Raw genomic sequence first — 144,179 nt, forward strand, 5'->3', positions numbered from 1 at the left:
TGGACCCCAGTTCAACATTCTGGACAGTAGTGGACTGGACTCTCTAATGACCAAGTACTCTGTCCCTCCCACAGCCCTGGATTGGATAATAGTTTGTTGAGTGAGCAAATACAAGAAGAAATTGAATCTTTAGAAGCTTGCTAGCATACAGACATGTATAAAAAACAGCAATAATGTCAATTTTGTTAGGTTGATAATGGTAACGTCAATTTTATTATGTGTGATGGTTATGCTAAAAGAAGGGGGATGCCTGGCTGGCTTAGTTGGGAGAGCGTGTGACTCTTGATCTTGGGGTCATGAGTTTGAGCCCCAAATTTTGGGTATAGGGATTGCTTAAATAAAAACTTTTAAAAAAGGAGGAGGAGATGAATAAAAAAATGAAAGCAAAGTATCCTTAGATGCTAGAGATTCATCCTGAAGTATATGGGTGAAATGATATGAAGTCTGGTATCAGCTTTCAAATACTCAAACAAGGGAGGACACGAGTGAGGAGTAGAAGAGTGAGGGGTAGAAGAACAAGAAAGACAGAATGTTGATAACTGTTAAACATCAGTGACAGGTACATGGGGATTTGGTATGCTATTTCATCATGAAAAGTCTTTCTTTTAAAGATTTTATTTTTAGGGGTGCCTAGGTGGCTCAGTCGGTTAAGCATCTGTCTTCAGTTCAGGTCATGATATTGGGGTTCGTGAGTTCGAGCCCCACCTCAGGTTCTGTGTTGATAGCTCCGAGCCTGGAGCCTGCTTCAGATTCTGTGTCTCCTTCTCTCCTCCCCTCCCCTGCGCGTGCTTTGTCTCTCTCTCTCTCTCTCTCTCTCAAAAATAAATAAACATTAAAAACAAAAATTTAAAGACTTTAAGTAATCTCTACACCCAACATGGGGCTTGAACTCACAACCCCGAGATCAAGAGTCACATGCTCTATCAACTGAGTCAGCCAGGTGCTCCTGAAAAGTGTTTTTTTTTAAATTTTTAAATGTTTATTTAGTTTTGAGAGAGAGAGAGAGAGAGACAGAGTGCGAGTGGGGGAGGGGCAGAGAGAGGGAGACAGAGAATCCAAAGCAGGCTCCAGGCTCCGAGCTGTCAGCACAGGGCTTGACGGGGGGCTTGAACTCATGAACTGTGAGATCATGACCTGAGCCGAATTTGGTCACTTAACCAACTGAGCCATCCAGGCACCGCAATTTTTTTTTTAATGAGGACAACAAATGGATGGAATATTCACAACTAATAATGTTAATATTAGAAAAAATAGATTTCAAAGTGATGAATTTTAAGAGAAATAAACAGATTTCTCCATTTAAAAGCATACAGCCATTGAGAGAATGCACCAATCATGAGCATTTATGTGTGTGTGTGTGTGTGTGTGTGCGCGCGCATGTATGCTTTTAAAATATATAAAACAAAAACTGATACAAAAGGGAAGTTTTTGCAAATATTCAATTACAGCATAAGAATTATATTTCTCACAGAAATGGACAGGTCAAGGGATGAAATGTGTAAGGTATACAGATTGGAATAATACAACTTAAAAACTTGATATTGTGTATGTCAACATTCAATCTTTATTTTGTACTCAACAGAGAATGCACATTTTATACATAAAGGAAAAATACACATCAGGAAATATACATAAGGAAATAACACATCTTAACAAGTTATACCACACAGGCCATATTCACAGACTACAATGCAATAAAAGTGGAGATAAAGACAAAGAGACCACGAAAAACTCAAATGCCTGGACAGAAAAAGCACTTGCACATAATTAATACTTAGGTTAAGGAGGAAATTAAAACAGATTACCAACTATTTAGAACTATTAAAGCATGAGAACACTACACATAACATCCATGTGATGTGTAAAGTGATATACTTACAACGATTCATATCACAAAGTAAATTTATTTGTAAATGAGAAAGACTGAAACCGATTATTTAAGCTTTCAGTCCAAATTGTAGAAAAGGGAAAAAAATATCCACAGAGGAATTAAGTATAAGCTAAAACAGAAAAAATAAAATTAGCAAATCATTAATGGTCAAAGAGATGCACATTGAGACCACAGTGAGATCCCATATATACCCTCTCATTTGGCAAAAATAAAGCAATTGGGCAAGACTTAATGTTGGTGAGGGTGTGGACCCACAAGATCTCTTACACTATTCATGGAAGGATAAATTAGTGAAGCCACTTTGGAAAACTGTTTGGCATCCCCTTCTATAAATACCTCACCATACTGCAAGTCCACTCCTAGGAGTAACCCCAAGAGAAACTCTTGCCCACATGCCCAGAAAACATGTAAAAGGACATTCATGAAAGCCTGTTCACAACATAAAAACCTGGAAACAAATCAGATGCTCACCAAAGGAGTCAAAATGAACAATGTACAGTGAGACCCAACAATATGAGGAGTATTATGTAGAAAAAATTAATCAGAAACAATTGTATGCAGTATGACACATTCATTCCAACTTTTTATTGTGAACATTTTTTTCAGACATAAAGAAAAGTTGAAAGAATTTTAAAGTGAGTGTGCATAAAAACACATTTTATTATATTTATCTCTCATACTCATTTATACACCCTCTTTCCACTCATCAACTCATCTTTTTCTGATGCATTTCAATATATGTTACAATAACCAGCACACATCACCCTGAAAGACTTCAACATGCATATCATAAACTGAAGGTCCATACTTGTTTACATTTTTTTTATTGATAGTGAAGAGTTTTTATTTTTTTTATTTTTTATTTTTATTTTTTTTGAATTTTATTTTTTTATTTTTTTCAATATATGAAGTTTATTGTCAAATTGGTTTCCATACAACACCCAGTGCTCATCCCAAAAGGTGCCCTCCTCAATACCCATCACCCACCCTCCCCTCCCTCCCACCCCCCATCAACCCTCAGTTTGTTCTCAGTTTTTAAGAGTCCCTTATGCTTTGGCTCTCTTCCACTTTAACCTCTTTTTTTTTATTCTTTCTCATTGCCACGTAGTACTCCATTGTGTATATAAACCACAATTTCTTTATCCATTCATCAGTTGATGGACATTTAGGCTCTTTCCATAATTTGGCTATTGTTGAGAGTGCTGCTATAAACGTTGGGGTACAAGTGCCCCTATGCATCAGTACTCCTGTATCCCTTGGGTAAATTCCTAGCAGTGCTATTGCTTGAAAAATAACAGCTTTGTGTTGATACTGAAGGTTAAGAGATAACAGCCTTGTTTTACTCTTGTAAACTATGCCTCATACTCTTGTAAATTAGGCTTCACCAATTAAGGAAACAAAAGTCCAAAGGAAAGAGCATCAGAGGCAGGGTCAAGGAGATCCACTGGTTGCAACTTAGAGGCAGAAAGTCTAAAATAAACACCTCATTAGGCAACCGTTTCTAACTCATCTGGCAACTGTTTCTGACTCATCTGGAAACTTTCTTTGTTCTGTTCCCAGGTGATGATAAAATGATGTGATCGGCTATAAAAATTCTGCACCCCGGCTGTTCAGGGCCGCGCTCTTATCAAGAGTGTTGGTCCCGATCGGTCGGCCTTGCCTCTCATTGTAATAAACTTTGTTGTGACTGTCACTGGTGCCCACAGCATTCTGTTTCAGGAGTCGTGTGGATGCAACAAGATTCACATGAAACTTCACACTAAAGGCCCATACACCTCCGATAGCCAACACATCATGTCTAGCTTTCAACAAAAACTTATAAAAGCAGGCTAAAAGCAAGTGAGAAGGAAAGCTGGTAAAAGCAGATTAAAAAGGACCAGCCAGATGTCTGAGGCCAGATATTCCCCTTGTATGCTTTTGGCTTCTGCAATATTGCTTGCCTCTCAAATCAGCCAGCAGTCAGGAAACAGAAGCTTGACTATACTAGTCCAGCCCAACACGGAAGCAGATATGTGTAAAAGATCAGTAAAACCTGAGCAGTATGCTCAGCCTTTGGAGGTGACTCCACTGGGCTGGGACCTGTGTGAAATAAACAGTCTTTCCTGATTCCCTGAGTGCATGTTGCTTGTCTCTTCCTGGGTGCTGAGTATTCACTGTAACACAAGAAAAACAGTTTAAAGAAACAAAGCATGCATCAGAACCAGACACAGATATGACATAGAGTTTGAAATTATCATCTAGGAAATTTAAAATAACTATGTAAAGTTAAAATAAGTATGTTAAGGATTCTAATGGGAAATACAGACAACATGTAACAACAGATAGGTATTGCAAGAAGAGAGGTGGAAACCCTAAGAAAGAATTGAAAGGAAATGCCAAAAATCAAAAACATTGTAACAGAAATTAAGAATGCCTTTCATGGGCTCATAAGTAGACTGGACATAGCAAAGGAAGGAATCAGTGAGGTTGAAGATAATATCAATAGAAACTTCCCAGACTGAAATGCAAATAGAAAAAAATATCAAATAAAAGACCCCACACAGAATATCCTAGAACTGAGAGACAATTATAAAGGGTGTAACATATGCACAATTGGAAAATCAGAAGAAGAAAGAGTGAAAGAAGCAGAGAAAATTTGAAGAAATAATAACGGAGAATTTTACAAAATTTATGGCAGACACCAAACCACAGATTCAAGTTCAGAGACCACCATATGGCATAAGTACCAAAACAATATACACCTAGGCATATGATATTCAAACTGAAGTACCAATGGCAGAAAGAAAATCTTGAAAGAATCCAAAGCGGGGAAAGCCATCTTATCTATAGGGGAACGAAGATAAGAATTATATCAGACTTTTTTCTTGGAAAGCATTCAAGCAATAAGAGAACAGAATGAAATTTTTCAAGTGTTAAAAGAAAAAAACACCCAACAACTTAGAATTCTATAACCAGTGAAAATACCCTTCAAAAGTGAGGGAGAAATAAAGACTTTCCCAGCAAACACACATTGAGAGAATTCATCACCAGATTACCTTGCAAGAAACATTAAAAGAAGTTCTTCAGAAAGAAGGAAAATAAATATAGGTCTGAAACTAAGATCTACATTAAAAAAGCAGAGTGCTGGAGAGGAATAAATGAAGTCAAAAGGAACTGGGATATGCCAACCCCAAATATACCAATTTGGCTTAAGGAGTGTTTTGAGCTGAAAGCAATTAGCTCTCTGCCTTCCAGCTTTCCATTTGAAAGCAGGGCATAGATTTCTTTTCTGTAAAGGAAATTTCCATTTGTAAAGGTGTCCTCCTCTCCTATACTAGGAAAAGGAAAAAAGATGCTGGAGACAACTCCTTTCTCACCTGATAACTTGAGTCTGCATAACAAACCTTACTAAACAATCCTTATTTGCCCATCACCTTCCCACAATTTATTCCCCCATCCCAAGACCAAATTTCCTTTTCCTTTATTTAATTTCTTCTCTACACTCAATTACCCTTTGTTAAAATGGAATATAACTCCCCAGGTCTAATTGTCTCTTTGGGGTCTTCACTTCTTTCTGCTTTGAAAGGCAGGCTCCATAACTGTTTCTCCTGTTAATCTGGTTTTCTTTTGGTCAGTTTAATTAGCAGGGCCCCAGGTACACAATTTAAGAAGGGAGAGGAGGGGCACCTGGGTGGCTCAGTCGGTTAAGTGTTCGACTTCGGCTCAGGTCTTGACCTTACGGTTCATGAGTTCGGGAGCCCCGAAAAAAATAAAACTATTTTATTTTTCTTGTTCTAAATCAATCTAAAAGTCAGCTACTTAATCAAAATAATAATAGTTATCATGTGTTACATGACTATAACATATAGATAAATGAAATAAATGACAGCAACATTATAAAGGACAAGAGGGAGGAATTGCGAATACTTAGCTATAAGACCTGCACTGCCCATGAAGTAGTATACTGTTAATTGAAAGTAGCCTTGGATTAGTGGTAAATGTATATTGCAAATTCAGGGAAACTACTAAAAATTTTAAAAAGAAGTATAATTGGTTTGCTAAGAGACGAGAGAAAGTGGAATAATATATAATGATCAATTAAAAGCAGAGAAGGCAAAAATTATGGAAAGATTTTTAAAAAGGAAAATAACAAGTGCAATGAATAGAAAACAGTTCAAAATATGGTAAATACTTCTTAAAAATTTTTTTAAAGTTTATTTATTTTGAAAGAGAGAGAGAGAGTGTGTGTGCAGGGAAAAGGCGGAGAGGGAGAGAGAACTGTATCAGCACAGAGCTCAATGTGAGGCTCAGTCCCATGAACCATGAGATTATGACCTGAGCCAAAATCAAGGGTTGGACACTCAACGGACTGAGCCACCCAAGTGCCCCAAACGTTAATTAATTAATTAGTTAATCATGGTAAATATTAATCCAAGTATATCAGTAATCACTTTAAATGTGAATGATCTAAAGACACCTATTAGAATACAGGGACTTTTGGAGTGGACAAAAAAAAAACCAAAAAACAAAACAAGACCCAGCTATGTTGTTGTCTATAAGAAACCCATTTTAACATGTGTAAATGTGTAACATGTATACATGTATAACTTGTATAACTATGTTTAAATATATAAATAGAAGTGCTAACACTAATGAAAAGGAAGACGAAGTAGCTATATTAATTTCAGACAAAACAGACTTCAATACAATGACATTTATCGGGGATAAAGAGGGATATTACATAGTGCTAAAAGGGTCAATTCTCCCAGAAGGCCTAACAATCAATGTGCATGCACCTAACAACAGAGCACCAAAATACCTAAGGAAAAAATGGACAGACAGCAGGGAGAAATGGACAAATCCACTACTATAGGTGGAGACTTCAACACTGCTCTTTTAGTAATTCATAGATTTGACAGGGAGAAATCAGTAAAGATATAGTTGAACTGAACAGAACCATCAATAAACTGGATCTAATTGACAGTTTTAGAATACTTCATCCAATAACAGCAGAACACATTCTTCTCATGCTCACATGAAACATTCCCCATGATAGACCACTTTTTGGGTCACAAAACACACCTTAACAGGTTTAAAATAATAGAAATAATAACTATGATCTTATATCACAATGGAATAAAACCAGAAACAGAAAGATAGCTAATAGAAAGATAGCTTTAAAATATCCTAAAGTGGGGCACCTGGGTGGCTCAGTCGGTTAAGCGGCCGACTTTGGCTCAGGTCATGATCTTGCGGTCTGTAAGTTCGAGCCCCGCGTCGGGCTTTGTACTGACCGCTCAGAGCCTGGACCCTGTTTCAGATTCTGTGTCTCCCTCTCTCTGATCCTCCCCCATCCATGCTCTGTCTCTCTCTGTCTCAAAAATAAATGAACGTTAAAAAAAATTAAAAAAAAATAAAATAAAATATCATAAAGTATTTATGGGAGTCTGGGTGGTTCAGTAGATGGAGCGTCCGACTCCTGATTTCAGCTCAGGTCATGATCTCACAGTTCACGGGATCGAGCCCTGTGTTGGACTCTGTGCTGGCAGTGCAGAACCTGCTTAGAATTCTCTCTCTCTCCCTCTTTCTCTCTGCCTTTCCCCTGCTTGCATGCTCTGTCTCGCTCTCAAAATAAATAAACTTAAAAATATATTTGAAGGAAACAAAAACGAAAAATACAACTTATGAAAATTTGTGGGATACAGTGAAAGCAATGTTTAAAAGGAAATTTGTGGTGTTTTTGTTTATTTGTTTGTTCTACATGTTTCAAGTTTTTATTTAAATTCTAGTTAGTTAGCGGATAGTGTAATCTTGGTTTCAGGAGTAGAATTTAGTGATTCATCACTTACATATAACACCCAGTGCTCATCCCAACAAGTGCCTTCTTTAATACCATCACCCATTTAGGCCACCCCCCCCACACACACCTCTCCTCCAGCAACCCTTAGTGTGTTCTCTATAGTTTGGAGTCTGTTTCTTGGCTTGCCTCCCTCTCTTTTTTTTCCTTTCCTCTATGTTCATCTGTTTTGTTTCTTAAATTCCACATATGAGTGAGATCATATGGTATTTGTATTTCTCTGACTGACTTATTTAATTTAGCATAATATACTCTAGCTCCATCCACATCATTGCAATGGCAAGATTTCATTCTTTTTGATGGCTAAGTAATATTCCAGTGTGTGTGTGTGTGTGTGTGTGTGTGTGTGTGTGTGTGTGTTTGTGTATTTATCCTTTCATCAGTTGATGGACACTTGGGCTCTTTCCATAATGTGGCTATTGTAGATAATGCTGCTATAAACATCAGGGTGCTTGTGCCCCTTTGATTCTGTATTTTTGTGTTCTTTGGGTAAATACCTAGTAGTGCAATTGCTGGGTCATAGGGTAGTTCTATTTTTAACTTTTTGAGGAACCTCCATACTGTTTTCCAGATTGGCTGCACTAGTTTGCATTCCCACCAACAATGTAAGAGAGTTCCCCTTTCTCCACATCCTCACGCAACATCTCTTGTTTCCTATGTTCTTAATTTTAGCCATTCTGACAGGTGCAATGGTATCTCATTGTGGTTTTGATTTGTATTTCCCTGATGATGAGTGATGTTGAACATCTTTTCATGCATCTCTTAACATCTGGATATCTTCTTTGGAAAAATGTGTGTCCATGTCTTCTGCCTATTTCTTAACTGGATTATTTCTTTTTTTTTGGGTGTTGAGTTTGAGAAGTTCTTTATAGATTTTGGATACTAATCCTTTATCAGATATGTCTTTTGCAAATATCTTCTTCCATCCCATAGGTCACCTTTTAGTTTTATTGATTGTTTTCCTTTGCTGTGCAGAAGCTTTTTATCTTTTCTTTTTCTTTTTTGACAGAGTGAGAGAGTGTGAGCAGGGGAGGGGCAGAGAGAGGAGTGAGAGAGAATCCCAAGCAGGGTCTTCACTGTCTGTGCAGAACCTGATGCAGGGCTCAATCTCAGGAACTGTGACATGATGACTAGAGCCGAAATCAAGAGTTGGACACTTAACCAATTGAACCCCATCCAGGCATCCCCAGAAGCTTTTTATTTTGAAGTCCCAATAGTTCATTTTTGCTTTTGTTTCCCTTGCCTCTGGAGAAATGTCTAGTAAGGAGTTACTATAGCCAATGTCAAAGAGGTTGCTGTCTCTGGCCTCCTCTAGTATTAAAGGGAAATTTGTAACCTTGAATATTGAATATTGAATATTGGAAAAGGAGAAAGACTAACATCAATAATCTAAGCTTTCTCCTTAGGAAACATACAAATGGCCATTAAGCAAACAGAAAGATTCATTAGACAGCAGGAAAATGCTAATTAGAACCACAATGAGATATCACTTGACATCCATTAAAATGGCTAAAACTAAAACGACAATTTCGCCCAGCATTGGCAAGGATGAGGAACATCTGGCACTATCATAAACTGCTGGTGGGAATGTAAAATTGTAAAAGTACATTGGAAAACAGCTTGGGAGTTTCTTAAACATGTAAACATATACCTACCATTGACCCAGCCTTTCCACTCTTACATATATACCCAAAAGATATAACAGCTATGTCCACACATAGACTTATACATGAATATTTATAATAGCCCAAACCTGGGAAGAATACAGAGATCCATTAAGAGTTGAATGGATAGACTAATTGTGATGGATCCATACAATGTAATACTATGCAGCAATAAAAAGTAAGTGACACACAGAACAACCTGAATGATTTCAAAATAATTATGCTGGATGAAAGAAGCCAGAGACAGAAGAGAAACACTGTATTATTCCATTTCTATAATATCCTAGAAAATGCACATGAATCTCTAATGACAGAAAACACATCAGTGGTTATTTGGAAGTGAGGATGGAGGAACTTATGAAGAAATTTGGTGGGGGCAGTGATAGAAATATTTGTTATCTTGATTGTGGTGATGTTAACATGTGTGTATATTGACTTGTAAAGTTCTGCAGAAAAATAAAAAATTTAGAGCATTCTAATTTAGAAACATCAAAGAAAAAAGTTCCTAAGTAAAACATTAGAAAACAGAATCCAACATACATTAAAAGAATATTATGTCATAACCAAATAAGGCTAAAGGAGGACTACAAGGGAGTTTAAAATTTTTGAAGAATATTAGTATGAATCATCATATTAATTGAACTAAACATGGACAAAAATCATTAAGAGAAAAACTAATACAGATGATTTTAAACATATGAAAAGATAATCACTTTCATACTAAGAGAAATGAAAATTAAAACTGTACTTGGGATATCATTTCTCACTTATCAGATTGGCAAAAATCTAAAAATTTAACAACTCTCTCTGTTGGTGAAGTTGTGGGAAAATGGACACTCTCATCTATAGTTGGGTGGTAGTCAAAATGATACAATCCTATGGAGGTGAATATGAAAATATTCAGCAAATTCTAAATGCATTTAATTATGGCTCAGAAACTACATTTCTGGGACTCTATTCTAGGAATACACCTATACATATTTGGAAGGTATAGTACAAGGTGGTTCATTGTGGCATTGTTTGAAATAGAAAATACTGGAAAATCCAAGTGTTCATCAGTAGGACTCAAAGAAATCAATGAAATCAAATGATCAGCATGATTCCAGTCAACAGAATCAAGAAACATCTAGATGTAACATTAGAAGTAAGAATAAACACGGTTTCAGAGCAAGACAAAGAAAAATCAGGAGACTAGTATATATGACAAATTGCAGTTTGGGAGGGAAACTGGAATCTATGAGTACAGACTGTGTCCAGGAGTTCTAGTAGAATGTTATGATAGTACTTATTATTCATTAATTGCACTGATATTTCTTAAGCACTAATTGTGTATTATGTACACATTATGATGCAAATACATTATGATACTGGCACATGAATATAATAATTCTCAAGAAACAAACATGCAAGAGGAAGGAAAACTCTTTTTTTAAGTAGACTCCACACCCAGCGTGGAGTCCAAAACAGAGCTTGAACTCACGACCCTGAGATCAAGACCTGAGCTGAGTCAAGAGACAGACGCTTAACCAACTGAGCCACCGAGGCACCCCAGGAAACTGTTTACAGAACAATGCCAACTAATAAATATAGAAAGATAAAGAATTAGAAAACCGCCATTTTGCAAACCCCAAGTTAATCATTGTTTAGGCAAAGATCATCAATGGATGATAAAACTATTTTGTGAATGCTTACTGAGTGTTGTGGGCTGAATTTTGTTCCCCCCAAATTCGTATGTTGAAGCCCTAACCCTCAGTATCCAAGAATATGACATATTTGGAAATAGGGTCTTTAAAGAGGTGATCCAATCTGACTGGTGTCTTTATATTTTAATGTTTATTTATTTTTGAGAGAGAGACAGAGACAGAGACAGAGACAGAGACAGAGACAGAGTGGGAGTGAGAGTGAGGGAGGGGCAGAGAGAGAGGGAGACACAGAATCTGAAGCAGGTTCCAGGCTTTGAGCTGACAGCACAGAGCCTGATTTGGGGGCTTGAACTCACGGACCGTGAGATCATGACCTGAGCTGAAGTGGAACGTTTAACCAACTGAGCCACCCAAGTGCCCCAAGACTGGTGTCTTTATAAAAGGAGATTAGAATTTACAGAGAGATACCGGGTACACAGAGGAGCAACCTTGTGAGAATGTGGCAAGAGGGGGACCACATACAAGCCAAGGAGAGAGGCCTCAGGAGAAACCAAACCTGCCAGCATCTTGATCTTGGATTTCCAGCCCCTGGAACTGTGAGAAAATGGATTTCTGTTATTTAAGCTACCCACTTTGTGGTGTTATGTTATGGCAGCCTTAGCAAACTAATACATTGAGGGAAAAGATTATTCACAGTGTCCCCAAAGAATCACCCCATGGGTAAGTAATTAAATACAAAAGAAAAAAGATTTCTTTGCAATGAAGAAGTTAAACTTAGCATTACCAAATACAGGATGCATGGACACACGTTTCCAGACATGACTCACTGAGAAGGACATATCACCCAAGCAGATTTCTTACCCAAGCTCTTTGACCTGAATCTATTCATGAGGAAACAATCAGAAATGCAGAACCATCTACAACACAATTGGCAAATGCTGGTCAAAAATATCAAGGTCATGACAGACAAAACAGGCTGGGAAAATCCTCTTGGATTAAAGAGACTAAAGAGGCATGATGCTATGCACAATGCCAAATGTCATGCATGAACCCTGTTTGGATTTGGGATTTTAAAAAGTTGGAAAGAAATTTGAGGATAATTAGAAAAATTTGAATTTGGGATGCATAATATTATTGTATCCTTGTTAAATTTCTTAGGCGTGATGAGGTGTTTGTAAGGAGTTGGGGGGAAGTGATGGAATTTTTCTGTATCCTGATGGCAGTGGTGGTTACACAAATCTATACATGTATTCAAATTAATGAACTAGACACCAAAAAGTTAATTTTACTATATGATCATTTTTAAGTTAAATTGAAAATCATATCTTAAATTTCTTAGATGTGAGAATGGGCTCGTGGCTATGTAAAAAAAAAAGTCTTTGTTCTTAGGAGCGTGGAAATATACAAAGATCACCGAAATGAGAACAGAAACTACACAGGTCTCTATAGCAAGGGAGTCAGTCACTATCACGTGGGAAAGTTTTATAGGGAAAGAAGGAAAGACTTCATGTATGCCTTGTGGAAATAAATGAAGACAGACCAAAAGAGAAAAGCAAAGGCCATGTATTCCAAGCTTGCTATAGCAAGGAAGTTCAACATTGTCACTTGCCTTTTGGCAGAGATTCAAAGGCAAACAGAAGAATGGGAAAAGTTTACAGTAAGAAAAGGGAAGGCTTCAGGTGTGCCCTCATTGCAAAGCCATTGGCATGGGGAAGCTGTAGGCAAGCTAACTAGAAGCGGGGCATCCTGGGTGATTGGTTTGGGGAGCAGATTTGGTTTTCTCTGGTTGGACCTGAGCCGGAAGTGGAGAGTGGAGGCAAAAAATAAGGAGGCTGGTGGTCATTGACCAGATCCTAACTATCTAGACCCATTGCTGCAGGGGTAGTGGTTTGGCTTCCCAGGTTTGTTGCTACAGAGCTTGTAGGTCAGAGTTCTATTGTCATATACAGTTGACCCTTTAACAACGCAGGAGTTAGAGGCACCGACCTCCCTTCCCCCAACACAGTGGAATAACTTTTGATTTGCCCCAAATGTAACTACTAGTAGCCTACTGTTGACTAGATGCCTTACCAATAACACAGTCGATTAATACATATTTTGTATGTGCTTTGTATTATATACTGTATTCTTACAATAAAGTCAGCTAGAGAAGAGAATGATATTAAGAAAGTCATGGGGCGCCTGGGTGGCGCAGTCGGTTAAGCGTCCGACTTCAGCCAGGTCACGATCTCGCGGTCCGTGAGTTCGAGCCCCGCGTCAGGCTCTGGGCTGATGGCTCGGAGCCTGGAGCCTGTTTCCGATTCTGTGTCTCCCTCTCTCTCTGCCCCTCCCCCGTTCATGCTCTGTCTCTCTCTGTCCCAAAAATAAATAAAAAAAAAAAAAAAAAAAGAAAGTCATAAGAGAAAATACATTTACAATACCGTAGTTATTGAAAAAATTCTGCCTGTAAGTGGACCTCCGCAGTTAAAACTCCCATTGTTCAAGGATCAACTGTATATGGTCTAGCCATTATCTGTTTGTATATTCAGTCCCTCAGGAGATACATGCTGAGTATTTAGCCTTTAGGGAGCATGATGTCCACAGTTTACTGTAGAAAGGTATTATAAAACAAACATGCCAGAGTCCTTCCCTTCCCTTTCCTTCCTCTTTCTTTCTTCCTCCCTTTCTTTCTTTTTCTTTCTTTCTTTCTTTCTTTCTTTCTTTCTTTCTTTCTTTCTTTCTTTTTCTTCCTTTCGTTATCTATCCCTTCCCCTCCAGCATGAACTTTGACTAGCAGATAAGCCACAAAGCTTACAAAAATAATTCTCAGAAAGTGCTGTTCTTCTGGTATGTGGCTCTCATCGAGAGAGGGGAACAAAAACAAGAGCAACCCTCTAACTGTGAGTTTCCCTTAAAGTACATAAAACTATCACCTAAGCCCAAACCGCAAAGATACATATTCAACTTTCCCCTATAAAAACCCTAATCCTGCTTCAATCAGGGTGTTACCTAATGCCCATCAGCTGAATACAACCTTCAATGCCTTAAATAATTTTCTTTGGAAATTATTTTTATTTATTTATTTATAAAAGTTTATTTATTTGAAAAAAAAAAGTTTATTTATTTGAGGGGGGCAGGAGCAGAGAGAGAGAGAGAGAGAGAGAGAGAGAACCCCAGCTCTGAGCTGTCAGCTTCCACCCTGACATGGGGCTTGAACTTATGAACCGTGAGATCATGACGTGAGCCCAAACTAAGAGTCGGATGCTGACCCACCCAGGCTCCCCTGGACATTATTTTTAAATGATATGGGGCCTGTATGTATGTACGTATGTATAAAAAGATAAAGCAAATGTGGCAAAAGGTAACAGTTATTATATCCAGGTGGAGGGCATTTGAATGTTCATAGCACAATTCTTTCAACTTTTGTGTAATGTAAAAATTTTCCATTAAAAAGCTGAGTGTAGGGGAGTGCCTGGGTGGCTCAGTTGGTTAAGCATCCGACTTTGGCTCAGGTCATGATCTCATGGTTCATGAGTTCAAGCCCTGCATCAGGCTCTGAGCTGTCAGCTAGCTCAGAGCCTGGAGCCTGTCTTCAGATTCTGTGTCTCCCTCTCCCTCTGTCCCTCCCCTGCTTTCTTTCTCTCTCTCTCTCTCTCTCTCTCTCTCTCTCAAAAATAAATAAAACAAAACATTTTTTTTTAAGTTGGGTGTAGGGGCACCAGGCTGGCTCAGTTGGTAGAGTGTGTAACTCTTGATCTCAGGGTTGTGAGTTTGAACCCCACATTGGTCGAAGAGATTACTTAAAAATTAAAAAAAAAAACTTAAAGGGGCGTCTGGGTGGCTCAGTCAGTTGAGCGTCCGACTTCGGCTCAGGTCATGATCTCACGGTTCATGAGTTTGAGCCCCGCATCAGCCTCTGTGCTGACAGCTCTGAGCCTGGAGCCTGCTTCAGATCTTGTGTCTCCCTCTCTCTCTCTGCCCCTCCCCTGCTTGCACTCTCTTCCTCTCTCTCCTCTCTCTCTCTCTCTCTCTCAAAAATAAAAATTAAAAAAAATTTAAAAAACCTAAAAAATAAAAATTAAAAGCTGGGTGTAGAATAAGTAAGCTGAGGTTCCTGCTTAGCCATTGAACCTGATGCTTTCATGAAGTGTTCTATCTCTGTCAGTGGGAGACAGATGATATGTTACAATGTTGTGAAATATTTTTCATCTACTAAAAGAAAGTGTGCAAGACAAGACTGATCAGAAGCCTGATCTTTGTATTTACTGTAGGACAAAGAGGTGCTCATCATTATGTCCTTAGCTGCAGATGTGAAAATATTCTGACCTTGCATTCTTACTTGTTTTCAACTGGACGTTGGCATAAATGGGAAGATTCACAACTGGCCTGCTCCAGGATTCAAGACAGTCATTTGTAGAGTTTAAAAGGAAACTCCGATCTCTAGGGGCTCCTGGGTGACTCAGTCAGTTGAGTGTCCAACTCCTCATTTTGGCTCAGGTCATGATCCCAGGGTCATGGGATCCAGCCCCATATAGGGCTCCGTGCTAAGCGTGGATCCTGCTTAATATTTTCTCTCTCTCCCTCTGCCCCTCTTCCCTTCCTCACGCTGTCTCTGAAATTTAAAAAAAAAAAAGGAGACTGATCTATTTGACGTGGCAACTCCCCTCCCTCCCACATTTCTAACTCATGTCACTGTCCCATCCACCCCCTTTAGCAGTTATCAACTTTTGATAAACAATGTTTATTGCCCTCTTTCCCACTAGGATGCTGGGCTCATGAAGCTAGGAATTTAGGGCCTGTTTTGTTTTGCCAAACATCAAGCATCAAGAGCAGTGACTGGTGATCAACAGATATTTTATGGAAGAACAAATAGGGTCTTATATATACTTATACGTCTGCATCTTTTTACTGTTTCCTGCATTACTCCTACCAAGTCAATTTTGTAACTAGTTGTGTCATTCAGAGATGCTTGCAGAGTCTTTTGAAGGGAATAAGTAATCTTTTAAGACGATGAACCTGGTTGTGTTTTACTGCTCTCTGCATGTGTGGTGGAGATACCAAAAATAAAGTAGTTGATTACTCCACATACGTGAGAAGCAGAAATCACTTCATTATCAGCGTGAACAAGTAAAGGAGCAAACAGCACATGAATACAATCATTTCCGGTAAAAAGGAAGGGTAGGGGCATCTGGGTGGCTGGGTCAGTTAAGCGTCCAACTCATGATCTCTGTGAGATGGAGCCCCGCATCAGGCTCTGCGCTGACAGTGGGGAAACTACTTGGGATCTTCTCTCTCTCCCTCTCTCTCTGCCCCTCCCCTCCTTGCTCTCTCAATCTCTCTCTGTCTCAAAATAATAAAAAAAAAACATTAAAAATGTTTTAAAGGAAGGCTATGAAGAAAACAAAAGCATGGTGAGGAGCTAGAGAGTAGTGGGGTAGGTCAGGAAAGAAAGACATCTAAAGAAAAGACACTTGAGCAGGTGTAATGGAACCAGAGCATCTCTGTCAGGGGCTACAGTAAGTGTCAAGGTCTGGAGTTCCTGCCTCTCTGCTCATCCTACCACTGGATGGCATCTCTTGGCTGGGGCCAAAGATTTTCTTGCCCCATTCAAGGAAAGGACAGCACTTTTCTCCATGCCGACTTTCTCTTTTTATATTTAGATTTTTATCTAACAGTTTAATTTTCCCAATTAATTTAAATAGTTTTAATAATAAGGTTAGTACTTAATGTGCCTACAACCCATTGTATGGCCTTGACAATAACCCCCATCTGTCCATGTGGTCCCCCAATTCATTGCCCTGCCTCCCCTTAACTGAGGTAAACATCATCCTGAATCCCAAGTTCATCAATCTTTTATTTTTTAATATGATTTTATCACAACTACACACAATCCTAAATAATTTATGTTCTTTATACTAGTAGCTTTTAATTTTGTGAAAGTGTGTTATTCTTTATGTAATCTTTTGGGAATTACAGGGCTCTTTTCCTTTAATATTCATCCATATTGTTGAGCATTGTTCTAGTTTATTCATTTTGACTCCTGTTGATGAGCATCCATTTTTGTTCCCTGGTTTTGCTGTTGTGGACAGATTGTCATGCATATCTTAGGTTTGTGCAGAGTGTTTCTTTTGGGTATATTCCTAAGAGTGGACTGGTTGGATTGTGAGATATGTAAATATTCACTGTAGGAGGGAATGCCTACTTTCTAAAGCTGTTACACTGATTCACATTCCTTCAACAGGGCAAAAAGATCCTGTGGGTGCACATCCTCTTGGTATTTACGGAATGAAATTTTTGTAAATTGAATGGGTGTAAAACATAACCTCATTATGTCTTGATTTGCATTTCTCTGATCTCTAATGACTTTGAACATCTCTTCATATGTTTATTGGCTCTATCTTTCCTTCTCTGGAATGGTCTAACAGATGACCTATTATTTTTTTAAACATAACCGTAGTACTATTAGGATGTTCAACAACATTAACAGTGATTCTTTTTTAGTGTTTTTTTATTTTTGAGAGAGAGAGAGAGAGAGAGAAGGCAGGGGGAGGGGCGGGGGGGGGGCAGAAGATCTGAAGGGGGCTATGCGCTGACAGCAGGAAGCCCAATGTGGGGTTCAAACTCAAGAACCACGAGACCATGACCTGAGCCAAAAGTTGGAGGCCTAACCAACTGACCCAGCCAGGCCCCCATGTAAACACAACTTTTATATGCACAGGGAATCCAAAAAATTCATTTGATTCACTTTATTGCAATATTTATTTTATTGCAATGGTATGGATCCAAACCTGAGATATCTTCAAGGTATGCCTGTAGATCACCACTGAAATGTTTTATATATCAGGAAATCATTTTAATATGATTATCTTTCTTACAAGCCATGAGATCATGACCTGAGCTGAAGTCGGAGGCTTAACCAAATGAGCCATTCAGGCACTGCCTCCCCCTTTTTTCATTAACACTGATTCTTGGAGCTCTGTATAGAAGTGTCTGCATGCCAGACATGCTACCCTTGATTCAATTTCTTCTTCGTTTATTCATTCAATAAACTCTCAGACCAGGCTTATAGATGTAGAAAGAGAATTTGGAATAATTAGAGAGTCCAACACTGTAAAAAGCAAAAATTATCTCAGACTATAAAAACCTGCCCTGCCATTCATCAGGCTGGGAGAACAATCACAGATGCAAAATTAACAGGAAACATTATTTCTCCCAAGGACTGCAGCTGTAATGTCACACAGAGCTCTATTTTGAGTGACTACTACTTTCTTAGTTGCCAGGAAACTTCCTTCTCTACAATCGTAGACTATCAAAAAACTGCCATTCAAAACGGTATCAGTACTAATGAAACATCCTACTCTTGCTGGAGACTCTAAGTCACTTAGACCCAAAAATGCAGCCAAGATTTTCAAACCTGAACAGAGATAAGGGTACTTAGACACAACACTCTACATCTATCTTAATTTTATCGTTTCCAAAAAAACAGGACTCGGTTCACTTTGCAGTTCACATACGGCCTTGTTTTGCTTTCATGTTACCAAAACACTTTCATTTATATTTCATCTGAACTTCACCAGTTTTCAGAATCCTATAACTCTATCTTTTCCTTTGATTAGTGAAATAATCCGTGGTTCCTCTGGTGTGTGGTCTCCCTCATTGATTGATGGATCTTTCAGACCACAAATTAGTCCCAGATGGTCTTAGGCTGAGTAGGACACCCTTACATTCCAGATTGTTAAACTGAGACCCAGAGGGGATGTGACTGGACTGAGAGCATCCAGCAAGTTCATACCTGAGACTGTGTCAGTTCCTCTCAAAACATCTTCCTCACCTGACGATTCAGAAAGGCCTTCAGCGGGACGATTCAGAAAGGCCTTCAGCGGGGCACAGAAAGGCCTTCTACCTCGATCAGGAGGATTCCCTGGAGGAGGAGATATCTGAACTTGGTTTTGAAGGAAAAGTATGCATTCCCAGGTAATAGCAATGGGACTTCTTCTCTTTCTGCCCAGTGACATCTCCTAGAAGGGTATAGGCATCTCCAGAATTTCTATATGAGAAGTACTATTAGGGACAACAAACTGGCTGAAGTCAGGCAGAATCGGTCTTGTCTTAAAACTACATTTTCAAAGAGACTATCACTATGCAGATTTTATTTTATGTGGAAATAAAAATAATGGTTCCCTAAAGATGCTTTTATTGCCATATTGCTTTAGATTAAGAAAAAATCAAAAGATATATTATTTTATACCTTTTATTTTATCTGGGGTTGCTGGAGTGGGAGATAATGTAGACTAATGGGAGCATTCAGACCTCCACAGCCAACCCCCACAAGCACAGCAGAGGGGAATCTAACACTGACTTCTCCCCTTTTCCCCCCAGTGCTACATCCTAATAGGGTTTGCACACCCCCAATTTCTTCCCCTTCTTCCTTCGTGGTATGTTCCAGGAGGGGACTGTAAACCTGTCTGACTTCTCCCCCTGCTCATCCTGTGGTATCTGCCAGGAGACAACAGCCACTGGCACGTCTGCGTCTTTCCAGAGGCCCTTCAACTTCTCTGAACATTATTGCACAGATCCAGAATACAGATGCAAAGACCCCCTCCCCCAGGAAGACCGCCCAGAATAACGTTCGCACCCATGCTCTGCGCCATCTGTGAGATGGCTCCACTGCTCTGCCTCGTGAGTTTAGAGGCTTCCCCACCCTCCTTACGGAATGATCACTCCCCCAACATGGCGCACCCCACAGGGAAGCGCGACCTGGGCGCGGCCATTTTCCCCGCTTGATAACTCGGGCGAGGGGCACTGAATGCGCCAAAGCACCGACTCCGTAACGTCCCCACGTTGACTTTGGGCTGACAGTGGCTTCGAATGTGGTTTTGCGCGTGTGCAGGACCACGCCCCCTTCGTTCCTCGCCCCAAACCCTGAGAAGGGGCGGTGCTAGGGTTGGTGACCGGAAGCAGCTACGGTTCTCAGCAGTGGTTCAATAGTTGTCGGGAGGATCTCCTTGCACTGTGTCGGAGGGATGTGGAGGTGATGGGTCCCCAGGGAGGGTGAGTGTTGGGGAGTTCTGTGTGGTCAGTGGTAGAGTCGGTTGTCTAACCGTAGTTGGATGATTCGATCATTATTTTCCTCTTCTGTCAACGTTAAGATCCTGAACTTCACTCCAAGACCCACAAGGTTTGGTGCATTATGTTCTGAGTGTTCCCTAAGAGTTGATTTTTCTTCTGCCCACGAGTTACTTAGAAGTGCGTTTTTAGTTTCCAAAAGTTTATCTTTTTAATAGATTTCTAACCTTAGTCTTCTGTGGTAAGAAAAGTGGCTACGTGAAGCTCCCTCCTTGAAATAGGAAGACACTCATGGTCTAGGCCATAGTTAATTTTTATAAATGTTCCGTATTTTAATCAGAAATAATATTTAGTTGTTTAGTTGTCAACTGTGTCATACAAAATTTGCACTCTTTGTTGTCTTTTTCTCCTGTTACTGACAGAGAGGGAAACTCTCCAGTGTGATGGTGATTGGTGCATTTCTCTTTCCTGCTGTCCATGATGCATTTTGAGTTAATAATGTATAAAGTGTGAGACTTAGATTGAAGCTCATCTGTTTGGATGTCCAATTACTCAAGCACCATTTGTTGAAAACTAGCCTTACTTCCTTGACTTGTGTTGCGCCTTTGTCAAAAATAAATTGGCCATACTTGTGTGGGGCTATTTTTAGGTTCTTTATTCTTTATTTTGGAATGTTGAACCAGCCTTACATTCCAGGAATAATTCTCACTTGGTTTTGGTGTATAGTTCTTTTTATATGTTGCAGGAATTGATTAGCTAATGCTTTTTTTCTGAGGAGTTTTTGAGACTCAGTTTATGACAGATACTGGTCTATAGTTTTGTTTTTTGTTTTTTTTTGTTTTTGTTCTGTCTTTGTCTGGTTTTAGAATTAGGGTAATACACAACTCATAGAATGAGTTGGGAAGTATTCTTTTGTTTTGTATTTTCTGGAAGAGATTGTGTAGAGTTATGCTAATTTTCCTTTAAGTGTTTGGTAGCATTCTCCAGTGAAACCATCTGGACTCGAACATTTCCTTTTGGAAGCTGTTTCATTATGGCTCCAACTTCTATAGTAGTTATAGGACTATTGAGATTATTTTTTTCAGAGTATCTATTTAATAGTGGGTGAGTTGTGGGAGTTTGTGTTTTGTGGAGAATTGGACTATTTCTTCCAAATTGTTGGATATATGTGCATTTAAGTTGGTTATGGTATTCCCTCACTTTCCGTTTAATGGAAAGTTTAGCGTCTGTAGTTATATCTTCTGTTTCAGTTCTGATATTGGTAATTTGTATCTTCTTTTTATATTTTTCAGTCTTACTAGAGGATTACCAATTTTATCAATCTTTTCAAAGAACCAGCTTTTGGTTTCATTGATTGTTCTCTATTGTTTTTCTGTTTTCAATTTCTTTCTTTCTTTCTTTCTTTCTTCCTGTGTTTACATATATATTTTTTTCTCAACTATTTTTGTTTATTTCAGGTGTACTATAGAGTGATTCAACAATTTGGTAAGTGTTTTAAATTTATTGATTTACGCTCTTTTATTTATTACTTCCTTCCTTTGGCTTGCTTTGAGTTTTCTTTGTTCGTTTTCTAGTTTCTTGAGATGGGAGCTTAAATTATTGATTTAAGACCTTAATTCTTTTCTTTTAAAAATTTTTTAAAACATTTATTCATTTTTGAGAGAAAGAGAGACAGAACACGAGCATGGGAGGGACAGAGAGAGAGGGAGACACAGAATCTGAAACAGGCTCCAGGCTCTGAGCTGTCAGCACAGAGCCCGACGCAGGGCTTGAACCCAGGAACCATGAGATCATGACCTGAGCCGAAGTCGGACACCCAACCAACTGAGCCACCCACACGCCCCATCTTAATTCTTTTCTAATATAAACATTTAGTACTATAAATTTCCCTCTCAACACTGCTTTATCTGCATCCAAAAAATTATGATATGTTGTGTTTTTAGTTTCAATTCATTACTTTTTAATTTCCATTGATCCATGGATTATATAGAAATTATTGGGGTGCCTGGGTGGCTCAGTAGGTTAAGCGTCCAACTTCGGCTCAGGTCACGATCTCACTGTCCGTGGGTTCGAGCCCCGCGTCGGGCTCTGTGCTGATTGCTCAGAGCCTGGAGCCTGTTTCAGATTCTGTGTCTCCCTCTCTCTCTGACCCTCCCCCGTTCATCCTCTGTCTCTCTCTGTCTCAAAAATAAATAAATGTTAAAAAAAATTAAAAAAAAAAAGAAATTATTGTTTGATTTCCAAGTGTTTAGACACTTTCCTGTTATCTTTCTGTATTGATTTCCAGTTTGATGATATTAGAGAACATACACTATATGATTTCAATTTACTGAGGTTTGTTTAATGACCCTGGGTGTGGTAGGTATTGGAGAATATTGCATGGGTGCTTGAAGAGAAAGTGTATTCTGTTAGTATTTGGCTGGAATGGGATGGATATGTTTAGTTAGTCCACCCTTTTCGTGGTCCTTTGATTAAGGGAAGTAGGCTTTTCTCAGAGTTTTTGTCTCTGTATCTGTTGACAGTTCTGAGTTATAAGCTTCTCCAGTGCCCTGTTTGTGATATATGGGAGGAAAAGGAAACCTAGGGAACTCACCACTGTGTTGTTCCTCAGACCCTGAGATCCATGGGCTATCTGCCTTTCCTTTCTACATCTCAGAGTCTTACTATTTGTATTTGTTGTGTGATGTCATTTTTTTTCCTGGTCTCTTATACATTTATTGTTCTCTTTTGTTTTTTCCCTGTATTAACTTTGTTAATTTACACCTTGCTAGGGAAGCACCTGTTTCACATCAATATGAAAATATGTTGCTATACATTTATGCATAATATCCCACAATAAGTAGTTTGAAACACTGCCTTATCTGGGAAAGATATCTATATCTATATCTATATCTACATCTATATCTATACCTATTATATGTTTTAAGCTATCCTCCTTTATCTGGTTTGCCATGGGGTTATCTCTGACATTGGTCATTTCAAAGGACTAGCTCTTTGTTTTCTTTAAACCCCCTATTATATTTATTTGAATTATTTAAGATTTAATTTTTATTAGCAACTACTTTATTTTTTTGGTGGAGGGGGCTTTGCCTAGTTTTGTTTTTTCTAATTCTAATGTTTTAGGCTGAACACATAGTTCTTTTGTTGTTATATTTATTTTTAATTAAAATCATCCATTTAAAGGTGCAAATTTCATTCTATATGACTTTAGTGTGTCCCATGACTTCTGGTAAAAATTGTGTGGCTTCTGTATTGACTTCCCACTTACCCTGGATTATTTAGAAATGCCTTCCTTTTCTTTTAAAACAGATTTATTTAAAAAAGTACAAATTAAAAAATAAATCAGATTTATTTAGCTATACAAAATAGATTTAGATATATTCCAGTAACATAAAATTCATCCATTTAATGTATACAGTTCAGTGGTTTTTAGTACATTCACAGAGTTGTGAAATCATTATCACAGTCTAATTTTAGAGCATTTTCAATAGCCCAGAAAGAAACCTGGTACACATTAGCAGATATTCACCATTCACGCCACCCCACACTCCCAGCCTAGGCAACTACTAATCAAGTTTCTGTGTCTATGTATTTGCTTATTCTGAATATTTTACATAAGTGGAATCATAAAATCTGTGGTCTTGTGTGACTGGCTTCTTTCAAGTAAGATAGTGATTTCATGGTTTATTCATGTTGTAGCATGTATTAATACTTCTTTTTTATTGCCACATGATATTCCATTGTATGGCTATACTAAACTTTGGTTATCCATTTTCAGATGATGGACATTTATGTGGTTTCCAGACTTTGGCTACTGTGACTAATACTGCTGTGAATAGTTGTGTATATAAGTTTTGGAGCAGACGTGTGTTTCCATTTCTCTTGGCTAGGTACCTAGGAGTGGCATTGCTGGATCATATGGTGACTCTATGAGTAACATTTTGAGGAACTGCCAAACTGTTCTTCAGGGTGGCTATCCCATTTTACAATTCCACTGACAATATATGATCCAATTGATTTGCATCTCACCAATGCCTGTTACTACTGTCTTTTTCCCCCCCTTATTTTAGCCATCCTGATGGATGTGAAGCAGTCTCCTAATGAATAGAATATTTTGGTTTTGCTTTGCATTTCCCTAGTGACTAATGATATTGAACATCTTAAAAAAATTTTATAATGTTTATTTAGTTTTGAGAGAGAGAGAGAGAGAGAGCGTGAACATGGGAGGGGCAGAGAGAGAGGGAGACACAGAATCCAAAGCAGGCTCCAGGCTCTGAGCTGTCAGCACAGAGCCCAATGTGGGGCTTGAACTCACGAACAGCGAGATCGTGACCTGAGCTGAAGTTGGACACTTCATCAACTGAACCACCCAGGCGCCCCTATATTGAACATCTTATACTATGATCAGACAATGTAGCCTGTCAATTCCCAGTATAAAAACATCTACCAGATTTCCTTCCTGGCCAAACTATTTGGTGGAATTTTATAAAAGTTAATGCGCATAAGAAAAGAAAGCATAGTCCCTCTTTCTTTGGTATAACATGTTTATGTATTTAAAATTCAACTTGATCATGCCTTTTATTTTACTCCTTATTTACTTTCTTGTTGCCTCTTTATCCCATTTCTTATTTTTGTTGTCTTTCTTACTTCTGTTCCTCTTCATTTTATAAAGGATACTTTCCCTTTCCTACCAAGAATGACTAAATCTATAGTGCTTCCATTAGTTGATCAGAATAAAATTGTTCCTCAACATAGACACAGAGACATCCTCTCCTCCCTAGACCCCGTAAAAGGAGAAACAGTTTTACCTCTGAATATTTTGAAGTAATTAAAACATTACAGTCCCAGGCTATTAATATTTTCCTTATGGCGTATCTCTTCTGTTTTAAGAAACTTTCCTCTTTTTTTATTCCAAACCGCAGTCATGTTTTCAACATCTGTTAAACAGAACCCTGTTTATTTTAAGCCAACCACACAAAAGGTACTGTGTTGTAGTGTTGAGAATGTGAGCTTTGAAGCCAGGTAGACTGGGTTTGACTTAACATCACTAAATCCCTGTTTCTGTGTGCATAAAATGAAATAATAATGATTATGGCAACATGTAGGGGACAGGATTGTTGTGCAAATTCAGGGAGGTACCAGCTTTTGCATATTCCATGATTCCGTGTAATCACAATGCTTGCTAATATGAATTAAATGTTTACTTGGGCCAGCCTGGTGCTGTGTCTTATGAACAGCACTGCATTTAATTTTCACAGCCTCATGAGGTAGTTTTGACTCATTTTGAAAAGAAAATGAAGAAACATTTTTTGACATGTTTATTTTTGAGAGAGTGCAAGTGGAGGAGGGGCAGAGAGTGGGGGACAGAGGATCTGAAGCGGGCTCCCCGCTGACAGCAGTAGGCTAGCCCGATGTGGGGCTCAAACCCACAAACTGCATGATCATGACCGGAGCCGAAGTCGGACACTCAACCGACTGAGCTACCCAGGTGCCCCTTTTAATTTTTTAAAAATATTTTTGAGAGAGAGAAAATGAAGAAACATTTTTATACTCTTGTAGCTAAAAGTTGGCAGAGCTAGAATGTAAGCCTTTATTAATTTTAATCTAAATCTCATGGTCTTGCTCATATTCCATTTTGACGAATAACCAGAATCGATATTGACTGGACTTTGTCTACCCCGCAGTATCCAGTGCCAGGAACTGTACTTGGGTGCCTCCAGGAAGTGTTCGTGGGGTGACTGCTGAATGACTGACTATGTGGACACTGTCTTTCCAGGTTTCTTGGAGTCTCTGTTGAGCCCGCGGGCCAGACCCCATAGCGGAGGCTGCAGAAACTTCCTTCCGGCCCCAGCAGCTCTGTTTGAGTCCGTGGACCCCACCTGGCTTCCGGCTCTTGGGAGGAGCATCAGGAAGAGAGCTAGAGGGCTGAGGCCCAGCGGGAACATGCCAGCCAACCAGAGCTCTCCCGGGCCATCCCTGGCTCTGGCTGTGGGGAGATGTGACAACTCGTGTGAGGTGAGGAGGAAAGGGTGCCCAGGGGCAGGAATTCATCCAGAATGAAAGATAGTATCTGATTATTTTAATTTGTACAACTTGTATTTTAATCAAGCAGCATAATGAGGGAATTTTTATTGGTCATTCCTTTCCCTTGTGTGAATTTCCTTCTCTTGTCTATTGCTGTTTTATTTATCTTAGCTTATGGACTTTTTTAAATTGAGCTATAATTAACATAGGATGTTCTATTAGTTTCAGATGTACAACATATTGATTGGAAAGTTTTATACATTACTAGATACCATGATAAGTGTACTCACCATCTGTCACCATACAATGTTATTACAGTATTACTGACTCTATTCCCTATGCTGTACTTTTCATCCCTGTGACTTATTTATTTTATATCTAGAGGTTTGTACCTCTTACTCCCCCTTATCTATTTTGCTCCTTCCCCCATTGACCTCTCCTCTGGCAACCACCAGTTTGTTCTCTGTCTTTAAGAATCTGTTTGTTTTGGTTTTTGGGTTGTTCGTTTTGTTTTGTTCTTAAGATTCCACAGATAAGTGAAATCCTATGGTATTTGACTTTCTCTGTCTGACTTATTTCACTTAGCATAATAGCCTCTAGGTCCATTCGTGTTGTCATAAATGGTGAGATTTCATTCTTTTTTAAAAGATTTTATTTTTAAGTAATCTCTACACCCAGTGTGGGGCTCAAACCCACAGCCCCGAGATCGAGAGTCACACACGCCACTGACTGAGCCAGCTAGGTGCATCAAGATTTCATTCGTTTTTATGGCTGAGTAATATTCCATTGTTTATGGTGTGTGTGTGTGTGTGTGTGTGTACCACATCTTCTTTATCCATTCATCTATTGACAGACACTTGGGTTGCTTCCTTATCTTGACTATTGTAAATAATGCTGCAATAAACATAGGGGTGCGTATATCTTTTTGAATAAGTATTTTCATTGTCTTTGGGTAAATACACAGTAGTGGAATCAGTGGATCATATGGTAATTCTATTTTTAATTTTCTGAGTAATTACTGTCTTCCAAAGTGGTAGTACCCATTTACATTCCCACTAACGGCACACGAAGGTTCCCTTTTCTCCACATCATCACCGACACTTATTATTTGATTCTAGCCATTCTGACTGGTGTCAGGTTACATCTCATTGTGGTTTTGATTTGCACTTTCCTGATGATTAGTGATGTTGAGCATCTTTTCATGTGCCTGTTGGCCATCTGGATGTCTTTTTTGGGAAGATGTCTATGTAGGTCCTCTGCCTAGATTTGAATCAGATTATTTGGACCTTTTTGGTGTTGAATTGTATAAGTCCTTTATATATTTTGGATATTAACCCCTTATTGGATATATATTTTTAAGTATCCTCTCCTATTCGCTAGGTTGCCTTCTTGTTTTGTTGATGGTTTCCTTTGCTGTGCAAAACCTTTTTATTTTGGTATAGTCCCAGTAGTTTATTTTTGCTTTTGTTTCTTTTGCCTCAGGAGAAATATCCATAAATATGGATTAGTGCCTGTGTTTTCTTTTAGAAGTTTTATGGTTTCAGGTCTTACATTTAGGTTTTCAATCCATTTTGAGTTTATTTTGCATATATTGTAAGAAAGTGGCCCATTTTCGTTCTTTTGCATGTAGCTGTCCAGTTTTCCCAGTACCATTTACTGAAAAAGACAGTCTTTTCCCTATTCTATATTCTTACCTCCCTTTGTTATAGACCAATTGACCGTATACATGTGGGTTTATTTTTGGGCTCTCTTTCCTGTTCCATTGATCTGTGTGTCAGGTTTTCTGTCAGTACTATGATATTTTGATTATTACAGCTTTGTAGTAGATCTTGAAATCCAGGATTGTGAAACCTCCAGCTTAGTTCTTCTTTCTCAAGGCTGCTTTGGCTATTTGGTGTCTTGTGGTTCTGTACAAATTTTAGGAATATTTATTCTAGTTCTGTGGAAATTGTTGCTATTTTGAAGGGATTGCGTTGAATCTATAGCTCACTTTGGGTAATATGGACATTTAAAAAATATTAATTCTTCCAAACCGTGATCTGAGTGTATCTTTCCTTTTGTTTGTGTCATTTTCTTTTTTCAATTTTTTCAAGTTTACTTATTTATTTGAGAGAGACAGAGACAACATGAATGGGGAAGGGGCAGAGAGAGAGGATGAGAGAGAATCCCAAGCAGGCTCCATGCTGCCAGCGCAGAACTCGATGTGGGGCTTGAACTCATGAAACTGTGAGGTCATGACCTGAGCCAAAATAAGAGTCAGATGCTTAACCTTCTGAGCTACCTGGTGCCCCTGGTGGTGTTATTTTCTTTTTTCTTTTTTTTTTTTTTTTATCATCAATGTTTTATAGTTTGCAGAGTACAGATCATTTACCTCCTTGGTAAAATTTTTTCCTAGGTATTTTATTCTTTTTTGGTACAATTGTAAATGGGATTGTTTTCTCAATTTCTTTTTTGGCTACTTCATTATTAGTATATAGAGATGCAACAGATTTCTATATATGGATTTTGTATTCTGTAGCTTTACTGAATTTATTTTTCAGTTCTACTGGTTTTTTGGTGAAGTCTTTATAGAGTTTTCTATATAGAGCATCATGTCATCTGCAAATAGTGATATTTTATTTCTTCTTTACTCATTTGGCTGCCTTTTATATCTTTTTTCTTGTCTGATTGCTGTGGTTAGGACTTTCAGTACTATGTTGAATAAAAGTGGTGAGAGTGGACATCCCTGTCTTGTTCCTGATCTTAGAGGAAAAGCTTTCAGTTTCTTACCATTAACTATGATGTTAGCTGTGGGTTTTTCATGTATGGCCTTTATTATGTTGAAGCATGTTTCCTCTAAACCCACTTTATTGAGAGTTTTTATTATGAATGAATACTGTATTTTGTCAAATGCTTTTTCTGCATTTATTGAAATGATCATATAGTTTTTATCTTTTCTCTTGTTAATGTGATATATGGAATAAATTTCACTTGATTATGGGTTAGGATTTAATATATTGTTGGATTCCATTTGCTAATATTTTGTTGAGGATTTTTGCATCTATGTTCATCAGAAGTATTGGCCTGTATTTTTCTTTTTTTGTAGTGTCCTTGTCTGGTTTTGGTATCAGGGAAATGCTGGCCTTGTAGGATGAACTTGGAAGTTTTCTTCCCCCTTCTATTTTTTGGAATAGTTTGAGAATAGGTAGTAACTCTTTTTTAAACATTTCACCTGTGAAGCCATCTGGTCCTGGACTTTTGTTTGTTGGGTGTTTTTTGATTACTGATTCAGTTTAATTGCTGATAATTAGTCTGTTCAAATTTTCTGTTTCTTTTGGATCCAATTTTGGGAGATCATATGTTTCTAGGAATGTATCTAGTTCTTCTTGCTTGTCCAATTTGTTGGAATGTAATTTTTGATAATATTCTCTTACGATTCTTTGTATTTCTGTGATGTCGCTTGTTATTTCTTCTTTTTCTTTTCTGGTTTTATTTATTTGAATATTCTTTTTTCTTGATGAGTCTGATTCAAGGTTTATAAATTTTGTTGATCTTTTCAAAGAACCAGCTCTTGGTTTCATTGATCTTTTCTATTGGGTTGTTTTTTTTTTTTTTTTTTTTGGTCTTTATCCCATTTATTTCAGGTCTAATATTTATTATTTCCTTCCTTCCTTAGCTTTGGGCTTTGTTTGTTCTTCTTTCTCTAGCTCCTTTAGATGTAAGGTTAGGTTGTTTACTTGAAATTTTTCTTGCTTCTTGAGATAGGCTTGTATCTCTATAAACTTCCCTCTTAGAGGTGCTTTTGCTGAGTCCCAAAGATTTTGGACCATTGTGTTTTCATTTTCATCTGTCTGTATGTATTTTTTGATTTTCTCTTTGATTTCTTGGTTGAACTATTTGTGGCTTAGTAGCATGTTGTTTAGCCTCCATGTGTTTGTGTTCTTTCCAGAGTGTTTCTACTTGATTTCTAGTTTCATAGCTTATGGTTTTTTTAAAGTTTTTTTTTAATATTAAGTTTCATGACCCTTTATGGTTCTTGTATATTTTTGTGAATGTTTTTTGCCACTTTGTAATTTGAAATTAGTTTTTTGTTTTATTTACAAGTGGTAAAGGGTGTCAAACAGTTCTGTAAGTCGTATTTTATTTTATTTCATTTTTAATGTTTATTTTTTCTCTTTTTTTTAATGTTTATTTTTGAGAGAGAGAGAGGGAGAGGGAGAGAGAGAGAAAGAGAGTGTGAGTGGGGGACGGGCAGAGAGAGAGGGGGACACAGAATGTGAAGCAGGCTCCAGGCTCTGAGCTGTCAGCACAAGGTCCTACGTGGGGCTCTAACTCATGAACCATGAGATCATGACCTGAGCTGAAGTCGAATGCTTAACTGACTGAGCCACCCAGGTACCCCTACTTACATGTTTTTAACTTTTTTTTTTCCATTATAACCCAGTACAGTTACTATAATGACCTGGATTTTGTAGTTTAAGTTCCTCTGGAGTTTGATGGGTTTTTTTGTATACTGTGATTCCCTCTTTACTGCCAGCCAGTTGGCTCCAGAATACTGTTCCTTTCAGGAACAAGCTTTTTTTATTTTTTTTAAATGTTTGTTTATTTTTGAGAGAGAGAAAGAGAGAGCGAGAGCATGAGCATGAGTAGGGGAGGAGCAGAGAGAGAGGGAGACAGAATCTGAAGCAGGCTCTGCGCTGGCAGCAGAGAGCCTGAGGTGGAGCTCAAACTCATGAACCCCGTGAGATCATGACCTAAGCCAAAGTCAGAAGCTTAACCCACTGAGCCAACCAGGCGCCCCAAATGTTTGTTTATTTTAGAGAAAGAGAGACAGACAGAGCATGAGTGGGGGAGGGACAGAGAGAGAGGGAGACACAAAATCCGAAGCAGGCTCCAGGCTCTGAGCTGTCAGCACAGAGCCCAATGCGGGCTCAAATTCACGAACTGCAAGAACATAACCTGAGCCATCGGTTCCTTAACTGACTGAGCCACTCAGGTCTAAATTGACTTTTAGAATGGTTCTTTCCTGCTTTGTTTCTGCCAGATTCCAGCTTGCTGGAGGCAAACATTCTTAATCTTTTCAATGGATTCAATTTTTTTTTTTAATTTTGGCTTAAATTATCTGTTGACTTTCCATTATGGAAGGTGGAGATTTAGCTTTTCCATACACCCCCACCAACATAAACGTTTGCCTATAAATATTGTTTTGATCAGATTCATCATAAGTGTTTATTACTGTGACTATTTAGAGTTGGATCACATAGTGTCTATGCTGTGATTACTGTTTCCGCACAACTCTTTCTTTTCCCTGGGATTAATAATTTTCTGGTTTAGTCATTTCTTTGCTTTACTAGATACATATCAATGATTCAAGTCCAGATTCTTCACAGTTGTTTAAATCTCCTCTCTGCATATTCGAACATATTAGGTAATAATCATAATGACAATAATTATAAACACTCATATCATGTTTACCATGTGCCAGCAGTGTTATATGCACACAACATATACTAACGCATCTTCATAACAACCTTCTGGAGCTGGTTGACTTGCTGAAGACTGGTCAGGTAGCTCTCAGCTTCACCCGCAGCTATTACCTTGGTAATACATTTGCCATCCCCTAAACAATCTTTCTTACTTCTGTCTTGTGTCCTATCCCCTTTCCCGGGGATCCTCTGCCTTCTTTCCTGTTTCCTGGGTCCTGTGTCTTCCTCTTTCTTGATTTACCCCCTCATTTTGTGGGAGTACATTCTTCAGTCTATCCCTGAGAATGGATGCATGACAGGTAGATTTTATGAAACTTTGTATGTTTGACAATTTCATGCAAGAATATATTATTTACTATCTATAATTGTATAAGTACATTTATAGAAATAAAAAAGTAATACATGCCATGGAAATATACTTACTTGACCTTGACACTAAATATATCTTTTTGGCTGATTATAGAATTCTAGGTTGGAAATCATTTTTGTGCAGAATTTTATTGTTAAATTTTTTTAAATGTTTATTCATTTTTGAGAGACAGGGAGCATGAGTGGGGGTGGGGAGGTACAGAGAGAGGGAGACACAGAATCTGAAGCAGGCTCCAGGCTCCGAGGTGTTAGCACAGAGCTCAAAGCAGGGCTCTGACCCACAAACCACAAGATCATGACCTGAGCCGAAGTCAGATGCTTAACTGACTGAGCTACCCAGGTGCCACAATTGTGCAGAGTTTTAAAAGCCTAGTTTCCAGTCTAGTCCTTTTCTATTCATGCACACATTTTTCTCAGCTTTACAGAAAAACGGTTATTTGGTTGTTGATTCTCCATTTCAAAAAATTCTTTGTTCTGATTTTCATTTCTTTTTCTTTTGTTCTCTTTTCTAGTAGTTTTTTTTTTTTAAATTATCTTCCAGGTCTTCTTTTGTGTTGCTCATTAATACTTATATTTTTATTTCAAATAGCTCTTTTTATTTTCAGAATTTTTTTTTAAATTTTTTTTTAATGTTTATTTATTTTTGAGACAGAGAGAGACAGAGCATGAATGGGGGAGGGGCAGAGAGAGAGGGAGACACAGAATCGGAAGCAGGCTCCAGGCTCTGAGCCATCAGCCCAGAGCCTGACGCGGGGCTTGAACTCACAAACCGTGAGATCGTGACCTGAGCTAAAGTCGGACGCTCAACCGACTGAGCCACCCAGGCACCCCCAGAATATTTTTAATTTAAGAGAGAGAGAAAGAGAGCAGGGGAGAGGGGCAGAGGGCAAGAGAGAGAGAGAGAGAGCACGCATCTTAAGCAGACTCCACGCTCAGCATGGAGCCCAACACAGGGCTCGATCCCATGACCCTGGGATCATGACCTGAGCTGAAATCAAGAGTCGATGCTCAACCAACTGAGCCACCCAGGTGCCCCCTGTTTTCAGAATTTTATAATAGCTTTATGGGTGTAGTGTCTTATCAGTCTAAGGATATTAGTAATAGTTTTTTAGTTTAATTTTTTGAATAATGATATGGACACATGGCTCAAAAGTTAAAAAATATAAAACTGTATAAAATTTAAAAATGTAAAAGTGTACAGTCTAAATTCTCTTACCGTCTTTCTCCTCTCAGCTTGGTTCTCTCTAATATATTCTAACCAATTTAGTTACTTTTCTCTGAATGATTAGGGTTTTTTATGTAAATAAAAGCAGCTGTGAACACATTCTTACTTTATCCTTTTTATTTCATGAATGGTGGCCTACTAAACATATCATTTTTATTAATTTTAAGTCTTTTGGTGAAATACAGTATGAATTACAAACAATGCTGCCATGAACACTTTTTATCATGTCTCCTCATGTACATGTGTACCCGTCTCTTAACTATATATATAGGGGTGGAGTTAATGGGTCATAGTTTAAGCCTATATGTAAAATTTTTTATTGTAGAATACATCTTACATACATACAGAAAAGTGTACAAAACACACATGTATAGCTCAGTGATTTTTCACGATAGGTCTAGAAAGTATCCTTAGTCAGCATTCCAGGATCTCCCTACTCCCAAAGATAACTACTACCCTGACTTTTACAATAATCACTTCCATTAAGAGGATCACAAGCCTCAGGGTAGGAGAAGAAATAGACAAGACAGGACTTATATAAGAATATATAAAGACTTGTATAAGAATATATAAAGAACAACAAAACAGTAAGAAAAAGCAGACTACCCAGTTCAGAGACTTTATTTGAACAGACACGTAACCAAAGAAGATGCACAAATAGCTAATAAACACCTGAGAAGGGGCTCAATCTCATTAGTCATTAGGGAAATGCACAATTTCAACCACAATGTAATACCACTACACTGTCACCAGAATGGCTAAGATTAAGAAGACTGACAGTGACAAGTGTTGAGTGGATAAAGAGCCATATCAGTGGCTCATATGCTCGTGTCAGCGCACACAGCTCTTGATACATTAGCTTTTATCTGCAGTTCTATGCTGCTGGTGGGGCTATAAATTGGCACAGTCTCTTTGGAAGACATATTAGCCTTCTTCCTCCAAGCATGTGTAGACCATATGAGGAAACAATTCTCCCAGGAAAATATGCAGCAGAAACCCTTGGCTGATGTACCAGGACTCGTGTACAAATGCTTCCTGTAGCATTACTTGCAACAGCCAGAACCTAGAAATAGCTTAAATGTCCATTAACAGTAGACTGGTTAAATAAAGTGAATGTAATATTGAGTAAAAGAAGCCAGACACAAACAAATTTGTGTTATTTCAATTTGCATAAAGTTTAAGGCAGGCCAAAAAAATCTGTATTGTACAGGGGTGTATGGTGAGGTTGTCAAACTAGAAAGTAAATCAAGGAAGTGGTTACCATCAGAAGTAGGACAGTGGTTTTCTTGATTGGCGGGAGTTAGGGGTCGGGGAGAGGAAAGAGGCATGAGGAACGCTTCTGGGCAAGGAACTAGCCCTGTTCTGTTTCCACACTAGGGTGAGAATTAGTCGGTATTTGCCTTGAATAATCAGTAAGCCAAATATTTATGTTTCATATATTTTTACATGAATATTATATTTCATAATAAAATCTTTTGAAAATAAAAATTTTTTTAACTTTTTAACTTTAATTCCAGTATCATTAATATACATATTAGTTTCAGCTGTACAATATATGATTCAGCAATTCTGTACATTACTCAGGATCAGGATCATCAGGATAAGTGTACTCTTTAAACCTCTTCACCTATTTAACCCAACCCCTCACCCACCTCCCCTCTGGTAACCATCGGTTTGTTCTCTGTAGTTGAGAGTCTCTTTCTTGATTTGTCTCTCTCTCTCTTCTTTTTTCCTGTGCGCATTTGTTTTGTTTCTTAAATTCCACATATAAGTGAAATCATACGGTATTTGTCTTTCTCTGACTGGGTTATTTCACTTAGCATTATACTTTCTAGATCCATCCATGTTGTTGCAAATGGCAAGATTTCATTCTTTTTTATGGCTGAGTAATATTCCAGTGTGTGTGTGTGTGTGTGTGTGTGTGTGTGTGTGTGTACCACATCTTTTTTATCCATTCATCTATGGGTGGACACTTGGGCTGCTTCCATAATTTGGCTATTGTAGATAATGCTGCTATAAACAGAGGGGTGCCTGTATCCCTTTGAATTAGTGTTTTTGTATTTTGGGGGGAAATATCCAGTAGTGCAATTACTGGATCATAGGGTAGTTCTATGAGGAACTTTTACACTCTTTCCCACAGTGGCTGTACCAGTTTGCATTCCCACCAACAGTGTATGACTATACCCTCTAATTTTGACCCCAGTCTCCCATATACCCTTTGCAAAGGCAGATGCACACACACGCACACACACACTCACACACTCACACCTCTATATCCATTTTTGAGTTTTCAATATTTGCTTTTCCTACTTAATAAATCTTGGTGATCATTCAGTGTTAGTAGATGTAATGAGTTACATATTCTTTTTAAAGACTGAATTGAAATCCTACTCTAATATGTGGATATGTCAAAATATAACCAGTCTCCTCTTTATGGACATTTAAGATATGTCCAATCTTTTGCTATTACAAACAGTGCTGCAATGAAAATCCTTATACATATTTCACTTGACACAAAAGGGAGTATGTTTAAAGAGAAATATCTGCAAATGGAATTCTCAGAACACATTAATAATGCATTTTCATTTTTTTATTTTTGGAGAGAGAGAGCATGCACGAGTGAGTGAGAGGGGGAGAGGGAGAGAGAGAGAGAGAGAGAGAGAGAGAATCTTAAGCAGGTTCCACACTCAGCACAGAGCTCAGCTTGGGGCTTGATCCCATGACACTCGGATCATGACCTGAGCTGAAGTCAAGAGTCGGATACTCAGCTGACCAAGCCACCCAGGCACCCTGGCATTTTGGCCTTCCTTGTGGTTTCTATCAGTTACAGAAGAGTGCCTGTTTTTACCATACCCGGTGGAGTACAGTGTCTTGTCATATTTGTTTTTTCTTTTGGGCACATTAGATAGATGAAAACATGGTGTCTCCGTATGGATCAAATTTGCATTATGGATCTAATTTGCATTACTCTCAGTATGGCCAAAGTTAAATATATTTGACTGTGTTAAAAGAGCCATTTATATTATTTTTCCTGTGCTGTTTTTAAATTTTCTTTGCCCATTTTTCTATTAGGTTGTTGCCATTTTTTAAATGTTTATTTATTTTGAGAGAGAGAGACAGAGAGACAGAGAGAGAGAGAAAGAATGCGAGCAGGGAATGGGCAGGGAGAGAGGGAGAGAGAATGCCAAGCAGTCTCCTTTCTGTCAGCATAGAGCCTGATGCAGGCTCGATCTCACAACCACGAGATCATGACCTGTGCTAAAATAAAAAGTTGGACACTTAACCAACTGAGCTACCCAGGCACCCCTAGGTTGTTGCTATTTGTATCTTAAGGAGAGTAGCTCTTTGTCTTTTATAGGAGACCCAAATATTTGTCCTCATTTGTCTCTTAAATGAAAATTTTGGTGTTTTATCCAGTTATTGTACGTAATTGTGTTTATGAATCTTTTATGTCCTCCAAGTTTTGTATCATAACTAGGAAGGCTTTCCCCAATGCTCAGCTATGCTTGAGCAGTTTTTTTTTTCAGTACTTTAATGTTTTTACCTTTAACCTCTACTTCTCTGACTATCTAGATTTTCGGTGGTTGTTTTAAAGCCTTAGGTAGGAATCCATTTTTTTTAAACATTTATTTATTATTGAGAGACAGAGAGAGGCAGACCGTGAGCAGGGGAGGGGCAGAGAGAGAGGGAGACACAGAATCTGAAGCAGGCTCCAGGCACAGAGCCCGGTGTGGGGCTCAGACCCACGAACCATGAGATCATGACCTGAACTAAAGTCAGACGCTTAACTGAGCCACCCAGGCACCCCAAGGTAGAGATCCATTTTCATTTTCTTCAAGATGCCTATTGATCTGTCCCAACACCATTTATTGAATGACCTATATTTTCCCCACTAACATACAATACTACATTAGTGTATGTATATATTCTACTATGTAACTCTGGGTGTATTTATGGACCTTATTCTGTTCCATTGATCTAATAATAGTCATAATCTTTGTGATTCTAATTCCCCTATATTTATAATTTATTCTAATAGATTGTAGGACTAAGTCTCTGATTACCCTTCTTTATCAGAACTATACTGTACTCTTGATTGTTTTAATTTCTGTACACAATTTATAATCAGCTTGCCAAATTTAAAAACAAATCTCTTTGCTGTTGTCAATGAGCTTGCATTACATTTATATTTTAAGGTAGAATCATTTGTCCCTTTATGACGATTCAGATTTCCTGCTAAAGAATAAGGTATGTCATCTATATTTTTTCAAGTAATGTTTGCATTTCCCATTAGTGTGTTAATATTTTCTTCAAATATATTCTTGACATCAGTTTTTGTTTCTATTATCTGAAGGAAAAATAACAATGCAAATATATGAGTGTATATCATCACAAATTGGACCTGAAATTATAATTCTATACACAAGAGGTAGTTGGAGAGTGGGTAAAAGGAAAAACAAAGAATACTGTGGTTCTCTTATTCTTTTGTTTTTTTGTTTTAATGTTTGTTTATTTTTGAGAGAGAGAAAGTGTAAGTCAGGGAGGTGCAGAGAGAGAGGAGGACAGTGGATCTGAATTGGGCCCTGATGTGGGGCTCGAACTCATGAACTGTGAGATCCTAACCTGAGCCAAAGTCAGACACTCAACTGACTGAGCCACCTAGGTGCCCCTCTGTTATTCTTATTATGAGAAAGATATAGATATTGCTAGAGCTTGTTAGAGAAACATACATATAACTATGGTCTTATGCTGGAATAAGTGAGCAGAAAAATGAAAATAGAATGAGTAATTTTCATATGAGCATTAAATAGGGAAACACCCAAAAGTTGATTTGTCAAGGAGATTAAAAGAAATGAAAAGAACTATATAAATAGCAGAAATCAGTCCTAGTGTTATAGTAATCACATATTATGAATGCATTAAAATCATTCCTTAAAAGAGATTCTCAGACTGGATGGGAAAAAAAAGCAAAAACCGTTCAAGGTCAAGCATTATTTTATAAACTCTAGTTACACTTAAAATGAAAAGATGGAGGAAATGTGAAAATAAAGGAATAGAAAACGATAGACTTGGCAAATAAGAACCAGTAGAAACCTGGAGCTGCATTTTTAATATCAGACCAGAGGGAATGAAAGGTGAAATATATCACAAGGGATGAAGGTAAATGGTTCAAACTATTAAATGCTAAGAAATATAAAAATGATCAACACCCTTAAAGCTGATGATATATATCCTTAAAGTATGTAAAATTGAAACTAGCAGAAGTAGTTGGGGCGCCTGGGTGGCTCAGTCGGTTGGGCATCTGACTTCAGCTCAGGTCATGATCTCGTGGTCTGTGAGTTCGAGCCCCACATTGGGCTCTGTGCTGACAGCTCAGAGCCTGGAGCCTGCTTCAGATTCTGTGCCTCCCTCTTTCTCTCTCGTCTCCCGCTCATGCTCTGTCTCTCTCTTCTCAAAAATAAATAAACGTTAAAAAAAAAAGAAACTAGCAGAAGTAGTTAATTCTACCCTTAGCCATTTTAACCTACCCTTGATCACACAAAGCAAAATAATCTAAAGCTTTGCTATAACGTAGGTGGTAATATTCTACAACCACAGAGAAGTAAAAATAAAAAGCAAAAAGCTAGCAAAAATAAATAATATCTGCAAACATTAAAATATTTTACATGAATATGTTTTTAATTTTTTTTAACATTTATTTATTTTTTGAGAGACTGAGGAAGACAGAGTGCGAGCAGGGGAGAGGCAGAGAGAGAGGGAGACACAGAATCCGAAGCAGGCTCTGAGCTGTCAGCACAGAGGCTGACGTGGGGCTTAAACCCGTGAACTGTGGGATCATGATCTGAGCCGAAGTCAGATATTTAACTGACTGAGCCACCCAGGAGCTTCTACATGAATATGTTTTAAATAGAAAACAATTTTACAAAAGACATAGAGGGTGTCTTAGCTCAAGCTGTCATAATAAAATACCTTAGACCGGGTGGCTTAAGCAACAATATTTTTTCCCTTACAATTCTGAAGACTGGAAGTCGGAGATTCTGATGCCAGCAGGGTTGGGTTCTAGTGAGGACCTGGCATGTAGGTAACCATCATGTCACTTTCTTCATGTGATCTCTTCTTTGTGTGCACGCGGATGGGAATTGCAGAGAGCCAACAGGTTCTCTGGTGTTTCTTCCTATAAGGGCAGTCATATTAAAGGCCCCAGTCTAATCCCATCATTAGGGCCCCATCCTCATAAGGTCATGTGTTCATTACTTTCCAAAGGCCATATCTCTGCATACCAAGTCATTGGGATTCCTTCAACATAGGAATTTTAGGGGGACACAAGCATCCAGTCCATAACAGGTGAGCTTCAAGTGGCACATTTTTAAGTTTATGCAGTAAAGCAAAACTTGCAGGTAGAGGGAAAATGATAGGGTTGAATGCCTTTACATCTGCCCTCCCTGTGCCCATGAATTTTCCTTTCTGTTAAAAAGAAATGAGCTCTCCACTGAACCCCTTCCCACCCCCCATATAGGTATCTCCTCTCTTTCCTATATCATCACCTTTCCTCTTCTGTGCTGGTACCTTCCCAAAGCATATAACGTGCAGTCACATTTGTCATGTCAAAAATTCTCCCCTCGACTCCTGATCCACTTCCAGCCAAGGTGTTTCACCAGATAAGTAATTCCTGTAAGCTCACAGACAAGACCTTCTGCTCTATATATGTTTAATGTCCTCTCCTGTTGGTTAGGTTTTTGGCCAGGGACTTGGTTCCTCGAACTGGGGTTGGGGGTGTCACTCCCCCTATAGCCCTCCCCCATTGTACCGTTCCTCTCTGCCCATCCTAGGATTCTCAGTTAACCCAACCTCCCAGCCCTCAACTCTTTGTTTCTTGGGCTCCAAGCCTCCATTCTCCCTACATACTCTATATCCCTGTGAGAATCCTGCTTTCCCTAGGGTCTCTAATACTTTCTGTTTAATGTTTTGGTACAGAAACCTGACCAAGGGAACATTTTTGCTATACAACATATGAACAGTGTGTTTTATATGTCTTCTAATTTAAAAAAAATGTTTATTTATTTTTGAGAGAGAGAGAGAGAGGGAGAGAGAGAATCCCAAGCAGGCTCCACATTGTGAGCATAGAGCCCAATGCAGGGCTTGCACCTGCAGACTGTAAGAGCATGACCTGAGCCGAAATTAAGAGTCAGATGCTTTACTGACTGAGCCCACCCAGGTGCCCCTGACATCTTCTAATTTTAATGCTGCTTTTTAAAATATCTTTCACTACATGGTCTGTTTTGCTTTGTTTTGAGTTCCTTCTAGTAATTTGGGAGGGTTGAATTCTTTTTTGGTTCTTTAAGTGGTTACTATTATAAAAATATAATTAATATTCCAATTATTGAAACAGTGTCTACTAACTGTTCAGTATGAGTAATGACAAGATTTGTATACTGCTATTTCAAGAGTTCTTTTATTTGTTGTAAGCTTTCCTTGAATTTTATTTGAGAGCTTGTCTGTTCAATTTGTTTGGGTCAGTCTAGGGACACAAATTATATGTATATTGAATTTCCTGTCTTCCCTGTTTTTGTTTTTTTTCTCTAGCAGATTTTAAAGTCTTCATTTCCACCTCACTTTGTTTACTAGTCATAATTCTTTCTCTGTCCCTGTTCTCCGGGCAGGAATTGTTCTAGACATCATTTCTATATTATTTCTTGTTTGTTTGTTTTTTCACTTTTTTTTATTGAGGTCTGCCAATATATTACACCAATTTAAAACAAATTTTTAATGTTTATTTTTTTTGAGAGAAAGAGACAAAGACCGAGCATGAGCAGGGGAGGGGCAGAGAGAGAGGGGGACACGGAATCCAAAGCAGGCTCCAGGCTCTGAGCTGTCAGCACAGAGCCCAACGTGGGGCTGGAACTCACGAACTGTGAGATCATGACCTGAGCCGAAGTCAGATGCTTCACTGACTGAGCCACCCAGATGCCCCAATATTACACCAATTTTTAACGCAGCTGAAGCAAGTGTCTTTTCAAAGTTGGTTACTTCAGAATCCACATGAAGTGCACACATTGCATTTTTTTTTCAGTTTTTATTTTCATTCCAGTTAGTTAACATACAGTGTTATATTAGGTTCAGCTGTGCAACATAGTGATTTGAACACTTCCATTCATCACTCGGTGCTCCTCAGGACGAGTGCACTCCTGAATCCCCATCCCTTATTTCACCCATTCCCCGCCCCCCCACCTCCCTTCTGGTAACCAGAAGTTTGTTTTCTATAGTTAAGAGTCTGTTTCTTGATTTCTCTCTGTCTCTCTCTGTCTCTCTCTCCCCCTTTGCTCATTTGTCTTGTTTCTTAAATTCCACATAGGAGAGAAATAATATGGTATTTGTCTTTCTCTGACTTATTTCACTTAGCGTGCTACTCCCTAGCTCCATCCGTGCCATTGCATTTTGTTCCTGTGTCTCTGTCAAGAATGGGAAGGGTCTGAGATTTTATCTACTTGCAAGCTAACAAACAAGCCTGCCACAGTGGCCTGAATGCTGGCAGAAAACGTGAGACTTCTGGGTCAGAGAAAGAGGACTTAATACCCTTGGCATTTGTGCCAGTTCCCTAAGTCCCAGTTCCTACAGGGTGACACGAAGAGGACCACGTGACACTTGCACACACAGTGGGTTACTTAGATTACCCGAATCTTTTTTTTTAATGTTTATTTTTGAGAGAGCAAGGGAGCGTGCATGTGTGCGCAAGCAGAGGAGAAGCTGAGAGAGGGGGACAGAGGATCCAAAGTGGGTTCTGCGCTAAAAGCAGTGAGCCCGATGCGGGGCTCGAACCCTCAAACTGCGGGATCATGACCTGAGCCAAAGTTGGGCACTTAACCCACTGAGCCACTTACGCGTCCCCATCTGAGTCTTTTATAACGAGTAGTAAGCAAACCTATCCTTTGCCCTGGAGCGGGGCACACACATGTTCCAAGGCTGTTTGCAATGAGAACATCCTTGAAGTGATAGTCCAGAGCAAAAGGGCAGTCTGTGCTTGTGCCCACAAGACATGTAGAAGTGTGAGAGTCCCATGGAGAATTGTCTCCCAACAGTGTCCACCCCTCATTTCTATATTGTCTTGCCTTCTGCAAATTTTCTCATGAGTACACTATTCCATTGGCCACTCTGATTAATCTGACTGAGGGAGGCTAGAGCCAAATCTGTTGTCTCATGCAGCACTTAGTTGAAGTTATTATCAACAGGACCCGAAGTGGCAGAATGAGGCCGTTGTACACTATTTTGCTCAACCATGACCTCCAGGGTTCCAGACTCCATCAGCTGAACATACCCCATAAGTCCTTAAGGTTTACCTTTCAAAGCCAGGTGCTTTTCTCCTTAAGTTTCTGTATTAACCTTTCTGCTTGGCCTGAGACACTAATCCAGGTGCCACAGCATGTATTAGCAATTGCACAGATTCTGCCTTGGCAATTTCATCATCTGTGACAACCCTGGACAGTAAGCTGAGGCTGACCAGAACACCCTCCGAGGCCAAGGTAGTATGATTGATCACCTCAGCTAAAATCAAGGACAAATTTCTTAACCACCTTTTCTTTTTCTTTTAATTTTTTTGATGTTTTATTTATTTTTGAGAGAGAGAGAGAGAGAGAGAGAGAGAACACAAGCAGGGGAGGAGCAGAGAGAGAGAGGGAGACACAGAATCCAAAGCAGGGTCCAGGCTCTGAGCTGCCAGCACAGAGCCCAACGCGGGACTTGAACCCAAGAACTGGGACATCATGACCTGAGCTGAAGTCAGATGCTTAACCGACTGAGCCACTCAGGTGCCCTTCTTAACCACCTTTTCTATGGATGATTCCTGTTATAGGAACAACTTCCCTCAGTGTGCACGTAAATACCAAGGCATTGGGGCACCTAGGTGGCTCAGTCAGTTGAGCATCCGACTTTAGCTCAGGTCATGATCTCACACCTCGTGGGTTCAAGCCCTGCGTCGGGCTCTGTGCTGACAGCTCAGAGCCTGGAGCTTGCTTCGGATTCTGTGTCTCCCTCTATCTCTGCCCCTAACCTACTCACATTCTGTCTCTGTCTCTCTCAAAAATAAATAAACATTAAAAAATTAAAAAAAAAAACACCAAGCCATTTATCCCTCTAGGAAGCTCCTCCTAGCAAACTAAGAGTAGCCTCCTTTTGGAGAGATCTCCAGAATCATTTAAGGGGTACCTGAACCACCAGTCCCTACCGTAAACACTTGCAGGTCACTTATGACCACCCCTAAGATGCAAAGCACTATGTTTTTTTTTTTGGGGGGGGGAGGCAAGTTAATGTCTGGCTTCCACACATAAAGTACAGTTCCAGGGTGTCCCTCCTGAATGAAAGTGGCATTTACAACAGGTGGAGCCCTCTAAGTAGGACCCCTAGCAGTCAGGGGACACAGGTTGAGATTGCTTCCAATGTGACCTGTCAGCCAGCCGATAGCCTTTACCTGTTAAAGACAAAACCGAACAAGAAAGGAGATTGATTTCTGTTCAGGCTGTTGTAGTAAGGAGAGCCCCCCAGATCTGAAGATCAGACTGTCTCAGTAGGGTGGTTTTACCTTTTACTCTCATAGGGAGAAATAGACAAGTTATAGGAGGGCGATTTACAGGTGGGATTGTTTCTGCATTGGGGGAAGTCTCAGCTGAAAAGAAAATGTTTATCTCTGTGTCTAGCTAGTTTAAATTTTTTTTTTAACGTTTTTATTTATTTTTGAGACAGAGAGAGACAGAGCATGAATGGGGGAGGGGCAGAGAGAGAGGGAGACACAGGATCAGAAGCAGGCTCCAGGCTCTGAGCCATCAGCCCAGAGCCCGACGCGGGGCTCAAACTCACAGACTGTGAGATCGTGACCTGAGCCGAAGTCGGACGCTTAACCGACTGAGCCACCCAGGCGCCCCTGTGTCTAGCTAGTTTAAGTGGGACAGACTGCCAATCTCAGTTAATCATTCATGAGACAAAGAATGGGGAATTGGAAGGTCTGTGTTTGGCCTTTCAGCAGATTCAACAAAAGGAGAAACGTCTGTGTTTGGCTTTGTCACAGGTAAACTCAGGAGTCTTTTTTTTTTTTAATTTTTTTTTAACGTTTATTTATTTTTGAGACAGAGAGAGACAGAGTATGAATGGGAGAGGGTCAGAGAGAGAGAGAGAGACACAGAATCCGAAACAGGCTCCAGGCTCTGAGCGGTCAGCACAGAACCCGACACAGGGCTCGAACTCACGGACTGCGAGATCATGACCTGAGCTGAAGTCGGACGCTTAACCGACTGAGCCACCCAGGCGCCCCTAAACTCAGCAGTCTTATGGAAGTTATGAGAACAGGTGGACAGCAAGTCTTATCTAAAGTATATGGGGCAAGGTATTCTTTGCCATAAGTTATTTCCAAGAATACAAAAGGGTGAGATGATTTCTTAACTGTTGCTATTTTCAGGGCTCAGGTGGAATTCAGCATTCAACATTGTCAGACCCCCTCTTGTTCAAGATAACCATAAGGTTGTCCTTAAGCAACTTTGTCTGGAAACAAGGCGATGTGAGCAATGCCCGGGTCTATATGATTTTCAGTCCAGATTTGGTCTCCACAGGTAAAATTGTCAGTTTAAATTTAGCCTCTATATGCAAAGTCAGTTGGAGGAGTAGTTATTCCTAGGTCTGTTGTTGTTGAATCATTTGTCAAGACTGGCTGAATAGTAGCATTTAAGACTCTGGGAAGGATGCATTCCCAACCGCAAGGGGTAAGATTATAAACAGTAGCCTTCTTGAATTTAGTGATTATTTGGCTTGTGGTGCGTATCCAAGTGCAATGAGATGTGTTGTTGGCTGTGGCACGGATGCCTCCCTGACTAGGAAGGAGGTCAAGAGCTACACCATTCTCCATAATGACTTGGGCCAGTGAGTTTAAATGTACTCACTGTGCTCCTAAGGTAGAAGTGGTATCATTTATTACTTCGGCAAGGGTTGAGTAGGGAGGTTTTTTTCTAGTGGTATAATTCCTTTGGTGGGTGAAATGGCTCTCATAAAGAGATGGTTCCCAGGGGCGCCTGGGTGGCTCAGTCGGTTAAGCGTCTGAATTTGGCTCAGGTCATGATCTCACCATTCGTGAGTTCGAGCCCCGCGTTGGGCTTTCTGCTCTCAGCACAGCCTGCTTCAGATCCTCTGTCCCCCTTTCTCTCTGTCCCTCCCATGCTTGCGTGCTCTCTCTTTCTCAAAAATAAACATTTAAATAAAGAGATGGTGCATAGAGAATTGCTGATTTCCCAGGGAAGTTCAAGGACACCCTATAGTCACCTCATTTTGGAGTGATTGTTTAAGTCTCCAAAGGGACATGTGGTCAGCAGGTAGAGTGGTGGTTTTCAACATTTGAAGGTCCCAGACAAGGATTATAAAGACACAGGAAAGATCCATGTGAGGAAGGCAGGGGTAGGCTGGCAGCTATAAAAAAAAGTAGTTTCATAGGGGTCACAGACAGTGTTTGTGTTGTGGGAACTGTTACTTTTTTTTTTTAATGTTTCTTTATTTTTGAGAGAGAGAGAGACAGAGAGACAGAGTGCGAGTGAGGGGGGAGGGGCAGAGAGAGAGGGAGATAAAGAATCCAAAGCAGGCTCCAAGCTCCGAGTTGTCAGCACAGAGCCTGACACCAGGCTTGAACTCATGAATTGTGAGATCATGACCTGAGCCGAAGTCAGACGCTTAACCGACTGAGCCACCCAGGTACCCCTGGGAACCATTATTAATAAATGGCTGTGGTTAACCTTGGCATGGCCCTTCAGGACAGAAGAGTCTTTAGGGAGAACTAAGCCAAGTCTGTAAGGCTGATCGGAAAGTGGTAGAGGAGAAAATGGTGGTTATCAGGGATGAAGAGAGCTCCTATATATTTTTTTATACCCGATCCTGAGGAAGTGAGTTGTGGAGTTGGGAGATTTCAAGAGAAGCATTAATTATGTTGGGGAATAAGGTATAGTTAGCATATACCGAAAGGTTGGGGTTGATGGTGTGGGGTGGTTTAAATACCAGTATGGACCACTAAGGGCAGACAGGATGTGCTGAAGGGAATGGTTGATTAGATTGTTGGTCCTGAGGGTCTGATGAAGGATGAGACATGCTTGAGTGCAGTATAACAGTTGAAAATCGAACAAGAGATTTCATCTTCTTTGTTCATACGGTGGGGATGTAAAGGGGAGAGGACCACCATGAGGGGCCAATTCACCTTACAGGGTTGGATCAAGAGATGGTTGGGTTAGAGGTCAATGGAAGAGAAGGAGAGATACAGAAAGATGCATAATGCCAGAGGTTAATTTTGACTGAAACAAACCCAAATTTTAATTTTGCTTAAGTGTAATATTTGATGCTAAAACTTCTTAAACAACCTATACATAAACTTTTTAAACCTCAGCCAACTTTGATTACAGCAAATAAAATTCCCTTTCTGTGAACTTTCTACAACTTTTGGTGTCCATTCAGGTTTTGTCCTGCGTTTTCCTCTTTCTCATTCTGGAACAACCAGTCATTTTACTTTAGGAAAAAACTGCTTGCTTTTTCCTTAACAGAAACATACCCTGCATACCTTGCATACAGAATTATCCCTCTCTGCCACTTTTGCTCCTAGCAGAATCTCATTCACATATTATTGATTATGACTTTTTTCTTTTTGAGAGAAAGGGCACAAGTGAGCAAGGGGCAGAGAGAGAGAGAGAATCCCACAATGGGGCAGAGAGAGAGAGAGAGAGAGAGAGAGGGAGAAAGAGAAGTGGGGAAAAAAAGAGAGGCAAACCAGAAAACAGACTCTCAACTATACAGAACAAACTGAGGGTTGCTGGAGGGGAGGTGGGTGGGGGGATGGGCTAAATGGATGATGGGGATTAAGGAGGGCACTTGTTATGATGAGCACTGGGTGTTATATGTAAGTGATGAATCACTAAATTCTACACCTGAAACTAATATTACACTGTATGTTAATGAACTGGAATTTAAATAAAAACTTGGAAAAAGAAAGAGTGGACATGGCTATAGCATTAAAAAGCTGAAATCCATCAGTAATCTAAGAGCTTCCTTTCAAATGATTCTCTACATCAAAAAATTGAGATTGAACAGGAACAAACATACATTTTTATTCTGCTTGGGTAATTCTTTCTAAATTTTCCCAGGTTTACTGGGTAACCTTTGAGCTCACCTGATGTGGGGCTCATGCTTACCCAATGCAGGGCAGGAGATGACCTGATGTGGGACTTGAACTCATGAACTGTGAGATCATGACCTGAGTCGAAGTCAGATGCTTAACGACTGAGCCACCCAGACGCCCTGTTTACAACTTTTAACTGCAATAGCTTCTATTTCACAGAGAAAGCCAGGGGCTGTGAATAACTGTGAATTGTCTGCCTGCATCAACATTTTGTAGCCAACCAGCAGGTCTTATGAATATACATCTCACAGTTTTTCATAGCCATTCACATCCTTGGTAGTACAACTTCTCACAGTGGCAAAACCAAACATGTTCATTGACAGAATCAATATATGTAACCTCCCTGTACCATATAAAAATAAGTTGCAAAAGGTATATAAACTTAAAATTAATCTTAATGTTTCAGTTTTATGTCTTATCTAGAAATGATACAGGTGTCTAACGAATATCCATTAACATAAGTCCAAGGTTACAATAAGTTACCTAAAGATATTGGAAACTATCTTTAAGCTAACACACTACAAAACATAATTACTGTTGAAATACAGTTTGTCAGAAAGGTGGTTCAATTTGGTTAAATACAGATTTACATATTTCATAACTTTAAACCTCTGATAGATGTGATGCTAGCTTATGCACTCAGTAAACGTGGGTAAATTTAGAAAGAATTACCCAAGCAGAATAAAAATGTATGTTTATTCCTTTTCAATCTCGATTTTTGATGTAGGGAATCGTTTGAAAGGAAGCTCTTAGATCATTCATGGATTTCAGCTTTTTAATGTTATAGCCATGTCCACTGTTTTTTTTTTTTTTTCCTTTTTCAAGTTTTTGTTTAAATTCCAGTTTGTTAACATACAGTGTAATTTCATACAGTGTAGTTTCAGGTGTAGAATTTAGTGATTCATCACTTACATATAACACCCGGTGCTCATCATAACAAGTGCCCTCCTTAATCCCCATCACCCATTTAGCCCATCCCCCCACCCACCTCCCCTCCAGCAACCCTCATTTTGTTCTCTATAGTTGAGAGTCTGTTTTCTGGTTTGCCTCCCTTCCCCGCCCCCCGCCATGTTCATGTGTTCTGTTTCTTAAATTCCACATATGAGTGAAATCATATAGTGTTTGTCTTTGACTTAATTATTTCATTCAACATTATACTCTCTAATTCCATTCACATTGTTGCAAATGACAATATTTCATTCTTTTTTTATGGCTAAGTAATATTCCATTATATATATACCACATCTTCTTTATCCATTCATCAGTCAATGGACACTTGGGCTCTTTCCATAATTTGGCTATTGTTGATAGTGCTGCTATAAACATCGGGGTGCATGTACCCCTTCAAAGCAGTATTTTTGTATCCTTTGGGTAAATACAAGTGCGATTTCTGGATCATAGAGTAGTTCTAGTTTTAACTTTTTGAGGAAACTCTATACTGTTCTCCAGAGTGGCTGTAGCAGTTTGCATTCCTACCAGCAGTGCAAGAGGGTTCCCCTTTTTCCACATTCTTGCCAGTGGACCTGTTGTTTCCTGTGTTGTTGATTTTAGCTATTCTGACAGGTGTGAGGTGGTATCTCATTGTACTTTTGATTTGTATTTCCCTGATGATGAGTGATGTTGAGCATATTTTCATGAGTCTGTTAGCCATCTGGATGTCTTCTTTGGAAAAATGTCTATTCATGTCTTCTGCCTAGCCATGCCCATTCTTTTTTTTTTTAAGTTTATTTATTTATCTTTGAGAGAGAGAGAGAGCGAGCACATAAGCATGGGAGGGGCAGAGAGAGAGAGGGAGACACAGAATCTGAAGCAGGCTCCAGGCTCTGCGCTGTCAGCACAGAGCCTGATGCGGGGCTCGAACTCAACGGTAAGGTCGTGACCCGAGCTGAAGTTGGATGCTCAACTGACTGAGCCACCCAGGCACTCCGCTATGTCCATTCTTAACAGAAGTAATAGTCACTTAGCCTGCAGGGGACTACAGAGAAGTCGGTGATCCAGTGATTGACGGTCATTTGGAATGAAAAGCAAGATGGCAGTTTTCCAGGAAGCACTGATGTGCTGAGAACCTCCCCAGTAATGCTGCCTGATGGACAGAGCTTTCTCTGTCCACTGAGTTCATGCTTGTTTTGTAGACTTCAATCAGACATTCTGGATTCTTCAGGCAAATATTTTATCTAATGGAAAATGACATTGCGATCTGTTGCTTTGCTTGTCCTTCAAGGCAATCTGGCACATAGAGCAGAGGCTTTCAAACATGTTTTTAAAAGGTCATTGAGCCTTTTTGCACACATTTTGAACTGTGAGGCAAGGGGAGAAGTACATTTTACATGGTGACTGGTATATACATCCTGACTGTATATATACACATGCTCACACTGTACACGCACACAAATATAATAAACCAAAGTTTTAGAAGCAGTACCCTTTAGAAATAATGTGCTGGGATATTTTCTCTCCTTTTCTCCTTTACTCTATTTCATTAAAAATAAAAGCTGCTTGCAATTTTAGACAAGTATGCTTGTATTATACTTGATGCTGGTAATGCAGAAGACATGGCTGTTTTTTATTAACCAACAATATTAAACTAGTTCCATTTGCCCAAGATTTACCTCAGTTATTTGAACTTGAGTTCTTAAAATATTTGAGTTAGTTTCTGTAAGAATACCTTGTTGTAAGCACATTGAAAGTATTAGAAGTTCAAAGGTATTTAATTTGGTGGAATTTTAGGACTCTTCATTTTTCCCTCGAGGTAGGAATGCATTACTTCCTCATAGACATGTAAACACACATACAGACACAAATAGAGGGCTGATAGCTCACTGGTTCATGTGAAAGAGCTATTTTTTCCCCAGGGGGCTTACTGGGGTAGTGGAGCTAAACAGAACCCTGTGCTGGGTATTGAGAGAACCCAGTAAGACAGAAGGAGGTTTAGATGGAAAAAAGTCATGTGGTGGGTTATCCAGATCCACCACAGGTATGGTGTGTATATCCTGAGGGAAGGTGGTAGGAAAATAAGAGGTGTTAGTAGTGGAATTTGTTGCCTTGCGTCCACTAGCAAGGTGATGGGATGTCCATGGCTTGGGGATGATTATTTCCACTCGCACATTGAGTCAGGTGTGGGCACAAGTGGGAGGGTCCCTTTGGAGAAAAAGCCATTGAGGAGATGGAATTTTAGACTTGTTCCCTTTTTAAAAAAAAAAATGTTTATCTATTTATTTTTAGAGAGAGAGGGAGAAAGAGAGCAAGCAAAGGAAGGGCAGAGAGAGAGGGAGAGAGAGAATCCCAAGCAGGCTCCACACCGTCAGTGCACAGCCCAATGCGGGATCGGACTCCCAAACCACGAGATCATGACCTGAGCCAAAATAAGAGTCGGGTGCTTAACGGTCTGAGCCACGCAGGTGCCCCTAGACTCTTGTTCCCTTTTGTATTTTTAGGCCAAGAAATCCCAAGTCTGGTGCCCCTTTCCTTTTTAAAAATAATGTGGAGGTTTTGGGTGGAGCAGATTGACCTGGCTTGTTTTCTTCTAATTATTTAAGTTGAAAAGTCTTGGGTTTGCATTGTGTTGACTAGGGGAATCCTTATGGTGTTGAGCTAGTTAGTGTATATATTCAGGAGAGAAGAGTAGTTCGCCAGTTTACATTATGTTTTTGGATAATGTCTTTAATTTCTGGTTGTAAGCCATCAACAGTTAGCGACCAAGGTGGATGCAATTTGATGGTTGAGAGTGAGAGTGGAGTAATTTTTTCAAATGTTTTCTAATCTGTCTGTAGTTAGAGATCAACTCACCTCTCTGTTGTCTGCAGTGTTGTATCTTTGACCAATAAATTTTTGAGGGGACTTCAGTGGGAATGGATTGCAAAAGGCTCTCCCCAACATTGTGATTCAACTTCTCTATACAGTATGCTGAGCTCACCACAAGTGTAGCGACCATCTGTCACCATGCAGTGTTATTACAATACTATGGACTATATCCCCTATGCTGTGCCTTTTATTCCTGTGACTTATTCATTCCATAACTGGAAGCCTGCATCTCCTACTCCCCTTCTCCCATTTTGCCCATCCCCTCACTCCCCTCCCCTCTGGCAACCATCTGTTCTCTGTATTTATGGATCTGATTCTGCCTCTTGTTTATTCATTTTTTTTTTAAGATTCCACATGAGTGAAAGCATGTGGTGTTTGTCTTTCTCTGACTTATTTCACTTAGCATAACAATACCCTCTGTGTCCACCCATGTTGTTGCAAATGGCATAATCTCATCTTTTTTATAGCTGTATAATATTCCTGTGTGTGTGTGTGTGTGTGTGTGTGTGTGTGTATTTATTTATACACCACATCTTCCTTATCCATTTGTTTATCAGTGGACGTTTAGGTTGCTTCCATATCTTGGCTATTGTAAATAATGCTACAGTAAACATAGGGGTGCATACATCTTTTCGAATTAGTGTTTTTGTTTTTTTGGGGTAAACGCCCAGTAGTGGAATTAATGGATCATATGGTATTTCTTTTTTGTTTAATGTTTGTTTATTTTTGAGAGAGAGCACAAGCGGGGAATGGGGGTGCAGAGAGAGGAGAAACAGAGAGAGGGAGACACAGATTCCAAAGCAGGCTCCAGACTCTGAGCTGTGTCAGCACAGAGCCCAATGTGGGGCTCAAACCCATGGACTGCAAGATCATGACTCAAGCTGAAGTTGGACTCTTAACTGACTGAGCCACCCAGGTGCCCCTGTGGTATTTCTATTTTTAATTTTTTGAGGACCTCCATGAAGTTTTCCACAGTGGCTGCACCAGCTTGCATTTCCACCCATAGTGTGTGAGGGTTCTTTTTTCTTCATATCCTTGCCAACACCTGTTATTTCTTGTCTTTTGATTCTAAACATTTTGGCAAGTATAAGGTGATAGATAACTCATTGTGATTTTTGTTTGCATTTCTAGGATGACTAGTGATGCTGAGTATCTTTTCATGTGTCTGTTGGCCATCTGTATGTCTTCTATTCAGGTTCTCTGCCCAGTTTTTAATTGGACTCTGTGTTTTTGTTTTTTTTTTTTTTGATGTTGACTTGTATATGTTCTGTATGTATTCTGATATTAACCCCTCATTGGATAAATCATTTGTGAATACCTTCTCCCATTCAGTAGGTTACCTTTATGTTTTGTTGATGGTTTCCTTTGCTGTGCAAAAGCTTTTTATTTTGGTGTAGTCCCAAAAGTTTTTGTTTTTGTCTCCCTTACCTAAGGAGACATACCTAGAAAAATATTGCTACAGCTGATGTTAGAGAAATTATTGCCTGTGTTCTCTTCTAGAGGTTTTATGGTTTCAGGTCTTACATTTATAGAGCTTTAATCCATCTTGAGTTTTTTTTTTTCTGAATGATGTCAGAAAATGGTCCAGTTTCATTCTTTTGCATGTACCTGTTTAGTTTTCCCAACACCGTTTATTGAAGACACTGTCTTTTGACCCTTGTATATTCTTGCCTCCTTCACTGTAAACTAATTGGCCATATAATCATGGGTTTGTTTCTGGGCTCTCTAGTTTGTTCCACTATTCTGTGTGTCTATTTATGTGCCAGTGCCATACTGTTTTGATTACTGAGGCTTTGTAGTAAATCTTGAAATCTGGGATTGTGATCCCTCCAGCTTTATTCTTCTTTCTCAAGATTGCTTTGGCCATTCAGGGTCTTTTGTGATTCTATATGAATTTTGGGATTGTTTATTCTAGTTTTGTGAGAAGTGCGGTTGGTACTTTGCTCTCCCTTATGGTTTTAACTTGCATGCTAGCCTCGGAGGAGGTGTTGTGATTTTTTGAAGGTCCATCGTTGGGGCCCATTAGCAGTTGTATTAGTTGACATAAACCAGGGAGCCCAGGAGACTATGCCCCAAAGGCCAGTCTGAATAGATGGCTAAATTCTTCTTTGTTGTTACAGGGGTCTGGAAAATCTTTAACAATTGTATGTAAAGCTGAACAAGACCAGGCCTTGTTCAGCTAGGCACTCAGGTTGTTGACCTTCCATCATAGTTGGAGAATGGCAGTAATCCAGGTGAGGGTAGGTGTTTGGGAGCAGTAAAGTATAATGAGCCACAGAAGGTAGAAGAGGGGGAGTAGGGGCTAAAGGCGGGATAAAAGGAATCTACAGAATAAGGAGTAATCATAAGTAGGGGAAAGGACTAGGGTGGCACACAAGGAGGGTTCTGGTGAGGAAAGGGTTGTGAGGAGGTGAAGGAAGAGCAGGAGGGGTAGGCTGGTGGTGAGAGAGATAGTCCTTAAGGGACTATACAGTTTGGGATAGATTGAAGGCATTTTCTCATTTTTCAGCCTCTTTGTGCCAAACAAAGAAGCTGACCATTGGTGAAAAGAGATCTTAGAGCCCTAAGATTTGAGGGTACTTCATAAATGAACAGGTTTAGGGAGATCTCAAATGCCCCAAAGGGGACAATGGAGTTCTAAGTTGTCCTTAGTTATTAAAATATGCTATCTTTGGAGGCATTGAATTGTCGCCATAGTGGCGAGGCATGTAATCAGCAGGAGTTTTTTGAAGGAGTTGAGAACTGGATGGAGAGTTTCCAATGGATACCAACATTAAACAAAATCCAGCAACAAGATAAAACCAGAAGAGCATTCAAAGAATGAAAATCACATCCTTACTGTACTACCATGGACAGTGTCCAAGCACAGAGATCAGAAGTTGAACTCGTCATGAGATCCCCGAATCACCAGTCAGGGAAGGAGCACAGTGTGCTGCAGGGACCTCAGTACCTGGGTGGGGAAGATGGGGTTCCCGGGGTGGGCTTTCCAGTCCTAATTCAAGTCATGGCACCATACTGTCCAAGACAAAAACTGAATAAGCAAGAAGATTGATTTTATGCAGTCTATTGCAATCAAGAGAGCACTTGAAATCTGAAAACTGGAGAGCTTGGGCAGGGCAGTTTTGTCTTTTACTTTCACAGGGGGGAGTAAGCAAGTTGTAGTGGGGAGATTTATGGGTGGTATTGTTTTAGCAATCAGGAAAAGTCTCAAATCAGCTGAAAAAGAAATGTTTTTTTTTTTTTTTGAAAAAGAAATGTTTGTCTCTGTATCTGCCTAGTTTAAGAGGGACAAATTTCTTTTATTTTTCTTTACTTTCTTTTTTTAATTATTTTTTAATTTATATCCAAGTTAGTTAACATAATGCTGTAATAATTTCAGGAGTAGATTGCAGTGATTCATTCCCTATGTATAACACCTAGTGCTCATCCCAACAAGTGTCTTCCCTAATACCCCTTACCCATTTAGCCCATCCCTCTACCCACAACCCCTCCAGCAACCCTCAGTTTGTTCTCTTGTATTTAAGAGTGAGAGGGACAAATTTCTCATCTCACTTAATCATTCATGAGACAAAGAACAGGGAGTTGGAGGGTCAGTGTCTGGCCTTGTCTGCAGGTTCAGGCCAAAGGGGAAACGTTTGCATTTGGCCTTGTCACAGGTAAATAAGGGAGGTGTTTGAAACTCTTATGGGAGTCATGAGGAAGAGTGGATAGCCAGGCTTATCTAAGTTCTATGGGAAGAATGATTCTTTGTGGCGAGCCATTTCTTGAGGAAGAACACAAACAGGTGGGGGTATTTCTTAACTGTCACTATTTCCAGGGCTCAGGTGACGTTCAGCATTATCAAGCATTCTCAGTTCTGTTTGGAGGCTGGAGTCTAGTCCTATATGTCTGTGCCACCAGCCACCTGGCATTCTTCTGCCTCTCAGAATGGCTGACTGGTGGCTAAGGGAAGTGGTTCAAGGAGACATTTAGAGGTGTTGACATCTGTTCTGCTTGTGAGATGCAGGAGCTGGGGCCCCTTCCTGCCGTTTCTGATAGACTTCTCGGCAACATGAAGGGGAAGGGTGATAACATCCTGGTTGCATGTATTGGCAGACCCGATCATCGTTAAATTTAAGGCCCTTGCAACAGTTTGGGGGAGGTGCACCAAGACACTTTCCTTTGTGAGGAAGTCTCCAGGGGCAGTTATGAAAGACCAAGATCATTAACGTCCCTCCTTTTTCTGACCTCTTGGGATCAAAGGTGTTTCTTCTTCAGGTTCTGTGTTGATCCTCACCCTCTACTGACAAAAAAAAAATTGTTATGGCCTATGCTAGTAACTGTAAAAATGCCCACCCCCAAGTCGTCTCCTACTAGTTCCCAGACCTTTCCTCTGACTGGGTCAGATGCAAGAGGAGCAAGGGTGTTTTTATAAATTTACAGAGATCGTTACATTCTGCACTTTAGCCCATGTGGGTCACTGTAAGGGGGCACAGTGAATAATGTTCTAAACCAAGTAGTAATTGTCCTTATGATCTAGGACAATGTCAATCCAACCAGAGAGTTCAAGTGGCTGAACCAGAATTAAATTTATTGTATCTTTTTAATGTATATTTATTTATTTTGAGAGAGAGAGAGAGAGCATGCATGAGCAGGGAGGGGCAGAGAGAGAGAGAGAGACAGGGAGAGGTAGAATCCCAAGCAGGCTTCCTACCGTCAGCGCTGATCCTGATGTGGGACTCAAACTCACGAACCGTGAGATCATGACCTGAGCCAAAATCAAGAGTTGGGCGCTTAACTCACTAAGCCACCCAGGCACCCCCAGAATTAAATTTAAACTTTAGGCTCCCTCCCTTCCGGCTGGGCTGCCACCCAGTGGGTTAGCGAAGTCTGGGGTTGCTCTTAGGTGAAAGAAAGAGGATTATACCCAGGAACTTTTAAGACAGCATCTCAAACTGTCAAAATATGTTCATATAACCCCTAACACCTTTTGTTCTGATCATTACCCAGGGAATGGCTGAAAGATTGTTCTGGGGACAGCCATATTCATTGATCAAACTTCCTTGCTAGGGTATATGGACCAGGAAGAGGTGGGGGAGGTAGAGTCTGAAGTTCTTTTGGGCCCATTTTTGAGGAGGCCATTCCAGTGCTCAACAATACCAGATGCCAGTGTAGATGTCCATTGAATACCTTGACTATCAGCCCACAGTTACATGGCTTTTTTGTAATAAAAGAAGAACCATCTTCAGGCTGCAAATAGTCCAGAAAGCTGACAACCTGACGCACATTAATTCTAAGTGCCACAATTGTGTGGCTGGAGCCAGATGAGCAGACCGAAACAGTGACACTTTCACCTGAAAAAAATGTCAACAGGGGTGCAACACCAGTGAAAGCCCTAAGAGGGGGCTTGAGGTGTGATACAGTCAGTTTGTCATGAGTAGGTGGGGCCATATTTCATGCAACATGTCCTTCCTCCTTACAATGAATGGGTCATCTTTGGGAAGGAGTGACAAGTCTGGCATGCAATGGTTAACTTCTGTGTCAGAAAGGTAGAGTCTTGACATTTGTGCCCAGTCTGTGTTGATGGATGTGTTGCCATGTCCAATATGATGATGGATGCAGAAAGCAGTGGCAGTAAGCTGGGCAGAGAAGGCTCAGCCAGCAGCTTTATTCTAGTCAGTGTCATCAGAGAATGGCCCTTTACCATAGGCATCTATCTGGGTGACCCAGACTGTTGCAGTTACAAGCTGCGATTTGTTTCCACAGTCCATGATACCAAAGAGGGCTGTCCAGTCTCTCAGTCTATAGTCTTCCAAGTGGGAGACTGAATAGCTGGACATTGGCAATAGCTCAAGGATCAAAAAATACCAAAGGAGGGTGCACCTGGTTGGCTCAGTTGGTTAAGCGTCCGACTTTGGCTCAGGTCATGATCTCGTAGTTCATGAGTTCGAGCCTCACGTCAGGCACTGTGCTGACAGCTCAGAGTCTGGAACCTGCTTTGGATTCTGGATCTCCTTTTCTCTCTGCCCCTCCCCCCTCAAAACCAAATAAACATTAAACAATTTAAAGTAAGCAAATACTTAAGAAAAAAATACATCAAAGGAAATATTGGCTATGTCATGAGACTGGCCTTGACTTCTGCCTTCTGAGTGGAGTGTCCACATCTCGTCTCAGTTCTGCTGAGATAGAATAGCTACAGAGCCTAGTGGAAAACATTAGATTCCAGCTTGGCCAAACCATCAGTGGATCAGGTCCAGGCATTTGGGGAAACCTCTGTGAATCAAGGCCCTCATTAAGCCCAGCAGCCTTGCTCTCCTTGGCAGAGCGGGAAATACATTTCCTCCAAAGGAATAGCTGTACTGTTTTCATATAAAGCTAATATGCTGGGGTGCCTAGGTGGCTCAGTTGGTTGAGCATCCAACTTCGGCTCAAGTCATGATCTCACAGCTCTTGAGTTTGAGCCTCACGTCCAGCTCTGTGCTGGCAGCTCGGAGCCTGGAGCCCGCTTTGGATTCTGTGTCTCCATCTCCCTCTGCTCCTCCCCCACTCATGATCTCTCTCTCTCTCTCTCTTTCTCTGTCGCTCTGTCTCAAAACAAATAAACTTTAAAAAAGAAATAATTTGCATAATTCCTGAACAACAGTGGAAATAAAGTGACATCCTCTGTCTGATTCCGTGTGCTCTAGTATCCCCAAAGTGGGAATTATATATTTTTTTAAGCTGATTTATTTTATTTTGAGAGATAGCGTGAGTGGGTGAGGGGCAGAGAGAGAGAGAGAGACAGACAGAGAGAGAGAATCCCAAACAGGCTCCACAGTGTCAGCACGAAGCCTGACACAGGGCTTGAACCCAAGGAACTGCGAGATCATGACCTGAGCCAAAATCTAGAGTTGGACATTTAACCCACTGGGCCACCCAGGCGCCCCAGGAGTTATATTTATTAAAGAATGGTTACCATCGCCTGAGCATTGGTTTTGGAGAAAGGAAAACTTCAGACCCTCCTCACATCATATATACCATATCTAGACAAAACCTCTTACCTTCTGCAAGCATCAGTGTATGAAATCCCACTGCCACCAGGTCCTGGTAAAGTTGGTTGGGGAAAACCTCTGGCACTTACCTTGAGAATGGTCTGGAAAGAACTCAGCTGACAAATAGCACATCTCTTTAATATGTTTTGAGTACATTCATCTTTTTGTGAGCAGAGTAAGAGTCTCATGCCTTTAAAATCCCTCTCTGGCTTAGCTGATTTTGTTGATGACCCAGCAATACCCTCCAAGTATGGTAGAGACCATGGACCAGGAATTATATTGTCAGGTAATTCCCATGGTACAGTTGAATTTCTTTTTTGCCCCTTTCTTAATCTGTTTGTCCATTTCCTTTTGGCAGGCATCTTTTTAAAAAAGAAGGAAGGTTTCCTGTTGTATTAGAAGTGGGGCTTCTAAGCCGAGTCTGCCACATTTTAACAGTGACTTTTGCAGCTCGGGCAGCAAAATCCTTGCCTTTAGAAATGTAGTCATTCTGTCCTGTATGTGCTCTGCAATGGAGTACTGATATCTGGGCAGGCAGTTGTGAACCCACTGACAACTCAGATACTAATTTGTCATGAGACATTTTAGTTCTCATTGAAGTCAAGGACCCCCTAGTTTTTCACATTTTCCCTGTTACATAACAGACACCAAACACATATTTACTATCAGTATATAGACTTGCTTTAAGTCCTAAGCCAAGCATTGTAGCCCTAACATTGCTATTAACTTGGCTGCTGCTCATTTAATTTCAGGCAAAGCATAAGCTGCCAAGATTTCCTGAGCAGTCGCCACAATGTTTGAAGCCTCAAGGTGGCCCTTTTCCTCCCGGGTAAATGACCCACCCAATGGTAAATATTTATCAGATATGCATTTTGAACAGGAATATCGGAAAAATCAGGTTGCTGCCCAGTGTCTTCTGTTACCATTATACACTCATGATCATCTGTTTGGTCAGGATCCAGTAAAAGAGCAGCAGGGTTTAGGAGATTACATCTTCCAAGCACAAGATTAGGACTGGATAATAATGCTTATTCATGGTCAGATGGGGTACCAATAAATGCTGGCTCTTATGTACTTGGAAGATAGCTGGCATAGCATGTGGGACATGCAGATAAGTCAAGTGACCCAAGGTAAGGGCTTGAGTCTTTTCACTAAGTGTGGTGGCTGCTTCCACCACTCCAGGGCATCCAGAACTGAGAAATATGCCATTGGTCTATAGTTTTAACCCATCTGTTTTTTCTTATTTGTTTTAAATGACACTTTTTATTTGTATAATAATAAAACAAAAATAATATTTTATTGCATAGGTAACATACTGAAAACTACAATGGGAAGCGAGTGTGCCAATATCTTATACAAATGATATACTTCATAAAGTAATGCACATCTAAAATTGGATTATTAAAAATTTCGCAAAATAGATGTTGCAAAATTTTGTTACTTCAAAAAGCATATTCATCTGATTTTTTTGCAAATGGCAAGATTTTATTCTTTTTCATTGTGGTTTTTCTTATTTTTAATGTTTTATTTATTTTTGAGAGAGAGAGACAGAGCGTGAGTGGGGGAAGGGGCAGAGAGAGAGACACAGAATCTGAGGCAGGCTCCAGGCTCTGAGCTATTAGCACAGAGCCCAACGCAGGGCTTGAACCGACGAACTGTGGGGTCATGACCTGAGCCAAAGTCGGATGCTTAACCAAGTGAGCCCCCCCGGCACCCCGCACCCCATCTTTTGAGTGAAAATTCCACGAAACAAGTGGGAAGGTTTTTTAAGATTTGGAATCCCCAAAGATGGGGGGAGCCTATAGCCAATTTCAGTTGTTCACAAGCCTCTTCAGGTTCTAGGGACCAAATCAGAATCTCTGAAGACTCACTATGTAAGTGCTCCACTAAAGGTTATGTCCTCTCTGCGGAAGCTGGGATCCACTGTGTATAGTACCCTACCAGTCCCTCAAGTTGTCTGAATGTCTTAGTGTAATAGAACCTTCCATCTGTTAAATTACAGCCTTCCCCTGTCAACAGATTCCCTAAATGTCTTACTTCAATAAGAATATTAGAATTTGTCCAAGGAGGCCTTGTGCCTCAGAGAAGCAAGGAATTGTAACAAAGCCAAAGTCCCAGCCTTGTATTGTTCTTCAGGTTTCAGAGGCTGCTAGCACATAACCTACGTATTGAATAATTGTAGATTCCTCCAGTGGGACAGATTTCACTAAGCTTTCCTGTGAATGGCTAGAGAAAGTAGTAGGAGAGTCCCTTGCCATAAATACTGGAGTCCTTAATGAGTAAAATCAGACAAGAATTTAGACTTATAAGCTAGAGGAACAGAAAAAAAAGCAGGACACAGATACACTACAGAAACACACTTTGTAGACTCTGGTACCAAAGTCAGAATAGTTGCAGGGTTAGGAACTATAGGGGTTAATGGAACAACAAATTTATTTACTTCTCTAAACTGTTGTACAAATCTATATAGCGATTGTCCGTTGTCATCAAATTTTATCTTCCTTCTTTACTGGAAGTGTGGGGGTATTAGAGGGTGAATTCCCTTTTTAAATTATCCCTGGTTTTTCCAATTCTCTTATAACCGATTTTATTCTCTCTAATTGGGCTCTCTGCAAAGAATATTGATTTATACATGGCCACAGCTCATCCTTTTGGAAAGCTACTTCTATCGATTCTCTGTCTTCAATTGAACCAATATTATTATTTTCTAGGGCCCGAAGCAATGCATTGATTTGTCTCAGTTTGGGGTATTTTTCCAGCACGGTGTGAGACTGCCGCTCTCTCCCACACCCCTTTTCTTTCTGAAGGCACATAGCCACCAAATCAGGTGTCTTTTCTGTAGGCAGCGCCAGAGCAGTCTGTCCAGGGTACAGAATATGGTGGCTTTTATTTTGCACAGCAAATTTGCAAGTGGGTCTCTTGCCAGTAGGTTTACAGGAGAAAGTAAGAAAGCATATTCTTCATCAGATGGCCTATCTTTATGGAAACTATGGAAGAAAAGGAACAAGTAGAAAACATCAACAACCTGTGTGGACCTACCACTAGATGAAAGTGACAGATTTCTGAGGGAATTTCAGAATAAGTAGCATCAGTATTTACCAGAAAAGGCAAGCATAGTTTAGCCTGCGGGAAAGTTATTGAACTTGTGGTTCACCAGGACCCACCTCCAAGACTTCCTCGATCTGTCAGGGTTTTTTTTTTTTTTTAAGTTTATTTATTTATTTTTGAGAGAGAGCAAGCGGGGGAGGGGCAGAGAGAGAGAGAGGGAAAGTGAGAATCCCAAGCAGGCCTTGTGCTGTCAGTGCAGAGCAAGATGTGGGGCTCAATCTCACAAACCCCTCCCCCGCTCGTGCTGTCTGTTGCTCTCAAAAATAAACATTAAAAAAAAAAGAAGGGACTCTTGGAGGTGAAAGCTAGCATAAGCATGAGATGGAATCGGACACAAATCTCACACAGGGCAAATAACTCATTACTGGCTCCAAAAGCTGTGCCCCTGCTCCTCTTTGCAGGGAAATCTGCTAATTAACAGAACTGCCTGTCTCAAAGATCATAGCTTCCTTCTTACCAGGAGTCAGTGGAGACAGGAAGGAATAAAGAGATCCAGCAGAAGAAGGGGAGCAAGGGAGTGGGACAGCAGAGAAAGGAGGAGAGTTTAGTAAAGAAAAAGTGACTTTAATGCTCTCATTTCTTCTTCCATTTTTTCATTCTTTCTAAATAACTTTTAACTTTTTCCCTGGAATGATGTTTATCCCATGAGCACAAGTAATTCATTTGCTCAGGGTGAGGTCCTTCTAAAAACCAACACAGATAAGTTAATTCACTCAAACCAAAGGCATTGTCCTCAGGCCACTGTGATACTGGCTTTTCATTTCAAATAGATTCCATTCCAAATGTTCTCTAGAGATACAAGAGCTCTTTTAGAAAAACACGTGCAGGCAACATTCGTGGCTTACCATATTTTTCCACCATCAAAGCTGGTGGTGGTCCTGATGGATTTTAGGTCCTGTATTTTGCATGTTTACTCAAGAATAAAATCTAGAATTCGAAAAGCATGGTTCATCCAGCTAGTATTTGAAAAGAGCACAGAGCTAGAAGGGAGACATGTTATAGTTCGCCTTCAGCTGGTCTGCTTAGTTCAGGAACTTTAAGGCTATGCCATCCTCAGCAGATTGTTGGGGAAAATTAAAAACAAAATCTCCTGGCAACCCCATGGGTAATCTGCTAAAAAGATTGCAGAGAGAGGGGCGCCTGGGTGGCTCATTCAGTTAAGCGTCTGACTCTTGATTTCGGCTCAGGTCATGATCTCATGGTTCGTGAGTTTGGGCCTCCCATCGAGCTCTGCACTGACAGTGCAAAGTCTGCTTGGGATTCTCTCTCTCTCTCCCTCTCTCTCTCTCTCTGCCCCTCCCAAGCTTGTTCTCTCTCCCTCTCTAAATAAATAAATAAATAAATAAATAAATAAATAAACTTTTTAAAAAGAGAGACAGAGGCAGATTGCAGAAATGGAAGGAAATCTCACCCTCTTTTGTAGCTGAGCAGATACAGTCCATTATATGCACGTTTTCAAGATAAATGGTAACCAGTCCTCATGGAGATTACTTGGTAGCACCATTTGCTCCACATTCTTTCATAGTTCATCCTAAATTCACCTGGTCATTGGAGTGGCCATCTGTGCTAGTTCATTGCATAGAAAGGCAAAATCAAATTTCCCCTGCCTCTGTGACAAGCAGGTAGTACAGTTTAGAGCCAGGCACCTAGGCTAAGCTCCCAACCTGACAGGGAAATAGGGATGCCATCATCCTTTACATTCAAAGAGATGGCTTCCAGGCCCTTAAGAAAAACCTCCCTGGGTTGTAATGCTGACAAAAGGCTTATTTAGCCTTTTTAAAAATTTGCATACATATCCAAGGGGCAGAGGAAAGATTTACAAATACCAGGTTTTTTTTTAAGTTTTTTTTAATGTTTATTTATTTTTGAGAGAGAGAGAGAGGTACAGAATGTGAGCAGGGGAGGAGCAGAGAGACAGGGAGACACAGAATCTGAAGCAGGCTCCAGGCTCTAAGCTGTCAGCACAGAGCCCGATGTGGGGCTCAAACCCACGAGCTGTGAGATCATGACCCGAGCCGAAGTCGGACACCCAACTGACCGCCCAACTGACCGAGCTACCCAGACTCCCCACAAATGCCAGTTTTCTTAAGGAAATGCTCTAAGGGAAGGGGGTGGGGGGGAAGGGTCTCTATTTGGGCTACAGGGAAAGTTCCCTGTTTTTAACCTTCCAAGCTGTTGGTACCCTAAGCTGCAGTCCCCCCAGGGGCGACTCAGGTTGTCCTTGACAGCTGCCTGCACAGGCAGTGAGTTGCATGACAGAAAATGAACACGGAGCCTGAGTAATCGGCTGCTTACCAGCAGCCTGCAAGGCGGCCTCAAGGCTGCTTGCTGCAAACACAAACCTGAAAAATGCCAAGGAACGAGTGTTCAGGGCCTTGCTTTCTTGTCCTACCCAGCAGGCTGTATGGGAGCACAAGAGACCCATGGAGGAGTGTCTTCCAACCCACTGGAACAGAAAAGAAAACTTAAGGCAGTGTCTAACCCAGCATCCCAAATGCCATCGGTCTGTGCAGTATATTTAGTTATAGTCACCATGTCTGGAAGAGCCAGGGCCATGGGACTGACAGCTGAATTCCATTGGCAGAAATCCATAGTGAGCTGCAGCTTCTGCTAGTATTTTTTTTTTAAGTTTATTTATTTTGAGAGAGAGAGAGAGAGAGCAGGGGAGGGGCAGAGAGAGAGGGAGAAGGAGGATTCCAAGCAGGCTCCCCCCGCTGTCAGCACAGAGTCCGATGTGGGGCGCTCAAACTCATGAACCGTGAGATCATGACCTGAGCCGAAACCGAGAGTCTGACACTTAATTAACTGACTGAGCCACCCGGGTACCCCTCTGCTAGTCTTTTTCACTGGCCATATAGGGCTGTTTTATTGATGTGTTCCTTATCTTATTGTACCTGCTGCATATTAGTCTTAATCAAGGCTGTGACTTGCCTTTGTCCTCCAGGGATTCTCTGTTATTTCTGTTGGGCCATGGGGGAGAGGCTAGGGAGATAAGTTGGGGAGTAGTGTGCATGCCTCACTACCATGTCTCTACATATGGCAGTCCCTGAACAGGTGAACCCCCTTCAGACTTTATGAACATTCACAGAACAAGCATGTAAAACACCATACCAGTGATGCATTTAGTCATGGAAGCCGCAATGACAGTACATTGAATTGGCCTAAAGCCACCTCCCCCCACCCCAGTCCCTTTAGCTTCCTTTCCTTGCTAATCCATGCCAAAACCCTATCAGTTGAATTTGGGTGCCCCCTTGTTCCCTTGAGATCAGATAGTTTGGTTTCGGGCAACTCTCTCCAACAGAGCCTTAAAAAATCTGAGCTCTGGGGCGCCTGGGTGGCTCATTCATTTAAGCATCCAACTTCAGCTCAGGTCATGATCTTGTGGTTTATGAGTTTAAACCCCGTATCAGGTTCTGTGCCAACAGCTCAGAGCCTGCTTGGGGTTCTCTCTCTCCCTTTCTCTCTGCCCCTCCCCCGCTCATGCTTTTTCTCTCCCTCTCTCTGTCTCTCTCAAAATAAATAAATAAACTTAAAAAAAAATCTGAGCTCTCCCATCCCTGAAGGGGTGTCTATGGCCTTTGGTCTCTCTTGGGAACAGGGAGCCTCTGTCCCATTCCTAGTCATTTCTTCACAGCAGCTGTTTTCAGGGTAGACAGAGAGAAAGGGATGAGACATGGAGTGAGAGGGCGGATGCACGCCATCCGGCAAGTCCTTATGTTTACTTTTGGGTTCGAACAATAAAGCGGCTACTCAGAGCTCACCCAAATGAACATCTTATGTTTTCAGGATGTGCAGAGCTGTCTATAAGGTGGCTAAGTCTTCATGACTGGCACCATCTATTTCAACTTTGGGGATGCCCCAATTCTACAACCACAGCCACATTGCTTACCAGCTGTGCCCATTGACTCAGGCTTTATGAGGACAGTAGCAACTTTTATTCAAGGATATCCACTTAAAATTTTTTTAATGTTTATTTATTTTAGAGAGAGAGAGAGAGAGAGAGAGAGAGCACAAGCGAGGGCGGGGAGAGCAGAGAGAGAGGGAGACACAGAATCCGAAGCAGGCTCTAGGCTTCGAGCTCTCAGCACAGAACCCGATGCGGGGCTCGAACCCATGAACTGTGAGATCATGACCTGAGCCGGTTAGGATATCCACTTTAATCGGGGGCACTCACTGGTCATTTTAATGACAGTGTAGGGGAGGAAAAATTTTGACCTTGACCTTCTTCGGGTCCCTGGCTGGGTCTGAAAATTAAACTGACAAAAGACAGATTCATGAGAGAAGAGCATACAGATTTAGTTAACATAAGTTTTATGTGTCAGAGGAGCCTTCATAAGGTGAACATCGACATATTCATTTCTGGTTCCCATGGGCTTCCCTCAGATCCCCTTAATTGGCCCATGTATTACTTCTATCACTTCTGTAACAAATGGCCACAACTTTAGTGGCTTGAGACAAGCAAAATATGTTATTTTCTAGTACTGTAGTTCAGAAGTCAGAAATAACTCTCACTGAGCTAAAATCAGGGTGCCAGGCAAGCTGCACTCTTTTCTGAAGGCTCAAGAGGAGAATCCATTTGCCCTTCCCAGCTTCTGGAGGCCACTCACATTCCTTGGCTTGTGGCCCTCTTCTTTCATCTTTAAAGCCAACAACAACAGCATATGGATTCTTCTCATATTGTATCACTCTGACCTTATGTTTCTAAGGACCCTTGTGATTACATTGGCCTCACCCAGATAATCCCAAATACTCTCCCTGTTTCAGGGGCGGCTAATTAGCAATCTTAATTCCATCTCTAACCTTAACGCCCTTTTGCCATGTAGTATCATGTAGTCACATGTCCCAGGGATTAGGATGTGAACATCTTTGTGGCAGTGGTGAGCGGCAGGGGGTGGGGGGTGGTCATCATTCTGCCTACCAGAGGCCCACAAAGCCCTCATTCTTCTTTTTCCAGAAAGCCACATCTCTGTGCACAACCATTCCTAATCACCAGAAACTTCCAAGAACTGTGAAGGGTCTGAAATTTTATCCTATTTGCAAGCTATAACAACTTACCTGCCACCATTTTATGGAGTCTGGCAGAAGAGACAAGACTCCTGAGTCAGAGACAAAGGACTTTAATACTCACAACAGTAGTGGGAGCCAGAGTGTGAACATTTGTGCCAATTCTCTAAGCCTCGATTGCCACAGGGTGACACGAAGAGGGCCAGATGGTACTTGCCCGTGCAGTGGGTTCCATTAGATGAAAGGAACCCGAAAGCTTTTGGACCCCAAATCTTTCATAATGAGCAGTAAGCCTGCCTGATCTTTGCCTGGAGGGAGAAATTATCTTGAGTGAAATTTCTTACATTACCTATCCCATAGCTCTGGAGTTGGGGGACTCTATCTTATAAGGCTGTTTGCTGTATAAACATGTTTGAAAAGATGGCTTGGAAAAAAGGCAGTCAGTGAGGGTGCTTGCAAGGCGTGCAGAAATGTGAGAGACCCCTGGAGAGTTGTCTCTCAAGTCTCTTTTAATCTGTAACAGATCTGCCACATTCTCCTCCTTTGCATTTCCCCCTTGCTATTTGTTTCTTGAAGAAACTGGGCCATTTTTCCTCAACCGTGTCCCACATTTCGGGAATTGGCTAGTTGTATTCTTGTGGTTGTCTATTTAACAGTTCCTGTATCTCCATTTTAATTTGAACTGATAAATCTCAAGGCTTGATCAATTCAGATTTAATTTTTTAGTCAGAATACTTCGTAGGTGGTGGTGAATGCTTGCTAATTCATCCCTCCGGCAGCCACATAATGCCTGGTTATCTCTCTCAGTGTGTTCAGGGGTGTCAACCTGAGCCATAGATGGTGAAGTTCCTTCAGTCTTTGACCCTAATGGTTTTCCACCCACTGAATATCTCTGCTTTTATTAGCACCAATTAGCTCGAAAGCTTCTGCAAAGAAAAGATTTCCATAATCAACTATTTATCTTAAAATGCAGTACTTAGGGGGAAAATAATCATTTTAGAGGATATCTTTTTTCTTTAAGTTTATTTATTTATTTTGACAGAGAGAGAGAGGGAGAGAGAGAGAGAGAGAGAGAGAGAGAGAGAGAGAGAGAAAGGGAGCCCACAAGCAAGGGAGGGACAGAAAGAGAGAGAGAGAGAGAGAGAGAGAGAGAGAGAGAGAATCCCAAGCAGGCTCTGTGCTGCCAGTGCAGAGCCCTGTGCAGGGCCCGAACCGTGAGATCATGACCTGAGCTGAAACCAAGAGTTGGACACTTAACCAACTGAGCCACCCAGATGCCCCACGAAAGATAATCGTATTAAAATGATTTCCTGATATATAAAATGCTTCAGTGGTGATCTATAGACATACCTTGAAGATATCTCAGGTTTGGATCCATAGCATTGCAATAAAGTGAATATTGCAGTAAAGCGAATTGAATGAATTTTTTGGATTCCCTGTGCATATAAAAGTTATGTTTACATGGGGGCCCGGGTGGCTCAGTTGGTTAAGCCTCCAACTTTTGGCTCAGGTCATGATCCCGTGGTTCATTAGTTCAAGCCCCACATCAGGCTGTCTGCTGTCAACACAGAGCCTGCTTCAGATCCTCTGTCTCCTCTCTCTGCCCCTCCCCCCCCCCTGCTCTCTGACATGCGCTCTTTGTCTCTCTCTCTCTCTCTCAAAAATAAACATTTTTTAAAAAGTTATGTTTACACTATACCATAGTCTATAAAGTATGTAATACCATTCTGTCTAAAAAAATGTCCATGCCTTAATTAAAAAACACTTTATTGCTAAAAAATGCTAACCATCACCTAAGCTTTCAGCAAGTCAGAATCTTTTTGCTGGCAGAGGATCTTGCCTCAGTTTCGATGGCCGTTGACTGATCAGGGTGGTGTATGCTGAAGGTCGGGGTGACTGTGGCAATTTCTTAAAGTAAGACAACAGTGAAGTTTAACTGCATTGATTAGCTCTTCTTTTCACAAATGATTTCTCTGTGGTATGTGATGCTGTTTGATAGCATTTTACCCACAGTAACATTTCTTTCAAAATTGGAGCCAATCCTCTCAAACCCTGTCACTGATTTATCAATTAAGTTTATGTAATATTCTAAATCCTTTGCTGTCATTTCAACAATCTTCACAGCATCTTCACCTTCTAGGGCACCTGGATGGCTCAGTAGGTAGCGGATGTGACTCTTGATCTTGAAGTCATGAGTACAAGCCCCATGTTTGAGATAGAACTTACTTAAAAAAAAAAGAAAGAAACCATTTTCGGGGCTCCTGGGTGGCTCAGTCTGTTAAATGTCCAACTTCGGCTCAGGTCATGATCTCACAGGTTGTGGGTGTAAGCCTCGCGTCGGGCTCTGTACTGACAGCTTGGAGCCTGGAGCCTGGAGCCTGCTTTGGATTCTGTGTCTCCCTCTCTCTCTGCCTCTCCTTCACTTGCACTCTGTCTCTCTCTCTCTCTCTCTGTCTCTCAAAAAATAAGTAAACAGTGGGGCGCCTGGGTGCCTCAGTCGGTTGTGCGTCCAACTCCAGCTCAGGTCATGATCTCGAGGTCCATGAGTTCGAGCCCCGCGTCGGGCTCTGTGCTGACAGCTCGGAGCCTGGAGCCTGCTTCAGATTCTGTGTCTCCCTCTCTTTCTTTGCCTCTCCCCTGCTCATGCTCTGTCTCTCTCTGTCTCAAAAATGAATAAAAACATTAAAAAAATTTTTAAAAAGTAAGCATTAAAAAAATTAAAGAGGCGTCTGGGTGGCTCGATCGGTTGGGCGTCTGACTTCAGCTCAGGTCATGATCTCGCAGTCTGTGAGTGTGAGCCCCACGTCGGGCTCTGCGCTGACAGCTCAGAGCCTGGAGCCTGCTTCAGATTCTGTCTCCATCTCTCTCTGCCTCTCCCCCTCTCTCACTCTGTCTCTCTCTCAAAAATAAAATAAAAACATAAAAAAAATTTTTTTTTTTAAAAAGCCACTTTCTTTGCTCATCCATAAGAAGCAACTCCTGATTCAGTAAAGTTCATCGTGAGACTGCAGCAGTTCAGTTCCATCTTCAGGCTCCACTTCTAATTCTAGTTCTCTTGCTATTTCCCCCACATCTGCACTTACTTCTCTACTGAAGTCTTGACCCCCCCCCCCCAAAATCGTCCGTGATGGTTGGTTGGAATCAACTTCTTCTAAACTCCTGTTAATGTTGATATTTTGACCTCTTCCCGTGAATCATGAATGTTCTTAATGGCATCTAGAATGGTGAATCCTTTTCAGAAGGTTTTCAATTTACTTTGCCCACATCCATCAGAGGAATCTGTGGCAGCTATAGTCTTACAAAATGGGCTTCTTAAGTAGACTTGAGAGTTGAAGTTACTCCTTGATCCATGGGCTGCAGAACGAATGTGATGTTAGCAGGCATGAGAACGACATTAATCTCATTGTACATCTCCATCAGAGCTCTTGGGTGACCAGGTGCATTGTCAATGAGCAGTAATATTTTGAAAGGAATCTTTTTTTTTTCTGAACAGCGGGTCTCAACAGTAGGCTTAATATATTCAGTAAACCATGTTGTAAACAGGTGTGCTGCCATCCAGACTATGTTGTTCCATTTATAGAGCACAGGCAGAGTAGATTCAGCATAATTCTTAAGGGCCCTAGGATTTTCAGAATGGCAAATAAGCGTTGGCTTCAGCTTAAAGTTACCAGTTGAATTAGCCCCTAACAAGAGAGTCCTTTGAGGCTTTGAAACCAGGCATTGACTTCTTTCTAGCTCTGAAAGTCCCAGATGGCATCTTCTCCCAATAAAAACCTGTTTCATCTGCATTAAAAATATGTTGTTTAATGTGGCCCCCTTCATTAATTATCTTAGCTAGATCTTCTGAACACCTTGCTCCAGCTTCTACATCAGCGGTTGCTTTTTTCACCTTGTACTTTTTAAAATAATTTTTTAAATGTTTTTATTTTTAAGAGAGAGACAGAGCACCAGCAAGGGTGGGACAGAGAGAGAGGGAGACAGAATCAGAAGCAGGCTCCAGGCTCTGAGCTCTCATCACAGAGCCCGACGTGGGGCTGGAACCCATGAACTGTGAGATCATGACCTGAGCCGAAGTCGGATGCTTAACCGACTGAGCCACCCAGGCGCCCCAACCTTGCACTTCTTTGTTAGCGATACAGCTTCTTTCCTTACGCCTCATGAACCAACCTCTGCTAGCTTCAGCCTTTGTTCTGTGGCTTCCTCACCTCTCTCAATCTTCGCAGAGTTGAGAAGAGTTAGGGCCTTGCTTTGGATTGGGCTTTGGCTTCAGGGAATGTTTTTGCTGATTTGGTATCTTCTGTCCAGACCACTCAGACTTTCTCCATATCAGCAAGAAGGTTGTTTCACTTCCTTATCATTAGTGTGTTCACTGGAGAAGCACTTTTAATTTCCTTCAAGAACTAGGCTAACTGGTTCAAGAGGCCTGGCTTTTGGTTTATCTCAGCTTTTGACATGCCTTCCTCACTCACTAAGCTTAATCATTTCTAGCTTTTGGTCTAAAGTGAGCGACCGGCCATGTGACTTTTCCTTTCACTTAAACACTTAAGAGGCCATTGTAGGGTTATTAATCGGTCCAATTTCAATATTGCTGTGTCTCAGGGAATAGGGAGTCCTGCCCAAAGAGAGGGAGGGGGATGGGGGGATCGGCTGGTCAAGCGAACAGTCAGAACACACACAACATTTATCAATTAAGTTCATGGTCTTATGTGGGTGCAGTTCGTGGCACTACCAAACCAATTGCAATAGTACCATCAAAGATCACTGATCTGAGATCACCATAACAAATAAAATAATAATGAAAGAGATTGAAATATTGCGAGAATTACCAAAATGTGACACAAAGACACAAAAGGAGCAAATGCTGTTGGAAACATGGCACTGATAGACGTGCTTCAAGGCAAGATCTCAACAGACCTTCCATTTGTAAAAAATGCAGTGTCTGCAAAATGCAATAAAGTGAAGCACAGTAAAACAAGGTATGCCTGTGTTATGAAAAGAATGCATGTTACTTTCATGATCAGACCCTAGCGTACTTCCTTAGATTTTTTTTTTCTTGTAATCACCTGCCTGACATACTGTATAGTCTTCTCTCCTTTTTTTACGGAGCCATTCGTTCTTTCATTAATCACCATGCGTTTTCCTTTTTCCATACCTTTCCCTTTGTCTTTTCTAGAAAATACTTTCCCCCATTTGTCTCCATCACACTTACTTTTTCCCCAAGATCCTATATAAACTGTACCAACTCTAAGCACTCGAGTAGACTTACTTTTTCTGTGGAGCCCACAGTGTACCTCAAATATATTTCTAACATACACTTTTTGTGTGTGTGTGTTTTGAAACTGAGTTATATTTGAAAGACATTGAATTATATATAGTTTGATGAGTTTTGACAAATATATATATATATATATATATATATATAAAATTGACCAATATATTTATATATGTAACCATCACTCAAACTGAAATACAGAATGTGTCCATCACCCTTGCAAGTTCCCTTTTGACTAGTCAATTTCTTACCCCTGAGGCAACCAGTTTTAAGATTTTTAATCCCTATAGATTAGCCCTGCTTGTTCTTGATTGTCACATAAATAGAATCATTTGTTCTGTGTTTGGCTTCTATTTATAAAATGAAATATATTTGGGGCACCTCAGTAGCTCAGTTGATTAAGTGTCCAACTTCGGTTCCAGTCATGATCTCACGGTTCTTGAGTTCAAGCCCCGCGTCAGGCTCTGTGCTGACAGCTCAGAGCCTGGAGCCTGCTTCAGATTCTGTGTCTCCCTCTCTCTCTGCCCTTCCTCTGCTTGTACTCTGTCTCTCTCTGTCTCAAAAATAAATAAACATTAAAAATTTTTTAAAATAAAATATTTTTAATGCTTATTTAAATTCAAGTTAGTTGACATACAGTGTAGTCTTAGTTTCAGGAGTAGAGCCCAGTGATTCATCTCTTGCCTATGACATCCAGTGCTCATCCCAAAAAGTGCCCTCCTTAATGCCTGTCACCCATAAAATAAAATATTTTTGAGAGTCATTCAGGTTGTATCTGTCACCAGCTCTTTCCTTTTTATCACTGAGTATTCCATTGTATGAATATACCATATTTTGTTTATGCAGTCACCTGCTGATGAACATTTTGAATGTCTTCTAGTATTTGGTTATCATGAGTAAAGCCTGCTATAAACACTCTTGTAGAATTTTTCTGAGGATATATGTTTGCATTTTATTTTAGTAACTACAGAGGAATGGAAACACTAGATTATAGGGTGGGTGTATGTTTAACTTTATTAGAAACTGCCACACAGGGTTCCAAAGTGATGATTCAGTTTACATTCCTTCCAGCAATTTTTTAGTTTATTATAAATTTTAGCTTTTCTAGTGAGTGTACAGTGCTATTTCAGTGTAATTTAAATTGCATTTTCCTCATATTCTTTGAGTAAATATACAGTAGTGCAATTACTAAATCATATAGTAATTCTATTTTTAATTTTTTGAACAGTCTCCATACTGTTTTCCACAGTTATGCACCTTTATGTTTATTGCAGCATTAATGACAATAGCCAAATTATGGAAGCAACCAAAGTGTCTATTGATAGATGAATGAATAAGGAAGATGTGGTATATATACATACACAATAGAATATTACTCAGCCATAAAAAAGAATCTTACCATTTGCAACAACATGGATGGATCTGGAGACTATAATGATAAGTGAAATAAGCAAGTTAGAGAAAGACAAATACCGTATAATTTCACTCATATGTGGAATTTAAGAAACAAAACAAACAAAAGAAAAAGAGACAAACCAAAAACCAAACTCTTAGCTATAGAGAACAAACAGATGGTTAGCAGAGGAAAGGTGGGTTGGGAGATGTGTGAAACAGGTGATGGGGATTAAGAGTATACTTACCTTGGGGCACCTGGGTGGCTCAGTCAGTTAAGCATCCAACTTCAGCTCAGGTCATGATCTCAAGGTGAGTTCAAGCCCTGCATCCGGCTCTGTGCTGATCGCTCAGAGCCTGGAGCCTGCTTCAGATTCTGTGTCTCCTTCTCTCTCTGCCCCTCCCATGCTCATGCTCTGTCTCTCTCTGTGTCAAAAATAAATACAAACATTAAAAAAGGAGAGAGTACACTTATCTTAACAAGCACTGGGTGATGTATAGAATTGTTGAATCACTATAGTGTATACCTGAAACTAACTGTATGTTAATTGCACTGGAATTAAAATAAATTTTTTACAAAATAAATAAACTGCATTTTCCTCATAACAAATGGTATTGAACAACTTTTCATATGCTTCATTGGCCATTTTTATCTTTTTTGGTGTCTGTTTAAGTTTTTTCCCATTTAAAAAAGTTGGGTTATGTGTCTTTTTGTTATTACTTTGTAGAAGTTCTTTCTACATTTTTACTGTGGGTATTTTGTGTATATATATATATATATATATATATATATATATTGCAAATTTTTTCTCCCAGTCCATGTCTTGACTTTTCATTTTCTTAATGAAATCTTTTCTGAACAGAAATTTTAATTTTTGTAAGCTCCTATTTATCAAAATTTTCTTTTATATTTGTTGCTTTTTGCACTATGTCAAGAAATCCTTGCTTGACCCAGTGTTGCAAAGATACCCTTATGTTTTCTTCTAGAACATTTTTAGTTTTGTTTTTTTTTTCCTTTTTAAAATTATAATTTAACTAACATGAAATGTCATATTGGTTTTAGGTGTACAACATCTTGATTCAACAATTTTATGTTAGTGCTTGGAACAATAAATGTCGTCAACATACGTTATTACAGTGTCATTGACTGTATTTCCTCTGCTGTACTTTCCGTCTCATGACTTATCTATTTTATAACTATAAGTTTGTACCTTTTAATCTCCTTTACCTATTTCACCCATCCTCCCTCCCACCTCCCCTCTGGCAATCACCAGTTTGTTCTCTGTATTTAAGAGTCTGCTTTTTCTTCTCTCCCTCTTTTTTTTTTAAATGTTTATTTATTTTTGAGAGAGACAGAGACAGAGTATGAGCAGGGGAGGGGCAGAGAGAGGGACACAGAATCTGAAGCAGGCTCCAGGCTCTGAGCTGTCAACACAGAGCCCAATGTGAGGCTCGAACTCACAGACCTAACAGACTGAGCCACCCAGGCACCCCAAGAGTCTGATTTTTCATTTGTTTCTTCATTTGTTTTGTTTTTTAGATTCCACATAAAGTGAAATCATACGGTATTTATCTTCTCTGACTTATTTTACTTAGCATAATACCCTCTAGGTCCATCCATGTTGTCACAAATGGCAAGATCTCATTCTTTCTTATGGCTGAGTAATATTTCATCACACACACACACACACACGTATATAATTCATATATATATACACGTGTATATATATTTTTTTATCCATTTTCTTTATCCGTTCATCTATGGATGGACACTTGGGTTGCTTCTACAATTTGGCTATTGTAAATGTCATGCTGCAATAAACATAGGGGTGCATATATCTTTTCGAATTAGTGTTTTCATTTTCTTTGGGTAGGTACCCAATAGTGGAATGCTGGATCATATGGTATTTTATTTTTAATGTTTTGAGGAACCTCCACACTGTTTTCCACAGTGGCTGTACCAACTAATTTACATTCCCACCGACAGTGCACAAATGTTCCTGTTTCTCCACATCCTCACCAACACTTATTATTTCTTTTTGATTGTAGCCATTCTGACAAGTGTAAGGTGATCTCTCACTGTGGTTTTGAGTTGCATTTCCCTGCTGATGAGTGATGTTGAGCATCTTTTCATGTATCTGTTGGCCATCTGTATGTCTTTTTTGGAAAAATGTCTATTCAGGTCTTCTGCCCATTGTTAAATCAGATTATTTGGGATTTTTTTTTTTTTTTTTGGTGTTGAGTTGTATAAGTTCTGTATGTATTTTGGATACTAACCCCTTATTGGATATATCATTTGCCAATATCTTCTTTCATTTACTAGGTTGCTTTTTTGGTTTGTTGATCATTTCTTTGCTGTGCAGAAGCTTTTTATTTTGGTGTAGTCCTAATAGTTTATGTTTGCTTTTGTTTCCCTTGCCTGAGGAGACATATCTACAAAAATGGTGCTAAGACTGATGTCAAGGAAATTACTGCCTATGTTTTCCTCTAAGAGCTTTATGGCTTCAGGTCTCACATTTAAATCTTTAATCCATGTGAGTTTATGTTTATGTATGATGTAAGAAGGTGGTCCAGTTTCGTTCTTTTGCATGTAGCTGTCCAGTTTTCCCAACACCATTTATTAAAGAGGTTGTCCTTTCCCCATTGTGTATATTTTTTCTCTTTTGTTGTAAATTAATTGACCATATATGGCTGGGTTTGTTTCTTGCCTCTCTCTTCTTTCTATTGATCTAAGTATCAGTTTTTATGCTAATACCATAATGTTTTGATTACTAGAGCTTTGGAAAATAGTTTGAAATCAGGGTTATGATATCCCCAACTTTGTTCTTTCTCAAGATTGCTTTGGCTATTCAGAGTCTTTTGTGGTTCCATACATATTTTAGGTTTGTTCTATTTCTGTGAAAAATGCCATTGGAATTTTGAGAGGGATTGCAGTGAATCTGTAGATTGCTTTTGGTAATATGGACATTTTAACAATATTAATTCTTCCAACCCGTGAACACAGAATATCTTTCTATTTACATATCTTATTTAGTTTCTTTCATCAGTGTGTTATAATTTTCAATGTATAGGTCTTTCACCACCTTGGTTAAATTTATTGGTAGGTATTTTTCTTGATGCAGTTATAAATTTGGGGGATTGTTTTCTTAATTTCTTCTTCTGGTAATTTATTATTAGTGTACACAAGCACAACAGGTTTTCGCATATTGATTTTGTGTCCTTGCCACTTTATTAAATTCATTTTTTAGTTCTAACAGGTTTATTTTTGGGGGAGTCTTTAGGGTTTTCTATATATAATGTGATGTCCTCTGCGAATAGTGATAGTTTTCCTTCTTCCTTTTCAATTTGGATGCCTTTTATTTCTTTTTCTTGTCTATTTGCTCTAGTTAGGAGTTGCAATACTCTGTTGAATAAAAGTGGCAAGAATGGACATCTTTGTCTTGTTTCTGATCCTAGAAAAGCTTTCAGCTTCCCACTGTTGATTATGATGTTAGCTGTGGGCTCATCATATATGGTTTTTATTGTGTTGTGATACCTTCTGTCTATACCCGCTTTGTTGAGAGTTTTTATCATAAATGGATGTTGAACTACGGCACCTGGGTGGCCCAGTCAGTTAAGTGTCATACTTTGGCTCAGGTCATGATCTCACGGTTCGTGGGTTCGAGCCCCATGTGGGCTCTGTGCTGTCAGCCTGGAGCCTGGAGCCTGTTTCGGATTCTGTGTCTCTCTTGCTTTCTGCCCCTCCCCTACTCGTGCTCTATCTCTCTCTCAAAAATAAATAAATGTTTTAAAAAATTAAAATAAATAAATGGATGTTGAACTTTGTTAAATTCTTTTTTTGCATCTATTGAGATGATCATATGATTTTTATCCATTTTGTTGGTGTGGTGTGTCATATTTATTGATTTGCAGATGTTGAACCATCTTTATGTCACTGGAATAAATCCCACTTGATCATTTTGTACGATTCTTTTAATGTATTGTTGAATTCAGTTTGGTAATATTTTGTTGAGGATTTTTAAATCTGTATTCATCAGGGATAGTGACCTGTAACTTTCTTTTCATGGGGTAGCCTTGTCTGATTTTGGTATCAGGGTAATTTTGACCTTGTAAGATGAATTTAGAAGTGTTCCTTTCTCTTCTGTTTTTTGGAAGAATTTGAGAAGGATTGATATTCTTTGAATATTTGGTAGAATTCATCAGTGAAGCTGTTTGGTCCTGGACTTTTCTTTGTTGGGAGGTTTTTGATTACTGTTTCAGTCTCCTTTTTAGTATTCAGTCCGCTTAAATTTTCTATTTTCTCATGATTCAGGCTTGGTAGGTTGTGTGTTTCTAGGCATTTATCCATTTCTTCAAGGTTGTCCAGTTTGTTTGCATGTAATTGTACATAGTGGTCTAGTTGGTGATTTTTATAGTTTTTTCTCTGTTGAACCATCCTATTATTCTTTCACTGTGAGCATATTTTTGTTTATGTCTTGAGCATACTTACAGAAAGCTGGTTTAAAATCCTTTACTGCTACTTCCAGCACTTGAATCAGTTCAGGGTCAGTCTCTGCATTTCCTCTTAAACCTCTGTTATTTCTCTTGATACCTTTCTGTCTCTTTCTGTGTTGGTTATTTTCAATTGTATCTTGGTTGTTGGGAATCATATATTGTAGACATTTTTAATTCTGTTTAGTTCCCCTGAAGATTGCTGATTTTTTGTTTCATTTGGGTTAGCAAGTATTTAACTTGGCTTAACTAAAACTGGAAAACTGTCTCCTCTGTGGCTTGTGGTAACCCAAAATTTAGTTAATTTGTGTAGTCAACCAGAGATTAGGAGGAGTTCACATGCAGAACTTAGGCACCTTTTTCTGTCTGAATTCTCCCTTGACTTTCTGGTGCTCATGATGTCTGCAAAAACTCTCCTTTGATTCTTCAAGTCAATAATTAGATTTTTTTTAATGTTTATTTCTTTTTGAAAGAGACAGAGCACGAGCGCGGGAGGGGCAGAGAAAGAGAGACAGAGAATCCGAAGCAGGCTCCAGGCTCCAAGCTGTCAGCACAGAGCCCCACACGGGGCTCGAACTCAAGAAACTACAAGATCATAACCTGAGCTGAAGTCGGACGCTTAACTGACTGAGCCACCCAGGTGCCCCTCAAGTCAGTTTGACTGAAGTTTTTCTAATGGAGTTTTAGTTACCCCCCCACCCCATGGCAAGTGACTAGGTCTACGCACAAACTAAAGGCTGTAAATTTGGTAAACATATCCAGTGCTGTCCCTTTTTCTAATTGTCAATTCTCCTCCAGTAAATACCTGATTTTGTTGCTCTTCAGTATCTCCAGATAGTTTTTTTTTAATATTTTGTTCAGAGTATAGTTGTTATCTATGTGAAAGTTGGTCTGATAAAAGAAATTCAGTCTTTCTGGAACTTAATTATTGTTAATTTTTGGTTTTTTGGTTTTTTTAATATGAAATTTATTGTCAAATTGGTTTCAATACAACACCCAGTGCTCATCCCAACAGGTGCCCCCCCTCAATGCCCATCACCCACTTTCCCCTCCCTCCCCGCCCCATCAACCCTCAGTTTATTCTCAGTTTTTAAGAGTCTCTTATGGTTAGGCTCCCTCTCTCTCTTAAGTTTTTTTTTTTTTTTCCCTTCTCCTCCCCCATGGTCTTCTGTTAAGTTTCTCAGGATCCACATAAGAGTGAAAACATATGGTGTCTGTCTTTCTCTGTATGACTTATTTCACTTAGCATAACACTCCAGTTCCATCCACGTTGCTACAAATGGCCAGATTTCATTCTTTCTCATTGCCAAGTAGTATTCCATTATATATATAAACCACATCTTTATCCATTCATCAGTTGATGGACATTTAGGCTCTTTCCATAATTTGGCTATTGCTGAAAATGCTGGTATAAACATTGGGGTACAAGTGCCCCTATGCATCAGCACTCCTGTATCCCTTGGGTAAATTCCTAGCAGTGCTATTGCTGGGTCATGGGGTAGATCTGTTTTTAATTTTTTGAGGAACCTCCACACTGTTTTCCAGAGTGGCTGCAAATTATTGTTAACTTTTGTATGTGGTATAAGGTATGGGCCAAGGTTTGTTTTTTTCATCCAAAACTTACATCCATTGTTCCAGCACAATTTTTGAAAAGACCTTCCTTTTCCCCAATGAATCACTGTGGTGCCTTTGTCAAAAAGAGTTTGTCTGTATGGGTATGGTTCTGTTTCTTGACTCTGTTCTGTTCTATTGATATATCTATCTGTACTTACATCAATACCACACTGTCTGAAGTATTGTAGCTTTATAGTAAGTCTTAACACTACATATAAATCCCTGCTTTGGCTATTCTAGGTTCTTTGCCTAGCCACATAAACATTAACATTTCCTTGCCAGTTTTTACCAAAAAGTTGACAAATAATTGATTGAACAAGTAGAAGACAAATGAGTATGGTGATAGCAAATTTCAATAACACTCAACCAATTTGATGTATATATTAATAGAATACTACAGCCATCAACAGCTGTATATATATTCTTTTCCAGGGACACATGAAACATTCTCCTAGATAGAGCATATGTAGAAATCATACAGAGTATATTTTCTGACAGTGTGGAATTAAGTTAGAAATGAATAACGAAAAAGCATCAAGAGAAAATGGCTGTATTTTTGACGAATAAATTAAAGCAATAGTAGAGGGAGCTATGTATAATTTAATTAAAAAAAGGTATACATGCTTCCTTCTAAAAGTTATAGAACACAAACTTCCCACTAAAATTAACAACAAAATAGGATCAAGGTCAAATCCTGTACAAAACTATTATTTTTAAAAATGTATGACTGACTGGGGTACCTGGGTGGCTCAGTTGGTTAAGTGCCTGACTTTGGCTCAGATCACGATCTCACGGTTCTTGAGTTCAAGCCCCGCATGGGGCTCTGTGCTGAGAGCTCAGAGCCTGGAGCCTGCTTCGGATTCTGTGTCTCCCTCTCTCTCTGCCCCTCCCCGGCTTGTGCTCTGTTTCTCTCTCTCAAAAACAAGTGGACATTAAAATTTTTTTAAATGTATGACTGACTGTTGTACCAATGAATAGCAAAAATTTACAATTCAATATTTGTATTCTACACATTATATATAACTAGGTATTTAATAGACACACCATATAGCATATTCTGGTGAAAGTCATTTAAAAAAATTCTTTGGGGTACCTGGGTGGCTCAGTCGGTTAAGCGTCTGACTCTTGATTTCGGATCAGGTCATGATCTCACAACTTGTGAGTTCGAACCCCACATAGGGCTGTCCGCCGACAGCACGGAGTCTGCTTGGAATTCTCTGTCTCCTTCTCTATCTGCCCCTCCCCCACGAATGCTCTCTCTCTCTGTCTCAAAAATAAATAAATAAACATTTAAAATAAAATAAAATAAAATAATTTCTTACTGATCTTCTCCCTATCACCCACTGCTGGCCATGTCGCCCTGAGCAGGATTGTGTTGTTACAGGGCTCCGTGTCGTTCGAGGATGTGACTGTGGACTTCAGCAGGGAGGAGTGGCAGCAGTTGGACTCTACACAGAGACGCCTGTACCAGGATGTGATGCTGGAAAACTACAGCCACCTGCTCTCATTGGGTAAGCACAGCCATTCTAAGAATCTACAAAGGAGCATGTAATGGATAAAATTGTATCCTCCCTGTAAAATATGTTGAAGTCCTGACCTCCAGTACCTCAGAATATGACCTCTTTTGGAATTAGGGCCTTTATAGAAGTAATCAAGCTTAAATGAGGTCATTAGGGTGGGTCCTAATCTGGTATGACTGGTGTACTTAAAATAAGGGAACTCTAGACAGAGAGACACATACACACGGAGGAAAGACCGTGTGAAGACACATAAAGAAAAGAAGATGGCCGCGTCACTAGAGTGATGCATCTGTAAGCCAAGAAATGCCCAAGACCACCAAGATGTTGGAGAGCAACATGAAACGGTTCCTTCCTGTTTTGAAGGTTCTACTTCAAAAAGAGCATGGCCTTACTGATACCTTGATTTTGGACTTCTGGCTTCCAGAACTGTGAGACAGGAGATTTCTGTTATTTCAAGCTGTCCAGCTTGTGGTATTTTATCATAGCAGCCCTAGGAAAGTAACATGAATTTTTATACTTGGGAAGTGGGTTGCTGCTGTAACAAATACTGAAAAAAAACATGGAAGTGGCTTTGGAATTGGGCAATGGGTAGAGGCTGGAAAGGTTTTAGGTACTTCACAGAAAAGGCCTAGATTGCTTTGAAGAGATTGCCGATAGGAATGTTAAAGGGGCTTTTGGTGAGGTCTCAGAGTGAGGAGCATGGAAACTGGAGGAGAGGAGATCCTTGTTATAAGGTGGCCGAGAGCTTGACTGAATTCTGTTCTGTTGAGTGGAAAGTAGAAATTGTAAGTGACAAACTTGGAATTTTAGCTGAGGACATTTTTTTCCTTTAATGTTTATTTATTTTGAGAGCAAGAGAGCACGTGCTAGCAGAGGAGAGAGAGAGAGAGGAAGAGAGAGAATCCCAAGCAGGCTCCACACTGTCAGCGTAGAGCCTGATGCAGGGCTGAATCTCCTGAAGTGTGAGATCATGACCTGAGTCAAAATCAAGAGTCGGACACTTAACTGACAACCACCCAGGTGCCCCTAGCTGAGGAAATTTCTAAGTAGTGTTAAAAGGCACGGCCTATGCTTTCCTTGCTACTTATAGTAAAATGTAGGAGGAAAGAAAGACATTGAAGAGGAATTGTTAGTAAAAATGAAGCAGAACTTGAAGATATGGAAAATGTTTGGCCTATCCATATCACAAAAAAATGAGATGGACTCTGGAAAGAACACCAAAGGGGTGGACAACCAGTTGCTAAGCAGAACAGATGTATGCCTTGTGGATCCAGTCAACCCTGTCAGTAGAAATACTGCCAGCTTAGACTGAAGAGGACGGAGACAGGAAAAAATGAGCTGTCCAGGAAAATGAGGGAAAGCTGTAGGCTATCTGGGATTGTGCAGATAGGACGTAGGCTGGTAAAACCGTTTGGCTGTGTACACGCGTTTTCCTTCAAGAAGAGGGATGAATGACTCCAGGGATGGGTCAGAGGCCAACAGGGCTGCTGCCACCACCACAGGCCCAGAAGTCACTGTCTGGGAAAATGGCATGTGACAGACCATCACCTCCTCAGTTCCAGAGGGCAAGCCACCTGCTTGGTTCCAGGCCTGAAGGGGCAGAGCTCTCACCCAGGGTCAAGGGTGTGGAGTTGCCACATCTGATCTGAGGTCACACCTCATGACAACTTTCGGCTCTCTTGAATTGCTGCTCCAAAGTTCTTTTCGACTCTCCCTTATAGTACTTGTCGACTGTCACGTTTGTGCCATTATTTAGCCTTAGATGGAGTTTGCCACCCACCTTGGGAAGCATGCTCAAGCAGCACACTCCGGGAAGACCCAGGCTCGGTGCTCTAGGGGTTACTACTGACCTCTCACCATCTATAGGCTGGGGCTTGATCAGAAGGACTTGGGCCCCCTGTGAGTGGGGAGTGGGTCTCTCCTGCTGGCCACATTTCCTGTGTCCCACCACTGGGTGAGGATTCAGCACTGGACTCTTCCATGTTCACTGCCCATTACTAAAGGAGTCTTTGGTTCTTTTTTTAAAAATGTTTTAAATGTTCGTTTATTTTTGAGAGGGAGGGCAGGGAGAGGGGCAGAGAGAGAGGGAGGCACACAATCTAAAGGAGGCTCCAGGCTCTGAGCTGTCAGCACAGAGCCCGACATGGGGCTCGAACCCATGAACCTGGAGATCATGACTTGAGCCAAAGTCAGACGCTTAACCGACTGAGCCACCCAGGCGCCCCGAAGGAGTCCTTGTTAAGTGTCCTTTCTTCCACGTGCTAATAACGCTTAAATTCAGCAAGTAAGTAAGTTGAGACCAAGTAGGAAGCTAAAAGCTGTTTCTCTATAGAAGTGCAGTTATCCTCAGAGGATGGCAGGGCTTTGATCCAAAATCCTAAGGTTTGCTCTGTGATTCTCCTGTGAGGGCCTGCCAAAAGCTTCATCCCTATCTGCCACGAACACTTCAAACACCACTGGATCTGCCAGATCATATGGCCCAGTGGCAGAGCAGCTTATATGGCAGTCTGGATCTGTAAAGAGCCTTCTTTCATCTGGGCTTTGTTCAAAACTAGCAGTTTTTTGGATCACATGGTAAATGGGCCAGAATAGCACACCCAGATGAGGAATATATTGCCTCTGAAGTCTGTAGAGGCCCAGTAGGCATTATCCCTCTTTTACTTATAGCAAGAACCAGATGCAAAAACTTATTCTTCACTTGGAGATTTCTAGGGGTCCAGTGGCATGGAACTTTCCCTCAGGTAGATGGCCCCTAAATTTTTGTCAGATTTATGTCCTACCCTGTGACATACAAATATCTCACCAGTAAGTCAAGAGTCATTACTACCTCTCGTTCATAAGGTCCAGTCAGCATAATGTCATAAATGCAATGGGCCAACGTGATATCTTGTGGAAGGGAAAGGCAGTCAAGATCCCTGCAGACTGGGGCACTTGGGTGGCTCAGTCAGTTGAGCATCAGACTCTTGGTTTCAGCTTAGGTCATGATCTCGCAGTTTGTGAGTTCGAGCCCCTCATCAGGCTCCATGCTGGCGGTGCAGAGCCTGCTTGGGATTCTGTCTCTCTCCCCAACTCTCTGCTCTCCCCCTCCCATTCCCCCCACTCACTTGTTCTCTCTCTCAAAATAAATAAATAAACTTAAAAAAAAAGATCCCTGCAGACTAAATTATGACATAGGACTGAAAGGCTGATATATTTCTGAGGTAGGACAGTAAAGGTATATATATAGTTGGTCCTAACAACTGAAAGCAAACTGTTTCTAGTAGTCTCTACTAACAGGTATTGCCAAAAAAAAAAAAACCCAACCCACACATTTGTCAGATCAATAGCTACCATACCAGGTACGAAGGGATGCGTTAATTTGCTTAAGCAGTGAACCTGTGTCTCGTACAGCAGCTGCTATTGGAATTACCACCTGGTTAAGCTTATGATGAGCGACTGTCATTCTCCAAGATCTATTTGTCCTCTGCACAGGCCAAATAGGTGAGTTGAATAGACATGTGGTGGAACTCACCGCCCTGGCATCCTTCAGGTTCTTGATGGTGGCCCTAATCTCTGCAATTCTTACAGGAATGCATATTTCCTTGGTTTACTATTTTCCTAGTAGAGGCAGTTCTAGTGGCTTCCACTGGTCCTTTCTCACTGTAATAGTCCTCACTGCACAGGTCAGGGAACCAGTATGGGGATTCTGTCAGTTGCTGGGTATCTGTATTCTAATTTTGCATTCCTGAACCAGGGAGATAACCACAGGATGGGTTTGGGGGACTGCTGGGCCCCCTGTGAGATGGAGCTGGGCTGAATCGCAATTGATCACTTTACTCTCATAAGCCCCTATGCTGTCTAGTGGGCCACAGTGACATCCTGCGTCTCCTGGAATTAGTGTCCATTTAGAACTGGTGTCCAATGATCTCTGAAAAGCCTCACTATGTCCTTTGCCTCAATGCACAGTCACCCTGACAAGGGGACTGTAAATCCCTTTAGAGAAGGCTGGGAGAGAGATTAGTAGTATAAATTTTGACAGTGTAGTGGGGGTCCTTCCTCAGGGGAGCTGTCTCCCCTTCATTCAGAGATTTCTGGGTCTGTAAACTGGCTCAAGTCTGAAAATTGATGGAGGAGCTGAGACTCTCTGTTTTTATGTTTCAAGTTAGACTTCTGTTCACTTGAGCTAGAACTCTTCTCTTTATACAGATCAAGTAAGAATTTAATAGATTGCTGGGGTGTCTGGGTGGCTCAGTCGATTAAACATCTAACTTCAGCTCAGGTCATGATCTCACAGTTCGTGAGTTCGAGCCCCACGCCGGGCTCTGTGCTGACAGCTCAGAGCCTAGAGCCTGCTTCAGATTTTCTCTCTCTCTCTCTCAAAGATAAATAAACATTAAAAAATTTTTAAAAGAATTTAGTAGATTGCTCATCTATTTTCTAGAGACATCATGATCAACTAGCCAACACCATGGGTCTCTCTGCAAGTCAGACTATTCTGATCACTGCTGTCCACTATAGTATCTGTCCACTATAGTATCACTTGACCCTGCTGTCCACTATAGTAACTGTGCCCACCTTGCATTTAGCAATTCAGTGCCTCCATGTGGCCCCTGACACCCCAGGATCCAATTATGCCCATTGCATTTGGGTTTCCCAATTGAGTGGCAGCACTTCCACTATAATTGTGTGTCCTACAGAGAAGAAGCAATCACAGAAATCTTTAAGGATTCTGCCCCCTCCCCACACCCACCCAAATTTGTTTGTCACAGCCATGGTCACAGATATGTCCTCTGGATCCTCCCAGTGCGGGACAGAATGTCTTACATGATAAACCCACTCTAACATCCCAGTATCCCCAAGCCTTTGGATGCCTTTCTCTATAGTATAGAGAGTTCTTCCAAAGCAGTTCTCCATTTCAGCTGCATTTAGTACAGGCCATGTTTTGATCCACGTTTCTGCCAACTAAGCAAAATGTTCAAGCCCTCTCTAACCCAAGTGGCATCATTAAATTCAGAATCTGTTTAGTGTGCACATACCACTAAATCTGGCCTGATCCAACTTTATGTTCTTTCCATTATCCCGCACTCTTTTATTTATTTTGACAGAGAGAGAAAGAGAGAGTGGGGAAAGGGAAGACAGAGAAAGGGAGAGAGAATCCCAAGCACACTCCACACTGTCAGCACAGAACCCAATGCAGGGCTTGATCCCACAAACTGTGAGATCGTGACCTGAGCTGAAATCAAGGGTCGGATGCTCAGGTGACTGAGTCACCCAGGTGCCCCCATTATCCCACACTCTTCATACCCATTTTTACCCAGATTTCCCAGATTTCTGTCTATATAAATTAGACAAATAATGCAGTTCTTTTGCACCTTCTCATGAATTTACACTATATCTCACTCTTTGGGCCCTGATGAGACTTGAGTCTAGTTAGAGGTCTAGAAGCAAATAAGGGTATGTCCTGGGAGAACTCAGCAGTACCTTGCAAGGCAAGTACCTCAGAGGAGGCCATTGCAAGGTCCTCAGGCAAAGTAGGGTTAGTCTTCTCAGAGAGGGGTAGAAGGGCTACTTCTACTGGCAAAGAAGACTCATCAGAATGTAGAAGTTCAGCGTCCTCATATGTTTCCATTCCAACTTTTAGGTTTCCTTCCTTCTCAGTCAGTTCCCTCACCTGAATAGCAGACACCCTGTGAGGTTGGGAATTCAGTTTGTGTTGTAATGTAGCCATTCACAGGATGAGACTCTGGGTTTGGTTTTCAGCAATATCAACTCTGCAGCTACAGGAGGTAGGGGTTTCTTTCAGGAAAGACATAGAAATGTTCAGGTCATGTATGCAGTGCTTGAGCTGGGAAATCAAATCCCTGAGTGCATCCTTTAGTTTCCGGCCCCCCACTTTGACCAGCATAATTAAGAGCAACCAGGCAATCTTATACTTGTAAGTTTGACAAAAATGTCTAGGGTATCAAATATAAGGTCCTGCAGAAAGATGCCTCTCATCAGCATTTGATTAGGAGTATCCAGGGGTGATATTTTGCATATCTCTTTTGCCACATCATGCCATGGACTATTAGTGCCCTCTTTACTACTGGAAATAGAGTCATTAGCGCATTCAAATCTAATCAGAATAGGGAACCAATTCTAGAAACCCCATAGCCAGTTCAGAAAACTCATTCTTACTATTCTTTTCCTCTAGAGTCACCCTCAAAATTTGTATTATGGCTCTCCAGAGAAATGGAACCAATAAGATACGGTTATATATGTATACAGAGTACACCCACACACTATACATACGTACATATACATAGAGACAGAGAGAATGAATACATGTACATATACACAGAATCTGGGAAAGAGGTTTATTTTAAGGAACTGGCTCACCTGACTGCAGGGACTGACAATTCTGAAATTTATAGGGCAGGCCTGCAGGCTGGAAATTCGGGTGAGCTGATATTGTAATCCTGAGTCTGGAATCTTCAGGGCAGGCCAGAACACTGAAAACCGAGGCAAGGTGTCTGTGTTGCAGTCTTGAGGTAGAATTCCTTCTTTCACTAGCCGTTCCTTGTTCCCTCTGCCCTCAGCAAACACCTCAGTGGGTTATGGTTCGTCACCTAGTGGGCTGACCTGAAAATTCATTCCTTGAAGGATCTGCCTGAATTGGATTGTTGTAGTCAATGTAGTTTCCATTGACTTTAATCACAGGACACAGTAGTACTAAGAGACCCCCCCCCCCAAGGGATTTCCTGTATTCCAGACATGCTTCTTCCTCTTTTCCATTGTGGGGCAGGAGTCCAGTTCCCCTGAGTAACCAGGATCAGTCACCCAGGCCAGCACAGTAATTCCCTTCTTTGCCTTTTGATTCAGAGATGTGAGGGGCCCAAAATGTCAGGTGGCAGATAAGTCTCCCAGTTCAGTGGAATCACTATTGTGTCTCCCAGTGGAAGCATTCCTCCCTTTGGAACAGCAGAGCTTAAGGTCATAAGAACAGGAAGCAAATATTTTGCTAATGGACCAGGAGAGGTAATAGTGAATGGTGCCACTCCTGGGCTGGGGCCAACGGAGTGGGGCCACCGCCATTGTAGGCTTGGAGGGTAGAATATTGAGCCAATAAGAATTACTCTCAAAACTTAAAATCTAGTGGAATTTGCCTTGTTAGGCTTTGGACTTTGTTGGGACCTGTGATCCCTTTTTTCATTCCAGTTTCTCCCTTTTGAAATGGGAATGTCTATCCTATGCCTGTCCTACCACGGTATTTTGGCAGATAAGTTGTCTGCTTTCACAGGTTCGCGTGGAGAGAAACTGCCGCAAGATGATTCACACTCCCAACTCATTCATAACCAATTTGGGTGATTTAGATAAGATTTGAGACTTTGAGTTGATATTTTGATAGATTTTGAACTTAAGACTTGATGCTGGAATGATTAAGACTTTGGGGGATAGGGGCGCCTGGGTGGCGCAGTCGGTTAAGCGTCCGACTTCAGCCAGGTCACGATCTCGCGGTCCGTGAGTTCGAGCCCCGCGTCAGGCTCTGGGCTGATGGCTCGGAGCCTGGAGCCTGTTTCCGATTCTGTGTCTCCCTCTCTCTCTGCCCCTCCCCCATTCATGCTCTGTCTCTCTCTGTCCCAAAAATAAATTAAAAAAAACGTTGAAAAAAAAAAAAAAAAGACTTTGGGGGATATTGGGATGGAGTTAGTATATTTTGCACGTGGGAAGGACATGAATTTGGGGGGGTCAGAGGGCAGATTTTTATAGGTTGAATTGTGTGTCCCCTGAAAAAAAGATATGCAGAAGTCTGAACCCCCAGTACCCAAGAATGTGACCTTATTTGGAAATAGTGTCTTTATAGAGGTAATCAAGTTAAATTTTGTTAATGTTTATTTATTTTGAGAGACAGAAAGCATGAGAGGGGAGGAACAGAGAGAATCCCAAGCAGGCTCTGCGCTGACAGAGCTCACGACTGTGAGATCATGACCTGAGCCAAAATCAAGAGTTTGTTGCTTAACCAACTGACCCACTCAAGCACCCCTGAAGAAATCAAGTTAAAATGAGTTCATTGGGGTGGGCCCTAATCTAATATGACTGGTGTCCTGGGGCACCTGGGTGGCTCAGTTGGCTAAGCGTCCGACTTCAGCTCAGGTCATGATCTCAAGGTTCCTGGGTTCGAGCCCTGTGTCGGGCTTTGTGCTGACAGCTCAGAGCCTGGAACCTGTTTCAAATTCTGTTTCTCCCTCTCTCTCTGCCCCTCCCCTGCTTTCTCTCTCTCTCTCTCTCTCTCTCTCTCTCTCTCTCTGTCTCTCTCTCTTAAAAATAAATAAACATTAAAAAAGATTTTTAATATGACTGGTGTCCTTATAAAAAAAGGGAAATTTGGGCATAGAAATAGACACACATAGAGGGAAGACGGCCATGTAACTGAAGTGATGCACTTACAAGCTTAGGAACATCAAAGAATGGAACGTCGTTGCTGGCAAAGAACAAGCTAGAAGAGTCAAGGAAGGATTCTCCCTTACATCTGTGAGAGAGGGCATGGCCCTGCTAAACACTTTGATTTCAGACTTGAGCCTCCAGAAGTGTGAGACAATGATGTTCTGCTGTTTTAAGTCACCCAGGTTTTGGTACTTTGTGAGAGCAGCCCTAGGAAACGAACACAGAGCCTCCATGAGAGTATTTCCATTCTCAGCTGCTGAGAACTCTGCAACATCTGATGTGTGTGCTGGTGGCATCCTTGATTGGTCTGAGATGCTTCAGTCCATTAACCTCTGTGATTATTGCTCTTTTCCCAGTGAAATGTGGTTACTTTTGGAAAGCAATTAGCTGGACCCAATTCTATCATGTCCTGTTAACAGGGTATGAAGTTCCCAAACCAGAAGTCATCTTCAAGTTGGAGCAAGGAGAGGAGCCATGGATTTTGGAGAGAAAAACCCCACATCAGAGCTGTTCGGGTGAGTGAGTGCAACCCAGGCAGGTCTGGGGGCACAGAAACACTTTTCTTTTCCTAAGAGGTTGGTGCCTTTAAAATTCTATTATTTCTACCATCTTGAAGGTTCTAAACTTTGGAAGCTGCTTAAGGAAAAATAACATTGGCCTCTTAGGTACCAGACTGCTCTCTCCCTTTATTTCCCTTACTGTTGTCAACTGTCTTTTTGGCCTGACTTGCGTCCAGGAGAATTGCTACAGTTCCTACACTCTGGATCATATGCCAGGCTTCCTCCCTATAGATCTTGCTTTTTTGGATGTTCTGTCCTTCCATCACATTTTTATGCTTCATTATTTAAACCCCACCCCCAAGGTCTTAGATTCTTATCATACACTTTCAGGTTCTTTTTGTTGTTAATTTTTTAAATCTTTCTTTATTTTTGAGAGAGAGAGAGAGAAAGCAGGGGGTGCGCAGAGAGAGGGGAAGACACAGAATCTGAAGCAGGCTCCAGGCTCTGGGCTGTCAGCACAAAGCCCGACGCGGGGCTTGAACCCACGAACTGCGAGATCACGACCTGAGCCGAAGTCAGATGCTTGACTGACTGAGCCACCCAGGCGCCCCTATACTTTTAGGGTCTAATGAGTTTGCCTTCTTTGTAAACCAGCTTGTTGCCTCACTCCACCTTCTTTCTCCTAAGTTTTATCTTCTCACGTCTAAGATACCAATAAACTGTCATTTACAACCAGCCTCACCTCCTCCTCTCTCTGTAGGAATTGCTTTCATATTCCTTACTCCTCTCCACCTCCCCATCACAATGTATCTCTCCCATCTTCTGACCTTAGGATCATTGTCATTTAGCATTTTTTCTTTTAAATAAGTCAGCTGTATTCAGGTATAATTTACATACAATCAAATGTATCCATTTCAAGTACACAAAGAAGATACACACACAAAAATGAGCCTTTATGCCCCTAGTAGTTAGTATGTACCACCCCTTTAGCCCCAGGCAACCATTGACCTGCTTTCTGTCACTATAGATTAGATTTGTCTTTATTAGGGTTTCATATGAATAAAATCATACTATATATACCCTTTTGGGTCTGGCTTCATTTGTTTGGCATAATGATTTTGTGATTCATCCATGTTATTGAGTATATAACTAGTTTACTCCTTTTATTTTTTAATGTTTACTTTTGAGAGAGAGAGACATACAGACAGAGTACGAGTGGGGAGGGGCACAGAGAGAGGGAGACACAGAATCCAAAACAGGATCCAGGCTCTGAGCTGTCAGCAGAGCCCGACACGGGGCTCGAACTCACAGACTACGAGATCATGACCTGAGCCGAAGTCAACACTTAACTCACTGAGCCACCCAGGTGCCCTTAGCTTATTCCTTTTAAATGCTGAATACTATTCCCTGATATGAATAGATTGCCATGTTTATCTGTACACCTGTTGATGACAGGTGGTTATTATTTGGTTATTGTGAATAAAGCTGTAGTGAACATTCTGGTATGTCTTTGTGTGACCATATGTTCACATTTCTCTTGGGTAAATACCTAGGAGTGGAGTTGGTGGGTGATATAATTGTGTAAGTATATGCTTGCCTTTATAAGACGTGGCCAGGGGCGCCTGGGTGGCTCATTTAGTTAAGCATCTGACTCTTGATTTCGGCCCAGGTCGTGATCTCACGGTTTGGGTGTTCAAGCCCACGTCGGGCTCTTCACCACTGGTGCGGAGCCTACATGGGATTCTCTCTCTCTCTGTCTCTCTCTGCCTACACTCGCTTGCTCTCTCGCTCTTGCTCTCTCTCTCTCTCTCAAAGTAAATAAACTTTTTTTTAATAAAATAAAATAAAAATAAAAATAAGACATGGCCAAACTATCTTCCAAAGTGGCTGTGATTTTACACTTCCAGCAGCAACACACAAGAATTTCGGTTGCTCCACATTCTTGCCAACCCTCGCCACCATCAATCTCTTTCATTTTTGCTATTATCCTGGATGTGTAATGGCATCTCATTATGATTTTAAGTTGCATTCCTCTGATGAGTAATGAAAAGTATTTTTTCATGTGCTTAGTGACCTTTGTACATTTTTGTTTGAAGTGTCTGTTCAACTATCTTTCCCATTTTTTTTTATTGGGTTGTTTCCTTAATGAGTTTTCAGAGTTCTTTATATTTTCTGGCCATAACTCCTGTGCCAGATATATCCATTGTCAACATTTTGTTTTAATTTGTGGCTTTCACTTCTATCTTCCTACTGGTGTCTGTCAAAAAGCAAACATTTTTGGGGCACCTGGGTGGCTCAGTTGGTTAAGCGTCCAACTCTTGGTTTCTGCTCAGGTCATGATCTCATGGTTTCATGAGTTCGAGCCCCACACTGGGCTGTGCACTGACAGCACGGAGCCTGCTTGGGATTCTCTCTCTCTCCCCTTCTCTCTGCGCCTACCCCACTCACTCTTTGTCTCTCTCAAAATAAATAAGTAAACTTCAAAAAGAAAAGATAGTTTGTAACTCACAGTTCCCAAGAAGAGGAGACATGCCACACCGGGAAGCCCCAGGGTCAGTCAGAAGGCCAAAGTCATGAGGGGAAAGCACAGCAAGAGCCTTTATTGTTATTTTCCTGGGAAAGAATGGGTAAGGCAGAGTGAGCAGGCTGGGAAGGTTTACCATTGGCTAGTTTGAGTAATTTCAGCAGGGCTTCTGGGGTGTAGGGACTGTCTGTAGTTACCTGGTATCTGGTACTGAGGTGATTAGGGCAGCGGGATAGTGGCTCAACCTGTGAGAACTTAATAAAGGAGATAGTTGGTGGACATGGGCTCTGGATTGGTTGGTTTGCATATGAAAGTTATGCTTACAGGGAAGTCATTTGCTATCTCTGGGCATGAACTAGCACTGGGAGAGGCATTCTCTCCAGGATGAGCAAGGCACCAGATGGCAGAGCATCAAGAATACAGAAAATAAGGGGTGCCTGGGTGGCTCAGTCAGTTAAGCATTCTGACTTTGGCTCAGGTCATGATCTCACGGTTCGTGAGTTTGAGCCCCACATCGGGCTCTGTGCTGACAGCTCAGAGCCTGGAGCCTGCTTCGGACTCTGTGTCTCCCTCTGTCTTTGCTCCTCCCTCGCTTGTGTGCTCTCTCTCTCTCTCTCTCTCTCTGTGTCTGTCTCTCTCAAAAATAAATAAACATTAAAAATAAATTTTAAAAAAGAATACAGAAAATAAGATAAAGAAGATATGATACACACACGCACACATGCTGGAATACTATTCGGGCATAAAAAAGAATGAAATCTTGCCATTTGCAACAACATGGATGGATCTAGAGAATATAATACTAAGCGAAATAAGTTAGAGAAAGACAGATACCATATGATTTCACTCATATGTGGTATTTAAGAGATAAAATAAATGAACAAAGGAAAAAAAGAGAAAGAGAAACAAACCAAGAAACACACTCTCAACTACAGAGGACAGACTGATGGTTACCAGAGGGGGGGGGGGGAAGGAGGGATGGGTGAAAATAGGTGAAGAAGATTAAGAGTACACTTCTCATGATAAGCACTGAGCAATGTATAGGGTTGTTGAATCAGTATACTGTGCACCTGAAACTAATATAGCATGTACATTAACTATAGTGCACTTAAAGTTAAAAACTTAAAAAAAAACAAAATAAGAAAATATAGTTAATATACTGTCCTTTTGGCAAACCCACACTTGCTTTATTACTGTAGCTTTTATAATGAGTCTTGAACTCAGGTAGTCTGCTGGGATTTTATTTGGAGTTGAGTTGACTCTATGGACCAATTTTACGAGAAATGATATCTTCACAATATTGAGCCTTCTAATCCATGAGCATGGCATACTTTCTGCATTTATTTGGGTGTTTGATTGCTTTCAGCAATGTTTTATGGTTGTCAGTGTAGAAGTCTTATGCATCCTTCATTAAATTTATCCCTAAATATTTGATGCTTTTTGACACTATTGTAAAACGGCATTGTTTTTTAAATTTTATTTTCAGATTGTTCATTGCTAGTATGTATAAATTGCTCATGATTGATTTTTGTACATTGACTTTGTATCCTGAGGCATTCCTACATCCACCTATTAGTTTTCTTGTAAGTTCCTTGGGGTTTTTCATGTAAGCAATCATTATCACTTTAGAAACACTTTTACGGGATGCCTGGGCAGCTCAGTCGGTTGAGCATCCGACTCCGGCTCAGGTCATGGTCTCAGGGTCTGTGAGTTCAAGCCCCACGTCGGGTTCTCTGCTGTCAGCACAGAGCCCACTTCAGATCCTCTGTCTCCCTCTCTCTCTGCCCCTTCCCCTACTTACTGTCTTTCTCAAAAATAATAAACATTTTTTTTTAAAAAAAGAAACATTTTTACTTTTTCCTTTCCAATTTCATGCTTTTTCTTACTTTTCCTTATTTCACTAAGACCTTCAATTCGATGTTGAGTAGAAGTGGTGAGTGTGGGCACGCTTGCCTTGTTCCTGATATTAGGGATAAAAAATTCATACCATTGTGTATGATGTTTTTTGAAGCTGCCCTTTATCGAGTTATAGGAGTTCTTTTTTAAAATTTTTTATTAACATTTATTTATTTTCAAGGGGGGGGGGAGGGGCGGAAAGAGAGGGAGACACAGAATCTGAAGCAGGCTCCAGGCGCTGAGCTGTTAGCACAGAGCCTAATGCAGGGCTTGAACCCACGAACTTTGAGATCATGACCTGAACTGAAGTTGGACGCTCAGGGAACTGAGCCACCTAGGTACCCTTATAGAAGTTCTTTTTAAATCCTAGCTTGTTTAAGAGTTTTTTAAAATCATGGTTACATGTTGAATTTTGTCAAATGTTTTTTTACTCATCTTATTAATCATATGAGTTGTTTTTATTTTGTTAATATGTGAGTTATTTATTTTCATATGTTAAATTAACCTTATATTTCTGAGATAGATACTAGTTGTTTATGATATATAACCCTTAATATATATTGTTGAGTTATATTAACTGATATTTTGTTTTAAATATTTTCATTTTCATAAGTGATTTTGGTTGTAGTTTTCCTTTTTTTCAATGTTGTCAGGTTTTGGTATTAGGATTATGCTGGCCACATAAATGAGTTGTGAAGTGTTCCCTTTTCTATTTTCTGAAATAGTCTGTGGAAGATTGTTATTCTTGGGGCGCCTGGGTGGCTCAATTGGCTGAGCATCCAACTTTGGCTCACGTCATGATCTCACTGTTTGTGAGTTCAAGCCCCACATCGGGCTCTGTGCTGACAGTTCAGAGCCTGGAGCCTGCTTCAGATATCTCCCTCTCTCTCTGCCCCCCCCCCCCCCCCCCGCACTCTGTTTTTTTCTCTCTCTCTCAAAAGTAAATAAACATTTAAAAAGGCTTTAAAAAGGTTTACTGCTTGTGCATTATGTTCTATCATAATAGAAATCTATTAAAATAATTAGCAAAATGAATCGCACAGAAGGTGTCTGCTTTTGGAATTTGGAAAAAGTCTTGCTAGCAATATGATCAGATTAATGTTCAAAGTAAAAGGCTCAAACTGCTTAATGAAGCATAAACATGTTTCTTTTATCCTTTGTTGTCTAATTTATTTTTCTTTTCAAATTTTTATTTAAATCCTAGTTAAGGGGCGCCTGGGTGGCTCAGTCGGTTAAGCGTCTGACTTCGGCTCAGGTCATGATCTCACAGTTTGTGAGTTCAAGTCCTGCGTCAGGCTCTGTGTTGACAGCTTGGAGCCTGGAGCCTGCTTCAGAATCTGTCTCCCTTTCTCTCTCTGCCCCTCCCCTACTCACACTCTGTCTCTCTCTCTCTCTCTCTCTCTCTCTCTCTCAAAAATAAATAAACATTAAAAATTAAAAAAAAAATCCTAGTTAACATATAGTACAATATTGGTTTCAGGAATAGAATTCAGTGATTCATCACTTACATACAACACCCAGTGCTCATCATAACAAGTGCCCTATTTAGTACCCATCACCCATGTAGCCCATCCCTGCACCCACATCCCCTCCAAGAACCCTCAGTTTGTTCTCTATTGTTAAGAATCTCTTATTGTTTGTTTCCCTCTCTCTTTTTTTACACTCCCATATGTTCATCCGTTTTGTTTTCTTAAATTCCACACATGAGTGAAAACATATGGCATTTGTCTTTCTCTGCCTAACTTATTTCGCTTAGCATATGTACTCCATCCACATCATTGCAAATGGCAAGATTTCATTCTTTTTGATGGATGGGTAATATTTGTGTGTGTGTGTGTGTGTGTGTGTGTGTGTGTGTGGTGTGTGTATACATGCCATATCTTCTTTATCCATTCATCATTCAATGGACATTTGGGCTCTCTCCATAGTTTGGCTGTTGTTGATAATGCTGTTATAAACACGGTGCATGTACCCCTTTGAATCTGTATTTTTGTATCCTTTTGGTAAATACCTAGAAGTGCAACTGCTGGATTGTAGGGTAGTTCTACTTTTAGTTTTTTGAGGAGCCTCCGTACTGTTTTCAGAGCAGCTACACCAGTTTGTATTCCCACCAGCAGTGCAAGAGGGTTCTGCTTTCTCCACATCTTCGCCAACACCTTGTTGTTTCCTGTGTTGTTAATTTTAGCCATTCTGACAGGTATCTCATCAAGTGGTATCTCATCATGGTTTTGATTTGTATTTTCCTGGTGATGACTGATGTTGAGCATCTTTTCATGTGTCTGTTAGCCATTTGGATGTCTTCTTTGGAAAAATATCTATTCATGTCTTTTGCCTGTTTCTTTTTTTTTAATGTTTTTATTTATTTTTGAGACAGAGGAGGGGCAGAGAGAGAAAGGGAGACACAGAATCTGAAGCAGGCTCCAGGTTCCGAGCTGTCGGCACAGAGCCCGACACAGGGCTCAAACTCACAGACTGTGAGATCATGACCTGAGCTGAAGTCAGATGCTTAACCGACTGAGCCACCCAGGCGCCCCATCTTTTTCCTATTTCTTAACTGGAGTATTTGTTTTTTGGGTGTTAAGTTTGAGAAGTTCTTTATACATTTTGGTTTCTAACCCTTCATCAGATATGTCATTTGCAAATATCTTCTCCTATTCCATAGGCTACCTTTTAGTTTTGTTGATTGTTTCCTTCACTGTGCAGGAGATTTTATCTTCATGAAGTCCCAGTAGTTCATTTTTGCTTTTGTTTCCCTTGCCTCCAGTGATGTGTCTAGTAAGAAGTTGCTGTGGCTGAGGTCAAAGAGGTTGCTGTCTACGTTCTCTTCTAGGGTTTTGATGGTTTGCTTTCTCTCACATTTAGGTCCTTCATCCATTTGGAATTTACTTTTGTATATGGTATAAGAAAGTGATCCAGTTTCATTCTTCTGCATGTTGCTGTCCAGTTTTCCCAACACCATTTGCTGAAGAGACTGTATTTCTTTATATTGGATATTCTTTCCTGCTTTGTCGAAGATTAGTTGACCATATAGTTGTGGGTCTATTTCTGGATTTTCTATTTTGTTCTATTGATCTATGTGTCTGTTTTTGTACCAGTACCATACTGTCTTGATGACTAGAACTTTGTTATATAGCTTGAAGTCTGGAATCATGATATCTCCAGCTTTGCTTTTCTTTTTCAAGATTGCTTTGGCTATTCAGGGTCTTTTGTAGTTCCATGCAAACTTTAGGATTGTTTGTTCTAGCTCTTGAAAAATGCTGGTGGTATTTTGATAGGGATTGCAGTAAATATGTAGATTGCTTTAGGGAGTATAGACATTTTAACAATGTTAGTTCTTCCAATCCAGGAGCATGGAATATTTTTCCTTTTTTTTGTGTCCTCTCCAATTTCTTTCATAAGCTTTCTATAGTTTTCAGAGATCTTGTATCTCTTTGGTTAGGTTTATTCCTAGGTATCTTGTAGTTTTTTGGTGCAGTTGCAAATGGGATCAATTCCTTGATTCCTTTTTCTGCTGTTTCATAAGTGGTGTATAGAAATGCAACAGATTTCTGAGCATTGATTTAATATCCTGCAACTTTGCTGAATTCATGTATTAGTTCTAACAACATTTTGGTGGTCTTTCGGGTTTTCTACATAGAGTATCATGTCATCTGCAAATAGTGAAGTTTGACTTCTTCCTTGTCAATTTGGGTACCTTTTATTATTTTTTTAATTTTATTTTTAATTTTTTAAAATTTACATCCAAATTAGTTAGCATATGGTGCAACAATGATTTCAGGAGTAGATTCCTTAATGCCCCTTACCCATTTAGCCCATCCCCCCTCCCACAACCCCTCCCGTAACCCTCAGTTTGTTCTCCATATTTATGAGTCTCTTCTGTTTTGTCCCCTCCCTGTTTTTATATTATTTTTGTTTCCCTTCCCTTATGTTCATCTGTTTTGTCTCTTAAACCTTTTATTTCTTTTTGTTATCTGATTGCTGAAGCTAAGACTTCAGCGCTATGTTAAATAGTAATGATGAGAGTGGACATCCCTGTCTTATTCCTGACTAGAGAGGAAGAGCTCTCGGCATAAATATGTTTTCCAGTGGCACAAAAGAAATTAAGTGCTAAGCAGGCTAAATGGAGGAAGAAGGTATAAATGTGTCTTTTGATTTAAGAATAAACTGGACTTCTTGAGGCATTTTTGTGAGTGGCAAATAGAATGCAAGCTTGCACCACAGGTTTTATCTAGACTGTCGACTCTTCATTTATGTACTGTTCATTGAGTCTGTGGGCTCAGGAAAAGTGTAGGGAAGCTTTTTATTGCAGATTTTTTGCACTAAAAATTGGTACTGGTGATGTAAATATTGTCCAATACAGCAGGGGTTTAGAAGCTAACTTAATTATTTATAAGTTTTATATTTATACTCATTATATATATTATATTAGTATATAATATAATAATATATAATTATATATATAATTTAAAGTGAAAAGCAGAACCTCTTCTGTATATTAATATGTATAATATTATAATTATATATATATATACACATATATATATAATATATATAATTTAAAGTGAAAAACAGAACCACTTCTAAAACCATGACTCAGAATCCAGTGCTTAATATCTCCAGAATACATTAAAGCCAAGCGTGTGAGAATAAAAACACGACGTAAGAATAAAAGGATGAGATTTTTGGCTGGGATATGTATCCAGAATACAGCATCAAAGTGACCAACGGGGTAAAACTGAACTTGATGACTCAGAGCATTCTCACAATCTAAAATCTCTTGCTGAGGAAATAATGTATAATTTTTCCATTTTAAAATTATCAAGAATCTCATATGTCTCATGCACTATACTGGTCATGGAAACATCTGTGATTCCCACTCTGGGTGAAAATAGTGTATTAATTATGTTAACGCTGGGGCACCTGGGTGGCTCAGTCGGTTGAGCGTCTGACTTAGCTCAGGTCATGATCTCACAGTCCATGAGTTCGAGCCCCGCATCAGGCTCTGTGCTGACCGCTTGCTCAGAGCCTGGAGCCTGCTTCAGATTCTGTGTCTCCTTCTCTCTCTGCCCCTCCCCCACTCATGCTTTGTCTCACTCTGTTTCTCAAAAATAAATAAATGTAGAAAATTTTTTTAAATTATATTAAAGCTTATTTGCAGTAACAAAGAGATTATAAGGTAAAGTGACTTAAATACTGAAGAATTTTATTCCTCTCTCAGATAAAGTTGCTAATATCACAGCCCTTTGGAAAACCTTGTTGCTCATGTTTATTCGGGAATCCAGGTTCCTTCCATTACATAACCCGGCCATCTCTTGGGTTTGTCCGTGTGTGTGTGTGTGTGCGTGCCACCTGCACGTTTGTATCTGTGTTGCTGCCAAGGCCAGGTTTTAGTAAAGCAAGAAGACCGAAGAGGGTATAGAGGAAACATGCCTACTGTCACAGTGCGCTGACTTGAAAGTGGCAGCTATCGTATTCTCTCACGTTCTGTTGATGAGAACATTGTCACATGGCCAAACCAATTTTCTCAAAGGAGGCTGAGAAATGCTATCATGACTGGGCAGCCATATGCCTGGCTACTTTCCTCTTATTGCAAAAGAATGCTGAAATAGGTTCTAGTGGACAGCTTTCAGTCTACCACAGATAGCTGATCTTCTCTCTGATTTTATGCTTCTTGTTAGATGTGTATGATTTTAGGTCCAACAAAACAGTTATACCTAGATGGAGAGTTGGAGTGTGGATATCTACTTATTCTTTTATATAGGCCAGAATAGCTATCACCCCCAGTATTTTTCCTATAGGCGTAAGTTTTTCTCGATTTTATGGAGATTGACATACATCACTGTATAGATTTAAGGTGTACTGCATCATGATCTAACTTAAATACATCGTGGAAGATCAGCACAATAAGTTTAGTTAAAACCCATTGCATAAGATACCCAAAAAAAAGGTTTTTTTTTCCTTATGATGAGAACTTTAATGATCTACTCTGTTGGCAAATTAAATTGGCTTTTTGATCACATTAATTTGGTCTTGTTGCTAATAAACAAAAAGGAACAAGACGAGTGAGGATTTAGAATCAAAAGCTAATGAGGACTTAGACTCTGAATCACCTCCTCCAAAACTACTCTATCCACAGATTATTTTCCCTTAAAACCTTTGTCTTTTAAAACTTCAGTCCACCCTACTTTATATCCGAGCCTCCTACCAAAATAGAGCTAGATTGGTTATGTTGAACTCCGATCTCCAATGCTTAATAACTTATGTTTAGTGCAAATTATTCTGAGCTTTACTTTCCTTATCTACGATAGGTAGATAATAATAGAAATACCTAATAATAGAAAATACCTCAAAGGGCTTTTGAAAGGATTAAGTGAGTGAGTGTGTGTGTTTCTTTCTTTTTATTTTTTACTTTTTTTAATGTTTACTTTTGAGAGAGAGAGAGAGAGGGAGACACAGAATCCGAAGCAGGCTCCAGGCTCTGAGCTGTCAGCAAAGAGCCTGAGGCAAGACTGGAACCCACAAACTGTGAGATTATGACCTGAGCTGAAGCCTGACGCTTAACTGACTGAGCCACCCAGGCGCCCCACTGTCTTGAAATTCTCAATAATGTGAAATTTTGACGTTTTTAATGTTTATTTATTTTTGAGAGTTGGGGCGGAGGGGGAGAGCAGGCTCCAGGATCCAAGGTGTCAGCACAGAGCCTGACGCGGGGCTTGAACTTAGGAGCCACAAGATCATGACCTGAGCTTAAGTCGTACGCTTAACCGACTGAGCCACCCAGGCACCCCAATGTGTGTATGTATTTCTCAGAACAATGCTTGGAACATCATAAGTGTCATGCAGGAACTTGGCACATAATAAGTGCTATATGTGTATTTCTTGTTATCACTGTCATTATCATCATCATATATACTGGTTTCCCTGTGTTCAATTTGGATTAGCTTATGTGTACCTTTTAATACCCTGCTATCTATTCTTTGTGTCAATTTTACTTTCTTTCTCTTTTTAGATGGGAGGCTTGGGATTAAGACCCCACAAAGAAGAATTTCTGGAAAAGCTTCATTTCATAGTGAAATGGAGGGTGAAGATACAACAGATGATTCATTGTATTCCATTTTAGAAGAACTGTGGCAAGATTCTGAACAGATTAAAAGATATCAGGAAAAACAGAGCAAACCTCTGAGTCATGCTGTTTTCATCAATAAGAAAATATTGAATACAGAGTGGGACTTTGAATATAAAGACAGTGGAAAATTTGTGCCTTCAAGCCCAAATCGTATTCCTTCACAGAAAAGACCGCATAAACGTGACTCATTTGGAAAGAGTTTTAAGCAGAATTTAGACTTACATACTCCTAGTAAAAACATTGCAACAAAGAATTTTGATAAAAATATTGGACGTGGTCAAGTTTTCACTCAGAGCTCTTCTTATACTAGCCATGCAAATACTCCTACAGGAGGGCAATTCTGTGAAAGTAATCAGTGTGGAAAAGTCCTCAGCCTTAAACAAGCATTCAGTCACAATCTGAAATTTCCTGCTGGGGAGAAAACAAATGTGTGTACTGAGTTTGGGAAGATCTTCACCCAGAAGTCGCACCTCTTTGCACCCCAGAGAATCCATACTATGGAAAAACCTCATGAACTTGGCAAATGTGTAAATGTTTTTACACAGAAGCCACTACTCAGTATATATCTGAGAGTTCATAGAGACGAAAAATTGTACATATGTCCTGACTGTGGGAAGGCATTCATCCATAATTCAGAATTAATTATGCATAAGAAAACTCATACTAGAGAAAAACCCTATAAATGCAGCGAATGTGGAAAATCATTTTTCCAGGTGTCATCTCTACTTAGGCATCAGACCACTCATACTGGAGAAAAACTCTATGAATGCAGTGAATGTGGGAAAGGCTTCTCCCTGAACTCAGCCCTCAATGTGCATCAGAAAATTCATACTGGGGAGAGACACCACAAATGTAGTGAGTGTGGGAAAGCCTTTACCCAAAAATCGACACTCAGGATGCATCAGAGAATTCACACAGGAGAGAGATCTTATATATGTACTGAATGTGGGCAGGCCTTCATCCAGAAAGCACACTTGATTGCCCATCAAAGAATTCATACTGGAGAGAAGCCTTATGAATGCAGTGACTGTGGGAAGTCTTTCCCTTCTAAGTCACAACTCCAGATGCATAAGCGAATTCACACAGGAGAGAAACCCTATATATGCACTGAATGTGGGAAGGCCTTTACCAACAGATCAAATCTCAATACTCACCAGAAATCTCATACTGGAGAGAAGTCTTACATATGTGCTGAATGTGGAAAAGCCTTCACTGACCGGTCAAATTTCAATAAACACCAGACCATTCATACTGGAGAGAAACCCTATGTTTGTGCTGACTGTGGCAGGGCCTTCATCCAGAAGTCAGAGTTAATTACACATCAGAGAATTCATACTACAGAGAAGCCTTATAAATGTCCTGAATGTGAGAAATCCTTCTCCAAGAAACCACATCTCAAAGTACATCAGCGAATTCACACAGGAGAGAAACCTTACATGTGTGCCGAATGTGGGAAGGCCTTCACTGACCGGTCAAATTTCAATAAGCACCAGACAATTCATACTGGAGAGAAACCCTATAAATGCAGTGACTGTGGAAAGGGCTTCACTCAGAAATCAGTTCTGAGTATGCATCGCAATATTCATACATGAAAGTAACCCTGTTTCTTAAAAATGAGAAAACCTTATCACAGAAGTCAGGTCTACATGTGTATTATGAAATCTATCCAAGACAGACCCTACATGAATACACTGCATAATAAAAAGCAGTTTTCAGGCTCTTGCCCCTGAGATGAGAAAAACTATTCAAGAGACCCTCTAAGAATGCATTGATTCAAAGGGACTTTTCATATTTGCATGGCTTCACAAAATAGAATCGAATCCTGTCAGTTTGGGGAAAATGCTGTCAGTTTGATGCATTAGGTAAAGCCTTCCTGTAGAAAGTGTGATAAGGCAAATTGTTACCCAATTCTTTATAGATGGAGTGAGCAAAATTATGTAAATGACAGTCATGTTTACTGTGTTATATTAGGCAATTTAAAGTGGCAACAAAGTGAAAGGAAGAACAACAAAATAATGTATTTGATGTGTAGACCTACACTCAGTTCTGTAGGGTGTTTGTGGCAGAACACATTGCACAACAGAAGGAATAATTGAATTGAAATTCTTTTTTGAATTTAATATAATTGTGTCTGTCAAACATGTTTCCTATTGAATCCTCCCGCGAATCCACAGTTTTAATGTCATTATGGTTTTATATATACCCATATCTGCAGATATACTCTTACATGAACACATAAATATAATCCTATCATTCATACTGGTTTCCACAACATTCTATTTTTATCTTCTTTAATTGTGGTACAATGCAAAATAGCCACAGACCTCTCCCATCCTTTTATGCACACCCCTTTGCAATGTTACTCTTTTTTTCTTTTATTAAGAGGTAGAACTCTGTCTACTCCTTGACTCTCGGCTTGGCCATGTGATTTGCTTTGGCCAATATACATTAGCAAAGAGATTCAAGAAGAGGCCTGGAGAAAAGTCTGCCTTGAGGCTTATCTTCTCTTGCTGCTCTTTGGAATTCTGAGACCTTCCTGTGAAGAAACTCAAGAGTACTCAGCCGGAGGGTGAGAAACCACATGGAACAGAAATGAGCCAGCACAGATGAGGCCTCTTAGACCAACTGCCAGACAGGAGAGTGAGGCCTTCCTCAACCTCCAGCCCCAGCCAAACTGGCCCACACCAAAAGAGCCATACCAGTTAACCAGGCCAACCAGAATTGGGGGATAAATAAAATGATTCTTGTTTTAAGCTGCTAAGTTTTTGGTAGTTTGTTGCACAGAAAATGCTAAGCAATACCTAAAAGTGTATGCTTGCGGAGGTATTGTACCAAAACCTAAGACATGTGGCATTAGCTTTGGGCCTGGGCGGCAGGTGGAGACTGGAAAAACAATGAGGAAAACTGTTAAGAAAGGCTGAAAAAGATGGCAGCTTATGTTATTTACTAAGGAAAAGAATAACAAAACAGTTACCATGCTGTGTGAGAAGATAGAGAATATACCAGATGAACTTGTGGATCTGGCTAAGGAGATTTCCAACAGAATGTTGGAAATATCAATTGGCTTCTTTTTAGCTGCATGTGGTAAGGTACAAAAAGAGATGAACTAAGGAAATAACTGTTCCATTTGCAAGCAGAATTCAGAAGAAATATTAAAAAAGCCAGGACTTGCTGGGTTGGAAAATAACTATTTCTCACATCTCCAGTCTCTCCGGACATCAAAATATTCTCAAGGTGAAAAGTGGCCTCAGGGTAGAGATCAAATCATGGGTGTGGCTATAAGACCCTTTGTTAAAATGTGTGAAATATTTAAGTTGGTGTTTGGGAAACTCTCTCAGCTAAACCAGATGGCTTCTAAAAACTTCATGACATCGTCCAGTAACCTGACATATTGATAAAGTAGAGAAGGGGCCTGTCTTAAAAAGAATGGTCAGTGTGGCATTTGGGGCATGGAGTAAATACAAACCAGATTCATAGAACACCTATAAAGTTTCTAATAGAGTTTTACTACCTCCAGGTTGGACTTAAAGGAATTGAAACAGTCCAAAATGAAAAGTGGTCTCTGGACTACCTTTTCTAACTTGTATGAACATGAAGCAAGCAGAGAAAGTTATTCAGCTGCCATTTCTTATGGAAAAAGAAGGATGTCTCAGAAAGGAGACCCAAGAACAATATATTAAAATGGACTGGGAAGCTGTTCCCAGGTAGAACTGTGACCCAATCAAGAAACATCCTGCCCCTGGAGCAGGGAGATCTGACAACATTTGCTCTGTGGGATTTCAGAATTATTATGGAACAGTGACTAATATGTGCCTCTTGTTCCTCCCTTCTTTTAAATGAAAGTGTCTATTGCAGTTCTCCAGTCCCTACCCTATCTTTCCATTTGTGTGTGTGTGTTTTGAGTGTGTGTGTGGAGGGGGGGGTGGGGGTGATGGTCATATAACCTACCATTTAGCTCACAGGTCTCTGGATCAAGAAACAAATTGCACCCAAGGAGCTTCAGCCACATCTGAACCTGATACAGAAGACTTGAGGTCCTGGATTTGATGCCATAATTTGGGATAAGACATTTGGAGGTCTTGGAATGAGGATGAACATATTTTGCATGGTGTGATATATAAATAGTGACCAGAAGATAGATTGTGTTAGATAGAAAAACGTTACAAATTTCTACCATCCCTATATGTGTGTCCCTTTACAATCTTTATTTTGCTTTGTGTTTCAGTTGGGATAACTTCTATTAACCTATCTTCAAGTTCACTAATTTTAACCCCTTCCCTGTTAGGTCTGTTTAACCCCTACTTCTGTTAGGTCTACTGATGAACCCATGAAAGGCATTCTTCATCTCAGTTATGTTTTCTTTTTTATTTCTAGCATTTCCATTTGACTCTTCTAGTTTTCATTTTTCTGCTGAAATTCCCCATCTGTTCATACCTGTTGTTCACACTTCCCACCATCCTCTCTAACATATGAATCATTGTTATTTTAAATTCCCTATTTGATAGTACTAACAACTGGGTCAGCTGAGTCTAGATTTATTTTTATTTCTCTGTCTCTTAACAGCAGATTGTTTATCCTGTTTTGCATCTAATAATTTTTGGCTGAATGTAAGATATTGTATGTAGGAGAGTAGAAACTGAGATAAATAATATTTATTCCTGGAAATAATCACGGCTGCTCTTTTGATAAATCAGAGAGGAAGGGGGGGAGGTCCATCTAGTCAGAATTTGGGCTGGATTTAGGTTTTGTTGTTGGCTGTGGTTATCTTCATTGTACCATAGACTTCAAATTTCTCTAGTATTACCTTGGGCTTAATGTAGGCATTGGTTTTACAGATCATTTTTCTCAATATTCTTGCACCACCCTTGCCTTTAGACCTTGCCTGTGTGCCTGCATCTCAGGGAGGATCTCTCTCCATGCCCATGTCTCTCCCTTAGTAGTAGACTACTGTTATTACTTGGATTGTAGTGACCCAATGAGTAGGGGGCAGGAGTTGTCCTAAACCAACCTTAGTTTTAGGCAGGCCCTGTATCCCTAGGTCTTGAGGGTGGTGCTTTTTCAGTGATCCTGCACCTCCCCATTGGTAAAATGCCTTTAATGGTCTGAGCTCAGGATGATTACCTGCCCTTCCCCCAAGAATGGAAGTTTTTTTTCCCTTTTCCCTTTTCCCTTTTCTCTAGCCACAGTGGATCTGCACCTGTATCTGGGAACAACAGGGTTTGCATCACTTCTCTTTAAGTGGCTTAAGGCTTTTGTTCATTAAGGAAATAGGGTCCCATTGGGGCTTCGTGCCATTTCTGTATCAGCAGCTTTGCCCTTGCAGGCCTATACCACTGAGAGAGGCTTTCTCCAGTCTCCTTCCCTACCCCCATTATTTCTTGTGAGGATCCAGTGGAGGTTTGTAGGGAAGAGCTTGCAAGTGAAGGCCAACTACCTTTAGGTCTCCAGCCCTCAGTGCTTCTATATTCTCATATTATCCCACACTCAGCCTTTAGAACTTCATTAAAATTTCTTGCTGAAATTTTAACTGCTGGCATGGTGGGCCCATATTCCTTCTTGCTTTGCCACAGGTGATCCAGAGACAACTTCGTGTCTCCCTTGAGGCACTTGTCTTATATATAAGCTAGTTGGTTGCTCTATGATCTTAGTTCTCTGGTGAGTTCAAGAAAAGTTATGATTTTATAGATTACCCATATTTTCTTATTATAAGAATGGGAGCTATGCTCTTTCAAGATGTCTATATCCTAGGCAGAAGCCAGAAATCTGGACGGTCTCCTTTGGCCACTAGCAGCAGAATATATGCCCCCCCCTTTCAATGTGACTCTTCCACTTCACCCATCAAGAGAGAGAGTCTGTTTCTCCATCCCTTGAAACTGGGATGGCCATTTCTTTGGCCAATGGGACATTAGCAAATATGACATAAGCAGAGGTTTGATAAGTGCTTGCATATTGAGGTTTGCCCATTCTTGCTCCTCTTTGGAATCCTAAGGACAAGGGTTGTGCTATTAGATGATGAGAGACTTCATGGAGCAGTGATGGAACAGAGATGACCCATCCCAGTTAAGGTTCCCTACACCAACCAGATTTTCATCTGCCAGACATGCAAATGAAGCTATACTAGCCACCCAACCCTAGCCACCCACAAGCCCACTGTGGTCAGTGTCATCTGAGCTGACCCTGCATGATCCACACTTCCTGGTATCCACGCCTTTTTATAATCTCCTCCTCAAGCTTGGGCTGGATTTAGTGACTTGATTCTAATAAATAGAATGAGGCTGAGGTAATGGGATGTTACTTCCAAGGTGAGGTTACAGAGGGATGTGGCTTCTGTTTTGGATACTCTCTCAGATGGCTCACCCTAGGGGAAGCTAGTTGCCATCTCATGAGGCAGATCTATGGAGAGACCCATGTGAGTGAGTTTGGGAACATATCCTCCCAGCGTAGCCTTCAGATGAGAGCCCCAAATGACAGTCTTTTGAAGACCTTCAGCCAGAGGCACCCTTCTGAGCCTCACTTGAATTCCTGACCCACAGAAACTGTGAGATAAATATTTGTTGTTTTAAGCTGCTAAATTTTAGGGTAACTTGTAACATATTAATAGATTAATAATACACTGACCCAGACTAGAAAAACTCTGCCATCCATCTCACCCATCCCAGACAACTCACAGAATCATGGATTAAGTATTGATTGTTTTAAGCCACTAAGTTTTGGGTGGCTTGTTACCCAGAAAAAGGTAACTAATACATTTACTATTTACTGAATTTCCTTCTCCACTCTTCATCTCCAACAGATAAACAGTACTAATCAACTACTATGAACACTTTTCATGTTTTAATCTGTGCTCTTAATTATATTAAGCATGTATGTTACCATGCTTATAATCAGAGAGAAGCTATGTAAGAATTGTTTTTTTCCTTGATTTTCAAATATGGGATCTTCTCATACAACTGTCTCTGCATCTTGCTTTATTCCCCAATAATAACTATTTTGAATGGTTGCATGATAGTTCATAGGGATGAATATAAAATAGTTTATTCAATCTTTTTCTTATTAAGGTTTATACACCTGTCACTTCTCAGCCTTTTGGCTAAGATCAAGTGAAGATTTAGATACACACACACACACATCCTTTTTTCAACCTTTTGTTACTAGGAACAATGCGGTTAAAAATATTAAGAGTTAGTTTGTATAGTGGTTAGGTAGATGGGCTCAAGAACCTGTCTGCTAGGGTTTTAATCCTGGCTCTACTAGTTAATGGCTGTGTTACCGTAGGCAGGTTAGTTAACCTTTTTGTCCTATTTTCTTCAGCTTTAAAGGATGTTCACACTAGTACCTATCTTAAAGATTTGACATGAGAAGTGTATTAGCTTCTTAGGGCTGCTGTAACAAATTGAGTGGCTTAAAACGACAGAAATTGTTTGGTCTTACAGTTATGGAGGCCAGAAGTCTGAAATCAAAGTGTCAGCAGGGCCATGTTCCCTCTGAAATCCCTGGGAAAGGAACTGTTCCATACCTGTCTCCTGGTTTCTGGTAGCCTCAGGCATTCCTTGGCATTAGATAACATTAATCACATGGCCATTTTCTCCCCATGTATCTTCACATTATATTCCCTTTGCATGTCTGTCTCTGTGTCTAATCTTCTTCTTGTAAGGACACAAGTCATATTGAATTAAGCCCACTCTAATGTTAACTTGATTGCTTTCTATAAAGACTTTTTCCAAACAAGTTTACATTGTGAGGTGCTGGGGGTTAGAACTTGGACATATCTTTTCGGGGAGACATGATTACCCATAACAAGAAGTTAATGCACTTACCTGTATAAAGCACTTAGAACTATGCATGGAGAGTTCTTGATGAATATTAGATATACCCCACTTCCTGTACCTGCTCAAGTCCCCCTATAATTCTCTGTGCCTGGGCAGGATATGAGAGCTTCTCTGTGGTGTCTTAGTCTCATCCAGTTACCTACAGAAAATGTATTGGGTAACTGGAAAAGTAGGCCTCAGACCAAGGTTTTTGCTTCCAACGTTTGAGGACCAGGCCAAGAGGGATTCATCTATAGATAACAGGAAGGAGCAGCCAGAGGTAAAAACATACCAGGTGAGGAAGGGGCTGACAGAAGACAGTGTTGGAAACACTGTGGAAGCAGTGCTTCAGCGGGGAAATTGTCCAGACTGGAGGTCAACTCATATGAGGATGGAAAACTGCTTCTTGAAATTTGTGACAAGGAGGTCATTGTTAACTTAGATGAGTGTTATTTAAATTTTTTTAATGTTTACTTTTATTTTTGAGAGAGAGACGGAGCACAAGCGGGGGAGGGGCAGAGAGAGAGAGGGAGACACAGAATCCGAAGCAGGCTCCAGGCTCTGAGCTGTCAGCACAGAGCCCCACGAGGGGCTTGAACTCACGAACCGTGAGATCATGACCTGAGCCGAAGTCAGACGCTTAACCTACTGAGCCACCCAGGCGCCCCAATGAGTGTTATTTTAAAAGTGAATTTAACTAAAGGGAAAAAACTTAGCAAACCTGAAGGAATTTCTGAACTCAGGTAATGTTACTTCACCACAAAACTTTTTCAGTAGAAAAATAATTAGGTCATTGGGCTGTACTGCTCTGTTGTCTGGGTTATACTAAGAAATGCGTTTTTCAAAAGTCCTATTTGGCTCCAGATTAGAATTGTCCAGAAGTAAAAATTGCATGAGGTTTGGGAGGTCAAAGTGAAGGAATAACCATTACTCTACAAGTCTGAGATTAGATACAGTAGAGGACAGATGCAGAGGTACCCAGAAAGTTTTAATTTTTCCTCTCTCTCTTCCATTCTATATTCCATCCTTCTTTGTATCTCCCAGCCCTGCTGACCACCAGTGATCCCAGGTCTACCACCAGATGCTTGGTTGAGGCCCATAAAGGCAACAGCTTTTCATAGACTTCTCTTTAAGTTCTCCCTTGACAATCTCACTGTGGCAGCTGGATGTGCCTGGCTTCTCAGATTTTCCTGCAAGCTCTGCCTTATCCTCCCATGCCAGCATTTCAAAAGGGCTGTTTTAGTGACTTCTCTAATCTTCCATCTCCCCTTTCCATACCTTTACTTTCCCAGCTACTCTCACAATTGTGCATGGTCGAATTCATATTAAAAAACTCCTTATTCCATAATAATTATAGTGAATCCACTCCCTAATTGAACCCTGACTGCTAAGTTACTTCCTTTTCCTGAAAACTTAGTGAGTGTTGCTTTTCTAAAATTGGGTGATGCCATTGAGAAGTCTTAGGCTAATCTCTCTTTTTGTCTTGTACCTTTCTGCCTTATGATTCTTTTATATAGTCAAAGTTAATGATCTTTAGAAGCATATGCCTTGGTCTTGATTTTTGTGAATTAATTTTAGTTACAAAGAGCAGTTTCAATCATGATTCAAGCCTTTCATTTCAGTGAAGTTTTAATTTACCTAAATTTTTTTCTGATCCATTTCTTTTCTTCTTCAAGGATATCAATTATGCATATATAATATGTCTTTGTCATCTTCTCCATCCATTTCATACCAGTCTACATTCATTTAATATCATTATTTATTTTAGTTGTGCGTGATTATCTCTAGCCTCCTGTTCAAAGATAGATCTCCATGAATCTCTCATATTTCTTATTGTCTGCTTATTAACAGCCAGTGTGTTCAGATTTATTTATATTCCAGGACAGTAAAGATAGAAAATGTCTTTCTCCCTGGAGAAATTCCCAGAAAAGATCTGCCTACATTCCAGTACGATAGTGTCAGTGTCTCTCTCTCTCTCTCTGAAGAGGAGGATGGGCAATAAAACAATATAGCAATATTGGTTTTCCCCCACATTTTAATTATTCAAATTTCCAATCATATAGAAATACTGAAAGAACAGTACAGTGAACACACATAACTTTCACCTAGATTCAACAGTGTATATGTAAATTTTTTTCTGAAAAGTCGATGGTAAATTATAGACATAGCATTACACTCATAAATACTTGAGCATCCATTTCCTAAAAATAAGGACATTCTCCCACATAACTGGATTATCATTATCAACCTAATTCAATGATACTTCATATCTAGCCTATTTTCAGATTTCTTCCATTGACCCCCAAATATATTTTACAGCTTTATTGAGGTATAATTAGCACATGGTAAATAGAATTTGATGAGTTTTGACATATACATGCACCTTTAAAACCATCATTACAATGACAAGCATGTCCTTTGTCATCCAACTGTCCCTCCCCACACCCTTCCCCATCCACAGGCAACCACTGATCTGTTTTCAGTCATTATAGATTAGTTGCATTTTCTACAATTTTGTATAAATGGAATCATACAATAGGCACTCTTGTTTGGCTTCTTGCATTTACCGTAATTATTTTGTGATTTATTTGTGTTGTTACATGTATCTATATACATTCCTTTTTATTGCTAAGTGGTATTTCATTGTATAGATATACCAAATTTGTTTATCCGTTCATGTGTTGATTAACATGTTATTTCTAATTACAAATAAATTACAATAAAGCTGATATGAACATTTATGTACAAGTCTTTGTGTGGACATAGCTTTCATTTATCTTGTATAAATATCTGGGAATGAATGGTTTGGTCATATGGTGAGTGTATATTTAACTTTTTAAGAAACTGCTAAACTGTTTTCCAAAGTGGTGTACCAATCTTGTATTCCAGCGGTATATAAGTGTTTCATTTGCTTCACATCTTTGTCCTCATTGGGCATGATGATTCCTATTAATTTAAGCCATTTTAGTGGGAGTGAAGTGGTATCTCACTGTGGTTTTAATGTACACTCTCCTAATAACTAATGTTGTTGAGAATCTTGTGCTTGTTTGTCATTTATATATCATCTTGGTTGATGTTTCCCTGAAAATATTTCGCCCATTTTTAAATTGGGCTGTTTGTCTTATTATTGAATTGTAAGAGTCCTTTATGTATCCTAGATAATAAGTCCTTTGTTAGGTATATATTTTGCAAACATTTTTCTCCCAGGTTTGCCTTTTCATCTCAATAACAGAAGAGAAAAAACTTTTAATTTTAATGATTCCAATTCATTTATACTTTCTTTTATAGCTCATGCTTTTTGAGTAATGGTTAAGAAATTTTTGCAGAACTCAAAGTCACTAAGATTTTATCTTATGCTTTCATCTAGGTGTGTTATAATATTGGCTCCTCTATTTATTTTTAAAGATTTTATTTTTAAGTTATCTCCACATGGACCCAACTTGGAGCTCAAACTCACAACCCCAAGACCAAGAGTCACTTACTCTACCGACTGAGCCAGCCAGGCACCCCAATATTGGCTCTTTTAGTTCTGTGATCCATTTTTATTTACTTTTCTATATGGTCTTACTTAGGAAAATATTTAAGTTCATTTTGTTTTGCATATGGCTGTTCAACTGTTCTAGAACCATTTGTTGAAAAAAATTATTCTTGCTCCACTGAATTGCCTTGTCATCTTTGTAAAAAATCAGTTGGCAGTATTATTTCTTGAAGTACTTCAGTTCTGTTTTTCTCTTTGTCCATTTTTTTTTACATTTATTTTTTGAGAGACATAGAGAGACAGAGCACAAGTTGGGGAGGGGCAGAGAGAGAAGGAGACACAGAATCTGAAGCAGGCTCCAGGCTCCGTGCTGTCAGCACAGAGCCTGACGCAGGGCTCGAACTCACAAACCGCGAGATGCTGACCTGAGCCGAAGTCGGACGCTTAATCGACTGAGCCACCCAGACACCCCTCTTTGTCCATCTTAATGCCAACACCACTACTGGTATTGCTGTAGATTCTGTATTACTATAGCATTACTGCTTACTGTAGCTTCCTGAAGTCAGTTGGTATAAGTCCTCCAAGTTTACTTTTCTACAGTCGTTTTGACTATTGTAGGTCTTTTGAAATTCCATATGAATTTTAGAATCAGTTTGTTGGTTACTATAAAACTATAAAATAGCCTGTTTGAGTTTTGATTGAGATTGAATTGAATCTATAGATCTATTTGTAAATAATTGACATTTTAACAATATTGAGTTTTCAGGTCCATGAACAGGATATATCTTTCCATTTATTTTATTATGAAATTACTCTATTATGGCTTAAAAAAATTATACAATAATAGCCACTCCATTTTTTCTTTTGATTAATTTTAGCAAGTATATATTTTTATGTATATATAAATATATATAATCTCTAGCCCTCCAGAGACTGTGCTGATACCACATGGCCCAAAGCCCCTACCATAAATTATACTGTTAGTGTAGACTGTCCAGCATGGCTCAAGCCTTCAGGTAAACAGATTCTCTTATCAAACAAGACACTCCAAAGGCTTAGAAGTTACCTCCTAGAAGCCAGGGCAAAGGACCAAACCTTTCTTTGGACAAGGTTAATCCTTTACTGTACACTAAGCTTTTTCTGTTTCAGAATCCAATCCAGGATATCACTTTCCTTTTAGATGTCACGTTTCTTTAGTCTCCTCCAGTCTGTGACAGCCTCTTGGTATTTCTTGGTCTTCCATGAGCTTGACACTTTTGAAGAGTAGTCATGTATCTTGTAGATTGTCTCTCAGTTTTTGTCTGTTTTATCATGAACAGATGAGGTTATATATTTGAGGGATGGATATCACAGAGATCATGTGCCCTTCTCATTGCATTGTTTCAGGGAACAGATGATATCAACATGACTTATTACTGGTGATATTAACCTTGGTTACTTTGTTATAGTGGTATCTCCCAAGTTTCTCTGTTATAAAGTTATTATTTTTCATCTTTCCATAATCTTCATTAGAAATGAGTCAAAGTCCTCAGTATTAAAGGAGAAGGGGATTAAACTCCACTTTCTGGTTAGAGAGGTAGCAAAGAGTTTATGGTCATATTTTAAAACCACCACAAGGGAATTACTTTGAGGTTATGCAAATATCCTGTTTCTCCTTAAAGTTTTACCCAGTAATTTTAGCATTCATCAGTGGATCTTACCTTAGGCAATACTGCTGTCTTGTTCTAATAGTAATTTTCTGTTTCCCTCGTTGCTTCTGCATTTATTAATTGAGATTCTTCTGTAAGAAAGATTTGCCCTTTCCATCTTCTATTTATTTACTTATTCATTCAGTTATTTGTTTATAGCAATATGAATTAATGGACATTTATTTTATTCTTTGTGTTATAATCCAATACTGCATTTTTTAAATATGTGGCACAAATTGTTACAGATTTGGCCATTGTTAGGTCTTTGAAGTTGGTTCCTGCATCCCTCTGACATGCCCCCATCCTTTTATTGTAGAAGAGGGCACTTCCTTACCTACTAGAACTATAGGATGGTCCAGGGTCATCTTGAATTTTCCCTATTCCAGATCTACAGTCAGCTATTAATTTCTCCAATGAGATCTGATTCCTTTGCTGGAAATTGGCATTAGAAACCAAACCCTTGGTATTAGTTGTGTTCATTGCTACTGGTGTATTACTGCTAATAGTGTCGAAGAGCAAGGAAATACATACAGATATTCTAACCCATGTACACATACATATTTATTTTTATTTCTATAGCTGTGTATATCTTTAAATAAACAAGAGTTTATACTGATATTTTTGACTCAAACCCAGTACCAAAGGGTTCCTTTAGCCTTCTCCCTGTTCTTGTTTATTTGTACTTTTTTCTCTGACAGGAAAGAAAAACAGTTGATTCCATTTGTGTGAGCCAATTTTAGGATTCTCTATATTGTTCTCCATTCTCTATTCTATTCCATTAATCTATGCTTCTTATGCTTTGTCAATACTACACTGTTTTGATAACTGAGTCTCTACAGTGAGTCGTAAAATTTAGTAATGCAAATATTCCAACTTTGTTTTATTTTTCAGAATTGTTTTGGCTATTCTTGCCCCTTTATTTTTTTTTTCTTTTTCAAATTTCTATTTAAATTCTAGTTAGTTAACATATAGTGTAATATTGTTTTCAGGAGTAGAAGTTAGTGACTCATCACTTACATACAACACCCCGTGCTCAACAAGTGCCTTCCTTAATACCCATCACCCATTTAGCCCATCCCCCACCCACATCCCTCCATCAACCTTCAGTTTATTCTCTATCATAAAGAGTCTCTTATGGTTTGTTTCCCTCTCGTTTTTTCCCCTTCACACATGTTCATCTGTTTTGTTTCTTAACTTCCACGTATGAGTGAAATCATATGACATTTGTCTTTCTCTGCCTGACTTATTTCACTTAGCATAATATACTCAAGCTCCATCCACATCATTACAAATGGCAATATTTCATTCCTCTACAAGGCTGAGTAATGGATTATAGGGTAGTTCTATTTTTAGTTTTTTGAGGACCCGCCATACTGTTTTCCACAGTGGCTGCACCAGTTTGCATTCCCACCAGCAGTGCACAAGGTTTCCTTTTTCTCTGCATCCTCGCAACACCTGTTGTTTCTTGTGATCTTAATTTTAGCTATTCTGACAGGTGTGAGGTAGTATCTCATTATGATTTTGATTTATATTTCTCTGATGATGAGTGATGTTGAACATCTTTTCATGTGTCTGTTAGCCATCTGGATGTCTTCTGTGGAAAAGTGTCTATTCATGTCTTCTGCCCATTACTTCACTGGATTATTTGGTTTTTGGGTGCTGATTTTGATAAGTTTTTTATAGATTTTGGATACTAACCCTTTATCAGATATATCATGTGTAAATATCTTCTCCCATTCTGTAGTCTTGCTCCTTTATTTTACCACATTAATTTTTGAATTTGTTTGTATCTAAAAAACAAAGGCTTGCTGGGAATTTGACTGGGATTACCTTGTATCTATAGATCAAATTGAAGAGAATTGTCATCTTAATTTTTTGAGTATGGTCCTTCTTCCCATTTATTTAGATGATGTTTGATTTCTCTCATTGATTTTTTTTTTTACTTTCAGTATACAGATCCCATACAAATTTTGTTAGGTATCTACCTAAGTAGTTCATTTTTGTGTTTTGTGGTGATATTGTATGTGTTATATTTTTAAATTTCAAATTCCTATTGTTCATAACTGGTATATAGGAAATAAATGACTTTCGTATATTGACAGTATATCCTGAGACTTTACTAAACTCCCTAGTTCTAGTTGTAGATTTTTAAATTATCCCTATGTGGACAACAATGTCTGGAAATAGAGTTTTCTTTCTTTCTTTCTAATATGAATGCCTCTTATTTCTTTTTCTTATCTGACAGCACTATCTAGGACTTGCAGCAGAATGTTGAATAGTCAGAGAGGGCATCCTTGCCTTTTTTCTGATCTTAGGAAGAAAGCATGCAATATTTCACCATTCAGTATGATGTAGGGTTTGTGTAGATGCTATTTAAGTTAAGGAATTTCCATTATATTCCTAGCTTGCTTTGAACTTTTATAATAAATAAATATTTAATTTCATAAACTGCTTTCTTTGCATCTACTGAGATAATTATATGGCATGACTTACTTAGTCTGTTAATATGGTGAATTAAAATGATTGATTTTCATATGTTGAAACACCCTTGCATTCCTGGCATGAACCCTCATTGTTGTGATGTGTAAGATATATAAATATGTGTGTGTGTGGGGGTGATCTCCTTTATAAAATCTCCTGTATGTTTTCTATATCTTTTAATAAATGTAAGTATATAAAATATATTTACATATTTATATATGGCTAATATTTTAATGAAGACTTTCGTGTCATGTTCATGAGAGATATTGGTCTTCAGATTTCTTTTTCTGTCATATCTTTTTCTAACTGTAGTATTTGGATAAAGCTTGCCTAATAAAATGAGTTGGGAAGTGTCCCCTCCTCTTTTTCTGAAAGAAGTTATGTACTCCGAAATGTTGGCAAGGATATGGAGAAATTGGAACTTACACACATTTCTTATGGGAATGTAAAATTGAACCACCTCCATGGAGAATAGTTTGGCAGTTCCTCAATAAGTTAAACATAGAATTACCATATGATTCATTGATTCTACTTATAGGTATATATCCTAAATAGTTGAAAACATGTGTTCAAATAAAAACTTGTACACAGATATTCAGAGGCACTATTCACAATAGCTGAAAGGTGGAAATAACCCAAGTGTCTGTCAGCTGATGAGTGGATAAAGAAAATGTGGTATATTCACACAGCCATAAAAACAAATGAAGCATGGTTGCATGCTGCAACATAAACTTTGAAAACATTATGCTACGTGAAAGTAGCCAGATGCAAAAGGCCACATATTGTATGATTCCATTTATTTTAATTTATTTATTTTGAGAAAGAGAGAGAGAGCACAAACAGGGGAGAGGCAGAGAGAGGGAGAGAGAGAATCCCAGGCCAGCTCCACGCTGCCAGCACAGAGCCCAATGCAGGGCTCAGTTTCACAAACTGTGAGATCATGACCTGAGCTGAGATTAAGAGTCAGTCACTTAACTGATGCATAGGGGCACTTGTACCCCAATGCTTATAGCAGCACTCTCAACAATAGCCAAATTATGGAAAGAGCCTAAATGTCCATCAACTGATGAATGGATAAACAAATTGTGGTTTATATACACAATGGAGTACTACGTGGCAATGAAAAAGAATGAAATATGGCCCTTTGTAGCAACATGGATGGAACTGGAGAGTGTGATGCCAAGTGAAATAAGCCATACAGAGAAAGACAGATACCATATGGTTTCACTCTTATGTGGATCCTGAGAAACTTAACAGAAACCCATGGGGGAGGGGAAGGAAAAAAAAAAGAGGTTAGAGTGGAAGAGAGCCAAAACATAAGAGACACTTAAAAACTGAGAACAAACTGAGGGTTGATGGGGGGTGGGAGGGAGGGGAGGGTGGGTGATGGGTATTGAGGAGGGCACCTTTTGGGATGAGCACTGGGTGTTGTATGGAAACCAGTTTGACAATAAACTTCATATATTGAAAAAAAAAAAGAGTCACTTAACCAACTGAGCCACCCAAGTGCCCCGTATGTTTCCATTTAAAGGAAATACCCAGAATAGGCAAATCTGTAGAGACAGACAGTAGTAGTTGTTGCCAGAGGCTGGTGGGAGAGTGGGATGACAGGTGACTGCTTAATGGATTGGTTTCCTTTTGGGGTGATGGAAATATTCTGGAACTAGATAGTGGTGATGGTTGCTGAACATTGTGAATATACTAAATGCTACCAAATTGTACATTTTAAAGTGGATAAAGCATGAATTTTGGAGGGGCTGCCCCTAGAGTGAGGGTGTCCGCGACGGGACAGCTGCTTGGCCTGCCCCTCCTTTCAGTGATGACCATTGTCCTCCAGAACAAGGATGGAGGAAATATCAGCCCATGAATCAGCAGGATCACCAATTGTCCAGTTTCAGTCTTTGGAGAGCCAGTCTGAGGGTCTGTCCCCAGAGCCTCAGTTCGCACAGGGCACTGACATAGAACAGGAGCTCAACGGGGCTCCACCTGTTCCCCAGGTGCCTGCTCTTCCCCATGAGGGAAGCCCAGGAGACCAGGCAGCCACGCTCCTGCCAGCCAGGTACCAGGAGTTTGTGACATTTGAGGATGTGGCTGTGCACCCTACTCGAGAGGAATGGGGATGCCTGGACCCTGTTCGGAGGAATCTCTACAGAGAAGTGATGTTAGAGAATTATGGGAACGTGGTCTCCTGGGCTACTTCTCCGCCTTCCTCCAGCCGGTTTCATAGTGTGAATTCCTGCCCGGCCCTGAGTCGTACCCAGGCAAGTGCTTTCTCTGGAGAAACACTTGGCAGTTCTTTCAGCTGGAATCTCCAAGAGATGGCCCAGGTATCGACTTCCCATCGATATTGCTCGGCCCCTCTTGGAAACTCCTTTTCCACGATTGTAAGATATTAACACTTGATCGATGCTTTCAGGATGCCACCACTATGTAAAATTGCAGCTCCTCAGATGACCTTTGTTAAATTTCTGAAGGGCCAAGGAGACCCTCCGTTGCAGCCAGATGCATTTTGAACCTGAGTTCTGAGTTCATTCATAAGCCACGGTTGGTGGTCATCTACTTGTGTTCTGTGAAACTACAAAGTTCAACTCCAGCTCTTCAGTTATGATCTTTTCATGTTATTTTAGAATGTGGGACATATGCTGTGCACTGTTCTTTTCTGAGTGAACGTGACCCTGCCATTTCTGTTGCCTAATTTGCCTACAACCCCTGGCCTTTCTTCATATTTAACACTCTAGTCTTCTCCTTTACGTCCCTGTGGCCCCTTCCAAAGCCGTGCCTTTGTCTCCTTTACTCTTTGTGGTGCTATACAGATTGATGCATTTATATGACCTTTCCTGATCAAGTTTTCCTTAGCTCTGTCCTTCATGGATGGGAGATGGGAGGGCAAAAGAATTGAATTTCCTTATTTCAGGGTATTAAACTGAATGTATATTTAACAACTTTGTAAACTGTAAAGTGACATGTAATTGTAAACTACTGTTAATTTTATCTAATAATTACATAATTTCCAACAGTTAAAAAAAAGATGAATTTTGTGTTATGTATATTTTACCACAAAAAAGTGTATCATAGACCTAAATGTAAAACATAAAAATATAAAACTTCTAGACGAAAACATGGAAGATGGAAGAAGAGCTTGTGATCTTGGGTTAGCAAAGATTTCTTAGATATGACGTGAAAAAGTACAATCCATTTAAAAAAAATCAATAAATTGGGAGTGCCTGGGTGCCTCAGTCAGTTAAGCAGCTGACTTGATTTTGGCTCAGGTCATGGTCTCACAATTCATAAGTTTGAGCCCCGGGTCAGGCTGTGCACTGACAGTGTGGAGCCTACTTGGGATTCTCTCCCTCTCTTTCTCTCTCTCTCTCTCTCTCTGCCCCTCCCCTCCTTGCACTTGCTCTCTCTCTCTCTCTCAAAAATAAATAAACATATTTTAAAAATCTATAAATTAAAAATTAAAAATTAAATTCAATTAATTAAATTCAATTAATTAAAAATTAAAAATCTATAAATTAGACTTCATTCATGTCTGTGGTGGTGGATACATGACTCTGCATTTGTCGGAACCCATAGAAATGTATATGATAAAATGTGAATTTTATAATATATAATTTTTTTAATATTTATTTTTTGAGAGAGAGAAACAGAGCATGAACAGGGGAGGGGCAGAGAGAGAGAGGGAGAGACAGAATTGAAGCAGGCTCCAGGCTCTGAGCTGTCAGCACAGAGCCTGAAGCGGGGCTCAAACTCACAAACCTTGAAATCATGACCTGAGCAGAAGTTGGACACTTAACTGACTGAGCTACCCAGGTGTCCCAATATATAATTTTTTTAAAAGGGATATGGAGGTGATGGGCATTGAGGAGAGCACTTGTTGGGATGAGCACTGGCTGGGTGTTGTATAGAAGTCAATTTGACAATAAATTATATTTTTAAAAAATAAATAAAATAAAATAAAAGGGATATGGGGGGGACCTAAAATGGAACAAAAACTTTAAAAAATGAACCTAATTGGTTTACAAATCACTAAGACTACACTGAAGGGGTGGGGAAGAAAAGACATAACCTACATAATTTGGAAAATAGCATTTCTGCTGGATATTAGTGAAAAGAACTGAACATAAATAGTGTACTATAATTAATAAATTTTTTTCTCCCAGGGGTATGGGTTGGCAATTTTGAATTTTTTTTATGTGAATACAATAGTTGAACAAATAAGTAAATTTACTGTAGTTAATGAGAGCCAGATTTCTCACTGTGAGTGAAAGATATTAAAATTAAGGAAAAGGGTAAGGTTGGAATGAGCCCTGTGGTGTTGGGTTGGAATCAGAGGCGGGTAGGTAGGTAGAGAGGTAAGTAGGTAGGCAGGTAGGTAGATGGAAGACAGAGATGGAGAGAGACAAAGAAAAGAGAGTAGGAGGATGGAGGGAGAAAAAAAAGAAAAGAAAAGAAGGAAAGAAAGAAAGAAGAAAGAAAAAGAGAGAGAAAGGGAGAAAGGGGTAAAGAGACAGTGAGAAAGGAAGAAAGAAAAAAGACAAAATGTGTGCGACATGGGATAATAATACATTCATATATCTCCAAGTCTCCAAGTTACCTAAGATAGTGTAGAAGCAATAATAGCCCAATGAGTACCAGTGAACATAGGTGGTAGTCAGAAGGAAACAGAGTTCCTTGAAGAAGTATTTGAACTGGGACAGGGAAAATACAAGATGAGTGGGAGCATCTTGTAGTCCCAGAAATTAAGGAAGTACTCAAAAAAATAATTTAAAAAATGTGGGCATATCAAACAAGCACTATAGCCAACCTGAAAGAGCTTGTGAATGGCCATAGGTGGAACAATTTGAACCAGAAAATAATGATACTATTAGATTATAACCCATAGAATAAAATAAATGAGTCAAAATTGATGTAAATAACTAATTGAATAAATAAATGAGGGGAAAGAGGCAACTTTTACTTACAGAATAATTCTAATTAATAAATGTGAAAAGAATGAGATCAGAAAAGCACTATTAGAATAGCACTGTAATAATTGTTGCAGACAAGATCCATACATAGGTACTAAAATTAGTAGGTGAAAGTTTGATGAGAAACAATGTATTTGCATAGTCTCAACATATCTTCCCCAAGATATTTATTAATTACAAAGGGAAAATAGTAACTTTATGGTTTAGAAACCTGGCAGATACGCCTGGGTTAACCAACTGATCAAAGTCAACATCACCAGTAAAATGACCTTGGTGTTACATGTGTCCTAATATGCAGCACTAAGAAGGGCACATAACTTCTGTAGTATTCTTGTCAAAAATGTGTAGCCTCAGGGCACCTGAGTGCCTTAGTCCAGTGAGTGTCGACTTCAGCTCAGGTCATGATCTCACAGTCTGTGGGTTCGAGCCCCCCGTCAGGCTCTGTGCTGACAGCTCAGAGCCTGGAGCCCGTGTGGGATTCTGTATCTTCCTCTCTCTCTGCCCCTCCCCTGTTCACGTTCTCTCTCTCTCTCTCTGTCTTTCAAAATGAGTAAAACATAAAAAAATTTTAAAATGTGTAGCCTCAGTAAAGGCCATACATGAAAAACTCACAGCCAACATCATCCTTAATGGAGAAAAACTGAGGGCTTTTCTTCTAAGGTCAAAAACAAGACAAAGATGTCCATTCTCACTACTTTTATTTAACATAGTCCTGAAAGTCCTAGCAACAGCAATCAGAAAACAAAAAGAAATGAAAGGATGTAAGGCAGAAGTAAAACTGTCACTATTTGCAGATGACATGATACTATGTATAGAAAACCCTAAAGACTCCACCAAAAAACTGCTAAAACTGATAAATGAAATCAGCAAAGTTGCAGGATATAAAATCAATGTGCAGAAATCTGTTGCATTTCTATACACCAATAATGAATCAGCAGAAAGAGAAATTAAGAAAACAATCCCATTTGCAATTGTACATAAAATAATAAGGTACCTAGGAATAAATCTAACCAAAGAGGTGAAAAACCTATACTCGTAAAAGCATAAAACATTGATGAAAGAAATTGAAGATGACACAAAGACATAGAAAGAATTTTTATGCTTGTGGATTGGAAAAACAAATATTATTAAAATGTCTATACTACCCAAAGCAATCTACAGATTTAATGCAATCCTTATCAAAATACCAACAGCAGTTTTCAGAGAACTAGAACAAAAAATCCTATAATTTGTATGAAACCACAAAAGACCCCAAATAGCCAAAGCAATCTTGAAAAAGAAAAGTGAAGCTGGTGGCATCACAATTCCAGACTTCAAGTTATATTACAAAGCTGTAGTAATATAAACAGTATGGTACTCCACAAAAGTAGAACAGAATAGAAAATCCAGAAAATCCAGAAATAAGCCCACAATTAATGTAATGTAATTAATGTAATTAATGGTCAATTAATCTTCAACAGAGCAAGAAAGAATATCCAAAGGTGCTGGGAAAACTGGGCAGCACCATGCAAAAGAATGAATCTGGACCATTTCTTTGGCAGTAACTTCTTTGACATTGGCTATAGTAACTTCTTTCTATATATGTCTCCAGAGGCAAGGGAAACAAACGCAGAAATAAGCTATTGGGACTTCAAAATAAAAGGCTTCTGCACAGCGAAGGAAACAATCAACAAAACTAAAAGGCACGTTTAGAATGGGAGAAGATATTTGCAAATGACATATCTGATAAAGGGTTAGTATCCAAACTCTATAAAGAACTTCTCAAACTCCGACACCAAATAAACAGATAATTCAGTTTAAAAAATGGGCAGAAGACACGAATGGACATTTTTTCAAAGAAGACATCCAGATGGCTAACAGACACATGAAAAGACGTTCAACATCACTCATCATCAGGGAAATACAAATCAAAAGTACAATAAGATATCACCTCACACCTGCCAGAATGGCTAAAAATCAACAACACAAGAAACAACAGGTATTGGTGAAGATGTGGAGGAAAAAGAACACTCATGCACTGTTGGTGAGAATGCAAACTAGTGAAGCCACTGTTGAAAACAGTATGGAGTTCCTCAAAAAGTTAAAAATACAACTACCTAATGATCCAGCAATTGTGCTACTGGGTATTTACCCAAAGAATAAAACAACACTAATTCAAAGAGATACATGCATCCCTATGTTTATAGCAGCATTATTTACAACAGCCACGATATGGAAGCAGACCAAATGCCTAGATGAATGGATAAAAAAGATATGGTATGTATGGGTGTGTGTGTGTGTGTGTGTGTGTGTGTGTGTGTAATATTATTCAGCCATAAAAAGAATGAAATCTTGCCATTTGCAATGACATGGATGGAGCTAGTGAGTATAATGCTAAGTTAAATAAACCAGTCAGACAAAGACAAATACCAAATGACTTCACTCATACATGGAATTTAAGAAACAAAACAAAAAGAAAAGAGGAAAAGAGAGACAAATCAAGAAACAGACTCATTTCTTTTGCTTTGTTTTAGAGAGAGAGAGAGAATCTTAAGCAGGCTCCATGCTCAGCATGGAGCCCAATGTGGGGCTTGATCTCATGACCATGAAATCATGACCTGAGCTGAAATCAACAGTCAGATGCTTGACTGAACCACCCAGGTGCCCCAAGAAGTGGACTCTTAACTATAGAGAACAAACTGATGATTACCAGAGGTGAGGTGGGGGGGGGTGTTAAATAGGTGATGGGGATTAAGGAATGTACTTGTGATGAGCACACAATGAGGTATGTAAGTGTTGAATTAGTATACTGTACACCTGAAACTAATATAACACTATATGTTAACTAACTGGAATTAAAATATAAGCAAAAAAATTGTAGCTTCAACCTAATAATAAGAAAACATAAAACCAACCCAAACTGAGGGACATCCTGCAAAATAGCTGACCAGTACTCTTCAAAAGTGTCAAGGCCATGAAAGACAATTAAAGACTAAGGGGCTGTACAGAGTGGATGACACAATAAAGCTGTGAAAACTAAATTACCATGTGGTGTCTTGGACTGTTTCCTGGAACTGAAAAGGAACGTTAGTGGAAGAACTGGTGAAATCTGAATAAAGTCTTTAGGTCAAGTAATGATATTGTTCTAACGTTGATTTCTAGTTTTGATAATTATATCAATGATTATATAAAATGATTATGCAATGTGTTAACATGAGCAATATGGAATATGTTAATATGAAAGGAAACTAGATGAAGGGAATAGAAGAACTCTCTGTACTATTTTTTTCAACTTTTGTCTGTCTAAAATTATTTCAGGGGTGCCTAAATGGCTCAGTTGGTTAAGTGTCCAGCTCTTGATTTCAGCTCAGGTCATGACCCTGCAGTTTGTGAGATCCAGCCCCACGTTGGGCTCTCAGAGTATAATGCTAAGTGAAATAAGCCATTCAGAGAAAAACAAATACCATATGATTTCACTCATAAGAAACAAAATAAACAGAAGGGAACAGAAAAGACAAACCAAAACCCAGACTCTTAACTACAGAGAACAAATAAATGGTTACCAGAGGTGAGGTTAGTGGGGGGATGGGTGAAATAGGTGAAAGAGATTAAGAGTACACTTATCTTGATAAGTAATGAATACTATATGGAATTGATAAATCAGTATATTGTATACCTGAAACTAATATAACACTGTATATTAACTACACATAAATAAATAAGTTAATAAGTAAGTAAGTAAGTAAATAAATAAATAAATAACAGTTTCAGTAGAAACAGGAAAAAAAAATTTTTTAAAGTGTTTGGGATGCCTGGGTGGCTCAGTCGGTTAAGTGTCTGATTCTTGATTTCAGCTCAGATCATGATCTCACGATTTGTGACATCGAGCCCCGCATCAGGCTCTGTGCTGAAAGTGAGGAGGCTGTTTGGGATTCTCTCTCCACCTCTCACTGCCCCTCCCTCACTTGTGCATGAAGTCTCTCTCTCTCTCTCTCAAAATAAATAAACGTTTATAAAAACAATAAAATATTTCAAAATAAATGGTTAAATAAAAGTTTATGAATGACCATGATCAAAAAAGTAAAAGATGTAGAATTGTTGGTCTCATAGTAAGTATATGGTTAACTTTATAAGAAACTGTGGAACTAGTTTCCAAGGTGGTTATACCATTTCACACTCCCACCAGGAACTTATGGGAGTTCCAGCTGCTCCACATCTTCACCAACAGTGGCTATATCAATGTATATTGTGGTAGTCAGCTTCTAAGATGGCCCCAATGATACCACCTTCTAGTATTTACTCCCTTGTATAATCCTCTCCCCCTGAGTGAGGCTAGACTCATCAATTCACTTCTAATGAAGAGAATTCAGCAAAAGTGATGGAATGTCACTTCCAAGATTAAGTTATAAAAGATTGTGGCATCCATGTTGGGCACTCTATCTTGTATCACTTATACTGACAAAAGAAAAATTCCATGTTTTGAGTAGTCCTATGTTTTAAGCTGCTGAATTATGGGTAATTTGTTACTCAGCTATAAATAACTAACACACATATCCAAACCACATTAAGGTATTATCCTTCAACTGTGATATGGTGAGGGGAGGGGGAAGGTTGATGATGGAATGGGGACACAGGCACTCTCATACAGTGATGTTATAAGTATAAAATAAAAATAGTAGAGCTCCTATGGGGCTCATTTAGTACTTTAAAAATGGAGAAGTATTTACCTTTAAGAAATTCCACTTCTAAGAATTTATTAGAGACATATGATGTAAAACATATGTTTATATACATATGATCGTGTAAATGTGTGTGTGTGTGTGTGTGTGTGTGTGTGTGTCAAGAAATGAGAAGATAAGCTACAGGCTGGACTGGGAGAAAATATTTCCGAAGGATACCTGATAAAGGATTATTATCCAAAATATACAAAGAACTCTTAAACTCAGCAATAAGAAAACAAAGAACCCAATTAAAAAAAAAAGGTTAGAGAGGGAGGGAGCCAAAACATAAGAGATTCTTAAAAACTGAGAACAAACTGAGGGTTGATGGGGGGTGGGAGGGAGAGGAGGGTGGATGATGGGTATTGAGGAGGGCACCTGTGGGGATGAGCACTGGGTGTTGTATAGAAACCAATTTGACAATAAATTTCATATTTAAAAAAAATAAATAAAAATGGGCAGAAGAGCTCTCTCTCTCCCTTTCCCCCTACATGCATAGCATCCCCTACTATCAACATCCCCCATCAGAGTAGTACCTTTGTTAAAATTGATGAACCTACATTAACATCATCACCCCATAGTTTATGTTTGAGTTCACTCTTGGTGTTGTACATTCTATGGGTTTTGAAAAATGTATAATGGCATGGATCTGCTATTACAGTATCATACAAAATAGTTTTGGTGTCTTAAAAGTCTTCTGTGCTCCACCTATTTATGATTCCCTACCTCCTATCCCCTGGCAACCACTGTTTTTTGTTTGCTTTTTTTGTCTTGTTTTTTGTTGTTGTTGCTGTTTGTTTGTTTGTTTTTGCTGCTTTCATAGTTTCCCTTTTTCCAGAATGTCATAGAGTTGGAATAATACAGTATGTGGCCTTTTCAGATTGATTTCTGTCACTTAGTAATATGCAGTTAAGGTCTTCCCATGTCTTTTCATGCTTTTTAGCTTATTTCTTTTTCATAGTAAATAATATCCCAATGGGGTGCCTGGGTGGCTCAGTCGGTTAAGCGTCCGACTTTGGCTCAGGTCACGATCTCATAGTTTGTGGGTTTCAGCCCCATGTCGGGCACTGTGCTGACAGCTCAGAGCCTGGAGCCTGCTTTGGATTCTGTGTCTCCCTCTCTCTCTCTGCCCCTTCCCTGCTCACGCTCTCTCTCTCAAAAATAAATAAACATTTTTTAAAAAATGCAAATAAATAAATAAATAAATAAAATCCCATTGTCTAGATATAGCACAGTTTACCTACCCATTCACCTACTGAAAGACATCTTGGTTGCTTCCAAGTTTTGACACTTGTAAATAAGGCTGCTACAAACAACTATGTATAGGTTTTCATATGGATACAAGTTTTCAAGTTATTTGGATAAATAGCAAGGAGTGCAGTTTTTGGATCGTGTGGTAAGAGTATGTTCAGTTTTATAAGAAACCACCAAACTGTCTTCCAAAGTGGCTGTACCATTTGCATTCCTACCACTAATAAATGAGAGTTCATGTTGCTCACCAACATTTCATGTTGTCAGTGATTTGGATTTTTACCATTTTAATAGGTGTGTAATTATATCCCATTGTTGTTTTAATTTGTAATTCCCTAATGACATTTGACATGGAGTATTTTGTCATGCTTATTTATCATCTGTGTATATTCTTTGGTGAGGTGTCTATTCAGGTCTTTTGCCCATTTTTCTTTTTTTTATTATTCCTTTGCTCATTTTTTTTTAATGTTTATTTTTGAGAGAGACAGAGACAGAATGCGAGTGGGTTGGGGCAGAGAGAGAGGGAGGCACAGAATCCGAAGCAGGCTCCAGGCTCTGAGCTGTCAGCACAGGGCCTGATGCGGGGCTCGAACTCACAAGCTGTGAGATCATGACCTGAGCCGAAGTCAGACGCTCAACCGTCTGAGCCACCCAGGCGCCCCATCCTTTGCCCATTTTTAAGTTTATTTATTTTGAGAGAGCTAGAGATAGAACGGGGGAGGGGCATGGAGAGAGGGGGAGAGAGAATCCCAAGCAGGCTCCTCACTTTCAGCACAGAGTCCGATGCAGGGCTCAATGTCACAAACCATGAGATCATGACCTGAGCTGAAATCAAGAATCAGACAACCGACAGAGCCACCCAGGCACCCCTCACACTGTTAAGAAAAGTTTTTTTTCTGTTTCTAATGAAACTGCTTTATTTATCTATTTATTTATTTACTTATTTATTTATGTGTGGTTAATATACAGTGTTATGTTAGTTTCAAGTATACAATATGCTGATTCAACAATTCTATATATTATTCATTACTCATCAAGATAAGTGTACTCTTAATCCCCTCCACCTATTTCACCCATCCCCCCACTAACCTCACCTCTGGTAACCATTTATTTGTTCTCTGTAGTTAAGAGTCTGGGTTTTGGTTTGTCTCTTCTTTTCCCTTTTGTTTATTTTCTTTCTTAAATTCTACATATGAGTAAAATATATGGTATTTGCCTTTCTCTACCTGGCTTATTCACTTAGCATATACTCCTAGTTCCATCTATGTTGTTGCAAATGGCAAGATTTCATTCTTTTTTAAGCCTGAATAATATTCCATTGAATATATATACCACTTCTTCTTTATCCATTCATCTATCAATGGACACTTGGGCTGTTTCCATAATTTGGCTATTGTAAATAATGCTGCAATAAATTCAGGGGTGTATGTATCCTTTCAAAGTAGTGTTTCATTTTCTTTAGGTAAATACCCAGTAGTGTGATTACTGAATCATAGGGTAGTTCTATTTTTAATTTTTTGAGGAACCCTGTCAACAGTTGCACAAAGGTTCCCTTTTCTTCACATCCTTGCCAACACTTGTTGTTTCTTGTGTTTTTGATTTTAACATTTCTGACAGGTGTGAGGTATATAAAAACAGTAAGGGAGGCAAACCATAAGAGACTCTTAAATGCAGAGAACAAACTGAGGGTTGCTGGAGGGAGGTGGGTGAGGGGATGGGTTAAATGGGTGATGGACATTAAGGAGGGCACTTTTGGGGATGAACGCTGCGTATCCTATGTAAGAGATGAGACACTGGGTTCTACTCCTGGAGCCAAGACTACATTGTATGTTAACTCACTTTGAATTTAAATTCAAAAAAGAAACAACCTTATAAAAATAGACTTTTTAAAATGCAGTTTTATGTTCACAACAAAACTTAGAGGAAGCTACAGATTTCTCTGTAGCCCATTTTCTGTCTCCTCTCTCTCTGCCCCTCCTCCCTCTCTCTCTCTCTCAAGAATAAACTATAAAAAAGTGTGCATGCGGACTGAAAAAATAAAAAATAATTATTAAATAATAACATATGGAAACAGTTATGTTGTAGTATTGTCTGTACTACTAGAAGACTAGTAATAACTCAATTGTTCATCAATAGAAATAAAATATGGTGATATGCACACTGGAATACATTGAAATAACAAAACCATGCATATATTCATAGGCAGATCTTTAGAATATACTGAGAATAGAAGACCTAACTAGGTATAGAACAGTATATATAGCATGCTAAATTATGTGTGAGAAAAGGGGTTAAGTAAAAATATATATTGGTATTGCTTATATTTGCAAAAAGAAAACCAAGTAAACCAACAAGCGAATTAAATAAATTTTTGCTAAAACCTAGACATGTGTGTGAAAGTGTGCACACACACTCACACACATGGGTGGGAGTGGGACTTCTTAATTTATATATTGTTATATCACTTTGATTTCTGAACCATGTAAATTTATTACCAAATCTTAAATAGGTATATTTATGAAAAATAAAATAAAAACATAACCCTGGAGGAGAGAAGAAGCTGTTTGAGTTCTGAATACACTCCCTACTGTCAGTTTCCCACTCAGGTAGGTTATACACATACGTTCTAGAGATAATTAAACCGCAAGAATGGTTCACATGAGCAGCCCCACCCAGGCCACAATTCCGTGTTGTTGGATTGCCTGATGTTTGTGGAGAAACAAAGCTCTAACAGAGAGGGGGCCGTTGTATCTAAGGCACCAGACTCAGTGTTCCTTCTTCCACTTGAGCAGTTTCAATCCCCTCCCCATCCTATATGCCTCTGAGAAGTAACAGATGTAAATGTTCCCTGAAATGCAGCCTTGTCTCCTACTGGAGGTAGATGCAAGCTGGGCTGGAGGAAGTCATTCCTCGACTTCCTCACTTTGTTCCTCCAAAGCCCTCAATATGGACCACACATTCTTTCTGACCTCTGCTTTGCTCCTGGTTCTGTCCATTAGCACTCATGCACCCCAAGTCCCTTTAATATGACTTGGACTTGTGTAATTCTGGATAAACTCCTGAAAATTCCCTACCATGGGTATCACAACAAGGGGTTCTAGAAGGGCCATAAATACCATCTCTTGATGTGGCTGCATGGGAGGAGCTTGGGAAGTGGTTCTATACACTATCTTCCGGAGATTTTGAAATGAAGAAATCTTGAATCTGTGAATGCTTGATCCATTTCTGCCTCTACAGTGTTGTGGCTTGTTTGTTGGTCAAACCCTCCATCACTCAGGCAATATGGTATTACCCTATAAACTTCAACAGAGCTATTTACATACTTTCTTCATACATATCTCCCACCAGAACACAGTCACCTCAACTCTGTTCTTGTGGAGGGAGTAAAGTGGATCTCTGGGGCTTAATAGGTCCTGGTGAACTGCAAGCATTCAGTCCCTCACCCCATAAACTCTCTTCAGTTCCAATGTTCCTCATTCCCTTGAAAACAATCAAGGCCCCTGAAGGGACTAGACCTCTGGTTTGTGGAAACACCTGAAAATAAAGAGAAATGTGATCATGTCTATAAAAGGACATACCCCAGCACGATACTTCTCATTGCAGATGAGTCCACAAATTCCATTCACTTGCCCTCCGTTGTCTCTGTAAACAACTCTCCCACTTGCCCCACTGCACCAGTATAAGTACCTGGGATGCCCTTTTAGGCATTCTCTCCAGATCTCAGGACAGAGTTCGAAGGACCAGCCAACCATGGCTATATTTACACCCATCCACACCCCAGGATATTCTGATCAGCATAGCCAGGCTCCGAAGTTGAACCTTCAGAGACAGACACTTTGTGCTGACCATTGGGATATAGCCTCTGTTCCCTTCAGACTCTTTTAGGAATAAGGTTTCAACTCCTTTCTATTATCCTTTTTGTAATCCTAAATTTTATTTGGGAATATCTATATGAAGTAATGATATACCTTCTCTTAAAATGTATATTTCTTCACTTTGTTCCACCTAAAAAGAACTGGAAATGATGACCAATCCAGAGCCATGAAAACACCTAGCAACCCAGATTGTGGGCTCAAATACCATCTCCCACCTAAAGGAACAGCTCCTGGAGAAATGTCTGATTTTCAGGTCTGGGGTAGCAAAGATATATATGATAAACCTTGAACCTGAAACATCAGAAAGCAGAGAAGCTCTCAAAGAGTGCTAATTCATGCCAAGCAGACCCAGGAGCCAACCCAAACAGGCTCCTATTGGCCAAAGATGGGACACCTATGTAGCAGTAAATAACTGCAATGGATTGAAATATATCAAATATGGTTTTTTATTATTTAAAAATTTTTTAATGTTTTTATTTTTTAGATTGTAATTTTTATTTATTTTTTAAACACAACTTATTAACAAATTGCCTTTCATACAACACCCAGTGCTCATCCCAAGTGCCCTCCTCAATGCCCATCACCCATTTTGCCCTCTCCCCCACCCCAGCTCCAAAGTTGAACAGTCAGAGACACGCTCAGTTTGTTGTCTGTATTTAAGAGTCTCTCGTGGTTTGCTTCCCTCCCTCTCTGTTTGTAACTATTTTTCCCCTTCTCTTCCCCCATGGTCTTCTGTTAAGTTAGTATTACATCTTTAGAGGACGCAAGATAATCATCTCATTATTTGATAATTGACCAAAAAAAGAATCAAACATTTATCCTGACCTTTTTATGTGAACTGTACTTCAGCATAGCCAGATAAAGAAAAAAAGATAGAATTGAAATTCACCATTGTCAACTTCTAACGAATTAATGGATCTAGGAAACAATCAACAGGTGATACTATAACAACAAGAGAAAAACTGGTCAATATGTTCCTTCTGTAATGGTCTTCTGTGTTGTGGTCTTGCCAAAAAAAGAAAAATATAATTTGCATGTGATCAACCCCTAAATATAACTATCAATTTATAGGAAATTAAAAATAAAAAATAATACGTTTGACAACATCATGGGGATATAATCAGCAAAATCCAGACTATTGGAAATAGTACAGGATAAATGACCCGGGTTTTTCAATAACAACAATTAAAATGTAAGAAAAGCTATTTTAGAGGAGACTCTATAGATTAAATGCACATAAAAATTATTAGACATTTACAATATATACCCCTTGTAGGGTGTAGACCCTATGATGACCTTATGATTCCTGACACCTGGTATTCATGCCCTTTATAATTTGTGAGTGTGGACAGGACCTGTGACTTGCTTCTAGTCAATAGAATATGTTAAAGGTGGGGCGCCTGGGTGGCTCAATTGGTTAAGTGTCTGACTCTTGATTTCAGCTCAGGTCATGATTGACACAGGATTGAGCCCTGTGTCATGCTCTGCACTGACAGCATGGAGACTTCTTGGAATTCTCTCTCCCTTTCTCTCTGCCTCTCCCTCACTCTCCCTCAAAATAAATGAATAAACACTTAAAAAAGAATATGGCTTTACAACGTTGTATTAGAGGCTAAAGTCTGGGATTGTGATGCCTCCCGCTTTGGTTTTTTTCTTCAATATTACTTTGGCTATTGGGGTCTTTTGTAGTTCCATAAAAATTTTAGGATTGTTTGTTCCAGCTTTGAGAAGAATGCTGGTGCAATTTTGATTGGGATTGCATTGAATGGGTAGATTGCTTTGGGTAGTATTGACATTTTAACAATATTTATTCTTCCAATCCATAAGCATGGAATGTTTTTCCGTTTCTTTGTGTCTTCTTCAGTTTCCTTCATAAGCTTTCTATAGTTTTCAGCATACAGAACTCATCAAGACAGTATGGTATTGGCACAAAAACAGACACATAGACCAATGGAATAGAATAGAGAACCAAGAATTGGGCTCACAAACGTATGGCCAACTAATCTTTGACAAAGCAGGAAAGGGCACCCAATGGAAAAAAGACAGTCTCTTTAGCAAATGGTGCCGGGAGAACTGGACAGCAAAATGCAGAAGAATGAAACTAGACCACTTTATTACATCATATACAAAAATAAACTCAAAATGGATGAAAGACCTAAATGTGAGACAGGAAACCATCAAAACCCTAGAGAAGAAAACAGGCAACAACCTGTTTTACCTCAGCCACAGCAATTTCCTTCTCGACACATCTCTTTGCAAAGGCAGGGAATTAAAAGCAAAAATGAACTATTGGGACCTCATCAAGATAAAAATCTTCTGCACTGCAAAGGAAACAATCAACAAAACTAAACGGCAACTGACGGAATGGGAAAAGATATTTGCAAATGACATATCAGATAAAAGGTTAGTATCCAAAATCTATAAAGAACTTACCAAACTCAACACCTGAAAAACAAATAATCCAGTGAAGAAACGGGCAGAAGACATGAATAGACACTTTTCCAAAGAAGACATCCAGATGGCCAACAGGCACATGAAAAGATGCTCAATGTCACTCCTCATCAGGGAAATACAAATCAAAGCCACACTGAGATACCACCTCACACTGGTCAGAGTGGCTAAAATGAGCAAATCAGGAAACTACAGATGCTGGTGAGGATGTGGAGAAACGGGAACCCCCTTGCACTGTTGGTGCGAATGCAAACTGCTGCAGCTGCTCTGGAAAACAGTGTGGAGGTTATTCAAAAAATTAAAAATTGAACTATCTTATGACCCAGCAATAGCACTACTAGGAATTTACCCAAGGAATACAGGAGTGCTGATGCATAGGGGCACATGTACCCCAATGTTTATAGCAGCGCTTTCAACAATAGCCAAATTATGGAAAGAACTTAAATGTCTTTCAACTGATGAATGGATAAAGAAGATGTGGCTTGTATATACAATGGAATACTACTTGGCAATGAGAAAGAATGAAGTCATGTCATTTGTAGCAACGTGGATGGAACTGAAAGGTACTATGCTCAGTGCAATAAGTTAGAGAAGGATAGGTATCATGTTTTCACTCATATGTGGATATTGAGAAACTTAACAGAAGACCATGGGGGAAGTGAAGGGGAAAAATAGTTACAAACAGAGAGGGAGGGAGGCAAACCACAAGACTGCTAAATACAGAAAACAAACTGAGGGTGGATGGGGGCGTGGGGGAGAGGGAAAATGGGTGATGGGCATTGAGGAGGGCACTTGTTAGGATGAGCACTGGGTGTTGTATGTAAGCCAATTTGACAATAAATTATATTTAAAAAAGAATATGGCAAAAGAGAGAGGATTTTGCACATGTAGATCAATTGATTTTTAGTTAATAAGGGCATATTACCCCATCTGTGCCTGCTTAATCATGTTAAAAATTCTAAAAGGGGGACTGGGCTCTCCCTGAGGTCAGAGACTCTCTAACTATGGTAGCTTTGAAGAAATAAATGTCATAAAGTGACTATAATAGAGAAGCCCACATGGCAAGGAAATATGGGCAGCCACTAGGAGCTGAGGTAAAGGGAGAAATACATAATTCAACAATAATAAGTGGAGATTTCAATACCTCACTTTCAATAATGGACAAAACAAGTAAGAAGAAGATCAACAAGGAAACAGAAGACATGAAGAACAATAAAAATCAATTAGATCAAAAGATATCTATAGAGCACTCCACTCAACAGTCTTAAACTACATGTTACACATGAAACATTCTCCAGAAGAGAGCATATGCTAGGCCATAAAGTAATCATCAGTGAAGTTAAAACAATTGAAATCATACAAAGTATTTACTGTGACCACAATGGAAAAAAATGGAAATCAATAGAAGAAACACTGGAAAATTCATAAATATGTGGAAATTACACAACACACTCTTAAACAATCAATGGGTCAAAGTAAAAAAATAAAAGTGAACTTAGAAAGTACTTTTAGGCAAATGAAAATAAAAACAAAATTTATGGGATGCAGTTAAGCAGTGCTTAGAGGGAAATGCACAAGCTGTAAATTCCTCTATTAAAAAATAAGAAAGATCTCAAATCAATAATCTAACCTTCCATCCTAACAAACTATAAAAAGAAGAACAAACACCAGAGCAACCAGAAGGAAGGAAATAAAAAACAAGAGGGGAAATGAATGAAATGGAGAATGAAAAACAATTAAAAAAAATACCTCGACAAAACCAAAAATTGTTCTTTAAAAAGGTCAAAAAACTTGAGAAATTTCTAGCTAGATTGATTAAGAAAAAAAGAGAAAATATTCAAATTACTAAAATCAGGAATGAAATAAGGGGTATCATTATTGACCCCACAATAATAAAAAGGATCATAAGACACCACCGCTATGGACTGAATGTCCATATTGAAAGTCCAACAAAATTCATATGTTGAAATCCATTGCCCAATGTGATGGTATTTGGAGGTGGGGCATTTGGGAGGTGATGAGAGCATGAAGGCAGAGCCCTCGTAAATGGAATTAGTGCCTTTATAAAAGAGACCCCACAGAGATCTCTAGTCCCTTCCACCATGTGAGGTTACAATGAGAAAGCAAGGGCTCACCAGACACCAAATCTTTTGGTATCATGATCTTGGACTTCTCAGCCTCCAGAGCTTTGAGAAATAAATGTTTGTTGTTTATAAGCCACCCAGTTTATGGTATTTTGGTTATAGTAGCCTGAAGGGATTAGGACACCTATTAATAACTGTATGTCAACAAATGAGATAATTTAGATGAAATAGCCTAATTTCAAGAAAGACAGAAACTACCAAGATTGGTTCAATAAATAAACCAGGGGCACCTGGGTGGCTCAGTCAGTTAAGAATCTGACTTCAGCCCAGGTCATGATCTCACATTTTGCAAGTTCGAGCCCCGCTTCGGGCTCTGTGCTGACAGTGCAGAGCCTGAAGCTGGTTTCAAATTCTGAATGTCCCCATCTCTCTTCTGCCCCTCCCTCACTCTCTCTCTCTCTCTCTTTCTCTCTCTCTCCCTCTCAAAAATAAACATTAATAAATAAATAAATGAATAAATAAAATAGACCATAGCAGTATTAACTATAATAGCCAAATTATGGAAATAGCCCAAGTGTCCATCAACTGATGAATGGATAAAGAAAGATGTGGCATATATATATATATATATATATAACTCAGCCATACAAAAGAATGAAATCTTGCCATTTGCAACAACGTGGATGGAGCTAGAGTGTATTATGCTAAGTGAAAGAAATCAGTCAGAGAAAGACAAATACCATGATTTCATTCATACATGGAATTTACAAACGAGCAAGGGTAAAAAAAGAGAAAGAGAGGCCAACCAAGAAACAGACTTTAAGCTACTGAGAAGAAACTGATGGTTACCAGAGGGGAGGTGGGTGTGGGGATGGACTAAATAGGTGATGGGGATTAAGGATGCACTTGTGATGAGTGCCAGGTGTTGTATGGAAGTGTTGAATCACTATATTGTACACTGAAAACTAATAATATACTGTACGTTAACGAACTGGAATTTAAATGGAAACTTTAAAAAAAGAAATAGACCATCTAGATTGGCCTATAACAAGCAAAATGATAGAATTTGTAATTTTAAAACTTCCAACAAAGGAAACCCCAGGCCCAGATGGTCTCATTGGTGAATTCTTGCAAACATTTAAAGAATTGTTACCAAAGTTCACAAGCTCATCCAAAAAATAGAAGAAGGGAAACACTTCCCAACTCACTCTATAAGGCTAGTATTACACTAATATCAAAACCAGATAAAGATACCACAAGAAAATAAAACTACAGACCAATAAACTTTATGAACATGCAAAAAATTGTCAACAAAATACTAGCAAAACAAATCCAGCAACATAAAAAAAGGATTATATACCATTGGGCAGGTGGGATTTTATGCAAGAAATGCAAGGTTGATTTAACATGTGAAAATCAATGTAACAAATACACAAAATTAATAAAATAAAAGATTAAAAACCATATGGTCATCTCAGTAGACACAGAAAAAGCATTTGACAAAATCCAATACCCTTTCAGGATAAAAACACTGAAAAACTAGGATCAGAAGTAACTTTCTCAGTGTAATAAGACCATCTACAAAAAATCCACAGTTAACATCACATTTAATGGTGAAAGACTGCTTTCTTCTCACTAAGATCAGGAACAAGACAAGGGTGTCTGTTCTCACCACTTAAATTGAACATTGTACTGGAAGTTATAGCCAGGGAAATTAGGCAAGAAAAAGAAATAAAATGCAGCCAGGTTGGAAAGGAATAAGTAACTTTACTTTCATATGACATGATTTTTTATATAAAATCCAAAGGGATCCACAAAAATCTTGTTGGAACTAATAATTTTTCTTTCAGCGGCAAGATACAACTTTATCTTATTATTGACAGCTCCCTGTGGTCTCCCTCTACTGCCTAAGTAAAAACAAATGTCTCTTGTATACTTTTACTTGAACATAGCTATTGCTCTGAATTTAATCAATTGCTGGATCCGTCATCTTCCACTCAACTCTTTCAATAGAATTCAATAGCTGTTCCTTTGAAAACTTCAGAAGGTCATATTCCTCTAACAAGTCCGTTCTGGTACTTAAGGTTCCCGTTATTAATCGAAACCTTCAGGCTTATAAGGATTGTACACTAACCCCAAGTCAACAAAATGTTGCTTCTTAGGTCACTACAAATATTGGCAGATTCTAGTCCACCCAGAGCAGGACAGAGCATTGAGAGTAGGCCAGATATGATAGCCAAGTTACTATCATCAAAGACAATCCAGCCTGCTTTGCAGAAACTGTTTAATTCAACTGAGTTTGTCTACCATAAGGGACACAAAATTGGCTTATTCCTGTTCTAATAAATGATACTTACACTACACTTATGCCCCAGTAGGGTACTACTTCTAACACAGACATTAGGCCTATATTTGCCTGCCACACAGAAACCAGTATAAACTCTGGTATGACTGGGGATGGAAAATATCATTGCCCTTGATTCCTTAACGGCCACCCTAAGGCAGGCTGTATGAGGTTGCCAACACCTCTTGCTGAACCTGGATTAATGACATAGCTGGCTTGGATCCAGACTAGGAGTCTGGCTGCTGTCCATCCTCCAGTGGGTCTGATTATTCTATTTGGAGTCATAACCATGGTCACTCCTATCTTATGTCTCCTAAGACAAATAGAAAAGACTTCATCCAAGCCCTTATCAGTACAAATAACTGGGGCAACTGATGGGATGGCTTATGATTCTAAAAAAAAAAAAAAAATCCCTAGCTTGATACATGAAAGGTCAGGCAGTACACTTGGGGGGGAACAGCTTTGCCATGGCAGCATGGTCAACTTGCACAGCTCCACATAGGCCACACAGGAAAATGCTAGGCTGAAGTTTGACATGAGTCTTGGCAGAATGTCCTGCAGTTTTACCTGGAACATAGCAAGACAAGCAGTTTCATGAAAAGCTGCTGTGAAGCAGTTTCCCATCTGCCTCTCTACTTTATGGGAGACCATCACAAGGCCATTTCTCATCCATCTCCCTGGTGTACTTGAGCACAGGACTTTGCTGTAACCTTCTGCATAAGTCTATAAAACTTCTTGGCTGTAGTTTAGAGTTGGGACTTCAATGGAAGAATGTTTTTAATGTACCCAGGATTTGTTTTAATCATGCAAACATGGAGATTACTATCATGAAGAAAGATTTCTATATTCACAGATCCCTAGAAACAAGAGGCAGGGTATACCATGCAGGACCATATGGGGAAGCATCAGGGTCAGCCAGGAGGCAGAAGGAGTGAGAAGAAAATGTGGGCAAAAGCTTTTATTGTCGTTTCTGAGCGAAGTAACAGGCAAGGCAGGTGAAGCAGTCTTGCAATTGGCTAGCTTGAACAATTTCAGTGAGCACTGGGGCTTAAAAGCTGTCCCTAGCTGTCTGGTACCTGGCCATGGGGTGATCAGGGCAGGTGGAGAGAGCCAGGAGTGTGAGAACCCAATAAAGAAGGTGGTTGGGGGTATGGACTCTGGATTGGTTGGTTTGGATATGACAGGTACACTTGCAGATCAGTTTTTTGCTATCTCCAGGAATTAGTTAACCGTTGGAGGGACAGGCCCTTCAGGGTCAGCAAGGCCCCAGGTGTCCAAACAACTACAGAAACGAAAAAATCGGTTGTTACACAGAGCTACCCATGCTGCCTGTCATCTGGCTCCTCCCATTTGGTATCATTCTGTGGGACAAGAGATATGGAGAGCTGACACCAAGCTGATCTTGCTTTTGCTGTGTCTATAAGTAATAAACTATGAGAATGAATTTGGGTTTGTTGTCTACTTACTGGCTTAATATGAAAGTATGATGAGCCAACCTAACAGCTGCAGTAGTGATCCTTGTGGCCCTGTTAGCCACTGCACTACTGTTAATGGGCTTATTAATTCACAGAAGTTTTCCAACAAATGAAGCAGCTCATCACCTGATGGTATCTACTGATTGACAAGCCTCATCCATGCCATGGAGTTTCCAATCAGCTTTATATTGAGTCATAATGAAAGGACCTCTAGACATTTGAGAAACATCTCCAACATGGAATACAGAGAGCAAATAGACATTTTTAAAAGGAACTCAGAGGAAATAGAGACAATATAAAGAGCAGAAACAGGAATAAGGAACTATGAACAAAAATAAGAGAATTTGGGGAATTAAATACATGTAAAATCAAATATAAAATTAGTCAATAGAATGAATGAAAGATTCTATGATTGAATGATTGAAAGATTGAGAATACAGAGCAAAAAATCAAAGAAAGAGACAATAAAAAGAAAAGAAATTAGAGGACCCATCCATAAGTTCAATATCTGAGTTTCCAGAAAGAGGAAACAAAAAAATGCATTGGGGGGTTCACAATAAAACAAAACAAGGTTTTTAAATTTTTTTTAAAGTTTATTTCTTTATTTTGAGAGAGAGAAAGTGTGAGTGGGGGAGGGGCAGACAGGAAGTGAGAGAGAATCCCAAGCAGGCTCTGCACTGTCAGCATGAAGCCCAACGTGGATCCCAAACCCATGAACCGTGAGATCACAACCTGAGCCAAAGCCAGATGCTTAACTGACTGAGCCACCCAGGTTCCCCAAAACAAGTTTTTAAAAAATTTTCCAGAACTGAGGAAAATAGTATCTAAGGAATGCATGAAAAATAAAACTATACAGAGTGAAATTTCAGAATGAGGCCAAATCTCAAGACTACCTGCTGCTTTGGCTGATACTTGAGGTCTTAAAAGTTATTTCCTAGGGCTTATACTCTGATCTTTCCTGTAGACAGGCCTCCTCAATAGTAAGAGAGTAATGCCGGTGTTAAATGCAACATAATGTTTTGAAGAGTTATGAGATACCAGCTGTGTACTGGCAGATAATTACAGATCCTAAAGATAGTTTAAAAGAGTCTGGGAACATGTTAAAATATAAAACATACTTAGTTCATGAGTTTCTTTGTCTACTCACTGGAAGAGCCACCATGAACAGCTGTGCATGTTGCATACTGCAGAACTCCAGGGAGTGCCATTCATCTAGACTATAACGTGAATAGTTCCCCTGGAGTTGTATAATGAGGTGGCCCTTCTCACTCAAGTCCAAATCCTTGACTACCTTAACTTCTTTTTTTAAATTTTTTATTCATTTTTGAGAGAGAGACAGACAGACACAGAGCACAAGTGGGGACAGGACAGAGAGAAGGAGACACAGAAACCGAAGCAGGCTCCAGGCTCTGAGCTGTCAGCACAGATCCCGATGCGGGGGTTGAACACACAACCCCTGAGATCATGACCTGAGCCGAAGTCAGATGCTTAACTGTCTGAGCCACCCAGGCGCCCCTCAACTTCTTTTTTATTCATTCAGCCTTCAACAATTGATCTGCAAGAGGGGGGACTTGGTCTAGATAATGTGACTGCCCCATTCCAGCACTATATATGAATTTAATTCTACTGGAAGAGTAGCAGCTGAACTCATGTCCAGAAGTCCTCTGCTCAGTGCAGTTGATTGGGTCTCCCACAGGGATTTTGTGATCTTAGGACTCACGGACAACATGGTATTTTGGATTATACTCAAAGGAGTCTCTCCTCATGATACATGGACTCTGTGGAATTTTCAACAAGCACAATGATTTAGGCCAATTAATATTTTCTCCAATTATTTCTTCACTTCTGATTTCAAATAAATCTGTAGGGAAGAATTAGACATAAGCCTTCATTGATCACTTCTAACATTGGCCACGTGCTCATTTTTGCCCATCCATCCATAAAAATCATTTCTAAGGTTCTCTTTGGGAGGTGGCTAAAGAGCAAAGGCTTTTGTTATCCATTTGTCATCAATATAAAGGACAGGTCATATAGCAGCTAAAAGAAGGTCTAGGCTCTGAAAGATGAGTACCTTCTTAGATTGTCCTTAAACTCAAGCTCAAGTCCTCTAGGTCTACATATTTCCACTGAGCTTCTGGGATCCCACTTATCTAAAAGCAGTGTCCTAACTAGCAAGGAGGGTCAATGATTCTTACCTTTCTGGACTATGGTAACCAGGCCTCCTATACCTGTTTGCTACATCAAGATGATCTACAGACCAGGAACACTGTTATCACCTGAGATGTTCTTAGAAATGCAGAATCTCAGGCCCACCCCAAACCAACTGAATCATTTGCTTTGAATGTGTTATAGTTGCCTATTGAAGCATTGTTATGATGGCTGCTTTAAAGTTCTTGTCCGCTAATTCCAACATCTGTGTCATTTCAGTGTTGGCATCTATTGATTATCTCTTCTCTTTCAAGTTGAAATTCTTCTGGTTTGTTCTAGGGCAAGTGATTTTTATTATATCCTGGACATCTGAGTTTTGTTATGAGACTTTGTATCTTATTTAAATCTTCTGTGTTAGTAGGACTCCCCAGAGAGTGCTCTGTTTAGTGAAGAGGATTACATTATTGCCAGGTAGGATTGGAAGTCTAGGTTCTCCACCTTGCCTCTGTTGACAGCAGGGAGTAGAGGTGGGAAATGTTGTGAGAGAACTGTTGTTGGATATTAAAATTGATGCAAGGGCAAGTAGGCAGTTTCGTTTGCACATCTGAAGAATCTACAGGAGACAGTATCCAGGCATGTCCCAAGCCCCATTCCAGCCACATTATATCCATGGTCCCCATTACTTCACGGGACAGTATCTTGTGTACCCTGGAGGTGGAATGGGGCTCCAAAAACTGTGTACATGGCCACATGCTTCACTATAGCTCACAGCTGTGGTGAGGGATCAGGAAGTGTTTAATTTTCCAGGAAAGAATTTACTTTTTTTAAATAGAAAAATAGTTGATATACAATATTATATTAGTTTCATGTGTGCAGTATAGTAATTCAAAAATTCTACACATTGGGGGGCGCCTGGGTGGCCCAGTTGGTTAGGCGTCCTACTCTTGATTTCAGCTCAGATCACGATCACACAGTTCATGAGATCAAGGCCTGCATCTGGCTCTGTGCTGACAACATGGAGCCTGCTTGGGATTCTCCTCTCCATCTCTCTCTCTCTGCCCCTCCCTCACTCTTGCGTGCTCTCTCTCCCAAAATAAAAAACATTTTAAAAATCTACACATTAAGCTTATGCTCACTACGATAAATATAGTTAACACCTATCACCATAAACATTACAATATTATTAACTATATTCCCTATGCTGTACTTTTCATCCTCGTGAATTATTCACTTTATAACTGGAAGTTTGTGCCTCTTAATCCCTTTCACCTATTTTGCCCATTTCCCCACCTTCCTTCCCTCTGGAAAACACCAGTTTGTTCTCTTTATTTATGAGTCTATTTCTGTTTTTTGTTTGTATATTTTACTGTTGATTTGTTTTGTTTTTTTAGATTCTACATATAAATGAAGTCATATGGTATTTGTCTTTCCTTGTTTGACTTTTCATTTAGCGTAATACCCTCTAAGTTTACCCATGTTGTCCAAAATGGCAAGATTTCATTCTTTTTTATGGCTGAGTAATATATCACATATTCTTTATCCATTTTTTTTATTGATGGACACTTGGGTTGCTTCCATATCTTAGCTATTATAAACAATGCTGCAATAAGCACAGGTGTACGTATACCTTTTTGAGTCAGTGTTTTTGTTTTCTTTGGGTAAATACCAAGTAGCGAAATTACTGGATCATATGGTATTTCTTGAGGATTCTCCACACTGTTTTCCACAGTGGTTGCATCAATTTACATTCCCACCAACAGTACACTAGGGTTCCCTTATCTCCACATCCTTGCCAATACCTATTATCTCTTCTCTATGATATTAGCCATTCTGACAGGTGTAAGGGGATATCTCATGATGCTTTTGGTTTGCATTTCCCTGATGATTAATGATGTTGAGCAGCTTTTCATGTGTCTGTTAGCCACCTGTATGTCTTTGGGAATATGTCTATTCAGGTCCTCTGCCCATTTTTAATTGGATTATTTGTGGGATCATTTTGGTGTTGAGTTGTAGAAGTTCTTTACATATTTTGGGTATTAACGCCTCATTGTATATATCATTTGCAAATATCTTTTCCCATTTAGTAGGTTGCCTTTTGTTTTGTTGATGATTTCCTTCATTGTGCAAAAGCTTTTTATCTTGGTGTAGTCTCAATAGTTTAATTTTGCTTTTGTTTCCCTTGCCTAAGGAGACATATCTAGAAAAATTATTCTAAGGCTGATGTCCAAGAGATTACTGCCTATGTTTTTAAAGGCATTTTATGGTTTCTTGTCTGACATTTAGGTCTTTAATTCATTTTGAGTTTATTTTTGTGTATGATGTAAAAAAAAGTGGTCTAGTTTTATTCTTTTGCATGTAGCTGTCCAGTTTTCTCAACACCATTTATTGAAAAGATTGTCTTTTCCTCATTGTATATTT

The 144,179-nt window shown here is 39.7% G+C and overlaps 1 protein-coding gene and 1 pseudogene across 2 annotated transcripts; both read left to right on the forward strand.

Annotated features, from left to right (window-relative positions):
• The first annotated feature begins 21,513 nt into the window (after positions 1-21,513).
• Positions 21,514-103,764, forward strand: ZNF81 (zinc finger protein 81). Of its 2 annotated transcripts, XM_049643767.1 has the most exons (5): positions 21,514-21,564; positions 25,856-26,094; positions 80,427-80,553; positions 89,385-89,480; positions 100,895-103,764. In XM_049643767.1, the coding sequence occupies exons 2-5, from the start codon at positions 26,023-26,025 to the stop codon at positions 102,601-102,603; spliced, it is 2,004 nt and encodes a 667-aa protein (XP_049499724.1). In that variant the 5' UTR covers positions 21,514-21,564; positions 25,856-26,022; the 3' UTR covers positions 102,604-103,764. The 2 variants fall into 2 exon arrangements, with proteins under 2 accessions (XP_049499724.1, XP_049499723.1); XM_049643766.1 differs by lacking the exon at positions 21,514-21,564 and having other exon boundaries at positions 24,583-26,094.
• Positions 103,765-118,310: 14,546 nt separating this feature from the next.
• LOC125932362 (zinc finger protein 205-like) lies at positions 118,311-118,854 on the forward strand (annotated as a pseudogene).
• Positions 118,855-144,179: the final 25,325 nt, after the last annotated feature.

This window comes from Panthera uncia, chromosome X, assembly GCF_023721935.1.
Source record: "Panthera uncia isolate 11264 chromosome X, Puncia_PCG_1.0, whole genome shotgun sequence".
Taxonomy (NCBI): Eukaryota; Metazoa; Chordata; class Mammalia; order Carnivora; family Felidae; genus Panthera; species Panthera uncia.

Excerpts from the sequence above, each read along its gene's own strand:
- ZNF81 (XM_049643766.1), top strand. The coding sequence starts at position 25,825 with ATGACTGACTATGTGGACACTGTCTTTCCAGGTTTCTTGGAGTCTCTG. Across the intron at positions 80,554-89,384 it reads CAGCCACCTGCTCTCATTGG|GGTATGAAGTTCCCAAACCA; the intron begins GTAAGCACAGCC and ends TCCTGTTAACAG. Across the intron at positions 89,481-100,894 it reads CCCACATCAGAGCTGTTCGG|ATGGGAGGCTTGGGATTAAG; the intron begins GTGAGTGAGTGC and ends TTCTCTTTTTAG.